This window comes from Falco rusticolus, chromosome 12, assembly GCF_015220075.1.
Source record: "Falco rusticolus isolate bFalRus1 chromosome 12, bFalRus1.pri, whole genome shotgun sequence".
In the NCBI taxonomy this organism is placed as follows: domain Eukaryota; kingdom Metazoa; phylum Chordata; class Aves; order Falconiformes; family Falconidae; genus Falco; species Falco rusticolus.
Window position 1 is genome coordinate 26,966,357 of NC_051198.1, and position 120,677 is coordinate 27,087,033.

At 40.1% G+C, this 120,677-nt stretch overlaps 3 protein-coding genes and 1 long non-coding RNA gene across 10 annotated transcripts; 2 read left to right on the forward strand and 2 right to left on the reverse strand.

The window, feature by feature from the left end:
* Positions 1-521: 521 nt before the first annotated feature.
* Positions 522-43,908, reverse strand: NVL (nuclear VCP like). Of its 2 annotated transcripts, XM_037405947.1 has the most exons (23): positions 43,780-43,908; positions 42,148-42,221; positions 40,935-40,987; positions 40,750-40,846; positions 39,174-39,228; positions 38,381-38,647; positions 36,720-36,846; positions 36,352-36,428; positions 35,937-36,071; positions 34,214-34,315; positions 32,148-32,265; positions 31,545-31,689; positions 29,462-29,726; positions 26,939-27,157; positions 26,232-26,336; positions 25,379-25,441; positions 23,873-23,992; positions 21,974-22,073; positions 12,771-12,877; positions 8,509-8,585; positions 6,994-7,082; positions 2,471-2,541; positions 522-781 (listed from the first exon to the last, which is right to left on the reverse strand). In XM_037405947.1, the coding sequence occupies exons 1-23, from the start codon at positions 43,834-43,836 to the stop codon at positions 737-739; spliced, it is 2,568 nt and encodes an 855-aa protein (XP_037261844.1). In that variant the 5' UTR covers positions 43,837-43,908; the 3' UTR covers positions 522-736. The 2 variants fall into 2 exon arrangements, with proteins under 2 accessions (XP_037261844.1, XP_037261845.1); XM_037405948.1 differs by lacking the exons at positions 522-781; positions 2,471-2,541; positions 6,994-7,082 and adding an exon at positions 7,407-7,588.
* Positions 8,592-12,427, forward strand: LOC119156323. Its single transcript, XR_005107071.1, has 2 exons — positions 8,592-11,532; positions 12,191-12,427. It is a non-coding gene; the product is annotated as an uncharacterized LOC119156323 (long non-coding RNA).
* A 69-nt stretch (positions 43,909-43,977) lies between the features above and the next one.
* Positions 43,978-55,349, forward strand: CNIH4 (cornichon family AMPA receptor auxiliary protein 4). Of its 3 annotated transcripts, none has more exons than XM_037405955.1 (5): positions 44,155-44,306; positions 45,665-45,733; positions 46,766-46,878; positions 48,480-48,620; positions 49,968-55,349. In XM_037405955.1, the coding sequence occupies exons 1-5, from the start codon at positions 44,238-44,240 to the stop codon at positions 50,008-50,010; spliced, it is 435 nt and encodes a 144-aa protein (XP_037261852.1). In that variant the 5' UTR covers positions 44,155-44,237; the 3' UTR covers positions 50,011-55,349. The 3 variants fall into 3 exon arrangements, with proteins under 3 accessions (XP_037261851.1, XP_037261852.1, XP_037261853.1); XM_037405956.1 differs by lacking the exon at positions 49,968-55,349 and adding an exon at positions 49,207-49,408 and having other exon boundaries at positions 44,173-44,306; XM_037405954.1 differs by lacking the exons at positions 45,665-45,733; positions 49,968-55,349 and adding an exon at positions 49,207-49,408 and having other exon boundaries at positions 43,978-44,341.
* WDR26 (WD repeat domain 26) lies at positions 53,825-86,769 on the reverse strand. 4 transcript variants are annotated; one of them, XR_005107070.1, is made up of 15 exons: positions 85,951-86,412; positions 84,286-84,385; positions 84,110-84,166; positions 77,377-77,513; positions 76,692-76,789; positions 75,744-75,900; positions 74,035-74,091; positions 70,954-71,092; positions 66,832-66,972; positions 65,354-65,473; positions 64,435-64,580; positions 63,843-63,921; positions 63,133-63,262; positions 62,258-62,334; positions 60,261-60,335 (listed from the first exon to the last, which is right to left on the reverse strand). XR_005107070.1 is itself a non-coding variant. In XM_037405952.1 (14 exons), the coding sequence occupies exons 1-14, from the start codon at positions 86,307-86,309 to the stop codon at positions 58,600-58,602; spliced, it is 1,875 nt and encodes a 624-aa protein (XP_037261849.1). In that variant the 5' UTR covers positions 86,310-86,769; the 3' UTR covers positions 53,825-58,599. The 4 variants fall into 4 exon arrangements, 3 of the variants coding, with proteins under 3 accessions (XP_037261849.1, XP_037261846.1, XP_037261848.1); XM_037405952.1 differs by lacking the exons at positions 62,258-62,334; positions 74,035-74,091 and adding an exon at positions 53,825-58,625 and having other exon boundaries at positions 60,150-60,335; positions 85,951-86,769; XM_037405949.1 differs by lacking the exon at positions 60,261-60,335 and having other exon boundaries at positions 61,980-62,334.
* Between the last annotated feature and the right edge of the window lie 33,908 nt (positions 86,770-120,677).

Sequence of the window (120,677 nt, forward strand, 5' to 3'; positions counted from 1 at the left end):
ATCTGTAACAGAACTTCTTCTTGTTGCAGATTTGTCCATTAAAAAAACTAAGAGTTATGTAATAGGTGGCTTCCAGTGTTTCTTAGGTGGCTGTTAAATCATAGTATCACAGTACTTCTCAGATTTCCAAACTTTACTCTCTTGTAGATAACTTCGAGACAGCCTGCCATCTGTGGATAATTTCCTTTGATAAGGTGAAGGGAAGCTGTTAGAAGCTCTGAGAACCTGTGCTGGCACAATCATAATGTGTTACTATATTTGGAAAAGGCATGAGTAAGGGTATGGTAACATACAGTGCAGCACTTCCGCAGCCTGCTTTCACAGCTTTGTTCTCCCAGGGATTCTGTCAGTGTCCTCGTTCTTGAAAACATAGCTGTCTTCACCCATAAATGAAAATGGCTATTTCAGCAGTGTAGACACTCTGAAGGGTAAGCCTCTCTGCCTCCAAGGGTACCAAATATGTCAGAAAGGTATGGGCTCTTTAGCACTGAAAGCATTTATGTAAAAAATGTAAGTGGTGATAAGCAGGAAGTGTTGTATCTTTTATTTAGGAAATTGTTAACTTAAGGATGGTTTAGAGCAGTAGGTTATGATGACCTTTTTTTCAGGTACAGTTTAAAAAGTTGAAAGACTTTGGTATGGCTTCTTTCCAACCTGTCTCTTGAAATCAGGCACAGATATTACAAAACGTTCCACCAATGCAGAGTAAGTCTCTTTTGGGAATTGTCCAAGTGTATCACCTGCACAGTGACTGATGCAGTTCTTCATACATTATTTGATCCTAGCAGTGCCAAGAGGAAAAAATACTTCAGAATGGTTAAAATCATGCAAAGTATAAAAGTGACTTTATATGTATTATTAACAAAGTGAAACAAACCAGCTGTATCGGCCACTAGCTGTATTGTCAAACATTTACAAATAAGAACTTCAATATGGCAAAACCCCACTACCCTGGTTCGTAAATGAAGTTCTCCAGCACCAAGGATACCTAATCAACAGAAACCTTTGCCAGAGTTCTTACTATTGCCATGCTAGGTTTGGATTACAGCTTCACTAAGTAGTACTGCCCTCTTTACCAGGAGAGCTGCTGAACTGACACTTTACTCCCCCATCTAGTTCTGCCAAAATGAAAAGAGAATATCTTCTTTTGCTAGTCTAACTTAACTATTCCTTAATTCTTTTCACTAGTCATTCAGAAAGACAGTTTTGAGGAAGAGAATACTTATGAGATGTTAACTTCTGCTGAAGTAACTGGCTTCCAAAGGTGATACCTATCCACAGCCTTAACAGCAACTTACTTTGGTTTGTCTCAAGTCAACCAAATTAAATCAAAAACAAGTTAATGAAACAGCAGATGTGCATGGCAGGGAAAAGTTAGAAGGACAAACTCAAGTGAGATGCAGCTTTTTTTGTTTGTTTGTTTCTGGTATCCACAGGAAGGTGTATAGAGAATTTTTGTCAGATTTAATTTAGCAGATAGGAAGTAGCATCTGGAAATGGGAGATTATTATCTTGTACTCCAAAAGATAGTTCAAAATACCTAACTGCCAATTCTTCAGACTGATATAACTGAAAGAGGGCTCTGAGATGTGATATTTAAGCTGCCTCTCAGATGCAGAATGATATTTCTGGTTGATTTTTACCAGTGATTGCTATGTTAGAGGAGATGTTTTAAGTTTTTATTGCTGTTGCTTCTGAATACTTTGCTTAGTGATTAGCAAAAGGAGAAGGAAATGACAACCAGCACCACCTTTAAAGCATCTTGGAGCCAAAGATCACTCTTAAATTTCAGAAAAGGTCACTGACCATCAACATACAATAGTAATGAAAGGAAATAGTTAAACAGTTAACTTCTCAATTATGGTAATTAAGATTATTAAACAGTTTTCCTTTCAGTCATTAAAAAGAACAGGTCATAAGGAAACCTTTAAAACAAACTTCCTTGACAAATGCAAATAATAAGACTGATAAGCAACAGCCTAGATAAGTGTGTTTTATGTCCCATCTCAAAATCATGTCTCTGGCATATTAACAGAAATGGTTGAAGAGAAATCTCTGGTTGTCACATCCATCTCTGGGTGGGTGCACTCTAAAGGCCTTACTTCTAACTTAAAATTCCAAAGACCTAAGAGGCTGGGGCCAGCTCAATAACTAACCTGGGAATGTCAATGAGAAATCCAAGGTGCCATACTAAAAGATAACCTTGATAGCATGGTAATAAATCTACATGCAATGCATCATCTGCAGCTGAGAAGGGAGACTTTAATTTCTGAGCTAGTGGAAAAAAAAAACAAACCACCCACCAACAAACCAACCACACATCAGGCTTGTTTAATGCAGAGACAGGTACTGTCAATTTGAAATATGTGCAAGTACACTGCAAGCTTAACTATTCCCACCAGTCTCCAGCACAAAGATATTATCCTTTCCAGGGGAGTAATAAGCCTTACATACTTGAAGCTTGTCTTACCTTTTTGGATACTGAAGATTTCACTTTCCTAAAAGCATCTTCAAAGTGTTTACGGGAAATCTTGATTTCTCCTTAAAGGAAAAAGCAAAATAAATTGCTAAAATTGCAGGCAAGTAACAATCACGTAACTGTTGCACTTGAAGGCAGCGTTCATGAAGCCTAACTGCACATGCTAGTCAGCTGGATGACATCTAATTCAGTAGTTATGAACACCTGAACTCATATTTTATGTAGCTTCCTGTCTTTGATTTTAGACAAGATCTTAATCCCTCTATCTCTTGTACTTTACGCCAAAGAATACTCACTTGTTTCAGAAAGGTATTTTAGGTATTATTATTTCTATCTGCAGATTGAGAATGAAATTCTCAAAGATGCTGAATTAACTGGATTTGATGTAAGCCAAAGTTAGAATTAAAGTCCTTTAACCCTTCTGGAAGTGAATGCCTTGAATTCTGCTGCCTCCAGTTCTGGGCTTTTTTTTCTATATGTATTTAATATTAAGCATCCCTACAGGGTCTTATTTAGTAAGCACCTAGAAAACTTTTTGTTATCATTCTAATTCTACAGGATGCTCAACTCCTAAACCATTGACTTCATATCATTGCCTCATCTGGCGTTACCCAGAAGTGCTGAAAGCTTTTATTTTTACAGCCTCCTGTGTTTAAGTTTATGCAAATTGCCCTTGACCTCAATGCAGCTATCCACAGTAATTATTCCTAATCATAACCTTTTGAAGAGGGTTGGTTTTTTTTTTAGTTTGCTAAAATGTAAAAGAAATCATGGTTTCATCTGCTTTCACAAGCAAGTGCCTTATTTTATCTAGACTTAAGAATCCCAAGATACCACTACTATACAGATGCATTACAATGCTAACAGTATGCACAGGTATCAGATGACAGAGGTATGTAAAGTATGTCTTTAGAATCTGTTTGGTACATTGTTAATGTATTTCATTAAGACACTTTTTACTTCCACAGGTATGTACTGCTACCTTTGCAAACATTTTTGTGATGTGAAATGGGATGTGCCAACATGGAAAAAACTGTTAAAGATTCCTCATTAATATATCTGATGTCTCAGTTTAACAAAAATCTTCTGCTGATACAGCAAAAAACTATGCAGCAGATGGAAGGCACTAACTTAAAGCATTACAGCAAGTAGTCATAATTGTAGAATACTTGCTTTAAAAGTAAAGGTCAAGTTTTACTGAACTAAACAAAGAGCAGCAAGGTTCTATATGTCAGTTCTCTGAAGCTCTTATATAAGATTCTCATTAGCACATTAAGTTATACCAATATAAATGAAGATTTAAAACTAAAACATCAGCATTTTAACTTATTTCCCCAAGGAAACACTACTTATATTAAGAAATGTCTTTCACAGGAGCCAAATTACTTTGAGTCATCAAAACACCACAAAATGAAGCTATGAGAATTTTGCTTTCCCTTTTGTTTACTGTTAACTTTTAAATCAAATTCTGAAACAGTATATAGCCTCAGAGCTATAGGGAGAGAGGAAAGGGAAAGGAGAAACCAGCATTCATCAACTAGGAAGATCAGTATTATTGAGGACATGGTTATCAGAAAAAGTAAAGGTGAAAAAGTATGATGCTAATGCAAGAGTATTAGCTATGGCTAAGTATAAGTGCACTTCTACCTACTGTTAGTAGTTTAACTCTCATTGGAAGTCATAAATCTCATTGGAAGTCAAGGCTGCTTCACGCTTACTGCATGATAAAAGTGGGCACAATGCTTCCTCCTGTGGATAATTTAGCTGTCAATCTATACCGTGGCTACTTGTACTAACACAGTCTGCCTTGATTTCTGAAGACAAAACCATTTAGTCAGAATAAGTAGGAATGAATATTTTATTGTTTAAAACAATTAGTATTGATAGATTAATGATTAAGTATATCATCAGGTATAATCTTTTCAAAATAAGACTAAGTACTTAAAACACCAAATATGAGATTTTCTATTTACATAGATGAGTGAAGGATGGCTGGTTCTCTTTACTATTAATTTGAAAGTATCAAACAAGGACCAGATCTTGCTTTTCAAATTCAACAGCAGACATACAAAACTTTTAATTAAAATCTCACTTGTTAAACTACACTTGCTATAGGGAGTCTCAAACTCTTTGCTTAAGGTCAGCTTTATAGATGATGCAGGTGATATGGAGTCACTTTTTGTATATGTTTTTTTAAAAGACAACAAGGGACATCTGGGATAAGGCCATAGTTTAGAAGGTCAGGGAATTCTCTGTGTTTGTCTTTGCAGCTGAAAGTATCAAGAGATTCTCATGCCCTATACATCCTTTGTAACTAGATCTATTTGAAATAAATATAAAATATTAAATTACAATAGGTCAGTTAGGACGTTAACAGTAAGTCACCAGGACCAGATAGTGTTCACCCAAAGGTTTTAAAGGAACTTGTCTACAGAACTGCATCATGTAACTTGTTACAGCCACCAGAGGACTGGTAAACCCCAGAGAATTATAGGAAAGATTGTTCAGTGGACTGAAAGCTGATTAAAGTATATGAAATAAAGCTTAAGGCTTAATGGTCACTTTTCAGGATAGGGAACAGGCAGCAGTAGGGTCTTCCTCTGGCATTGATGCTGAAACCGGTTTTATGCAGCATCCTCATGGGTGGAGCCAAAAGTGGAAACTCCAAGTTTGCATGGGATATTGAACTCTACTGGGAAGTCAAATGCTGGGCCAATGATGGGGAACACCACAGAACTAAAACTCTGCCCTATCATTGTTAGAATTCCCCCCTTCTTCCCCCAGACAAGTTACAGTATCTAGCAACTCCCAGCCTACAGTGACTAACATTATCAGCTCTCCTAGGGCTGTTCAAGTTGAAAGTAGAGAAATATCACAAAAAGTATCCCTTTCCATTTCACTATAAAAAAGTCCCTTCAAGCAAACCACTGCCACGTGTTAAGAAAACCCCCTAGCCCTGAATTTACTCCAGAGGGGAAATATCAGGTATAATAAGGAAGTTGCAACAGTTTCCTATGGAATTAACTGCGCTGGTCTCAGCCCAGTGGCTCCAACCTACTGACTGATGAGGGGACACAGCACCCCTCTACAGTCACTTAAAGAGTATGGGAAGGGAGTCAGTCGTGCATGTCTTTGGTAACAACTAAAGGAAGATGCTCCCCAGCCTGCGTACACACAGAAGAACAAGGTCTCACATCAGAAGCCACCTCACACACTTTCATAGCAGCCAGGGCTGACGTCTTGGAAACCCAAACCCAGGGACATCTCAAACAAGTAGCTGCTATAAACAGGCAGATCAACCTATGCATGTATTATGGACCTGCTGGCTGCCAACCTGTCCATACATTAAGTGCTCAGGCTGCAATCCTAAATGCAAAGGCTGAATTAAAGTGATGAACATCTCTGAAATAAAGCCTGCTTTATTCTGGATGATTACAAAACCAAACAGGATAAATTCAGAAATTTCCATCTCAAATCAAGAGCTTTTTCCATCTACAGCAAGCAAAATGGGTAACTTGAGTCAAACTGAACATTTTTGTAGTTTGTTTCTGCCACGTTCCACCGTAAGTGAACATGCTAGTTCCCTCAACACAAGAAATACATTCTCCTCTGTTAACCTAGTATTAAAAACCAGGTAAGACTGGATGTGTACTAGATCAAAAAGAATGATTCAAAGCCATTAAAATTCCAGCGTGCTTCCAAGGTCATAATCTGAAAAGTCCCAATTCCATCTTAGCTTTGTGTTTTGACTTCAGGGTAAATAACAAAAAAATTACTGGAAAAAATCTAGATACACAGACGTTTTATATAAAAGAGTTTCAATTTCCAATTATATTTTCCTATCTGCACAGAAAAACTAATAACTAAAACCAGAAAAACACAACTGAAAACAAAAGTGCAGAAGAGATTGAAAGGTTAGGCATTGTACTTTAAATAATTTATAGCTCCCTGTTAAAAGTCCTGGCAAGAGCCATTGATGAGCTAAACACCAAAGATCAAAAAAGTGGTACTCACATTTTCGTAGCGCCGTTACTACTAGATGCATGTATTCAGTTACACAACACAATTGCGTGCTAAAGGTACGTGATCAGTATGTGTGCAGTTAATTGCAGGTTTGAGTACAGTTGTAAGTAGTACAATTAGTCCTCGACCGTGATGTGGAAATTTGGCAGAGACTTATTCAGTCTAGTATCTAAATTGTCAGTTTGTACTACCATTTAACATAAACTTTCCTTTAAGGTTACAAGGTTCAATTCTTTTAGAAAAAAATTCTATGCTGAACCTCTAGCATAATGTTTTCCTGTACTCTCCCCTACATCTACTTCAAAGATGCTTATGTGTTCTTGAAACAAATCTGACTTAAATTTTATTTGGCTCAGAAGTCAAACATTTATGTAAAGCATGCACACCTTTATGCTTGGCTTGAACTACCTTAAATACTTTATATTTCATTTATATGAACATAGAAATATATGGACATTCTCACTGTTAACATTTTTGTAAAGCTTTCTTACCTTTCTTGCTTTGAGTATTCTGCTGTGCCATTTCCTGTCTCAAGGCACAAATCGAAGCCTCTCGCACTAGAGCAGAAAGGTCTGCCCCTCTACGGATACAAACAGAATAGGTTATTTTAGGATAAATTTCTCTCATGTTTTGCTGATGGCATATAGAAAGGTAAGACACTACAAATCAAATGACACTAAGAGTAGTTGTGCTGTTGTAAAAAATCATCTTAAGAACATTGGAAAAAGGTCCAAGGACTACCCAGTGCTGCAACCTTCATTATGGAGTGACATCTTCCAGATCTTAGCCACAGATTAAGATGAAATAAATGAGAAGCAAGGGAAGAGGCAAAACCCATACCTAGCATCCTTAAAAATGCCAAAGGATTAATATTCTGCCACTTCATGAGAACATAGTAATTTTATTTTTTTTAAGTTGCATGAAAGATTAAAATCAAATCACCTGTTACTAGAAAAGGGAGTTGCCTTGCTCAAAGTTGCATCAACAGTCGACATGCTCTTAAAATAACAGTATCCACAAAAAATGGTCACATCTGTCTTTCTAAATACCTGTTTCCAGCTCTTGAACTTTTCACAAGCCTTTAAACTGGTGCAAGTCATTGAACCAAAGAAAAATTTCACAATTAACTCCCCATGCTTCATTTCGGGCTGCTAAGGGTACTGCTGTATGTAAAAAAAAAAAACCCAAACCAAACCAACAAACAAACCCCAAAATACAAATCCAAACACAACAAAAAACCAGAAACAAAACAAAACCCAAAAAACACATGCACCACAAAATCAAGACAGTGAGTGAAAGGGGCAAAGAAAAGTACCCATCTTTCCCAAGTATGAAAAAATGACAAACTAAAAATCACTACTGGGGACAGCCTCCATTTCTAAGATTCAAACGCAATATTGTGCCAAACAGCATGTCATAAACCTTATCTTTTATGAACTCCAGAAAATCATTTAACTATCATTTAATAGATTAAAGCTGTTTGAAGTTTTGTAGAATGCAACTGAAAATTATTCTGACAGACATGGCTATCAAGCTTTCCTAAAAAACCCCCACACCTTGTTATTCCCAAAGCACAAGTCAAACTAGGCTCTCATTACTTTGTCAAACACATTGCTTTCAACTGTGTGACAGAACAAGTTTGTTATGGTTGTTTAACCAATTTGCTTTCATCATCATTGTATATGGGTCCACAATTTAGAGGGCTCTTTTATCCTCAGATTATGCAAGAATTACAAAACAAAACCAAGGAAAACCAAGAGGTCTCTACTGATCTGTAATTACAACACGAAGAAGACTCTTCCAGATGAAAAAAAGACTAGCGTGCATACCTTCCTATCGACTCCTTGAAAAAAGCACACAAGACAAATAGTGTAAGTGAAAAGGCATATAAACCCTGAAAGTCAAGAGATCCTCTTAGTAACAACAATACAGCACACGTTATCATGCATCAGAAGACTGTTGGCACTGCACATTAAATACTAAGGTCAAAACCAGAAACCACTCACGTATAACAATCACAATGTTGACTGTAAGCAATTTCTTTGAGGTTTACATCAATATCCAGTGGAGGCCGGGTACCATCCTAAAGGAGTTGAGAGAATATAAAGAAGAAGATAAGAAAACTTCTTTTAAACACATGCAATCCCCAAAGTTATTGTTTCATCAATCAGGAATCATATAGGGGTCTGACAAATTCCCTGAAATATCCACAAATACTAACAATTTTAATCTCAAACTGAGAAAAAGGACAATCAACCTTAGAAACATGTAGTTAGGAAATAAGTAATGCTAAATTTTAACTTAGGCACAAACAGATTAGATTGTCTCTAAGAAAATGACAGCCAGCCTGTCACAGGGCAATGCAACACTGAATGTTCCATACGTGGACATGCCTTAAGTAGCTGGTTATATCAACAGCATTGTTCAGCTGAACTTCCTTTAGTTTTACCCGTGTTGAAATCAAATAGCTAAGCAATAAGCATGTAGATTTATTCTTATCACCTTTAAGACTGAGTTAATTGTATACCTTTTAGGTTCTAGATGTACATTTTGAAACTTAAGTTTTCCATTCTAGATTTCATAAAAGTTTACACATACTGTAGAAATTCCTGTGGACTTTTTGATACTACTCTTCCATATTTTTGTTTCCCCCACAAAGGTCCCACCAGTGGGATTATTTTTGCATTTCCAACAGCAAAAAATATTCAACGACATTATAAATTATATTTGAAACTAGCCAACAGAATTTTCAAACACTGTAAACGTGGAAATCTCCCTATTACCCTTAGGCAACAATAAAGTAGCATCACAGTAGTACACAGATTCTAGATGTTTATAGTATGAAACAAAACCTGAGTTTAGACAGGAAAGGACACTTTTTGATACATTTTTGATGAGTTTCTGGCAGAAACTCAATGGACAGAAATGCAGAAATTCATACAATTCTTTTCCAACTTCTTCAGGTGAACTAATATACCACATATCTACAATATCTTCAAGAGAAATAAAATGTATAGTAACCAGCAAGTTAAAAACCTTGAATACTTAACAGACAGTAGAATAATCATGGACTAGGCGGAGTAAGGGTACAATCTTGAATGAATCATTGCTAGAATACCAGTTAGAAAAAGGAAACTAGACCCAAACCAAAACAACAAAATGCCAAAGGAACAGCCTGATTTTGAAACATCTTGAAAGGAGACTTTAACCTGGAAACAAGGAAGCCTCATACAATTTCATATGGGATACTTTAGTAACTGTTGTACCAGACTGTAAGCCAGAGAGATAGTTTCTCTGCTAAAACCAGATCTTTTGAGTAGCAACATAACGGTGGGTGTTTTGTCCGTCGTTTGATCTGCCTGCTCTGGAGACAAGCTCAGCAGTAAGTGCACCAGAGAAGCTTGATACAGCTTGCAAGAATGTAAGTACACTAGTAACTTAAACCTGTGAAGACATGTTTCTCTTGCATAATTAATATGCAATTTGAAAATGACTGATTTCTACAAGTTAACTGAAATAAAACTTTCACAACAAAGCTTCAACCTACATTAGGCTGTTTGTCTTCCTTTCAAACTATTCCTTGCCTTAACTTCCTTTTCAGCTCCTCATGCTGCCTTTGTAAGCATCCATGTTTTCCCTCAGCAATGATTCTCAGCTTCCACATCCCGTGCAGGGATTTCGGGGAATGCATACCATCACCCAGAAGATACTCACATCAGCACCAAACATTTTGCTTTATCTAGCCCTGAGCACATAAATTTAAGCAAGTGCTCCTGTACTCAGATTTTTCAAATTTCTCTACCTAGAATGCATGGATGAAATAAACAAAACCTAAGGTATTTCAATTAATTTTACACATTTTCTTCTCTCCATATTCCATGTTCTTCTTGCAGAGTACTCCTCTACATTTTTAAAGAAAATAACCACCTATTTCTTGTTCTTAATGCTAGAAATACAAGTATTTGCCTAGCTTTACAAGAACTCCGGTAACTGCAGTAGTAAAGTAAGAACAGCACCAGCCTCATGGAATGAACACGGAAGTGCTCAAGGAAAAGACTAATTCAGAGAGCGTTCATATCTCATTTCTGCTAGCCACTTAATTAATAGCTGAGAAAAAACCAACCTCCATTAAAGACTTAGCACCTCGTTCACTACGAAGATTTATATCAAAAATATCAAGACTAGTATGAAGTAAGTACACATGGAAGTACCTGGCATGCCAAAAATAACAGGGCCTGATAACGAAAGACAGGATCCACAGGAAGCAAGCTGGTAAACACTTTGCAACACACTGCTTGTATCACAAGGCGGCCCACAATCGAGTAAGGCCACAGCAAAGATGGTTTGTCAGCAGAAAACAAATATGCTCTGACAACAGGGTAATGACAAGGTGACCACATCTCATGTGCCACTCCTCTTGGTGTTATCCCAACAGGAAGACAGACTGTAGCCACAAAAATTCCCAGAAGGAGGGAGCAAAGACACTTTTCAGCAACCTCGCCCCAGACTGATGGCAGCTGAAGTAAGCACGATTTTGAACGGTCTGATTCTTAAAGGCAATCTAGAAAACACTTCTAACCACCAGTCTGTCATTGCCGATCAAGCAGAGGCCAAAAGATGAAGACTCAACACTGCGTTCCTTATCCTCGGTGTTGCACACAAGTGATCCTGGCCCTGCCACCTGGATACGTGCATCTTAGTGACTCATACATGGCTGTGACAGTGTGAGCAAGTGAAAACTGTGACCGAGTGAGAGAAATCAGTTTTAATACCACCTTCCCCTCCCATGAAGTCTTGCACTAAGCTCTGCTGCACTATTTTCCTAAACCACTAATTCCAGCAAGAGCACTTCAGACAGTTACAAATCTCCAGAGGTTCTCCAAGAAAAATTTGGGAGAGCAAGACTCAACACCTGTATGTTGAAAACCAGGCCAGATGGGAACCCTGTACCAGAATCCTTCTACTGTGTTTAGGCAGCCTAGTGACTGATCCTCACTACCCACTTCCTCCAGAAGAACAAGATTGCTTGTGTAAGTCAGCACAATCATATAAGCCCAATTTTTAAAGAACACTTTGAGTTATCTTAAAGTTGGTAAAATAAAAAACATAATTCCTTAAAGTACATTTGAAAAATGATTCACGGATGTTACACACAAATTCCCTCTAGGTCTTTTAGAAGGCAACCATCTTTAAGAACAGTGTTGTAAAAAGTTTTAACTGAAAAAATTTATAAAACTTAGCAATAGTAAACCGATATACTGCTAATAGCAGATGGAGGCATACTTATTTTCTTCCCTTCCATGAAGTAATGCACAGAACAAATGAAGGGAAGTCTAACATCCTGAATTAGTAATGAGAATCTGACTTTTGAACAATCGTTTTGGCAGGAACGAACATGCTTGAATGAGTTCTCACTTTCTGAATTCCCCTATGGGATTAACTATTGCCTACACCACGACTTTATGCTTACGCAAGTCAGAATTATCTTTTTTAACAAGTTTGCTAAGTAATTTTTACCACACTTTTCATAACACGGTGCTCTTTTCTCTACAGTGAAGAGGTTGTCTCCTTAGCAGCTCAAAAAAATATTCTGGTAGAACACTTGCTCTTAACAATCAACATTGATCTACTGGAAAAAGTAGGAAACATCTGAGTAATTCATAATGCCTTGTATGATCTTTTTTTAAGGCCTTGACTACTGCTGTACCATACTTGGAGAAATACTCAAGTGGATTTCTATAACCCAAATCTCTGAAGTGGCGGAGTGTGCCAATTAACCACATGGAGGACCCATGAAGGCCAGTATTTTACATTTTTACATTTACTTTGACCTACAGCCTATATCATCACAAGATTCCTTTAATCCTAAAGGCAATTAAGTGTCACAATTACTGTTGAGCAAATACAGCTGGAGCTTGCAAATCATTCTCATGAATGTGTGGATCACCCCCTCCCCCCAAAGGCTTACAAAACACTTCTAGACCCATTACTCACACAGATAGGAATCTTTCAATTAAATCTGTTCAAACTGTGACTATAAAGGCAGCAGCTTTTATGTTTAACAGGTTTGCTTTCCTCAGGATTTATCAAGCCCTTGCAGTCTCACAGAAAATTTAACAGCAGATGTGGCTGACGGTTTATTTTTATGACCTCATGTAATATCTGAAAGTGTTTAATGATTCAGGATCCTGCAATTCTCTTTAAAATTTAATTTGTCTTAAATCATTCCACCAAGCTTCAAGATACGGATTTATTTCCAAATACTCACTTTGGTGATGGTCTTTAAAATAGCAAGTCGATCTTCAGGTGGTGGCAAACCCACATAGAGTGTTTTATCCAGTCTACCAGGACGCAGGATAGCTGGGTCGATTATATCTTAGGAAGAGAAAAAAAAGTTATCCTTTTATGAGGTACACCCTTAGGAAAGTGTACACATGAGAAGGAATACATGCATACTTATACCAAGATTCAAAGAAGCATTTCTGCCACAATGTGAAGGTCTGAGCATTAAAATAGCTGACTGAAATTGTTTCATCTCGGTCAAGCAGCAGCCTCTATTACCCAGTACAGCTAAGCTGCCTCATCAATACCCGTCTCGCCTCTTCACAAATGAAGACAACTCGATCTTTGGCAATACAGTGCTAGACCATTTTTTCCTCTGTTACTGTGCTGGGTTGACCTTGGCTGGACACCAGGTGCCACCAGCCATTCTATCACTCCCCTTCTCAGCAGAACAGGGCAGGAGAAAATAAGATGGAAAAAACCCTTGTGAGTCAAGATAAAGGCAGTTTAATAAATAAACAGCAAAAGTCATGCACGCGGAAGCGAAGGAAAACAAAAGATATTATTCTCTACTTCCCATCAGCAGGCGACATTTGGCCGCTTCCTGGGAAGTGGGGCTTCAGTACATATAGTGGTTGCTCCGGAAGACAAATAACATAAATAACGAATGCCTCCCCTTCCTCCTCCTTCTCTTAGCTTTTTCATCTGAGCAGAGTCATATGGTATGGAATATCCCTTTGGTCAGTTTGGGTCAGCTGCCCTGGCTGCCCCCTTCCAAGGTCTTACCCACCCCCAGCCTACTGATGGGGGGGGAGAGGTCGGAGAGGCAGCCCTGATGCTGTGGGGCACTGCTCAGCAGTAGTTAAAACACTGGTGTGTCATCACCAGCTTTCTACTACCAATACAAGCACAACACTACGAGGGCTGCTGTGGGGCTCGGCCAGACCCAACACACGTACCTAGTAGCATGGTCAAGTGGAGGATTCCGCATGAACTCATAACAAGGGGAAAAAATGCTTCCAGTTTGTTCTGTTAGAAGGACCTCTACCCATATTAACCCTGCCAATCTGCCCGAAAGGCACAGTGATAATTTAAGAATAACAAGTACACAGGGTCAGTCATAAGCATCCATATGTAACCTTAATATTACTAGTCATTTGCATTTCTACTACATATTAATTCTCTAAATGGTGAAATAGGAAACGCATGAAAACACAAAATAGAGCTGCAAAGTACAGAATTTCTTCATCAGGAAGAACTACAGACTTCAAATGTCACTATGTGTGAAGAAGTAAAAAAAACAAAAAATCATCACATTTCTAGAAAACCATTTAAAGCTTGAATGTAATAGAAATGTCTAGCAGCCTTTTAGCACCACAGGTTTCAATACTGACCTTCCACAAACAGTAAGTCGGGATATAAATATTAAGGACTATGGTACAACAAGATACACAAACCTGGGAAAGGCCTCAATTCCCATCTTGTATTGCAGCACAAACTGCTGGATGATGTTTCTAAATGCTTCTTGATGCCTCATTTCCCCATCTACCAAAACCGATGACAGTACTACTTGCTCTATTTCACTAAGCAATTCCTGAGTCACCATCCCTGGACATAGTGTAGATGTGGCACTTGCGGACATGGTTTAGTGATGGACTTGGCAGTGCCAGGTTGACGGTTGGACTTCATGATCTTAAAGGTCGTTGCTAACCTAAATGACTCTAAGATGTTCATATTACTGTAATATGCAGGATAACAAAGTCACAAAAGCACCCACAGAAGACACAAAGAAAACTGTACTTTTAGAATAACAGACTTTTAAAAAGTTTCTTAAGTTATTTAGATGTGGTAGGTAGCTATTGCAAGAACCTTATCCAAAAGTAACAGTTGAAAGGCACACCTAAGTCTTATGGTGGCAGTTATCAAGGACTCTAAATGAAGCTTCCAAGACCCATAACATCCTCTTGACAAAATGTAGCTAAAAAACTACATGCATTGATGTATATGAAAGGTGATGAACTGGGAAAAGTTAAGCTGCTAATATTTACTGTACCAACATTTTAAAAAAAGAAACACCACCCAAATCCCAAAACAGTAGCATGGAAGCACAGCTATTCCTTCTTTGCAAATGAAAAAAGTTTGCTTAACTCTGTCAAGACTCCAGCTACCTGACCCTACCAAAAAGTGAATCAAGATGACGTTGTGAAGATGCGCATGGTTTTGTTCAAGTTACTCTCTCGCCTACAAAAAGCAGAATGACATGCAGACATTAAAAATTGCTCCACTATCTTTTTCTTGGACAAAAGCAATTCTTTCCTCTGCAAGATACAGTGGTTGTGGACAGTGGTGCCTATGTAGGCAAAAATCTGCTGTTGCAAATGCAATGAGAAGATTGAGAAAAAAAGAACTTGATGCATTAATTTAATCCAGACCAGATGAAAGAAGTGTTAAACAGAATCCCTGCCATGGCAGGCCCAGACATCTTTCTTATATGTCTGTTCACACTGCTATATGATACTTTATCTTACTTTTGGCACAAGTGCACTTTCCTGTTTTTGGGTTTCTGTGGATGGAAGTCTTGCCACATTATTAAGCTTAGATGACAAAGTTTGCTCAATAGATCAGTTACAAGTATCAAAACAAACACACTCCATAGTGATTGTGTTACAGCGCCAAGTACTTGATACTTCCCCATCCTAAAGTTTCAAAGGCTCTTTAAAAATACTAAACCTGATATGGGAAATACTGTTTCCATTTTGCATGCTGAGAACAGGGCACTTCCCACGCTATTTCATCCAACGGTAAGAAGTTAGCAATATGGTCTAAAGATGCATTCATCCATTTGTATGCAAATGATCACACTGCCTGCATTCAGAGTTACCACAACTCATACTTAATCAACAGCAGTAATGGTGGTTTACAATGAGAGGACCACACCAAAGTATAAAACACAGGTCTATGCTCACTGTCTCCTTACGAGTCACTTCACTCTGCTGGTTTAAAGCTGGGCCCAAAGTTCTTGAAAATTCAAGTCACAACACAGAAAATGAGTATTTACTCATTGGTCAAACTCATTGCCCTGGTTTTGGCTGGAATACAGTTAATGTTCTTCCTAGTAGCTGGAACAGTGCTGTGTTTTGGATTTAGTATGAGAACGATACTGACAACACACTGTTTTTAATTGTTGCTAAACAGTGTTTATACTAAGTCAAGAACTTTTCAGTTCATGCCCTGCCAGTGATAAGGCTGGAGGGGCACAAGAAGCTGGGAGGGGACAGAGCAGGACAGTTGACCCAAAAACTGGGCAGAGGGATATTCCATACCATATGACATCATGCTCAGTGTATAAACTGGGGGGAGTTGGCCGGGGCAGGGGTGAGGAACAAATCACTGCTCGGGGACTGGCTGGGGCATCGATCAGCAAGTGGTGAGCAATTGCACTGTGCACCACCTGCTTTGTTTTCCCTGCCCCTCCCCCTTGAGTTTTATTTCTCTGTTGACTCCCTTTTCATTACTATTATTATTATTATCAGTAGTATTATATTTTACTTTATTTCAATTATTAAACTGTTCTTATCTCAGCCCCCAGGTTTTACCTTTTTCTCATTCTCCTACCCATCCCACTGGGGGCAGGCAGTGAGCAAGTGGCTGCGTGGTACTTAATTGCCAGCTGGGGTTGAACCACAACACTCACTCACTCGATACACTTCATAGCTCTTTAAAAGAATTAATAATGCTCCCCTTTTAGGAATTTCAAAATATTCCAATTTGATACATCAAATACAATGTTCTCTCCATATCCATTACCTCAAAACTCATCTAAACAGAGTCAAATAATTTTAGATACATTTAACATTTTAATGAAATTATGATAGTTACCATAGATATCTCTTTCAAAGCCTATTATTATCCCTCAAGTTTGAAAGTGAAACTTGGAAACATGGTAACACACAGCACTTCTTTTCCAAGCAGCTCTCTCACAGAGACAATATACTTCTATTAAGATAAATGTTTGGTTAAAATTCTTCTGCCTTGGTTTTCCGATGTAGTCAATGGTGTTGAGTGTGTTGTTAGAAGACAGCAGTACCGTTTTCCAAATAATATGGCAAAATTACATATGACAACAGAGCATATCCACTCCTTGTTTTGTTTTTAAAACAGACACTGGCCTCTAGACTATTATGGAATATTTCACTTTGCTACACTGCTCTCCAAACTACTGCAAAATTTTATCCTCTTCATTAAATTATATTGAAAGCTTCTTTGTACGAATTCCCGTAATGTGACATTCTATTATCCTATAATAAAATCTGTCAGCCTCACTCTCATTTCCAGTTAATCTTATCTCAACTGTACAAGAGTCGTCAATGTTTACAAAAGTTGAGTGCATCCAGCAACAACGCCTATTGTGCTTAGTCTACCAAACTTCTCCTATACTCACTACAGCTTTTTAAATTATATAAATATATACAAGATCCAGGTCCTCACATTTGTGACGTTCTGGAACATAGTCTCAGAAAACCTTTTAGGGCTTCTGAGCCTCCAGATGAACACCACAGTTAACAGCTCAGCTCCTACACAACAAACTAACTCTACTAAAGTTACTGTGAAAGATACGTAACATTCAAGGGCTGGTGAAATGCAGAAATACAGTCTGTGTGAATCAGAGTTATCACGAATGAAATTGTTCCGTGCCTTACATATTAGATGCTTTTCTTAGATTTTATCTTGCCTTTAATTCAGCAACATGTATAAACAGGTATAAATAAAACAAACAAAAAACCCAAACCAAAACTTTAACTATTGTCAGAGACTGAAGATTATTTTTTTACTGTGTTTCAAAACATGTGGTTCAGGTGAATAGCTCTAAAAAGCTAACAAACTTGCTAAAGAAAAACAGAACTCACTGAAACTAGGATCATGTTCCAAGATAACAGTAGAAGGGGAATTTTGCAAGAATTAATTCAAAAAGCAAAAGACCATGAATAAAAGCAAAGTCATCATCACCATTTATGTCAGGCTTAAATCACTATCAGTTTGTAGTGTTTCCCTCATTTCCTTAGATCCTGTGGTGAATGCTACTGCTGCCTTGGTCAGCATTTCTCTAAAGTTTATAAATGTTCAAAGCCTGGGGAGGTAAGGAAAGAGCAGAAAGCAGCAGTATGCAATACTGCAACTCACACTGGTAACTAAAAAACTGCAGGAAATTACAGACCTTAGTTAACAGTAGTGCTTGATGGTTTTGCAAGTATTTAATCTTGGATTTGGGGAAGGAAGTAAACTGAAAAAGAATATAATTATTCTGACCCATAAAGATTATAACAGGACATGACATTTCTGCCTCTTTTTTTGCTCTCTGTTTTTAGTGACATTGTCTGAAGAACATTAAGCTTTTAAAACACTCAAAGTTTGACATTGGTTCTCCATTTAGGTGGAAAGTGATTGAGTTGGGAATACTGCATCCCTGCTAATTTAGCAGCAGTCAAGAAAAATCTACAGAGGACTTTCAAAGTCACTGATTAAGCACAAAAACCATTCAAACATTCTGCTTTTAAGGACAGATCAAAGGCTTATTTCAGCACTGCCATAAAAAGAATTACCACTTGCAGACCATATACAATAAATAAAGAAACCCATCTATTGTGCCTGCCCTCCTGACAAAAACGGGAATTAGAGTGTTCATTACAACAAATGAATTTGGCAGTCTTCAGCCACGGGGTATATAAAACACCACCATTTCACAATAATATCTTGTCACAGGTGCCAACATCTGATTGGACCAACCATGCAAGGAACATACACCTTGATGCCAAAACTGGTTGAATCAATGCTACCCTACTGCTGCTACTATTATCTTTTATAATAGTAGTATTTTTATGAGAGTAGACTCTTCCTTTGGCATGATGGTATCTGAGACTACAATACCCACAACATACATGTCATGAGTAATACCAGCAACCAACCACAAAAGCTACCATGCACGCAACCGCTCTAAAAAAGAAGCATCTTGAAAAATTTTTCCCTCCCATTAAATTATACTAATGTGGATTAAAAAAAGATGAGTTCTCACACTTCACAATACTAGCCCAGTGGAAGACTTCAGGAAGTTCTCCTGAGACACATATATTATTTAGATTTATATCACACAACCCCCCAGCACCTCTATTCAAACAAAACTATGACAGAAAAATCTTTCAGACAAATGTCAGACTTACAAGCAAAAGAGCTTTTCAGGTGCCACAACTTTTATTGTTTGCAGGGATCATTTAAATATACTAGCCAGTATAAAGTATGGCTCTCCTCCAGGTCTTTTCTTGGACATTTTGTTCCCAGGGCAGTAAGAGTGCTTTACTGGCATTGACTTGACTGTTCTCTACCTGCAGTGTGTTCCTCTAAAGTACCCAGACCACACTAGCAAAATCTAATTTGGTGAATGTTGCCTCTTCCTAAGGCCCACAAGCAGTGAATAAACTACACCAGAGGAAAAAAAAAAAAAAAATCAGTTTCCCCAATTTAACCACAACTTCAGTAAAAGCTGTTCTGATAAAAGCCGCATCAATTGGAAACTATGTTTCTTCACACTGAAAAAGGCAGGTATCACAGCAAAAGTTTGTAGTCTAAACCTATTCAGGTCGCTATTCACACACAGAGCTAAAATCCTTCTGAAGCAAGAGATCCATCCTAGACCAAGTGCATAGGTAACTGCCTCATCTAGCAAAAGCTGGATGTGCCAAGCTTTGCCTGATATTTCAGAAAAAAAATATTTTATTGTGTTGGCAAAACAACTCCTTTATCAAGATACAATTAATTTCCACTTACAGAATTTGCAGATACATTCATACCATTCAATCTGATGATTACATTTGTTACCCCTGCCTTTGCATTTTCCTTACATTTGGCATTTTTACCTCAAATTCACTTTTTTCATTAATGTCACTGCCTAGTTGTCATCAATACACTGCTTGAATTCATGCCTTACAAATTTCCCAGCTTCCCTCAAGTATTAGTTCAACCCTCATTTGTAAGTAACGATTCCAGTATAGTAAAACAGAACCTCTACCACCACAGCTGAACAAGGCAACAGTGACAACAACAACAAAAAAACAACAAAAAAAGAATCTCCAAACCATTACAGAAGTACTTTATAGCAACATAACGGTAAAACTGCATCTAGTATAAGGCTTATAAGGGGATGGATTAACAATTGCACTGATGTCTATTTCATACATGCATGAAAACGAGATCCATAAGCAAGTGCTGAATCAGTGTAAACCTAAACCCAGCAAAGCTTGGAATTAGGACAAACCTGCTGCACACAAGTATTGATATCTCGATATTAACATGTGAGCAACGTTTACTCTAAGCTGGCCCTTGTAAAGCTACTGATCTGCTTGCACTCAGCTGCCTCTAGGAGAGGAGCCACTAGCTCAGAATAGTGCCCTGTACACACGCTGGCCCTAAAAGCATTCACCCCGTGTACCTGTGGTACGCCTGAGATGGCACTGCGGGAAGTCATGCTGCATCTTTCCTCAACTTCAAAGTGTTGGAATTTACAATGCAAGCTACCAGTCAGAGATCATGACAAGTTTACTGTCATCAGCAATTAGATACGAAGCCCTTGAGAAACACTAATAAGGCTGCTTCATATAAATACTTGCACTAGCATAACTAATTTAGCGGGAGATCTTTTTCCTAAGGCAACTTGATGACACCAGTAGTAACACCCTTGGTACATTCAACTGTATCTATATATAGATGTGCTACATTGTATAACCTTATTCTCTTTTCCACATTGGATTAGATAGGTCACAATCATCCAGCTCATACCAGGAAAGCTTCCCACTTTGATTCAAAGAATTTCTACAAGCAGATATAGATTTAAGCATCTACTGCTCATACTTCACCATGCAGAAAGCTTGATAGTCTGTCATGGTGCAAAAATTTCAAGAAACAGGAAAATTTTCCTCAAAATCTTTGAATTTTTTGACTGTTGGAAAAAACCAAAACCACTTCATAGTCACCTATTTTATGTGATTTCAGACCAAATTTTCCTTTATCTGTAGGACCCAAGCAATCTGTCAAATATCTTAACATGCTCATCTTCTAACTTAAATCCAAAGTAGCTATGCTACTACTTTTCCCTGTTAAGCCATTTCTCATCAAAATCCTACACTTAAAACAGGCAGGTATGAAACAACTAACTGTGTCTTGTCATTAGCAGTAATTTGCCAAATACGTGCTTTAGGCACAAAGGATCTTTCAAAAACCCTGGTACTTATACCAGCATGGTTTTACCAAGATAGACTAGTAACTCTGTATTTAATTTCACTTGCAATATTCAGAAAAATGCTCATAACCAAGGAAGTGCAACATTTCCATGCATATGTTTCTTTCTATGTTGACGACAAATTTCTTCACTTGTAACTCTCAGTATCTAGGTGGAGTTCAAATCCAGGAAGAGACAAGTTTCTTGCTGTGTATAAAACAAGATTTCTCCATAATACAAAAGAGGCAGAAAGTTGGTTGTAAAACATATGACGTTTGTAAAGTAGATGTCAGTGTTCAGCTTATTAATTAAGATGCTGTAGGCATTGCAAAATCTACTAAAAAAGGAAGAGCTAGCAAGGGAGCACTGACAGCTGTCAATATCAAAGCATGACAGAACAAGAGGGAACAGCAGAATAACTTCAAGCTGAGGGAATGAGTTTGGAACACGAAGCCCAGGAAGCAGAAGATTAGCAAATGGGAAAACATGATTTAATGTGAAACAGATGCCTCAAGGGGAAAAAAAAATTAAAAAGAACAGAAAACCGTCAGGCTGTTTTGGATAGAAAGTTAATTTAAGCATCAAAAAGTCTATATAAATTATGTTTTAGTTATCTTTCATTCTTTTGTGTTCCAAGGAGATAACCCAAAGTCCAATTCAGTCAAAGGTCTTTCAAAGCATTTTACAGCACGGTATCAGGTGCTAATTAAGACATATTTTAAAGAGGTTGCTTCACCTCACCCTGTCACAAGAATGTGGAACAGACTAATTGATCAGAAAAGATTTGGATTTGAGGAAACACTGTTGTTCTAAGTACAGAACAATGTTAGTCATAGAATTCAAATAGGTAAGAACACATGATTTCATTAGAAGACAACCAAAGGATGCCTGATTTCTCTTGTTTATGATTTTTGGGTCCTTACCTGGTCTGTTTGTGGCAGCCATAATGAAAACCTGCTGACGATTCTCCAGACCATCCATCTCTGTGAGTAATTGGTTAACTACTCGGACACTGGCTCCTGACTTTAAAAGGAAACATAGGTCAACAAAATTGAGGAAACAGTGGGAACGTGAATATTTCAAAGCAAAAGAAACCTAAGATCTACTAGCTCCCTGCCCTGAAATACTACCCAAAGGAAAACTTTCTTTTCACACTTGCAATGTAGCTGCATTCTGGATTTCTACTACCATATTCTTAGCATGTTTCTACCCCACATTCATGCTACCTATACACTTGCCAAACATTTTAAACATGCGGCAAACCTTTTCTTTCCCATTAAAACTGAAGGACTCCAAGAAGCACATACAGATATTTATACTAATCACTCTCACATCTACCTCAACAAGAGCACCCAAAACTTCTCAATATTCAGGCTTTGGAGGCGGGGAGGTATTCAAATTTTTAAACCTCTGAAACAACAGTTTCAGCAGGTGAGCTACTCAGAGTTAAATGTTAACTCCATAGTAGTGACATCTTATTACCAAAATCAGCAGCTTAATCTGAATTTCATTCTAGAGCTGGGGAGACAGACAGAGAGAAAGTACAGGAGCTTAAGAACAAGAGTTATGCAGTAAAACTACTTGACGATTTTGAACAATGTTGTTCTTACTGTTTTATATTAAACAGACAAAAATACTAATCCACCCATGGATAATTAGACTACGCTGTGAAAATGCACATAGGCCTCGAAGAGCCAACGGAAACGCCGAACACCCCTGAGTTTCAATTACGAATCCCAAGGATTGTCACCAGTATCACAGCCTGCTCCGTGCAGAGCAGGGGCAGGCACCTGGGCACCAAGTTGCTGCCTGCTGCTGCCGCCACAGAAGCGAAACAGCGAGGCCAAAGTACACTTCTTTCCCCTCCTGGGCTACTATCTCTGCCTGCTGTGGTGCCTAGGACTGGACACCTTCTTTTATGGCTCTGTGGGAACCGCCACCTCAGGACATTCAAAAAGTCAAGTTGGAACTTTTCAGATTGATCAACTGTTCCTGATTTATACCTTGTCTTCTGTATTTGCCTATTTTACTTCCTATGAAAGATAGGCAAACTGCCTCTCTCCTATGAACTGGAACTACAACGGTCCTTCTGTTAAAGTCAGTGATGGCAGTATCTGGACAGTACTGTACTCAACTTGTCTGTTAAAAAGGCATCTTTTCTTTCAGCCATCAACATACATGTACCAGTACAGTATCACAAAGCAGATACTTCCTCTGCATAAAAACCAGAGCAGCTTTCCCTTCAACACACTAACAATTTGTGCTAATACTGCCCCCCAAATGTAGAACTTAATCCTAGGTATAGGTAGTTCCTGTTCCAAAACAACAAGAACAACAAAAATCAAGACAGAGTAGAAAGATAGAAAACTTCACAGGTGGAACAGCTTTGAAGTCCAATGCATTCCACTTACGGGTCCTGCTTCAAATACTTTCATAACCCAGGTCACACTGTTCAAATAAATACATACTTCAGGCAAGCATTATACTTGTATACAGGTGTCAGTATTTGGCCATAAATTAAGCATAATATCAAATTGCACTTTATCTTTTCCTATGGCTTCACACAGCCAAGTTGGTAGTTGGTGGATAATGCACAATCTCTGGATATTTTTTCTATATATGCACTCTAAAAAAAAAAAAAAAAAGTATTAAGCTTTACAAAATTTGACCAATATGTTTTTCCTCAAATATGAGAAAGCCTATCAGACAGTTTTTCTTGGGAGGTACTGAACATAGTACCTTTCAGGTACTTCTATTGCTAGCACAATTCCGCAAAATCTGCCACTGAAATTATTTATGGAAATATTTTAAGACAGACTCACTTCACGGTCAGACCTCCTAGGGCACAAAGCATCAACTTCATCAAAAAATATAACACAAGGGGCTGAATTCCTGGCACGCTGGAATACCTGACGTACAGCACGTTCACTTTCACCAACATACTAAAACAAATGACAAATCACAGTGAAATAATGTAAGACATGAAGAATTTGCTTGGAAAAAAAATAAAAATCACAGTTTCAAACGCTGTTTGAGGTGCTTTGCAAGGGAGAACTGCAATCTGCTAACTAGTTCACTTCTGGTAACAGTCTGTTATCTCTGTTTCCTTACTGATCAAGATTTACAAGACAACAAGTAGTTGTCATTAGCTCACTTTTGACAGTCTGCAGTACATTCAGTGTTTAATATTAATTCTTACTTTCTGGGGAGTAAATCTAACTTGCCGTCATTCCACTGATGAGAATTAACGAATACAATCTCCATTAAGGACCCTGTTGTTCTTCAACTGTTCATAAATTAACCTAGTGAGCAACCTGAACACAATGAACATCTGAAGTTCATGTAGTAGCTGCCTGAAGACAGGGGGGTTGGCAGTAGGGAACGGAAAAGTAAACCAGAATTTCACTTTGAATTGTGGGGGCAGGGGTTGCCAAGTTGTGAATACCAACACTTCATTTTTTCCAAACAAACATGTTTTGATATAATTTATGTCTTAAAACTGTCTTTGAATCCCAGCCAGACATTTTTCTTTTTACTCCACAAGGAAGTAGGGCACCGCATTAACTTAAGAGTTATATTGCCTGCCCGTATCAGTACTTGAAGTACACATTAAAAAATGTTTGGGAAAAGAATAATCAAATCCAGTATTTTGGTTTTAGCTTCTACTTTATTGATAAACAGGTAACTGCCACGGTCTTCCAAGACGTGAGCTGCAGCTGCCTGGCTCACTTCAACACATTCTCTTAACTCTGAAAGTTATATCACAACAGTACTAAGTTCAAAGCTTCAAAAACTCAGACTACAGCACTTTTATCTGTTAACATTTAAAATATTTAAAAATCACTGATTAACTAAAAAAGGAAAACAGAACACATTGCTTTCCAAGGTTTCAAACTTCCATTAAGAAGCTAAAATGATTGGCAAAACACATTTCTGAACTTTAAAATTGAAAATTTTACTTTGCTTAGTGAAAGTTGCTTATTTGCAGCTACTGATCACAAATTCTTCTCGCTGCAGATTTGGATTTTTGGGTTTTTTTCCTGTTCTACATAAAAGCAATGACCCATGTAGCTGCTCATTTAGAAATCCTACTTCAGTCAAGAAGGCTCCATCTGCCAGGTAATTTTAAACCAAGATACAGGCTTAAAAGTACCCAGATAGTTTTCCTTTTCACATGAAAAACTTCACTGCTAAACACTTTAAGCAGAGATTAAATGAGGCAACTTCAGTTGCACCAGTATCAGTTGCATAATTACCAGGAATTTTGCTTGCCCCATGCTTTGGACAAGAATTCCATAAATAACAAAAGCACAATGCTTACTGCATACCATATTTAGCAGTTCAGGACCCTTCACAGATATGAAGTTCAATCCAGACTCATTTGCCACGGCCTATCAAAAAGGCAAAGACAGATGTATATATAAAACACATTTTTCATCTTTTTTTTGGCTCCATCTATGGCACGTTAAACAAACTTAAGGGAAGGAACATAGTTATCAACTGTTTTTAAAATACAGAAAACAGTACACAAAGTATAATTACATGCCATTAAGAGTGGGAGGGGGCGGGAAAATTAAAAAGGTGTTCTATCTTTTTAATGAGGCACTGCTCCAGATTCACACCCCGCCCTCCTCCCCCATATTAGCTGAAGAATTCTCAATAATTAGTGGGAGTTAAAGAGATATTCAAGTACATAAGAGCATTCAAAGACAAAGATGAGTGACAATCTGGAAACTTGCATGATTATGTGCATTTGTATGGGACATGAGAACCGAAATGCTTGAGGAGAAGGAAGACAAAAATATTTTCAGTAAAATATAATAAATAAAAATGCATAAATATAATAGAGAGGAGTAGACTACTTCCAAATATATAATTTACACTAAAATATTCCATAGAAGTGATTATCTAATATATTTTCTTCCCATCTTTGCTATTTTCTACTTAATCAACTTCATTCTTTCAAGTCTGGCAGTAATTCCCTCTCAGTTCACACAAAACTGTAACTGTAACAAGAAAATTAAGCAATTTTAGCACAGAGGCCCAAATTTAATTTTCTGATGAGAAGCGGTGCAAAAGCCCAACTTCTGGCAGTATCATCCAGACTCAGTCACTCCTACAAAAACATCCACTTCAAGAAGATTCTTCAGTATTATTAAACATGTTTAGAAAATGTATTACCTTGGCTAACAGTGTTTTGCCACACCCAGGAGGCCCTGCAAGCAGCACACCAGCTGGAGTAGTCAGGCCCAGAGCTTTAAACTGCTCTGGGTTTCGCACAGGTGCCTATAAAAGAAATTGTCGTAGTTATCTGTCACAAAAAGCTAAAATGAAATTTTTCATTTCAGTTACAGCTGGACGAAAACAGCAGGTTCTTTATTCCAATTCTTTATAGCCAAAAAGAATAAACAGTCAGTCGGCATCTTATTATCTTGCGCTACTAAGTACCCCAACATGGGAGAAGTATCATTATTCACCCAAGTTCTCATCCTAAGGTGTTAGTGTCAAGCACCCCTCTGACTGGCAGTAAGGCTGCTAACCTTCCAGTCTCCAATTCTTTGTGTGGCAGTTGCCTAACTATTGGTTACAGAACTTTTAGAATACCTAACATTCAGCCATTACGAATAATCTGAAAACTGAAAGTGTGAATACAATAAATGAAATATTAAATACATGCACCAGACTTGTAACAAAGCTGAAAACAAATTATAGAAGTCTAACTATTTTAAATGAAGAGGTTGCAAAATCCCGAGTTTCTAGCACGTTAGAAGTCACGGGCAGCATATTATACCTTAAATAAATATTAAAAACCAAACAAGCATAGTTTTATTTCTGCCATAGAGGGAAGTGCAAAAAAAATATCTTTGAAAGTAAAAGTCAAGACATACCAATATTGCCATAGTCAGCTCCTCCCGAACATCCTCCAGGGCTCCGATATCTGCCCATGTCACATCAGGAATTGTGACAAAGCCTTCTCTCTTGGCAGAGGGTTGCACTGACGACAGTGCAACAATAAAATCATTCATCTCAATGCAGAGCTTCTGCAGCTGCTCCTCAGGCAAGGGGTCTTGCTTCTTCAGCAAATCCAAAAGTCTCTGCAATTCATCCTTAGGGTACATGGAAAGGGAGAGCAAAAGATTATACACTGGATTACATTGTAGGAACCATTTTTTAAAGGGCTTTTTCACAGCAATACTTTCTTCAACTGTAATATTAATTACCATAAAACAAATCATTACGTACAATACACATAAAATATGTAAAATAACATTAAAAATTAACATTAATGGTAAAATTGTTCCAGGAAAGCACTATGCGCATTTAACACTTGTGAAAGCACCGAGCTGACATACTACAGTCTTGATTTAGAAACTACAGAAACAGAGCTAGCAGCTAGCGCACAAGTATTGTGATCAAATTCTTCCTACTGCTTCTTCCACACTGATTACAAGAAAGTTCTTTCCACGCTGAAGTTTACAGAATACCTATTAATTATATGTATTGGTTCTGTTTAATAAGAAACTGCTCTCAAGAGAAATTGAACAATCCTGCTGAACAGCACAATTTCAACAATTTGTGCAATATTCAATTACATATAAACCTCAAGCTCTTAACACACACTTTAAGATTATACACTTTATGTAACATAACCTGATTTCAAGTCACTAATTCATTTCCTCGGGCTGATTAGACCCAGTTTTGTAACCAGACCCTGACAAAGTTCAGGCAAACAGAGCAGAGACACAGGGCAATGCTTTTCAACACTGTCCCATCTTGCAGATCACAGCGCTCCAGGCAGGTACCTTCCAACCTCCCCAATCAACTCCTGACTGGGGGAACTATCTGAGAAAATACTTGATCAAAGAACTTTATGCCTTCACAAGATAAATACATCCCAGTTCTAATACAGAAAGGCAGTATCAAAGCAAATTGATACTGCACTACAAGTAAAACTATATCAGGATTTTCATTTAAAAAAAAATAGAGGGAAGAAAAAAAAAATTTGTAAAAACTCACGTTAAGCTTTCACATTTTTCCTACTGCAGTATATGGGAAAAGTATCACTTCCTATTTGTTGCAACTGTGATAGCTCTACAACTGCCCACAAAGAAACAGAAGTGTTTGTAGTGCCTGATAATCCTTTTAAGCCCTCCCTCCTCTTCTTAACAGAACCATTAAGAGAAACTCTGAAATAGCCAGGACCACTGGGTTTGTTTACTTGAATTGTGTAAATGATTCTTAAAGGCTTTGTATGTTTATAATATAACGGTTTTCATGACAATACCCTGTATTAGACTATGTCAACCTCCTGCCAGCTATCAAAATACGGCTCTGTTAGGATTAGACTTCCTCATTCTCAATAACCCCTTTGATCAGGGTGATGTTGATAAAAGCGGCAACTACCTGCCCCTCCCCGAGTTCTTTTGGCTGCATCAGGCCCCAGGAAACACTGGGAGGTATGCAGTATGATTATTACTCTAATACAAAGTCTTACTACAGCTTTTTACACTGGATTTTGTTAATTACAGTACAAGTTTTCTTCTGACAGTCCTTCTAAAACTGGAAGCCGAGTACAACATGGATTTAAAACCACTTTGTTTTACTTCTCCAAACAAATCTTTAGCGAGCCTATAGGTAATGAAGGCACATACACACTCCGAATTTTGAGAAGCAGGGCCAAGAATTTCTACATAACATGTTTAATTCACTGATCACAGCATGTTACTTGGGCCACGGAGCAATTCTGGCACTGGAAATGCTGGTTTCTACAACAGAGTTCCAGCTGTACTGCACATTAACACATCCTTTCCCTGCAGCCCAAGTGACATTGCTAACCCAACTTTTCTACTGGATATATACCTCTTCCTCAAACTTGCTACAGGTACTAGACACCACAAGTGATTTACCCCAAGTAATCACATAGCTGGAGGGAAAATGTGGATTGCATAAATACTTTTAGACTTTGGCTAACTGTAAGCATACCAGGCCCAGGAAGAGCTCCAGGCATCATAATAGATATTTCATTGAGGGCACAGCAAACAGCTTGGTAAAAACTCAATGCAATAATACAATATCAAGTCTGATATTCTTAAAATTCTCTTACGGTCAATACACTTTTGAAGAAGATACAGCCACTATTTTAATCTCTGATCTGCCAGAGAAAGACCACAACACAAACAAGAATGACAAAAAACCCCAGACCTTGTATAAAATATTAACATGATTTTTAGAAGATGTGGATTTTGGGAGCTGCTTACTCAGACACATTATATGTATCATTAGGAGTTAAGCTTCTGGCTTAATTTAGTATTAAGTTGACCATCGAAAGGATTTATGAGCAATGACTTTCGCAACTGTAAAATGGCTCAGTTCTTAAGATCTCAGAGGCACATGCTTCAGGGAACAAATACCTTAGGAAGAAGTTCTAGTTGTCTGGTTTCCTCTTCCACCAGGATGTCTGTTCCCATGCCTTCTTCAGCTGTGTTTCCTCCAGCGTGTATGAGTTTTCTCTTCCGCTTCTCAGTTTTTATCAGGACCCTGTTCACTGTGCACATAGCTGCCTCGCGACAAAGTGCCATCAGATCAGCACCCACGTAACCCGGAGTCAGCCGTGCTAAATGATGAAATTCAAAGGACTCTGGGAGCTTAAGTTTTCGACACAAAGTCTTAAGAATTCTAATCAAGTAGGGAGGAAAAGAACAATAAAATAAAGATGAAGCTGTGGCTTTTTTCATTTTCACATGAAAAACAACAGATCACATAAGATCATTAACGTACTTTCTAGTTCCAATGAAAACTAGTTTAAATTATTTCCAGATCAAGTGATGTAACTACAGAAGAGTTATGAAAACAATGAGTTATTAACTACTAAAAACTCTGAAATTATAATACATTCATCTGTTTGCCTTCTCCACCAACAAATTCCATCATCTTTATTACCAGTATTAGCTTGGTTCTCAAGAATTTTTCAACCTGTCTGATAACAGCTGTAGCTAATCTGCTGACTTAAAGTGTAAAAAGTTAAGAACTGTAAATGGCTCATTCCAAACTTGTGTCCTACATATATTATCGTCCTTCATGTGCTTCGTATACGCACAACAGAACACCTTAAGTAAAGCAAGGTCTCCAGGTACACCTCCTCATCTACTCCACCCCGCTAAAGTTGTACAACCACAACTAACAGTTCATGTCTTCAGCAAGACTGATTTACTACGTAATAAAACAACATGCTATTAGGACTACTGTTTCTACATGACCCTTCTATTAAAAAGGACACATCACCAGCGCCAAAAAAGAGAAGGAGGCAGGGGGGGATAATTTTAAAAAGAAAATAAAATCAACAGTCCCTGTAAGCCTACACCTCCAGGAACACAAACAACTGTACAGAACAGCAATATGAACAAATGTGACTACACTCTAACTTGTGAACAATCTCTACACACTACGATGGCTTTCCCTTTCACAACTCCTATCTTTTGAGGACAGTGCTATTTCTGGGAATATCCTATTTTATACATGAACCTAAGAAGTATCACAGAATGAGAACTCTCACCAGTCAACTCCATAGTTCTACCTTGCATCATTTCCCACAGCCAAGAGGAACATAATTACTACAGGGCTGTAGGTCTAGAGAGGAAGGAAGTTTTTGTTTTTTTTTTTTTTTTAAAAAAAAAAAAAAGAGCAAAGCGGGGGCATGGCCAGAAGAGGGGTTGGGGAAGAGGGCAGAATAATGGCAAGTAGTGCTGACAACACAAAGCGAGCAATACTGCAAGCAGAATAGTTCGCTTTTTCAATCTAGAAATAAGATCAGTTGAGCCAGAATGAACTTATCCTTTAACCTTTCTTTCCTTCCTGTAACAAGATAAGCCACAGCTGTTTTCACAATTCCCTTCCTGTGTTTTCTGCTGTTGTGGAAATGAGTAGCAGTTCCTCTTTAATTAAAAAAGCAAAAACATTTTTTTTTTTATTCTAGCCTGATCTTTGGACTAAAAAGGGCCAGTTACACAAAACAGGATGACCACAGCTCAGCTTAATGCCTGGACTGGTGTATTTCCACAAGGAATGGAATGGAAGAATCTAGGCCTGTTGCTTAAGCTATGTGCTTCAGAGGACTAACAAACAGGCTGCACTTAATTTATGTTCCTAATTTAATAGCCACATAGGGAGCACCAAAGACAGAATGTTAAGTTCCTGAAAAACAGGAAAAAATATATTTAATTCCACCATCCGTACTGCTCAGTCACTCATTAACGTAATGCTAAAAGCAGATCTGCACACAAGAAAGGAAACCACTCCAAAGGCAGACACTGCTACAAAGACAGAGAGTAGATGCACACTAAATGTTTTCTGCACTTTTCAGTGCTCATCCATAGGTGTGTACAGGCACAAATAGGACTAAACACAGTGAAGTACTTTTCCTTAATTTGTATGTTAAGTTGCACATTATTTCCTTATTTATTAATCAAACAGAAGCTTGAACTTTAGAACACCTACTTTTCTCTTGCTGCTTCATCTGGGATCCCTAGACAAATTTCTCGATCAAATCTCCCAGCTCGCCTCAGTGCAGGGTCCAGTGAGTCAGGTCTGTTAGTTGCCCCGATAACAAGGACCTGGGTAGTGGCAGCCACATTATTCAAGTCTAAAGGAAGGAAGGAAGTGAGTTAGTATTCATACTCACCACCTCAACTTTGTTCTGGTATCTATGGGACTGTCTCTGCAGCACACGGTAATAGAGCAGCAGAGAAACTAACCAACAGTCATACTAAACTGCTGTTCATTCTCATCTCTATTACGTAGAATTTGCACTTTGCACAATCAAGCAAAAATAAGCATTTCAGATTATGTTTGACAAGTTCTCCTGTCATATCTTTTATACAACATACAGGCTTATACACAGCTGTCCAGACCACTATGAAAATAACGTAGTAACATCCCCTCACATTTATTAGAATCTTCCCACCGCCCCCAGGTAAACTGTGCCAAAGTACGAAAAATTATTACCACTATATCCACTAAAGTAACCACTACTGAAGGAAAACAAACAGTGAGCCTGATAATTAGGAAGTTTAGCTTAGTACAGATGTTCCTGAAACTGACCATCCATACAAGCTAGGAACTGAGCAACAATTCTCCGCTCCATGTCCTTCGATGCAACTTCTCTTTTTGGGGTGATTGCATCAATTTCGTCAATGAAAAGGACACATGGTGCACTGGACTAGGAACAAGAAATATTAATAATTACAAAATTATACTGACAGAGTGTATTACGAGAGAGAAAGAAATTTTTCAGATTTTCTGTTATATAATTATCACTGTAAGTCTGCTGCACAATCAACCTGACCTGAACAATTCTGTTGTTCTTACTATCTGGAGAGCCACCAGACGATGAAACTGTGCTAAGCCGAGGCTATGATATAACTAAGGCATGAGATTCAAAATGTCTCTATGTATTGATAAAAATTTAAATGTACCTCTATGTTGCATTATGTTTTCCACAAATATTTTACTGTGACTGCCTAGTTGCTTAAGTCCAAAAAAAAAAAAACCAACCCCCAAAAAAAAAAACCAACCCAAACACACAAGAAATGTCTGGCTTGGGTTTTTTGTGGTTTTTTTTTTGTTGTTGTTTTTTGGGTGGTTTTTTTTTGTGACATTAGAGCTGTGGAATTTCAAGAGCTAGTATTACTGACACACATAATGAAACAAAAGGAGCAGTAAGTGGTCACGAAAAATGATCTGCCAACTTCAAGATTACTACAGAGCCTGACCATGTTCAAAGAGAAAAAACGAGCAATGAGCAACTCCTGCAACTGATCTGAAACTGTGTACCTCAGTTCATAAAAAGCAAATACTAATACAGGATAAAAATTACTGTAACTAATAGAATAGTTTACCGACATAAAATTATTAATATTCTCAAAAAGCACTAGCAGTGCAAAGGAATACTTCTGGAAAACACTAGAATAATCTTCAAAAAAGGTCCCATATTAAAAAAAATAAACGCTATTTTAAAACCCATGCACTGTGTTATCAGGTAGCAACTGCGCCATCTAGTGGTCGTTCACTTTTCTACTATCTGACAGGGAAAAAATGCAACTATAAAGGTTCTACAGCACATGCATAATGTGGAGCTACGTCTTTTTTTTTTTTTTCCTGCACAAAAATTAGTACAAAAGCTACTGAAGTGAATGTGAGGGACTATACGAAAGGCAACAGATCTTTTTAAATATATTTTATGCAATACATTTAATTCCTTCAAAAACAACTTTTGTAGCAACCTCCTTTCAATCACTACACATACAAAAGATACACAGTTTCTACAGACTCTGTGCGACCACCTGCTTAATTTTATTCTAAAAAACATCTTAACAAGGCTTTCTAAAAATTCAAATGTAGCATGAACTGGAAACATAATAATTTAACAGCTTCACAATCAACCTTTTTGCCCTGTTTAGCATTCTTTTTTACAGCAACATACTCTAAACACCTATATGCAGTTGTGGGGGAGAGTAGAAAATAAGCTGGAAAACCAGATCATTCTCAGCAGTTAGGAACAGAATACTGTCCTCATGGAATAAAACATTAGCCACACACTAAAGAAAAAAAATATCTACATTTGTTAAATTAAAGTTATATCAACCTGTCTGGTTCTCTTTGCTTCTCACCAAGTCTGGAAGTTGCACTACAGCAGGACTTCAACTGTAACTTGACTACTGCTCTTAGAAAAGTTGTCTCAAATTTCTTACTTTACACCTAAACCCCCAAAGTCTTAAGTATCTCACACCGACTCAAACTTCATGCCATACAAGAACAGCAAAGAAACCTTGTAACAAAAAAATCACAGTGAACTGCTCTTACAGCTTTTTTATTTTTATATATCGAGCCAAGCAGCTCCACATGGGTAAATAATTTATGTTGCTCTCTTTACATGGATATGATGAACTATCTTTTGTCAAGATTTCAGAAGAGTAATCCTTGTGCTCTGTGACAACACTTAGTACAATGGAATTCTGGTCACAGAAGGGAAGACACTGGCTTGTGTGCAGCAGTATAAAGATTCACTCACTAATATTCGCTCAAATTCAAACCACAGCAACAAAGTATGAATTTTTACAAAGAAAAGGACAAATAATTCACAGTGTTATTTCCAATGGGAGTCTCACCACAGCCTGCTCAAACAACTCTCTCAGTTTCTGCTCAGATTCCCCTGATACTCCAGACACCATCTCTGTTGCTGCCACTTTCAGCATTGGGAGCTCAAGTTCCTGAGAGACAGAAAGAACATTGTATGATACATCCAGAGGTTAGAAATGTTAGCTGTCCTAGAAGGCAAGTTTTATCAATACAAATCTTCTACACTCAAAGATGATATAATCAAGACTAAATGTAAAGAGCTTTTAAAAAAAGATGACTAGCAACTTCAAATTTAAAATCAGTCTGAGCCATTTGGCCAAGTGAACAAACAGAAATGGATACACAAAAAACCTGAACAGGTTTCCCTAATTCAGTTAAAAAGCAACTGTACTGCTCCTTGGTCCCCAATCCAATCCCCCACAATGCATAGATGTCAGTTCATGCTTCTGCTCCCTCCTTGTGAAGATTGCTTATTTCCACCTGTAACAAAACATTGCTTAGAAGCGTGGAAGAGATCCCCACCAGGTTTGGTTCCTTTAGTCTTGCTCCAGAAACATCTGAGCAGAACTGTACAATAAGATACTTGCAAAGCTCACACTCAAGGTTTTCTGCTATTAAAAATAAATCAATAAAATTGTAACTTCGATAGACTGTAGCACAGGTAGTTGCAGACTACTTCAAGCTCTCTGAACTACATATTAAAAAAAATAATCCTAATTTATACAATTCAAGGCCACCAGAAGAAAGACTACCTGGGGCTCTGAGGAGGTAATTTGCCTTAAATAGCACTATTGAAAAATCTCTTCTTTAAGAAAAAATACTTAAGAAGTAGTCATTAAATTGATCTCATGCCTGAAAATTTTTCACTTGTGTCATGTTTATTGTGTCATGTATTTAGTAGCCTTCCAGGATACAAATACCCACTGAAGTATTAAATATCACAGATTCATTCAATGGGTACCTTTTTACAGTAAGGCATAAAAAAAGAAAAAACCCAAATTGTTTTAATTAAAACATTTGAAACAATGTCAGAAAAGTCTAACCAACGTTTTAGGAATCAGTATTTTCTTTCAAAGATAAAATATGCACTACATGTTCATAATTTACACGTATCTACATTTAAGGTTATAATCTGTGATGGTTAAGGAAAAACCGTATTAAAGAAAAATGTCCATCGTTATTATCACTGAATAGTCCTGAATAGCCTCTAGGTGTCTATCCAAAACAGACACGTAGCAGCACAGCAGCCTCACCACGCACCAAACTATCAACACCAATAGTGACACACATCCTCTGAAATAGGCAAGGCAATATCCAGTTTTCAAATTCAGAAATCACTGTTTAATGGACATCACTCAACAGGATCAATGTAATCCCTCAAAAGATGGTAAGGTTGAGTCCAGGCTTACAATAAAACACTATGGTAAAGTTAACCAAAAGTATCTTCCATTTATAGCCTTCTCAACATCCATGCCTACGCTGCTATCCTGGGAATACCTCAAAACAATTAATTCAAACACAAAACCCTGTCACTATGTCTCCGTCCCTTCTTCATATATGAGGTTCTATCAAGTACAGATTTAGATAGAATTTAAACAAAGGAAGTGAAGATGAATATATTTTCAACTAAAACAGGAAGGAGAGAAAAGAGATAACAGAAGAAAGATCTAATAAATCATGAAGGATTTCCCCCCCCCCCCCCCTAAATATAATTCAGAAAAGGAAGAAACTGTAAATTTAAAGCTATCTCACCCCAGCAATTGCCTGTGCAAGTAGTGTCTTTCCGCATCCTGGTGGTCCATGTAAAAGAAAACCGCGAGGTGGAACCACACCTAAGTGGTTATAGACTTCGGGATGACGGACATGAATGAGCATCTTGCATATTTCCTGTTAAGAACAACAGAGACCTCCATTTAAATTGCAGAAATTAGTATTACAGATTACTAACATTATAGACAGAGCAAAATAAAGCAAGTTCTGGTTATTGATGTTAATTTCAGTCACTGCTTTCTAATCAAGGGGGGGCAAATAACACACCACCTTCGCTGCTGTTGGTATAAGAAGCTATTCTCAGAGCCATGCAGATAAATTCTGCCAGGCTTTGACATTTTTCATATGGTATTTTATTCAGTGCATTCTGTACCCCACAAATAAAATTTTAACTAACCTTTAAAGTTTCATCATTGCCTCCTACATCTTCAAACTTCACTGAAGGCTGGTAAAGATCTGGTCCCTTACTTCTAACTGTGAAGAAGGAAAAGTCATGCAAATTTAGACATGGCATAACAGTAGTTGCTAACACCAAACAAAAAAAGTACTCAGCATAAACAATTAGCTAAGTACATGAAGTAGTATTAGTTTTGGTAGTAGACAGGACTAGAATATTTTTTTAGTACAACATTAAGGGTAAGTTTCCAAAATGAAATTAATTCTCAAGGTCACTTCTCTGCACCACAGAAAACACTTCTCTGGTAATGGATTCCATGGTGAAATATCATCTCTGTTTGGAGCAGCACGCTGGAAATAACATCTCACCTTTCTGTTTAAGTAAGATGGAATCAATTTCTCCATCTACATCTGGAAATTCTTCTTTTTTTCTTTTTGTTCTCTTACCCTTTGTCTTCTTTCTTTCACTCTCCAAGACAGAAAATTCAGTTGATTTCTAGGGCATAAACCCAAATTGTATACATAAAACTTAAGTCAGTAGTGAATTTCTGCAAATACTTAAAAGAACAAAGTGTGTTAAGTGTCTGTGATGCTTAAACTTAGACATATTATATGAATAAAGACAAGTAAGGCAGGAATTTAACCCCTTCTCTTTGTAGATTTTTATTTTTTTTTTTACTTAGGACCTGCCTTTTTTTTTTTTTTAAAAAAAGGTTTAATTACACCAGTCACTTTTTTTGCTAAGAATACCTATAAGCAAAAAAACCCCAAACAACACCACCCCTCAAAAATTCAAACCACTAACCAAAATCAGACATCAGTTATGTGTGTACCATACAGCTATCCACTTTGGGGTTGAATAAAAATATGAATGTATTTAGTTCAATGGAAACATTTTTTATTACTAGTAGATCATAAGTGGCTACAAGAAAATACTATTCAGTGCTGACAGAACTTGACTGCATGTAAGAAAAGGACTAATAAAGGAGAAAAGAAATAAAAGGAGGTTTAATGATGAAAGTTGGGGGTTTGGGGTTTTTTTTAGAATACAGTATTGCAAACATTTTACAATTTTAAGATCTCCCTTTTATTTAATTTCTTTATATAAGAGGATGCAGTACTACTAAGATAAAGAATGATTTGTCAAATCTGCCTATTCAGTAAGCATTTTGTGTAATTAGAAAAGCAGATGCAAATGTGCTTCTTCCTTCACATAAAAAAAGGAGCATCCGGCCAAAACACCTGGTCAGCCAAGCAACATGTTATCTCCCACACATAAACTGAAAGCTCTCAATAGCTAAACAAAATTTTTTTCCAAATAAAACCCAACAAAATTAGGGCAGGAGGAGGGGATCATAAAGTAGGCAATACGTCTGGACAGGGAGTGGGACCTATTTTTCCTGCTTTATAAATCAATGCAATTTCCTTTCAACTTCCCCAACTCTTGTCCATACAGAAAACTTCAGCCTTCCCCAGGCTCACTAAGACTTAACCACTGATTAAGGGAGACCACACGCTATGGCTACAGCAAGCCACACGCTTCCTGACTAGTTAGGCTGGTCACTGGCAAATGGAATAAGTAAGAGGTGAGCTCCACCTACCTTTCTCTCAGAATGGGCACTAATCTGGGTCTCCCTAATATGAAGCACTAAATTTTCCTCAGAAAACGTGGGAGAAATTCATAATTTTGTGACTTTTTACCTCCCGTACAACATGCTTGAAATGGGCCAGAAGGTTCAATCACTTCTGACACGGCAGAACAATGGGCTAAGCCCTGCCTCCTTCAGAAACCAAGCTAAAAACAAGTACTCCGCTGGGCTTAAGTCAATCTTTCCTTTCTACTTAACATTTGCTATCTTTAAATGAAGCATGCACATTTGTAATAAAAATTATAACATTTGAAAAATCCAGAGAGAAAGACAGACAACCCTTTTGGTCTTAGTATTACCCTTCAAAAGCCTGTCAAATTACACAGGAAATTATATTCACACTTGCTACTTAAATCACACTGGGTTTGTAAAACACAATACCTCAGAAATCAATCTCTTTTCATCTCCTACTCCATCTTCAGAAAGTTCAATGAAAAAGTCTTTTCCAGACGGAGTTTTATCAATGAACCAGCCACCTTCAGAGATGCAGGTTTCAGCTCTTGTTCCTGGTGAGAGGGTGCTTGTTTGAGGTGCTCTTCGCCCAGGAGGAGGGGGTTCCACTGCTTCATTTTTTGGAGTGGTTGGAACAGAATCAGGATTTCCCTTCTTGTATAAGCTCAGCAGGGAACTGTTCAAGTGATTTGTAGACTGCAGATTCATGTATTTTAAAAGAAAATATACAGGTAGTAACTTGGATTATTTATACTAAGAGGCCAATGAAAACTATTTCATAAAAATCATTTAGCATTATCCCTGCTGGAAAAAGCAGTCATACATTTTCCAACCCACTCCTCTGCACATCAAATGACTGCATATAAAACTAAATCTGCTGGTTGAAGGGGCAGCAGCCTTCGCATTTCACCCTGAAATGACCCCTGTTAATCCACAGGCACTTCTTGTAGTCAGAAATGTCAGTTCCTTCAATCGTTTCATTCATCTGATAGTCAAGTCCTTCAGGCTCCCCATGTGCTTTCCTCAAAAGTGATTCCCCACCACAGGTTCTTCCTTTTTTTTCAGGAAATAGCCTCCTTCTAGCTCTAGAGTCTCCGTTGGTATTGCCAACTCTTGACTATACCTCAACTTCACCTCCACTTTTAAAGTCTCCAAGTGCATCGCAATTTGACAACACAGAATCACGTGTTACGCAAATACAAACAGTCAAAATACAACTTACTAGATCTTCTGGATAATCATCACAATCAGAGCCATCTGTGGAACTTCCTGTAGTCCTTTACATGGAAGGAAAATAAAAACCATTAATGTATCTGAGCAAAACTGCTCAGTGAGACACCCACAAGACAAAATAAATGCTATTTCCACAACATGGCTCCCCGCAACCATGATACGTAACCCAAGACTGAAGAAAAATTCCTGATGTGCATGCTCTGAATTTACTACTGTGAAGAGTTAAAAAATGCATCCTTTCTAAGTCTGGGGTAGGTTGGATCAACTTGGCAACCTGACTGAAAGGCAGTCCTAGAAAAATTATGTAGGATCAATCTGTTTCAGTTCACCAAGAGAACACACAATCACCAAGGCTGGCACAAGGGAAGTAGTAGCAAAACACTGCTGAACTAGACTAGCCCTTCTGACAACAATGTCCTAATTTCTAATGAGACCCTTAATATCTATCACAGGTTAGAAAAAACAGAATAGTCCATGAGACTGGACAGGGGTAGCCAGGAAATGAGCATGAGCCAGCAGTGTGCCCTGGTGGCCAAGGCGGCCAGTGGGATCCTGGGGTGCATTGGGAGCAGCGTGGCCAGCAGGGCGAGGGGGGTGACCCTCCCCCTCTACTCTGCCTGGCGAGGCCACACCTGCAGTGCTGTGCCCATTGCTGGGCTGCCCAGGTCAAGGGAGACGGGGAGCTACTGGAGAGGGTCCAGCGGGGGCTGTGAAGATGATGAGGGGGCTGGAGCATCTCCCTGCTGAGGAAAGGCTGAGAGCGCTGGGGCTGTTCGGCCTGGAGAAGGCTGAGGGGGATCTTATCACTGCATACAAATGTCTTCAGGGCGAGTGTCAAGGGGACGGGGCCAGGCTCTGTTCAGTGGTGCCCAGCGACAGGACAAGGGGCAACGGGCACAGACTGCAGCACAGGAGGTTCCTTCTGAATATTAGGAAGAACGTCTTTACCTTGAGGGTGACAAGAGCGCTGGAACAGGCTGCCCAGAGAGGCTGTGGGGTCTCCTTGTCTGGGGACATTCAAAACCCGCCTGGATGTGACTCTGTGCAACCTGCCTGAGGGGAACCTGCTTCAGCAGGGTTTGGACTCCAGATGATCTCCAGAGGTACCTTCCAACCCTGACCATTCTGGGATTCTGTGAAATCTTAATTCCAATCTCATACCCAGTATGATTTACTCTGAATATCCTGTCTTGTAGTCTTGTCTCTCAGATTTAGCTAGTACCTCTCGCGCCCAAGAACAAAACTCAGGAACTGAATCACATAAGGGCTGGGGCCTTAGGTGGAAAACTATCAAGAAAGCCTCAAAGATATCCACTAATTCAGGGCTGTATGTTCCCCATAACAGAGAAAACAAGATCGGCTCTCATATCTGCTTGCCTTCAGTGAAAAAAAGTGTTTCCTCTAACAACATGTAACCTCTGATGGAGATAAGCGTATGGGAAATCAAGGATCTATCTGTAACCTTAAAACTACCAAAACTAATAATATGAAGACAGAAAGCTTTAAAGAAATTATAATACTAATGGTATTATTAAAAGCAATCTAATGGTAAAAATTCTTCTTACTCATTTTCCTCTTGTTGTCTTGCTCTTTTTGCCACATGTTCAGCTTCTAAGACTGCTAAATCTTCACGTTCTTTTTCATTACTGATTATTCCAAACACTGAAAGAAAAAGTTCAAACATGTTAAGAAAACAGCCAAAGCATAATCAAAGAATTTGGCATTTTGGATCTAACACTATCAAAACTACCTTTTTCAACTTGTATTCTAAAAGCGTTTCTTTTTCTTCGTCCATATTCCGCACTGAAAAACACAAAATAAAGAAGTTACACCAACGGCTTTTTACCTCAACATATTGTCATTCTCAGTGAAAAAAATTACAGTGTAAGTTGATACCAAGATTCTACGTAAGTTCTTATTAAAAACCAACTATGTGAAAATGTGATTGCTTTTTTGAAGCCCAGAATAGCTCAATTACTGGGATAAAACAAAACCACTAAACAACTGTACTGGTCTCTAAGGAGATGTTTAGTAAAAATTATAAAGGTCCCCTTTAACTGTACGGAGAAGCAGCAATGTACAAACAAGCACACTGGATTTTATTTCACAAGACTAGTGATTTTTTAATTCAAACAAGAACATATGGATACAGGACTAAAGCCTAGGAAGGACAGTCCCATGAGGAATAATTGTGCCGATTAATAATATTCACTATGAGAAAAATTTGATTCAATGGGCATCCTTAAATGCATTAAAAAAAAATTAGCAACATTTTACCTTCACTTACTAAGGGTATATTTTATTTATTTGCTTTGATACAGTAGCTGACAGAGGAAAAACAAAACAAAAAACCAAGACCTATAAGCACCCATGCAAGGGTTTTAGCTCCTTTTCTCTAACGAGGCACAAATAAATAGAACATGCAAACACATGTGAATATATTCCTCCACCTTCGTTAACTCCCACACCAATGATATACTGAAACACAACCTTGCTCCCCCACCCTGAAAAGCATAACAGCCTAAAAATAATTAGGCAAGACCGACTGTCCTGCTGAACAACCGAGCAAGCTTTAGTCTTACTGAATCCTGCATCTCCTCCATCTGCTTGCACTGATGTGTTATATTCTCTCATATTTTAAGCTCACTGGAGTAAGGACCAACATGCTGTAATGCATCTGCAGCTGTTTAATTAAAACAAAAAAAAGCAACCCACAAAAAACAAACCGCAAGTAGATCTTGCAATGCTAATGTATTAACGAAATGAGTTACTAGATACATCAGCAAAGCACTGTAGTGGAAATGATCTTATTGTTTCAACTAACCTCAACAACTGGTAATGAAGTTGAGAGAAGAAAAGTAAAGAAAATTAGAATTGTGATTAAAAATACACAAATGCAAAATAACAAAATAATATAGTCCATATTTTGAATGTAGAATTTAAGAATACTAATCTTTGCTCACCTGTAGGTTTTCTGCAAATCAGATGCTAGAATTGCGATGTCAACATACTGGCCACATTTACTACTTGCAAGATACTGAAACGAAGAAGTTTAAGCAGTGAATAAAATCTTTGTCAACCACTTCACCAGAACAGCTAGATCAAATATGCCTATTTCAAACTCTACTCTTCTGAAAAGTCAAAATGAAAATCAGGAACAGCTTAGAACACGCTACACTATATTTCCCAATGAAAGAGGAAGCACTTGTTGTTAAGACACAGGTAACTTGCTCGCTACGTTTCCAGCTGAAGAGCAGCACACTGTGTTCTGGTGCTTCAGTGACTTCTGCTGGTGTAACTCCATTGTTTTTACTTAGAAAGAAACACGACTCTGTAACCCACGCACCATCTTACTATCAGTCTAAAGTTCTTACTTTCTCTCAGTTAACCTCCTTTTGGTTTAGATCCCCCCCTTAAAAATGAAACAAGCTACATCAATCAGTATGGATACTGTCATAAGAACTTCAATCTTTACAAGATGTTTCAAAGAATACTATTGAGAAGTATATAAATGAAAGTGAATTCTATCAAGCCTTTTTCTTCTTTTTTCCTTTTTTTTTTTTTTCTGACAGCAGCTGATCCAACCCGTTTTCAAACAAGTATGAAAGCGTGAGAAGACATACTAAATTTCAGGTACAACTGTCCTCCATTTGCTTTCCTCCCCCACTCTGCAAATTAGCAGTGGGGAGTTTCATTATACTGATGGTGAATTCCTTCTTAAGATACAGAAAAAAAAAAGAGCATCTCCCTAAAAGATATGGTAACGTAAATATCACAGCAAGGACAATTTCTACATCTCACTTAAATTAATAGCTCTATTTAAAACAATTAAATTGCCTAAAACTGGAAGCATACTTTTTTTTTTTTAAATGTTACATTTCATGTCACCCACGGGCTGCTACCGACCTGCAGAGACTATCAAGCTTTTCCACTTCAGAACAGTCAAGACACATTCACTGAGACCTTGTAAATTAAAATAAGCAAATTCCCTCAAGCTGCCACTCACGTTTTAAGGAATTAGAAGTGGTGTCGCATATACGGACTGAGAAAAACGGTGTGTAGCTTGTGAAGTCACCACGAATTTTCCTAAGATCTGACACTGCACTACGCTGCCTGAAGGAATCACCGCTTTCCCTGCTCCACACACGTGCGATGGAAGTGATCCCATTTCGCCGTTTTTTAATGGTTTTATATAATCGATGTACACGTTTCTAAACGTAAACGCTGCCAATTTGCTTATATGTGCTCCGAGTGCTATTTTCTTTGAACAATTCTTTTCACATTTGAAATAGCAGCCAGGATCAGAAATACTGGAGGATAGAAGAAAGAAACAAAACAATACGAAACAACAGAAACTGAAAAAGAAAGAAAGAAAGAAAGAAAAAAAAAAAAAAAAGAAAAAAAGACGTTTCCAAAGACCTTCCTGAAGCCTTTTTAAAATCCTGAACGACAAGCGGGGTTTCGGCGCTGGCAGCCGGGCCCTCCGCGCCGCTCTCGGTGGGCCGGGCCGGGGGGAAGGCCGGCCACAGGGAGCCCCCCACCCCGCGGGACCGCGTGCCCCCGGCCAGTCCCCACCGCCAGCCCCCGCCGGGTACCTGCTTAACGCGCTGCTTCAGCCGCAGGTCCACGAAGTGCCCCGGCCGGCTCCGCATCGCCGCCCGCCGCCCGCCCGGGCCGAGGGCCTCCCGCGGGGCCAGGGCTGCCCCAGCGCCCCGCCTGCGCGGCGCGGCCGGGCGGGAATTGCGCGCAGGCAGCGCCGGGCACCCCCGCGCAGGGCCCCGCCGAAGCGCCCGCCCCGCCGGCCCGGCGGCGGGGTGCCCCGCTGCAGGCGCGCTCCCTCCGCCCGCCTCCGCTCCCTCGGGCCGCTGCCTGAGTGTCACGGCAGCCCCCGCCCCGGTGCGGGCGGCGGGAGGCGGCCGGCCCTCACGACGAGCGGGAGGCCCCCCCGCCGCGGCCGCCCGCCTGCGGAGGACTCCGTTTCCCAGCATGCTGCGCGGCGGGGCGGCCGGGGGGCAGGGCGTACGGCGGCCGGCAGGGCGGCGGCCGCGGCGGGATGGAGTCGGTGGTCTTCATCTTCTCGCTGATCGACTGCTGCGCCCTCATCTTCCTCTCCGTCTACTTTGTATCCTTCTCCTCCGGGGCCGGGAGGCGCCCGCGGTGGGTGCGGGTGGGGCTGCGGCCGCGCCCGGCGGGACCGCGGGGGGCCGGGCCCGCTGAGGCACCGCTGAGGGCGGGCGGGTCCGCGGCCGCCGGGCTGGCGGTGGGGAGGGGGGCGGAGAGGTGTGAGGGCCTGGGCCGGGCCCGCTGGCCGGGGAAGCAGCGCCCGGGGGGGTTGGGGCGGCGGGGGAGGCAGGGCTGGGTGCGGGTGCGTTCCTCCGAGCCTCGGGGGCCGCGGGTCCGGCGGGCGGGTGCGGCCGGGGCCGCGGGTATAAGTACCGTGGCCTGGTGCTGGTGTCGGGCACGGGGTGTTGAAGCCCTCGGAAAGTGCACAGGCCTAAAAACCAAACGTCCCTGCGACAGATTTATTTGTAAGGATACCCCCTTGTAGATACGAGCTCAGCAGGGAGACTGGGAGTTCCTCGACAAACAATTTCAGATTTCTTTATTACAGGCTTGCCTGTAGTCTTTGCTGTCTGGTATTGTTAAAATGTAAAAGCACTAATTTGGCTTCCTTTTCTCTTTTATTCAGAAAAATAAGAATTGGCTCACATACTCCTTCAAATCCTGGTGCTGTTTCAGAATCTACCCGGTTCTAACATTAAAAAAACTACTGGAGCATTTGAAAGAAATTAATCCTAGAAGGACGGGTTCTTGAAAAAGTATTGAAAAAGACTACCTCTCTTTCTAAGGATAGGAAAAAAAATTGTGCTTTTACATTTTCTTAGGGAAAAGGAGCATGAACTTAGCGGTTCATAGCATGATGATGTGCACATGTGCATCCTAAGCCTTTTTTAAGAGGGCTTTTCTGTCTGAACTCTTTCAATTGCTGAAGGTTAATTTGATAGTGATGTTACCCTCTCATTTCCTAGCAAAGTATGATTTAATCCATTGTTGCTGTAAGTGTAAAAAAAGGAGATCCACTTCTTAAAACTGCACTATTTAGCTTTATTGTGAGGCAAATTGTAAAAAGGTTTCTTCCTTTTAAGTTCTGTTTTCAAGTGTTGTAGTAATTCTGATGCTAAAAATACTGAGTTTGCCTTCCTGGTCTGTTTTAAGTGTTGGACTGAACTTTAGCACTTGTGCAACATTTGCTGTTTGAAAAACATCATAAAATCACTTGGCCTGATGATAAAATGTGGCCTAACTTCCTACCTGAAGTAGGAATGAGTTGTAACAAATTGAAACGTGTCTTTGGCAGATCAGCTGTAGAACAAGACAGTCTATGCTGAGAGCAGAGTGCTGTCCCCAAGTTACTGGGTAAAAATAGATGCTTTGTATATTCTGAGTTGCCACACAATTTTTCCTTATCTTGGACTTCAGATAATTACACTATCAGATTTGGAATGTGACTACATTAATGCTAGATCATGCTGCTCAAAGCTCAATAAAGTAAATTATTCTTCTTTGCATTTAACGTGGTTTAAGAAAACAGTCCTCCATCTTAACATCACAAATAACGGGGGTGTAATGTATATCTGAAGAGCCTTGTTTGGCAATATTTTGCTTGTCTTTTTTGGATGCCCATCTTAGAGCAGATTCAGTCATGAAAAGCTGTTCTTCTGCCCCTTGGTGCTCTGAGATGGGCTGCTACTCTGAATTCCTGGGATTGATTAACTCCTCACAGAGCTTTAGAGTTCTGTGCTGTTGTTCTTGTAGGTGGGCCACACCGAGGATGTCTACTCATGACTGAACTCTTGGATCTTTATAGCAGCTTTCTCTGATGCTTCTGTTTAATCTCTAATCTCTCTCATACAGCATAGAGTTTTACTGTGATAAGGAAAAGCACCATTTTAACAAAATCTGCTTGAACCTAATTTTGTTTAATCAATGTGGCCTACCCACACGGGTGCTTAGTGTAATTTAAAGGTATTTTCTTTCTTAATGTAAGAGAGAATGCTACAGGATACTATCAAGCCAAAAATGTGTTATTGCCGGGGACTGACCTAATTTAACTATGCCAGGTCGTCATATTGATCAACTTTCTTATCTGTTCCAAGCCTGGGGGTGTTTGTGTGCCCTGTGTCTGTGCAGATTTTAATTACCTGCTTCTTGTATTCTTAAATCCACTGTTCTCTGCAGTGGTTTCAAATGAGCACTGTATATACATTCTTAACTCATTTTCTTAAGTGCTTGTGTAATATAGTTGTGTTCAAACAGCTGCTGTGCTAATCTCTAAATTTGTGTAATACTTGGATGAAGTACCTCTGTTATAATAGCTTAGGGCCTGATTTCTGGTGTACTTGCGTGGACTCTGTCTGAAGGTGTTAATTTCCCCACATTGTGATGAAATCACATGCTTCTGCCATGAATTTTCTGTCTTGAGTTTTACCTGATTAGAATCAGATGATAACTGCATATAGATCTCTTTTTCAGCAAGAAATTTACATTTGTGCATGTAACTCTCTTCTTCCCTTTTTACAGTGGGTGGTCCCTGAGGTGATTGGCCATGCTGTCGTAACTGTATTAATGCTTATTTCATTGCACTGGTTCATCTTTCTCCTTAATTTGCCAGTAGCAACATGGAATATATATAGGTAAGTGCAAAGGGTTTTGAGTGCTTTTTTCCCCACTGTCACTAGTTTAAACGTAGTATGAAGATACGTCATAATGAGATGTTTCAGTTGTGGCCTTGAGCTGCTAGCAGTCTTCATGGATCTAACATAAATTGCTCCTCTCCTTGCAATTAAAACTACAAGAAACCAAACAGTGTAAAGGATATGAAACTTCTGGCCTTTCTTTGCATTCTCTCTGGTGCCCAGGAATCTTGATCTCAGAGTGAAGCCCAAGTTCATAGGAAATAATAGCGTGTTAATCTGGATTATGAAGTGGTACTGCGAATGTAGTTGTTAATGTTTTTCATACTGTGCCTACATGCCTATAGGCTATCGGCATAAAAATAGTTAGGTCAGCATGGCTGATGGTTGTAAAACCATCGGGCTGTGGTGTTATCCTCCGCACCCTCCTCTGTTTATTGTCTTGTCTCTCCCCCCATTTTACAAATCGCAAGTATTTCATGTGAACTATTTTTAATGGGACATAATTGTCTTTGTTATTAGTCACATACGCTGCGGTGCTTTTTAATGCCTCTGTTCCCTTCCTTCCCCTCCTATTAATGAACGTTGTAAGAGGTGGGGGAGTGCCTTTTGGTGTACAAGTGGTGCTATTCTTGGAGTATATAAAGAAAATCAGAAAGTGTTCTGTTGTGAGCCCTTGCTTTTGCTTCAGGTGTGAGATAAGTTAAATACTTGTGTAGAAAGAGTATTATTCCAGGAAGGTAGAGCCTGTATGACATTCAGGTGAAATAATAATAATGTTCTGGGCTGAGCTTTGCTGGAGTGAGAACTTCATGCACTTGCATTTGCTCCCTTGAGGAAAGCTTATGACAAAAGAACACACTGCCTGTTGAATTTTCACAGGGCATAAACATTTGTTTTGCTGGTTTTAGTCGTCTTTTTGCTTACATTTCTCTTTGTTTCACTGAACTTTTGTTCTTACATGGGTTTGGGTGGTAGGACTTAACTTCACCAGTTCTGCCCAATCCCTTGTCCTGTCAGCCTCAGTCTCTCTGCTGATGATAATGCAGGATGGATGTGGCAAAGATGGGAATAGTACACAGGTCTTTGTTTAATCTTGTCTTAATGTGACAATGTCTTAATGTGATCTCATTTTGTCCACTGGAGTTTGTGATTATGTATGTGGTAAACAAATCACTAATTCTTAGCTAAAATTAATTCCTTTCTAGTCTCTTCATCTTTTCACTGGCAGTGGTCATTTCCTTCATAATACCACATAACCCCCAACAGCAATTACAGTGAACTGGGATGGGTTATTACCTGGAAACTCTCCCATTTATGCATGGGAAGCTGGGCTGATGTTTTTAGTACCTCTTGTCATCTTAGTCTTTGTGGGTTGCAGCGGCAGAGATACATGCAAAATCCTGAAACTGAAATAGAATTAAAATTAAGAGCTCCCTTATGCTGAATTGTGAAACAGTTCTTTAGATGAAAGTCCATTCTGTGCAAGCTCTCCTCCTCCGCTTCCCTTGACACTCCCTAATGTTTTGATGACTGTGCTTCTGGTGGTTTGTTGTTTTGTTTTGGTTTTGGTTTTGGTTTTTTTTTTCTTAAACTTTCAGGTACATTATGGTTCCAAGTGGAAACATGGGGGTATTTGATCCCACAGAGATCCATAACCGAGGACAACTGAAATCACACATGAAGGAAGCCATGATTAAACTAGGCTTTCATCTGCTGTGTTTCTTCATGTACCTTTACAGGTTAGTTTCAAAAATTGCTCCCAATGAACAAAGGAATTGTCTGCCACCTAGTCTTATCTCCTATATTCTGCTAGTGTAATTGCTGGTACCTGTGTCTTATCTTTTTGCATCCTGCTAAGCCTCAATAATACATTTTGACAGCTATCCACAGGCTCATTACGTGCCTTTATTCTTTCTGATCAGACATTGTTTGGAAACTCAGACTACTCCTTAATTTCAAAATCACAATGAGTACAACAATATAGAGAGCTGCATGATTCAGCACCTACAGTAAGTGGCTTGTTTAGAAAGGAGATAATCTTGAGGACCAAGTTTATTTCACATGTTCCATTTTAGAAAATTAAGTTGATCTGGCTAAGTTACAAACGGATGAGTTCTGTGATGGGGCCACTTCCTACCAGATGGAAGAACTACTGTTCTTCTGCAGCATTACTTCTGCAGCCCTTGTTTTATAAGCAAAGCACATAGCATAGTTGCCTTGACTTTCTATTTCATAATCAAGTGCAGTTCTCATGAAAGTGATAGTTGTTCCTACTTGCACATGCTTCAGTAATCCACTGGTGTCGTGTTTTCTGTTTTGTCACAGTATGATTCTGGCTTTGATAAATGATTGAGAAGTTGAAAAAGAGCCATTAGCTGCCAAATTGGGTCATCACTCCAGTGACTGGTTGTGGAGCCACAGACACCTTCCGAACATACCTAGATCAGTGTCGTCATGCAGTATATTTTTCCTCTTTGAACAAGAAATATTTTTCTGTATTTTTAACATAAAATATTTTCAAAAGACATTGGATTTGTGTAGCAGTTGTTTTTATTCCTTTACAACCCAAACTGCTGAAGTTGCTGCTTCTGATGATTAAACCCTTGCTTATGGAGCTGATCGTGTAGGAATTAAATGGTGAGAAGGGAAACTCATTTCAGCAGCATGGGCTGGTAGTAGTGGTATTTCCGGAACAAATTTAAGTGCAGCTGTGATGTCTGCTGCTTACTGAAAGGTGTCAGGATGGGCCTCTGGCTGTCAAGCTGTCCTATGAGAGCCTAGTTTGAAGCAGCACTTGGAACATAGATTTCGAAGCACAGCTTGTGTCTTTGTGTCAGTGTTTTTCCAGCTAAAAAGCAATGGAATAAAAGTTATGCTTTTTTCCATTGCCATGCCTTCCTCCAGCACCCTATATGAAGTCTTGTGTTTAGATGGATTAAGGTCTCTTTGGTGAAAGTGACACTTGTGTGTTAGAGTGAAAGCCACGTAAGAAATATGATTAATACTTGCTTTCTCCCTTCAACTCCTCTTTTGTCATTGAAATATGTCATAGAGCTCCATTCAAAGTAAACATCATATTGCACTAGGGTTGGAGTTGGTCACAGAGCAGAAGACTATCTGCAGTCATGACTGTGAACCTGCGCTTTCTACATGCAATGAGATGAATCAAGAGTATGTCCGGCTTGGGGAGGCGGTCTGGTAAACCATAACCCCAGTTATCCCACCTTTGGTGTGACTCCGCTTCAAAGACAGCAGCAAACTAAGTTCTTTTTGTGCAGTTCTTGCATCAGTGAGAAGGATATAAACCTGAGTTTGTGCCCTCACCGTCCAATAACTGTCTTTAAATTTTTATGTGTGCATGGAAACAGGTTTTTTGAAACAAACACATCAAGTGAAACACTTCAAAAAGTATAGTTCTGTAAGTATTAAAATTTATAAGCTTTTCCTTCTTAAGTACTTGTTCTTTGGTGTATAGCTGCAGTAAGCAGATTGTTTTCATGGCCAGCAGTGAGAAGACAACACTGAAGCTTGATTTCTCTACATACCTCCTGTTCAGTGTTTGTTCTAGAAAGTTTGGCTTTAAATTTATGATGGATGGAGTCCAAGTTCAGCTGTTGCAAAGATAAAAAACTGCTGAAAATTACACTACTTGAAAAAATAACTAAGGAAAGAGCCACCAGGGCTGCATGCCGCTGACTACTTGACACCATAAAAATCAAACTATGGAAAGTACTGCCTTATAAAGCCAAAACCCAGTCAGAATGTAGGTCTGGAGGAAAAAAAAAAAGAGCAAATAAAACTTCAGAAGAGACGAAAGTCAGTAACTTTTGTAGCAACTTATACTGTAGGCAATTAATATCTTATTTGTGATAAGTGATTGTGATGTGAAAAAGACGTACTATACATATTTTGAGTGTTACTTATTGGAAGAAAGGGCAGTGTTAGTAAGCTGCTTGATTTAAGCACTTGCTGTAATGCTAACAATAAATGTCATTAATGACATTTCACACTGAGAAACATGATCATTAATCTTTAAGTCCACCACTTTAACTAGCAGCTTTGTATCTTTTTCTAAAGACATCGTTTTGAGAGAAGAGCTTTATTAGTAAAGAAAATGTTTATAAGATACACTCTTCAATGATTTCTAACTACTGGCACCTCAGAATTACAGTGATGACAGTAGATAGGGTAGACCCATTCCCTGATGGAATTGGTCAAATTTATCACTCACTCTAAAAATCTTCTGTTCTCCTCTGAGAATTGTTTCTTCAGGTATAAGAGCAGGACAAGGAAGAATAAAGGAAAAGAACAACATACCTGAAAAAAAACCCCAACAGGGGTAGCATGTATCTTAATTTATATTCATGACCTAGAGGAACGTTACTGTGGGTTCCTCTCCGCTCCCTTTCTCAAGAGTGAATTATTAATCATGACAGACCAACAAGTGGTGGTTATCAAATATTAAACAAGCTATATGAATGCAAACTTCCCACCCGTTTTTTATCCATATAAATTCTCTGTTCATTTGTATCTAACAACTTGTTGTTATAACAGTTGTAAAAAACCTCAGCACCAGGCTCTAGAGACTACAATTCTGCTGAGTAATTAAACTGGTAATTTTGAAGCCTGCTTTCCTATAGAGGGTCATTTTCTGCCTTAGAGATCTTCACAGAGCTCAGTGTCAGCAATAGGGAAAATATATTTAATTGCTAAAAGTGTAGTTCATTAGCTGAAAATGGGGATCCTACAGTCATCTATCTCACAGGAGACCCACAGGGCACAGAAACTTCAGTAGTAAAAATCAAAACAAACTTCCTAGTTTCTGCGTCTCCATCAAGGGAGAACAGGGTTACAGTAAAATACAAGCTTACTATACAGACTTAAAGACAATTACAGACTTCATACCGGTTTTAAATAAAAAGTCAAAGAATATACTTACCACCTCATCCTAGTAAATTACTGGGGTTTTTCTAAACTAGTTCTGTATTATGGAACATAGTAAATCAGTGGGATTAACAGTATGGCCCAAAACCAGTTCTACATGCACGTTAACAATCAACCTGAAACCCTGATAACCCCATAAAAGCAAGTCTTTCTCCTTTCAGTGTTGGCATAGCTTTATTCCAATGCTTTTTCTCACAAGAAGCTCTCGGGGATTTTGTACCAGCGCTGAGAGCAGACCATTTTTGCCTCTGAGGATGTGGTAAGGATGAGATTGGAGGGAGCAATGGGAAAGTTTGGGCTATAAGGACCACCATGCAGTTATCAGCACACTGACCACCTCTTTGGCAGAAAGAGAGGCGTACAAACTTCAGCAGTTCCTCTTCGGAGCATTATAGGTCTTTTGAAGCAAGGGGACAGCTGGGACTGCCGTCTCTGCGCCGAGGTGACAGCCTAAGCGTGCGCAGCATGCAGAGGGCTGCGTCAGGCAGCGCAGGCTAAGCTGTGAGAGGGTGAAACAGAAACTGCCCTCTGGAGAAGGACCCTACCTCAGCAAATTATGAAATGCTCATCTACTACCAGGTTCCCTATGTAATTTATTTTAAATAATCTGAAGGGTCTAAAAAAACCAGAAATAATTTTGAGTCTCATATATGCTGAAATTTCACAGTTGATAGAAACGATACACCTATTTCCCTCGCATTCTTGCCACCGGCTGAAGGCAGACATAGGACAGCAGATGAAGCACAGTAACAAACCCAGCCAAAAAACCTAAGCCTTCGTCACCGGGTGGACCCGCACATCCCACCTGCAGGGGGGCTGCAGCCCAACAGCCCTCCAGGGCAGCGGCACACAGCAGCACACAGCGAGGAACACGGCACGCCCCTTGTTTAGAGCTGCATTCAACCCATAATTATACACTGCTTAGACTGTAAGGGAGGGAATAAAGTAATATAAAGGTCATAACAAGGCAGTAAAGGCTTTTTCTAATCAATATAGAAGCTCAAAGAATTAAAAAATTGAATGCACCTCAGCAAAAGGTTTGAGTTAGGAAAAGACACGGGAAGGCAGGGTGAATTTAGACGCTGCTTTTGATTTAATAGAACATCAGCTAGAGCTGACTAAAAGTGCCTAAAATGCAGGACAAAGCCAAGGTGGTGTTTTAAGGCACAGGGAAGGAGGACAGGAATGCAGAGTTAGTTGGAAGGAGCAAAGGCCACCGTTGAGAAGCAGCTTCAGGAGCTCTCAGCCACAAAAGCTGCTTAGGTCGACTTCACAGAGCAGCCTGGAGGTCCCCAATCTCCAGCTTTGGAGAAGTCTAAGCGGGAGACCCAAGTACTTTGGGAGCACCTTCTTAATACGAAGTATCAGAAACCCCCAGAAACCCCACCAATAACCTAAAGCAATACCTGTACCTGGTATTTAAGCAAGCTCCAGCATTAAGGAATCGAGGCTTTCGTGGAGCCTCAAGGGAGCCGACGTTCAACAAGGCAGGTTACACACCACAGTGGGACACAGGCAAGTTGCCTGCTAAGCATCCAGTGACAAAAGCGTGAGGTCAATTAGAGCCCAACGTCAAAACCTGGAAAGCCTGCACACAACACGGAGCGAATTCATCTTCAGCTAAACTGCCACAGATTAATTCTCCTAGCGAGGAAGTGAAATTCTACAAATACAGAAGAGATCTATCATTAACGATCGAGACATTAACATCTGAGGCAGTCATATCAGTGAAGGTAGGGAAACTAAGAACTATTCATTCCAGTTATTTATTCTGTTTATTGAATTGAAAGAAAGGGAATACAAACATTTCTGTTAAGTGCTGTGCACCAACATGGAAAAAGTGTATTTTTTTTTTAAAAATCCTAATAAAAACAAATCAGAAGTTAATGTAGTTCCAATTGAACAATTTTTAAAGATATGTTTAAAATACTACACATTTATAAAATAAAAAAGTTAAAACGGTGTTCTGTAAATAATTAGTAAAACAAGTGAAAATAAATACCGAGACCCAAAGTTCTTATGTTTTTAATGTAATATAGCAAAGAAATTTTTAACTACTTAATATAATCCGAGGAGAGTAACAAAAATCCAGAAAGTTTAAGAACGCAATCCTTTGAAACATTTAATATCAGTCCATAGCAAATAGTCATTACATACCAAAAGCTCTAAGTGTTAACTAGTTCCACCACAACTCCATATAAATCTTGACAATTTAGAAATCTTGAGATCAACAATAAAGTTCTTTTCTTGATCTCTACAGCTTGGTTTGTAAGTACATACATGCTTTGAGGATCCATTTTGTCCCATATGTTTTCAAGGAGCCAATAACTTTTTCCATCTGTGCCTAAAAATGTTAAGATTCAAATCTAGCACATATACCCTAACAATGAAAAATGTTTTAAGAAAGAAGATGGGGCACAATGAATTTCAAATTTATAAAAATATACTGATATTAACCAAAACCTTCTGGTCAAAGGACACTTCACATACACACGACTTAAAAGTATGCAATAAAACATGACAAGTACCTAGAACGTTTGGTTCTCTGTCTGTTCATGGAACACACGCACACGCACATTCATACCAGATGGGAGGAACACTCTCACAGATGTTTTCTTGAATCCAGATTATCTGGATTAATAGACAGAAAACTTGTCTACAGTTTATTTCAACAACTAGAGGCAGCTACTGCAGCAGTAGTTCAACACTGCACACTTCAATTAAGTCCACCCTGTTTAAAAAAGTGTCAGAGTTAACGATTTATTTTTTTTCTCTTTTCTTTCTAAACATCATTAGAAGTAGCAGTTTTCAAAATTAAGTATGGCAGCTGAAAATGGACTCGAGCCAATGTGGAAAAGACAGGAGGAGGTCAAAAGGAGGATTAGCCATTTATGGGATGAGTGTTCCTCTTAATAGTTGTCTCAAAAAAAATTGGATACAAGTGTGTTTCGTAGCTAAAAATATGGACAAACTATTGAAAGTGCATTTATCCTCCTCCCCTTTGAGTTACAGTAGTTTGTCTGTTGGGCAGTAAATCCTGCTTTTTATATCCATTCCTCTTCCCTCCCCGTTTGGGTCTACGGCATCTCCCCTCAAACTACAGCTCCTTGTACGAGTCCTGGTTTCCCACTAGGAAGCCTCCAAAACTGTTTTTGGGTGGGAGCATCACTTCGCAGTGCAAGAGTACACAACTAGCCACGAACTCCCAACAACATTTGGAGTTTTATTAAACATTACCTGTTTGAAACCAAGTTGAGAAGTAACTGGCAAGATCTGGACAGATTTCTAGCTTGCATCTTTGCTCTCATCATAAAAAGAGGTTAACTTTAAGGTTGGAGAACTTTAGAGAAGACAGTAGGGTATTTAAAAACAAAGGTGTCGTTTCCCCCCACTACCCTCCCCTCCAAAACAAGGACAGATCTAGCATTTTTCCCTTTTGTGCTCCTTTGTGCCTTGAAAATTACTTACCTGAACAGCTAAAGAACATTCAGATAATAAAATGCTTCAGCGTGGTTTTTTTTTTTTTTAAAAAAAAAAAAAGCTCTGCCTTAACAATAACCTGGGGCTACTGTGAGTATTTTAAGCAGACAGTTGACCAGAGAAAGTTACAAAAGGAGTAGACGCTTACAGTATTTTCCTCTCTAAAACCACAGGTCTGTTGACTAGAAATACAGTAATTTATTGCGGGTGCGTACTTGTTCCAGCCTTAAGACTCCAGCCTACGAACATTTTTAAGCACATGGAAATCAACGTGTTGCAAATAAGCAAACTTAATTGTTTCACCACCACCACCACAGAGTCTCATTTTACAGTCTGTGCACAAAAAGTATTGGTACTTTTCAATTCACATAGTGTGAATAAATACGTGATGTGTTAAGAGATAGTTTAGGTTCCTCTATAACCTACAGGCTGGAATGGCAGGCGTTACCGCTAGGTCTGTAAGGTCCGTTTGCTGCGGGACCAAGTTACATGGCGAAATGAAGGTTTCTCTCACCTTGCTCTCACCTCTGCCCATCACCTGCGAGCAGCAGAGCGCTACGCAACATGCTCTCACCGAGACGCTCTGGAAACTGTGCCACCTACACGGAGCTTTCCTCTCCATGGCATCGCTGCACCACAAAACTAAAGTGGAGATAGCAGAACGCGTGCTCCTCCCTAACTCCGCTTCTAAATACCTGAAATATATTTTAGAGGTACAGCCCAAGCCCAGAAGAGAAACCCCAGAACAGAGGGGCAGTATTTTGGCAGAAATACTAGGTTTAAATTCCTAATTACCAGGAATTGCAGTGGAAAGTAGGCCTCGGCCCACACCACACGCACACACCCCACCCCGCAGCCTGTATCAGGTAAGGAATCTCACCTTATTTACTTATGGCCACCACATTAACACCACCTGTTGAAGTGCATACGAGATTTTAAATCTAAATTTGAGATTCAAGCCAGCCTTCACCACCCGCCTAAAGTTCCTGCTTTAGTCCTGTGAGTATGAGGCAAGTAGTGCCAGACCATTGCACAAGACATTCAGAGACATCACAACGAGGATTATTCTCCCAACACTCCCTACATAACGTTTTGTTTGAAAAAAATCTAAGTTCCCAAGTAAGACAATACTAGCGTCACTGCCACAGGTGTTCTGAACACATACAACACTGGTTTACAATTTAGGTGTTCAATTTTTATTTAAAACCCAAAGGTTTAGCTTACTCAAATTTGACCTTGGGAAGTTGTCTCCCTGCAACGCTGCCGCCGCAGGACCAAGACTGACTAATCTTACGCTGTCTGAAGCGAGAAGAAACATCCAGCTTCCTCCAGAACTAGCTAATGGAAGAAGGAACTGATTTGTAGTCTTAAGTTCACACATGTATTCCTAGTAACTTGGAACAGTAACTGCTATGAAAGAAATTCACCTTCATTTTGAGGCAAATGTACTAGATTGCAGGTAAGAACGTCAAGTTCCTACTTAATTTCTGAGGTACTAAGGAAGGAGTATGTCAGATTCAGGGCTGGTCTCAACCAAAGCATCAGAACCTTCAATCATGTTTAAGTTTACACACAAGGCAAGAAAAAACCCCCACCACCTGACGGCTAGAGTCTAAAAAAACCCCCCAAACCAAACCTAACCTGCTGAGCTGCGCTTTGTTTTTCTGGGAAAGAAAAAAGGGACTGTTCCTGTTAACCGCCACGTTCCCATTCACCGAAGTGGCTACACTTCTCTTCCCAGGAACTCCGGCAAACCTTCCCCCACCCTTCTTCCACACATGACTAGCAAGGACACTAGATTATCTCATGAAGTCCACACTTTTGTTCGCATCGGTTCTTGGTGGCATGCCTTTCCCTGCTCCCTCTTTACTTCACAGTAGTACCAATGCTACCTGTCCACTCAAGGTGGTGCCATCCCATAATGAATTTGTGTGTAGTGCAGAAGCACAGCAATGCCAGGCCATCTGTTTATGTCAAAAAGAATAAATAGTTAAATTATTAACATCTTTCTCTTTTCTTAACATGGGATATTAGTGGAACTATTCCTAGATATGTCAAGATGTCCACAGCACCAGCTTGCAACAAGGTCTGGGAGAGGCATTTTAATCTGCAAACTTAGAAGTATATTCTCAAAAAAGAAAATTTATACACCTTTGCTTATCAAATAAAGGAAAAAATTCCATCATAATACAAGTATTTAATTATGACTTGATGTTAATCACTTTTACAAAATGTTGACTTTGTGAAGAAAGGACTCTTTCAACTCATTCTTCCCTTGAGGCGTAGTCTACCTTTTACACCAGCATTGTCGTGTGCATTTTTGTAATTTAAAAACCAGAAAGACCTTGTCTTGTTTAAACTCTTAGTCTGGTGGTGCACTCTGAACGCTTTTTTTCCACCCCCCCCCAAATAATACAGTTTCTGTTAAGATGGACAGTTAGTTCCTCCATCTAAAACCAAGCTTCACTGCCTACGTAAAGCTCCTTCCAGCCACTGCTTTTGATTGGGTCTCAAGACACTCCAGAAAAGCATCAGTGATACCTGTTTCATGACATTTCTTGCATCGTTTTAATTCCAAATGTATACAAATGAAGTCATTTTAATCCTATAAATAATTTATTTTTAAAAAATTGTGCTGTTAACCCCTTTGCAGGGCAACGAGCTATGTGAAAAGTACAAAACTTTTTGTCAAATGTGATACTGAGAGTGCTTTTGACATAGTTCATTGGTTTATCATCTCAATTTATATATACTGCGCAACGGGCAAGGCTAGAATCCATGAACCAAGCTGCAAAGATCTCAAGCTAAGTAAGGCGGAGAGAGACTTGAGAAACAAGAGAAGGAAATACTTTCCTATCCAATGTATACTCTTCAGACTAAAGCACTCTTTCTATCAAGCCTTCTAAACTGTTAAATAAAGTGTTCCAAACAAGCATTTAAACTTCATTACACAGAAGAGCAACAAGAACAGTAGCCTGCCAGACAAAAAGGCAGGAGGGAAAAATATATATACTGAGTTCAATGGTTAGCCTGAATGTAGCACAGTTCTTCACAACCGATGGGGGGGTAATTTCAACACGGTGTCCAACAACGTTCTAACGACGTGCTTCATCTCGACTGGTTACTATGAAGCAAGGTGGTAAATGTTTGGCCCCAACCGGGCTTCAGAAATGGTTCTTTTTCATGACGAGCATGTCTGTCCAGCTATCAATCATGTTTGTTTGCACCAAATCCCAAGCCATTTAAAATACGACTAATTAAGTTAAACTGAAGTCGTCTGCTCCGAATTCGCCATCAACTATCCATGCTACTGCATTCCTCTGAGCAAAAACAAAAACATAAGAGAAAGAAATCACATCTTGAAGATCTTATCCATAGTTCATATTTCTATTAGAGGGTTATTAATACAATGTATTTACTTAAGTTTTACTGAACATGCATTAGTTAATGGCTTTTATACTGTAGCTAAACCCCATGCTAAAAATGAATATGAATAATAAGTAGTCTAGAGATTAATTTAGCACGTTAGGTGTTGGTACACAAAAAGCATCTCTTCCAAGAACTAACACATTTGCATTCACGTTCCAGGGGAGTGTGCTAATAACAAAGCTGTCTCATCCATTTCAGATTCCTAAGTTGCCAGGTGTTATTCCGTGCACCTGCACCTCTTGTGGAAGCACTGCTGCGAGAAATCCATTTTCTACTGTTTTGACTTTTATGGCGTTTACTAGCTAATTTTCTGGAGGAGCTAGGAAAGGGTGAGCAAGCAGCTAATTGGAGAACACCAAACAAAATCACAGCTAAAACCAGCTGGAGGATAGGCTCTGACTCCTTATGGAAGCATTCAAGGTGTTACAAACAGGAGACTGGCCAGGCCCACCTAGTCCAAGACCAGAAGCAGGTGCATCAGAAAGCACAGGGAGCAGTGAGAGGAGGCAATTCTTCCTCCTAACACCCTTCCAACTTCCAGCCATTTTCATCTAAGGGACATCCTGAACTAGAGGTGTTATCTGACAGGACTTAATGGATTTCTCTTCGATTACTTTGACCACGTTCCCCTTGAACTCGTGCCCTCACCTAGTATCCACAAGGCCCTGTGGCAATGGAATATGATGTATTTTGTTTCAATATCTACTGTAAATTTTTACCACAAGGTTGAACATGTAATGACAGAAGTGTATCAACTGCAGAACAACACCCCCCCACCCCCCCCGTAATTATCTCGTTAAAACAATTCCAGCGGGAGGTAAGAAGGGCTGGGAACAAGCGTGCATTCTGGCAGCAAAAAAAGTTGCATTGTGTGTCTCCTGGACACAGATGATTGCTGATGGCTCGGAAGAATCAACTGTGCGCCGGTTTTACAGTGGGAAACTTCCTTCTCTCCAGACTTTGGAGATTCCTTTGTTAAGTATTTTAATAGCGTTATTCAATTTGCAGCATGGTCAGAATGCATTATTTAAATTTTAATAACACTGTATGTTATTAAACCTCAAGCATTGGAGGCAAGTTTTTTAAGAAGTCTACATAACTTAGTTTAGATAATCCTGAGGTCTTGGTAACACCACAGTTTTCTACAGAGACATGCCAGAAATCTGAGTATCATTTTTGAAGTACCAACTGTTTCTTTTTTATTCCACAAGCATAAGCAACTTAGATAAAAACCAACAGCCATACATAAAAAAAATTTAAAAAATCAGTAACTTTTTTAGTAAAACTAATGATTCTAACCCAAAAGTTAAAAGCACTTTTCTATCCTATTTATGGTAAAGAAAATCCATTGAACCAACTCGCTTTGATGTAAGCTTTTAGTGATTAGAAAACACACACACGCCGAGTTTTTTTACCTTCAATATCCTGGTTGTCTACGAAAGGCGCTGGTCCCCATATTCTAACAGTGCCATCGTCAGAGGCGCTGGCCATCATGGATGGAATCTGCGGGTTCCAGCTCACACAATTAACAGTACGTGTGTGCCCTGTCAGCTCCGCAATTGGCAGCTCACTACGCTTGTGCCAAATATATACCTTGTGATCTAAATAAAATAGGCATTTAAAAAACGACAGTGAGAAACATAGCTCCACGCAGACCAATCCGTCGTATCAAACCACTTCCACACAAGCTCTCAGCAGCTAAAAAAACCCCGTCAATGGTGTAAACCCCATGTCTGTTGAATGTGCAATAGCGCTAACAAAGTTCTTCTTCTAAATGTGACCAAAGGAATATGGGTAAAGCCCTTTCACTAAGAGGCACATTCCCTTTTAACACCTGCAAGCCTACTACGGTTAGTATTTGAAGAAAACCATTTGATAACAATGCAGATAAGGCAAGAGGTGACTAAAGAGAGAAACCACGCTACTCTTACAGGTATGGAGTTTGAATCTTAATCAAAAGGAGGTCTTGCACATTTTTTTCCCCTCAATCTATCATATTTACAGATTAGCACATGCATTATGAAGTCATGAGTACTAAGGCAAAATATTTACAACCACCACCTGTTGATAAGTACTAGATAAGACCACAGCTCTATAGTTTATGAAATACATCTTTATACTGAAGACCTAAAACATTCCAGTGAAAGTGCAAACAGAGCAAATGAGGGCGGGCAGCAAAGACTCATGTCTCGAGACGTGAGCTATTACTGCCCTTGACAACAGTTAATTCTTGTGTGGTATTTAAAAAGGTATGAATTTGTACATATTAAAGTCGATGCAATAAACAACGCTACAGATCTTATTTTGCGATAGAAAACTTTTAATTCTAGCAACATGCTAGAAATAGAACAGGGAGCTGGTCACACACTCCACCGCAATTTTTAGAGAAGTGCTACTGCCTTATAACCAATCATATTTAGGAATAAGCAACCGGGGGTAGCTTTTCTTGGGGTTTTGCTCCCTTCCCCCCATCTCCCAACTGCAGACCAGCAGCCTTTAACAAGCCTGTGGGCTGACCTCTCTCGGAACATCTTTGGAATATTCCAGACAGAGCTATATGAACCGAACAAGTATGTATTACTAGTATTACACAAAAGCCTGGTACTTAGGTCTAGCACATCAAATGGAAGTATTTTAATCTATTTGAAAGGTTTTAATGTAGATGTCATTCTGAAGGCTTAACAAGCAAACCAATCTTCCTCCATTCCTCCTCCCAACCCCTTACAAAATAAACTTGCTCTCTGACCTACCTGCTAGAATAGCATCATGGAACCATGTGATATCTCAATTATCTTCTGCTGATTCAGCTCATTTGAGTGTAACACCTTTATATATACTTGTATTGATGCAAATGTTCTGGTTGTGTTTACTTTCCACTTAAGAGTTTCAAGAGACTACATATCCATGCTGTTCAAACAATTATCAATTGTTTGAACATTATCAATTACTCTTTGCTTAAACACTGGCCACACAAGCCTCTGCTGTCTGGGAGAATCAAAGCCTAAGCACAAACCAGTATTTCGGTGCTTGTCAGAATGCCTGTATTTTGTTTTGGAAAATACAAGTTAGCTAGATTAAGGCAGCAGTCAATCGCCCTCTCAGAGACCTCATTTTTCTTCCTATTAATGCAAATGTTAGAAAAAAGCCTACCCAGCTGACAAGACATATTAAGTTTAAGAGGTTATGAAAGCGTAATCAAGCTATTCCTTTTTAAGAAGGCTATGACACTGTGATCTGTTATTTTCCTTCTGCTTGCTTGTTTTAAAAAATAAATAAGACTTCCTCAGTACGCACATTTGCAACAATTCAGTGCAAAGAGGGAACAGCTTCAGACAGTCCAAATCTAAATAGTGGGCCATCAGTTTCAGCTACCGCTCAGTAGTTTTTAGGCAATGAAGATAATAAAGAAAAAAAATAAATGGAGAGGGGGAAGGACTGGTGCACTGTAGTATCTACACGTGCACATCAGTATGGCTCGACACAATTTCTGAACTTTCAGGTACTCGGGTCTCAAACCAAGAACCTTGTTCAACCACGCAGAGATGTTCGCGCTGGATTGGACTGGAGGTGCTGTCCTTCAGTCATTATATTCCGCTGGGTCTGGTCAGAGGATGAAATTTGGTTTTATTGGAGACATACTTGGTACATTACAGAAAAGGATAGTAGTAAATGTCCTGGCCAAACTTATTTCCTAACAGCTGTGAATTACTTAGTATTAACAGTGATTGCTTACATACTCCAAGTGTAATTCTTTGCCCTGCCTAGGTCTGAATCTTAAGAGACCTCCATGGGAGGTGATGGCACTACACCAGCGACAGAACTGAACCAATTCAAGATATAAACTATTAACTAATTTCTATTCTTGCCACAGACAGTTGAATAAAGACATACCACAAAGCCTTTGATCACCACGAAACCCCACCAGACTATGTCAACAACTGCTTAATTTGAGACTACTCCATTTGTAATTAAGATGAGTCTATTCAAAATAAAATAACCTCACCACACCTGTATCTTCAACAGGCAAATGAAGCTGTTACCCTCCCCAGAAGTATATTTGATTCAAATCATAAGCCAAAGTATCATACCACAAAAAGAAAAAGCCTCAAGAACACCCCACCCACTTCTAATGAAAACTGTGCAGATGCTTTTGCTTCACAGGAACAACACAAAGGAGTCATTAATACTTTCTGCTACTACCATCCTCTCAAAAGATTCTTTCTGCTAGCACGCAATTATGTCTTGAAGTATCCCACAATCTCAGAGCTCCTCAAAGCTTACTTAATGGACCAGTTTTCTTGCTTTTATAGATGACAGACTCTAACAACAACATTGTAAGAGTAAGGTATAGGAAGGATACAGTGTTCCAGTTTTCTGCACAAAGGGGAATGATGTTACCTTCGCTGCCACTCGCGATGAAATCTTCATTATGACCTCCAAAACACGAGTGGATTGTGTAAAATCCTTGTGTAACACCTTGATACTTTCTCACTAAAACTCTGTCTTGTAAATCCCATAAGTGAACTCCCTGGAAATATGAAGTATAAAGAATGTTATTTTATCATTAAACATTATTCATTGCATTCTTTTGAAACACTAAAAAAAAAATTAAACATGGTGAAAGTACATTACTTCAGCCAACTTTAGTACTGTTACTAGATCAAGAGTGAAAATATACTCTAGTACTGGATTAAACTTCCAGTGAGTAGTCCCCTCCATTCAGGAGGCTCCTATTTTTACCCAAGGTTCCAGAAATAGAAATAAATAAAAAAATCTCATTCTCATGCCCCCAGACACATCAACCTTGCCACAATTCTTGCTGTACCAAGCTTCTCAATGCAACAGCCAGATATTAACATTTAATAGTACATATTTCATAGTATGAAACTCTTGACTATAAATAAGTCAAAAGAAAAAATCAGTCTCAAGAATAAGATTGCCTTCTGGTCAGAGAATACTATGCTAAATTTATTAATATTAAGGCCTTCATATTATGTGTAATACAACTGGTTAATAACAAACACTCCCAATTCACATCATAGTATTTACAAACAGGTAGTAGCTGCAAGCAGGTTTATTTGCATTTCCATTTATCATCACCAACTCACCTGAGTTGCTACATTTAACAAAGCTAAACGGCCATTTTTTGAAATAGTAAACGACATAATAGGGTGATCTTCTTGTACTCTGAAATGATAAGACACAGTAGTGTTAAGAGTACATTTAACCAAATAATGACGCAACACCAAGACAAAAGGCACATTCTGTCTTTGTAATATTATCAGGAAAAGACAATTATGAATTTTAAATTAGCTATGTCTATATGTCAGTACAAGCCAGGTCTGCAACAGTTTGCTTACACTTATGACAAATCCTAAGACCAAAAGGGACTTCAGACCTCAAATTCAACTCCTAACTTCAAGGCAGGATCTACTAAGATACACCAGTAGTTGAGAAGACAACAACTCCTGATGACAGAATTGTCAAAACATCCACCAGAAACTTACTCCAGTGCTCAGGAAGTTACTTCTAATGCTTCTTGCTGGAACTCACTAATTCTCATCCTATGTTAATTCTCCTCTTCTTTTAATACTGACAGCATTTTAATAACTTATTTCCCATCCTGCCCCACAAACCCTTCCTCAATCTTCTCCTGACAGCAAGAACTGGGAATTCAAAACCAAAGAAAGAGGTAGTTACATGTTCCTGTCTGTAAGATCCTCAAAGTTATAACCCCGAATTCGCTGGTGTGTGTCCGATGCTAGAACAGTTTTCCCATCACTCAAGCACCAAAGGCATTGTACTCTCACCCCTTCCCAGGAGTCAAGGAGATTACCATCTAAATCCTGGTCAGAAGAGAGAAAAAAAATAAAACATTGAACTGTTAAGTCTCAGATTTCTGAGGAGTTGTGACACAAGTATCTTTTTTACCTTCTGTTCAGACAAGTGCTACAGAAAACAATCCTAAACCTGTAAAAGAGAGGACTTACGAATTAGGACTTGGTTGTCTTAATCAAGGGCTTTTGTAGCTATCTGTCCTGGAGAGCTCAGAATCCCTTTCATTTTCTCGTACGTGACACGTGCAATCCATGTAATGTCACAGAGCTCACCTCTGCAGGGAGTGAGGTTTGCATACTGCGCTATTATTTTGGGCATCAATTCAGTTGACAGACAATCACGAGTAGGGCGAGACTGTGGACCACCACCTAAAATCAACACTAGCCAAGTAATGAGGGTTTCAAATTTCTGTTTACACTAAGCAAAGACAGCATGCAAAAACTAAGAAAGACGTAAGTCAAGATTCTGTGGAACAAACAGCATTTGTGGACAAAGGCACTACTTTATATTAGTGTATTTTCTAAAGCAGCTAAGAAAAAAAATACCCAGCCCACAAATCCTCCTTTAGACAGACAAAAGATGCTTGAACCCTTTTAACTGCTACATACAGATGTGCTGCTGAAATCCTTGTATTAATGTATTGCTTCTTTGAATTCAAAGGATCAGAAGTTTTAGCGTACAGACACATGAAAAAACAGAAAAACCATGAACCTCAGATTTGACTGTGACAAAACTTTAATTTCTTGTTTTGTTTCCAACGGGACAGATGCGGAGAACTTACACATTGATAGAACTGTCCACGCTGACCTCCTGTGACAAAACGTTTCCCATCAGGATTCCAGGCCACGCTTGTTAAACTATCTTCGTGAGATTGGCTCATCTTTGTCCTCAGCTCCCCAGTCTGAAAAATAAACCAAGGCAGCAAGGCCTTATAACCAGAACTCCTTCCCCAAAAGGCATCAATAATTTTATCTGACATGCATAGCGTTTGGAAGTGTGTATTTCAACACATTTATTGGAACGCAATGCAAACCCATGAATAATGCAGTAAAAAGGCAGAATTACTTCAGCATCGCCAGTGACCCTAGACTTGATTTGGGACAATTTCTTTTGTCCCTCAAGTCACGAGGGATGGACTAGCTGGTGCATCAGAAAACTGGAAGATTACAAGTAAAGAGAACAATTAAGAGAAGCTAGAAGAACACATAAAAGAGAAAAGCAATATGAAAATAAAAAAACAAACATGGAAAGCCAGGAGTCAAGAGGCGACTACAAGGAAATAGAGATGACAAAATCCATTTTACCAAAAAAGTTGGTAGTGTCAGAGTATTTAGAACATTTTCCTCGCCGAGCTGGAGCTTTCCATGCCAAAATTGAGCTTTCATCCCTAGCTTATAATACTACTGTTTCACAAGACAGAGTGCCAATGAGTGGCTTACCATTGTCAAAACAGTAAGAGCTTCTCTTCTATTCCCTTGTGCCAGCTCTAGTGCTCTTTGCTGAGCCAATTTAGTCAATTAAACAGAAGAAAAGCATTCCAAGGGTGAAAAAAGGGAACATTTTTGTTTTAGGAAACTAAATTAGTTCAGAGTCCGAGGCAGCACAAGAAAGACTATGCAGCCCACAATTGAGGCAGGGGAAGCTTTTATAGCAACTCAAGTGCCCGTAAAATCAACAGTAGAAAAAGATCTTCAAATTCATGGAGGAAGTGGCAAAGTGCCCTGGCGTCTGACTGAAAGATGAAGCTCTAAAATCATAGATTTAAGCCTCTGTGGATCTTCCGCTAACATCACTGGGAGGGTTACACAGAGTAAAACCAGCTTGTATCTTTTACTTATGCTACTTGTTACAACCTTCAGTGAACAGAATTACTCCCCTTGGGTAATAATTCTGCCCTCTGTTTCTCTTTATTCATTACTGTTATTCTTTTCAGTAGCTCTCGAAGTCATACGGATTTACGCTACCCCCCTCAGAAATGATCAGTAACCAGCCACACCAGAATTGCTGCACAGTCCCAGGCACTTAGACTTGAGCTCTAATTTCAGTTCTGTACAGAGTACAGAAATTGTAGGCTGCCGTAGTAGGTTTTTTTTTTTTTTCAAATTGAGGGGGGCAGGGAGACAGCATCTCTTTACACTCACACCTTTGCACGACAATTTTGTGGAAATTACTTCTTTCATGCTTAAGCTATTTGGATATTGAAGCAAAAGCAGCAGGCTGACCACAAAGTTTCATTTCTTATTCTTAGTCACCACTTACTTGTACATTCCAGAGCCAAAGCTCAGAACAATCATCTGGGCCACAGGCAACAAGATAGTTGTCATCTGGACTCCAAGCAATATAAGAGACACCATACGCATGACCTTCTAATGTCTTAAGTAGTTTTAGCTGGTGAGTATCCTGAAACAAGAGAGATTCTGTTGAGACAATGCAAATGAACTCCTACTAGATTTCACACACACTGTGTGTTCAAGTACAGCATAGCAGGTTTGCTTTAAGCAATTTGGCATCTGCATTTTATAAGACATATGAATAGGTTCTTACTGGAAAAGCAGTTGCTAGTTTACAGAGCAGGATCATAAAATGAAAGCTTCTAAATTTCAACGTGCAGAACAAGAACATTTGTAGGTACTTTTGTTCTCGTAGTTTGTGATTCTGAATGTGGAACTCACAAAACACCACTGCATACAGAGCTGTACGTTACATTACACTTGCTTTAGTATAGAAGAATTCTGTAGTGTCGTCTCTCTACATTTACTGCAACAGAAAAGTACTATTACCCGTATTTTGTAGGATTAAGTTACTTTCTTAAAAGTAAAGACATGCTGGAAGCCTGTTATGGTTAAACAGAACCAAAACCTTCACGTATGCTGAGAAGGGAAAACCTCCAAGTGCCAACGTTTTTATAAACTCAAGTGTATCTCCTGTGTGTCGCTCAAGAACAAAGTTTTCCAGAAAGATATTTTTAAAAGCTTCCTTAAGAGGTGTCCTTATTTCAGAAGTGTTGCCTACAGAAGCTGTTGCATCTTGTCTGCCAGATTTAGTGAATGAAGCATACATACTTAGCTCACACAGACTATCTTGTATCACTGTTATGCTGCAACTGCTCCACTGCTGCCTTGTCAGAGGAACTTGACTTTCAAGCAGCTTATCAACAGAAATAGCACAGCCAGATACTGTGAAACAACCATACATTGGCCTCCTAAGTACACAAACATGCTTCAATACAGTATTAGTACTGACTCTTGACAACAACATGAATATATGGAATGTAGAACCAAGCTTGTTAAACTGTGACAATTTTTATGAAGCCTCTTAGAAAAGGGCAAGTGGACCCCCTCTCCCCACTTTTTTTCCCCCTGCACGGGGGATGTTTATACCTCCCACTTCCTCATTTGAAAATACAGCTTGACTTCTCAAATTGTCCCTTCTCCATCTTTTGTTTTATATTCATCAGCAGAGCACCTCTTGATTCTAAAGAGAAAGAACATGGTCAACAGAGGATGAGTGACACGAAGGACATTCTCCTGGGATCAGCTGCAAGGGATTTGGTGACTCTCAGCCAACCTGCAGCTTTGATGGTTCTGCCCAAATTCCTCAAAAAGAAGTAGGTGAAGAGTAATTTTCAAAGCACAGAGAAAGATGGGCAAACAAATGGACCTCCTCAAGGCCACTTTTCCCTTCCAATTATTATTCCTGATCCACATTAGACACTGCTGAATCTGTAAATAAACCCATCTGCAAGGAAACCGAATCATGCCTGACACCATTTCACATCCTGGAGCTTGCCTGCAACCGATACATTTCTTTTCACATCAGGATTAAAGTAGCCTGTCACTTCTGCGCCAATTTGAGACTCATAAGGAGCAAGAGAGATAGGATATTCCCCTTCTAATGATAGAACTTTGCAGCTGTTACTCCTTCTCATGCTGCTCTCATACTTCTCTCCAAATACAGCAAAACTGCTATATCACGCTTTGCTCTAAGGCAGCAGTCAAGGGTATTTCAGGAAAACATCCCTAAATTTAGTCAATCTGCTTCTCACCCACCACCAAAAGAAATCTCAGCACTTCTATCCCTTACATGTAGCTTCTCAGATTTTTGTTACGTAGAAGAAACAACTATTCAGGTATCAGTGTAACTCTGCCATAGTTGAGCTCCTTGGCTGAAAAGCCAAAAACCTGTGAACAGTTTTTAGAAAGTGCAAAAAAAAGAGAAGGTTTCCTTAAGGAACAAGTTAAAGGAGAGCTCTATCAAAGAACCAGATAAGGTGATGCATCTACTGTGCTTATCTTTTGTGCTCTAGAGCTTCTCCCACACTTAGTTAACAGTCAAATAATGCATTCCACACAAACCTAGATCTCTCAAGGTGTAATTAATGCTGCTGAGTAAGACCTTTGAAATGGACAAATGAAAATGAAAACAGAAGCATGGGTTAAGACAGCTTAGACATGTAGCTGGGTCTTCAAAAAAGAAATAAATTCATGGTGTGAAATGAAGAAAACACACAGAAGCAGTGTCATTACACTTCAAGAGGGGTGATGGAAGAAAAGAAAGGGAGAAATAGGTTATCACACATATGAAGCATGTGTGCAAAAAGAAAGTGTTCATTTAAAACAGTGGTCTCCTGTCAACTGCCCAGAGCTGGCTGGATGTTTCCCTGTAGTTTATAGATAGAGGTTAGAATAATTCTGAATACCTAAAGCCTTGAAAACCTGTTTAAACTTATGGTTCAAAAGACATTATCAACTGCTACAGAACATGTGAGAAGCATGCTCTGACAAATATGAAAGTGAACCATTTGAGTTACGTGCCCTAATCTTATTTAGGCATCCACCTCTTTGAAATGGTTTCATTTCTTTTAATTTATTTTTTTAAGTACTCAAATACAGAAGAAAACTATACGAGACTGCTTTCCCAGTATCTATCAGAGATCTTGTTCTTTTAGCAATCCTTGGACAACAAGGTTAGTCTGAAACACTCACAAAACATTTATTTGGTTTGATTAACGAGATAGTAGCTAACAATTCACTATAAAGTGTACTAATCAAGATGTTGGGTATTAAATCCCACCAGTATAACAGGAAGAAGTACCACTACAATGAACTGAGAAGTCAACAGCAAGAACATTTGATCCTTAATTTACTTAAGATTACTCTGTTAAAAAAATACAAATAATTTCTTAAGTAATGCAAGTCAGCTTAGGCTGCTCTGCATCTCTTGGGTCCAGTAACAAACAAACAAACCACAACAGTTCTATGCCTGAAAAATCCATAGCACTTGCCATTAATTCAGGGGCTATGGAACAGGGTTTTAAATTCTCCTATCTTCTTAATAGCAAAAAGGACTCAAATTATTGGCTTCCTATCCTGCAGTGGAAAAAAAAAAGGATTAAGCTCAGCTCAAATCCTACCCAAAGCCAGCAAGGAACTGCAAAAACCTTTCAGCTTCTACTCAGCATACCAGTTTGCAGTTGTGTGATTAAAAACCTGTTTGCTCCTGATAGTGTTTTACAAGCATTAACACCTTCAAATATTACGTGCATATGTTCAAGTTTGGTTTTCAATTGTTATGAAATTTATGGACATACTTTCATATCACTTCTGTGAGTCAATAAAACAGTCTTAGATTCACTGCTCAGCCTTTTTATTTACATAAGCATAGATACGGGTAGGAAAGATAGATCTTGTAACTGTAGGATCTCTCATAAGAGAAACTGTATCAACACCTAAAACCACAGTCCGTAAGAAAATGGATGGGTATACCTCCAGGTGTCAGTGGATTCTGACAAGCGTTTAAATCTTCATCTCAAGCTAAGGCAAATCTTACAACAGCCACTAGCATGAAGCGGTATACTGATTCAGTTTAGCACATACCATTTTATTACTCAGAAATCAAGTAATAAATGATGAAACAGGTAATTTAAATCCAGGTGTACTAGTAGTAACAAGGTAACAGAAAGGAGTTAGTCACATACATACATAGATCAGAAGTACTCTTGGCAAGATTTAGAAGAAAGGTTCCTCACTGCCATGCTCCTTCCACTCTCGCCCAATGCTTCAAGGCCTTCAAGCTGAGAAGCTCGCCCGGAGGGCGCCAGCCCGCTCTACCCCATGTACTGGTTAGGGGCACACAAAGCTCCTGCCCCAGAGAAGCCAACAGTTCAAGCCTCACTCTGGCATCAGGTTTTCAAGTGTCCTCCTTCACTAACTTACACTGACAGTGATCTTCAGTCTTTTAAATCCCAGAGAAGTACCCTAGTTGGTGGGCTGCAGTACATGTTAGCCTCTCCTACAAAAACCAAACCAGCCTAGCAAAAGAACAGCGGAGAGAGAAGGCAAAGACAAGTCATACACATTTTAATGCAAGTCGCACACTTACTGGATCAACCTGCCATATAATAACAGTTGTGTCCTTAGATCCTGTTGCTAGTTTAGTGCCATCATTGGAGAATTTACAGAACCACACTTCATTACAGTGCTCCGTTAGTATCTGCTGTGTATAGCATGGGAACTGTTTCCTGGGAAAAGAAAGGGATGTATTTGCAGATTAATAAGCCAGCAGCAAGAGATTTTTTTAAAATCAAGCTTGTAAAAACTAAAACAAAAAACTTAAATGCAAGACCAGACAACTTAGAAAATTCCTCTATTAACAGCTGCTTCGAGTAAAGAATGAAGTGTCTTATCTGTAAAGAGCTCACACCACCAAGCAATGATAACTAATACTGAGAATGCAGAACTATTCTTATTCCACTCTCATAATCTGTTAGGCTTTCATACAACTTGGAATAAAACTGACCTCATCAGAACTGTAACAGCTTACTACTATACACTATAACATAAAGAAAACACTGGACTCCAAACCGCTTTGAACCCTACGTGCGATGTTTTATTTACATGTGAGGTTACTGTAAGTATCTAACTCAGTGGTATCTCGCTAAAGTCTTTAGAAGCGATTTTTACATAGAAGTTGAGTAAAAGAACATAGTCTTATCTCTTTTTCTTGAATGTGATCTTGCAATATTAATTTCTTTGCCTTCATTTTGTGCCGTTTTTCACTTTCTTTGCAGAGTACTACATACAATATTTAAACAACTAACACGATACCGTCACCAGCTTTCAACTTCAACCGTTTGCCCTCAAAAAGTCTACATTAGTTTGTAAAACACTAAATGTTTATCAAAAAATATTTATATATAAACTGAAGAGGTCTCAAACATTCCTTTAGAGCTAATATTTAACATTCTGGTTACACCAAGGAAAAGCTAACAGTCAAAATATTAAGTTAGGGAAGAACTGGGGAAGAGTTTTATTTTGTTTACAGCTTGCCTAATGTTTAAGAATTTGAGAGCTACAATAAAATAAATGTAGGCTTCTACAGCAGATGGCTGCTTTTACAAGTAATACCGCAGTAACTACAAGTTGATTGTTCAGATGCACTAAAAGGTAGTCTCTAACCACATTTTTTTCTTGAACTGCAGGGATGCTGAAGTGGTTTAGTCGTCTGTGGAGTTTTTATGCTGCCCAGCGCAACAGGGCAACACACCTCTAATGTGACACAAGGACACTAATGTAACAACAATAATCTCCATGAATGTGCAGTTGTACTCATCACGAGATAAACTGGCCAAAAAAACCTCAACCAAACCACCCAAAAAAACCCCAAACCCCAAACTCACTTCCTTTTAAGTTTATGTTTAAAAATACAGTTGTGGTAGCCAGGCTGACAGACACCTGGAAAGCTACTTCTTACCAGCAGCTAGGAAGTGTTCTGCTTACTACAGTGTCTGTACCCTCTCAGTCCACTGTTGGTTTTTTTTTTTTACTAGAAGATGCTTCCTAGTTCATGTTTAAAGACTATCAAGCAGCACTACACAACCATGCAGTCCCTTATTTCCTGTCTTATGGTACAGGAAGATAAACAAAATGTACATATACATCTCTGTAGTTGGCTTCCTCGAGTATGTCTACTTTTTTATGTTTATAGAGAAACACAAAGTCTGTTCTGCTCCAGCTTTAGGCTGACAAGGAGCTATCTAGTTGCCACTGGAACAACACTGAGCCCAAGGTAAAAAGTCCCACCCATGAAAGACGACTGTTTTCCTTGAAATCGAAGTGCAGCTACGCAAGCCCTTACGCAGATATGTACACCTACACGAGAGAGTTTCATTATTACTTAGTTATATTGTAGTAAGTTAAGTGTTTTTCCTCAGAGAGCAACAATTTGCTCTTGAAAGTGATAGTCTTTATGGATAACTCTGAACGGGCACACCACGTCTCAGGAAAGCCTTTTCAGCCTATTTAATTTTTAAAAATACTTTATAGAACAATAACTTGTGTATTTTAAAACTTAAGAAAAGCAGCCAAGGTTCTGTAGACATGAAAAGCAAACAGCATAATGCTGGAGTACAGAATTTTCATAGTAAGGTGCCCTTTACGTTCCTAAAAAGGGTAACAGGCACTGTTGATACAGCTGCTCTGCACATATCCCAATACTGAATTATGCTATTCACAATCCAGCCTGATCAGAGTGCTCCCAAAGTTCTCTTCACTTCACTAGTGAAACATATAATCCAGGCAGTTCGACTTCACAGACAGCAAAGCATACCTCAAATCCTTCTGTAGGAGGAAATACAGCAGTCTCAAAACAAAAAAACAAAAAGCAGTTGTCTAACAGTTTCTGTGTTTTGGTAATTAGATATTATTGTAGCTCCAAAGTTTGGGTTTCTTCTTATTTTGAAGTGTTTCATTACAAATTGTTCTGTTCAGCACAACACACTTGTATCATGTTGTTCACATACTAAAGTATCTAATAATGTTATCTACTGTATTTACAGAAGTTCAGATTTCTTAATAAAACGCCAAACAGCTACTTCTTTGTTCCCTGTACCTACAACGGAAGATTTATTTCTCAACTGCCACAATGGTTCTGTCTCAGAAATGCTGCATTAAGCTAGTACCTTGAAAGCTGCAGCACTCACTTCTCATTTGGACTTCACTGTTTGTTTGTAAACTCAGACTGAAAGCTATTTATCTGAAAGCAAGACAAAAGAATTCTGGGGGTGGGGGTGGGGGGGGGGTGGGAACCCAACAAACAAAACACCCAACTAAGCTGAAGGCTCTCAAACCCCAAAATGACCACCCCCAAAAGCATCAATTCTCTATTATCAAAGTCTCGGGCACAATAAAATGAAATCCTTCACTCCCAGTGGTTTCTCCCTCTTATCTCCTACTCTTACACAAAGTGATTAAGTTTTTGTTAAACATTTTACCTATTAGTGCAATTCAAGCATGCTTGATCAAAACATTGCCAGAAGTCCAAAACAGATTAGTTCCAACTAAGAGGGAAAGTTGTCAGTGTTCTACCATTTCAGTAGTATTGAACTTAAATTGTCTAAGCAATTAGGCAACTGTTACTTCTGTCAGTTTAATCAAAATTTGGCTTCCACTGTCTTTAACTCACCTCATTATGCCCAAGCATGGCAGCATGTACAGCGCACCACATACTGATCTCAGACCCCTGCAACAGGTAGGTACAATAGGTTGAGTTGAGGACAGAATGGAAGCCTTTATTTTGAAGTGGGTTGTTTTGGTTTTTTTTTTAATTAGTCACGAGTATCTATGTGTGTGTACATACCAAATATGCAAGCCTAGGAAGTATCACGTTAGGTTAAAAAACCCACCAAACTATGGCCAAACTTTTATGTCAGCAAACAGTCCAGATTTGCTGCATATAGGATCTTTTAGATCTGGTTCTACCTAGTCTGACTTCAGTAAACCATGCTCTCTGGGGTTTGATTAATCACATTAAACCCCCTACAGAACATCCAATGTTATTTATGGACTTGCATAGTGATTAAATTAAATCTCTTTCCGATTTTAAGACTCACTTCTGAAGTTGGGAAGCCCACAATTCCAGTATGTGGTAATTTTCAGTAGCTCAAAGTGGGGAACAGTCAAATATCCACACACAGACATCAAACTGCTGAAACAATGTGATGTAGCCAAGTTGCAAACCAGAAAGTAGTCTAAAACAGTTATTCAAATACATGAAGTGCCAAAAATACTAATTTTAAAACCTTAAGATGGCTACAGTGAAGTATTACGGAAGTCTGCATCTTTATAAAACAGACTCGAAGTAACCCAAAACCCTAAGCAGCTGCGTTCGGAAAGTTTCTATATGCAAGTTTATCAGTGTTTAATTAACTTCCTCAGATGAGCTAACCTTAGCATGGAAAGAATCCCCCCATAAGCCCAAGTGTTAGTCTGTTAGATGAACACACAAAGGCATCATATACAGCCCTCATTTTCTAGATGTCCTAGCCCTCATTCCTTTATTACACCACGCACAGCAGTTTTCCACAAATGCTACACTGAATTTTTAGGTCCTTAGCAGAGTTTTGCTGGATGAGGAAAAACCAGTCAAGTCAGCCATTTGTTAAAAACAAACATCTTCCTGCATCATGTCTACCAGAATATGGCATTTTGAAGATTCAGAAGCAGCATCAGTTTTGTTTAAAAAAAAAAAAACCAACCCACCATTATTCAGATAGTCTTAAGAGCTAATACATAGGTATGAAGATGTTCAGTTCTTACTGTCTTACAAATATGAGGAAAGTTCTTCATTCTTCGGATCATTCATATGTTAAACAAATACCTATTATGCATTTCTACTGCTTTAACCTTAGTGACTAAATGCACCTCGTTGTCCGCTATCAAAAGTTGAAGCTGAAAGTTGACTGCATAAAGTATGCTTTCTGCATTCCAGTAAGGTTGAAGACAGTCTGGAGAAGTAACATACTAGTGATTCTCCAGTGAAAAAACACAGCAATCACGTGTTAAATGAAAAAGCAGACTGGCTGTCCAAAGTTACAAGAAACAAGCAGCTAAGGATTAGCCTAGTAATATATTCTATTCATACCCATCTGATTAATTTTTTAAAGCTTCAGTCTGACCCCATTTCACCATATCCAGCTACCAAAGTGTCTTATACACACCCTCTCTACTTCCCCACTGCCACTCATTTAATGTGAATTGTCTTTTCCCAGTCAACTTCTGTTAAACCAACCCAGAATGATTTTCATGTTCCTTCTAACAGTAGGTACAATTAGATTATTTTCAAAGACAGAGAAAAGAGACTGTTGCCCATCTTAAATCGCAAGGGTTTCTTACCTACTACAAACGTGATCTATTAGCAGCGAGACAGAATCTAGATTACTATCTAGTTTCGTATTATGATATAGGCACCGGTCCCGTTGTAGTTCCACAGCCTGACGTAGCAGGTTCTGTAAACGCCTTGGAGGAAGCATCACTGATGGGGGTAGGTACGCTTTAAAAGAGTTATTAAGAAAAACAAACAAACAAACAAACGAATATAATCAAAACCAAGTTACAAGGAAAAGTGTATTTTGACTTGAGTGTTTCTGGAAGAGACCTTAGTAAATAAAGCTTAAAAGCTATAGGAAAGGAGGCACACAGCTTGTCAAATTTATAGCTATACCTCTGGAATTAGAAGCATGAACTTCTGGAAAGCAGAGCTATATGCAAGGTATTTGTAGTTATCTTTATAGTATATGTTGACCTGACACAAGGTAAGCACCACTTACACAAGATTCAGTATTTAACAAAATCTGTACAATTATAGACCAACATCAGCTGTGTTAATTTAAGGAACACTATCAAAATAAATATCATCATGGGGTTTATGACTGACACACAGTATTAGACCAGCCACAAAAGAGAAGAGAAACTGTAACTCATAGCAAAGTCTGAGACCACTGTCAGTCAGCACTACTACCACAGTGGTTACAGGCCATGCTGAATTTCAACCTCTCAGTACAGCTCTCCCCACCCCCTCTCCGAACCACACATTTAATCACCAAGCTATACTATTGCTGCACGCAGCACAGCTGAAACTATTTGTAATAGCAGCTCTTACCAGAGACAGAAAAGGTTAGATATAGAAGGGTAAAGGCACCTAAAGGCATCCCCATTAGCCCAAAAATACAACAACAAGCACCAGCAAATACAGTTGAAGTCAATTCCCTGGGATATGTCATTATGTAAGATGTACTAGATTTACAGAGGTGGAAACAAATTCTAAACACTAGACCATCTTACTCTGGAGTTTGTCCAAAAGTTTAGATCTGGAAGCTGTTCCTTTCCCTTCCCACTCTGCTTTTGCACGCAAGTCTTCTGCATGGCTACACATCAGATACCTGTTTAAAAAAAGCGTACACACACCAAGAGACCAAGTCTTTCTGGAGCCTTTCTTTTCACTTGTAAGCATGATATATCATCAAAACATTCTCAATGAACTAGACAGAAACAGGTGACTTTAGCTTGAGACTGACAGGGAAAAAGGCAGGGACCTATTCTACACAAACATGCATCTTCCTCAAAACCAATGTCTACAAATTGGCAATAAAAGAGGAAAAACAAAACCAACAGATTTTTAGGGAAGACAAAAGAGTCTTATTTTCATCTAAGAACAAATCAGACTATATTCACCTATTTATTGTTATAACAGGCTAACAATTCTCAAGATCAGATGACCATACATATGTATATATTAATTTGGGTTCCAGTACTACAAAAGTAAACCATATTCAGATTGTTTTCAAGCATCTGAAACAGAACACTGTCTACTGGACAGTCATCTTTACTCACCACTTTAGCACATCTCACTACAGCTTATCCATCAACCGGATAATAGCTTTAACTGAGCTTTTATGATGTCAGCTATCAAAAGCTATAGAATTCTTAAGAAAATTCCACTGAAAGTTCTCAAAGTCCAAACACTTACCCACTGAGGACATGAATGCGTTCTGTATTATATTTCAGAGGCGTCAGTTCACAGCGTAGAACCTGAAGTGCCTCCAGGACCTTGCCATCCTCCAGGTATTCCAGGTACTTCTGCTGCAGCAGCAAAAACTTCATCCTCTGACATGACAGAAAGCAGCAGTCAGGGGAAAAAGGTTGACTGAAGTTTCAGAAAACGTTTGAGCCTAAACAGAACAGTAGAAACCATTCTACTATGCCCTTCGGAAATACAGCTACATGTAATGTTTCATTACTTAATTTTTTTGCTGGGTTTTCAACAACATTGCATCAATTAAGTTATTCATGAATTTCCTTCCTGCCTTATGGGGCTCCAAGTATCCTCCTACCTCATTTCTCAGACCCCCCCCCCCCCTTCAGTTTGTCTCATTTTCGTACTCACTCCCTTTTCAGTCACCAGTCTTCAAAACCTGAATTAGACAGGCTTTCCGATCTTACATTCTATCAAAAGGAAAGTGCCCAAAAGCAGCTGATCACATATTTAAGACTGCATGACAGCACAGAACACAAGAGGCCAACTCAACAAGTTCTCATACTGCTTACATAGAAGCTGACATGGATTGTTTGCATAGCTGCATAACGTATAGCAATAGTAAACTGACACTGCCTCCGGTTTTGTTTTGTAGGTCCATGTTAAGTTGTCAGGATTACAGGAAAAAAAAAAAAAAGTAGTTTCCTATATTTTAGGAATCATTTCTCAGAATCAATCACTGCTATTTGATAGTGTTCCTTTCATCTTGTACAGGTGTTTGGGGTTTTTTTGTTTTCTTTTAAAAAATAAAGCCTGTTATTCTAACAACCAGTGTCTGATAAAAAAAAAAATCAGGCTTTTATTTACTATATTCAAAAACCTGAAGTCCAAGAAATTTCTAATACCAGTTTAGTAGAAACACAGTTTGGTTGTTTCTAGATCAACCCAACTGCCCTGTGTCTGGACATCACCTTTACTGCTAGCAGTTACCAGAGAGAAAAGACGTTTTTGGTCCACAAGACTCACAGGTTAAAGAGGAAAATGTACATCCTTAGACATTATCAGTGAGAAACTGAAGATTAAATGTAGCAAGTTACATTTGCTTCTCTAATGAATACACCACCAGTTTCCTCCTCTTTGTCAGACCTCAGGCACCTCACTATTTTCATGCTCATATTTGGTCAATGTTTACTTAGTTTCAAACACACTGCTAACCTCCTTAGGCAGAGGGCTAATTGGGAAGTTTAAGATACTCCTGTCCTATGAAAGCTTACGCAAAAGTTGAACACTTCCTACATGCAAAATCCAAAGTTAAAACTTAAAAGCAGTTTTAACTTCCAGAAACGTTCAATTCTTCCAAAAGAATAAAGTTTCCACATACAGCACTATTAATCTACCACACAGCTTTGTGAAGCATAAAACATTGCACAGTAAAAGTGATTTATGGTCAAACGTGTCTGTAGTACTCTATTGTCCTGTACGTGACAGGCAAAGCCATTTTACATTCCCTATCCAATTCTTCAGTTTGTATGAATTTGGAATTGTTAGGAGTATCACTGCACAGGTTTTCCAGGCAAGACAACATTTTTTGGTGTTGAGACACGTAGAAAACCAAAAGAAAGATATCCCAATTACTTACAACCTCAGTGGCTGGTTCCATGCTGTAGGCCAGCAGACCTCACGCTGTTTGCTTATATACTAGCAGCAGGAGGGATAAGAGCTTCCTCTCCCAGCTGTGCACGTGCTCACCAGGATGCATGGAGATCTCAGGTAGTAGTCACATACTGCATTTTGCTCCTCTTGGTCACCTCACACTAATGATCACCACCAGATCAAAAATAATCTGATATTTCCAGTTTGTAATAAGAACTATAACCCCTCCCACTCTTCCTTCTCCATTCACTGCATATAATATTTATTAAATTTATATAATCCTCCCCTTAAATTGTGATAACCATATCTGTATCCAATTGCTCTTTCTCCCTCCCCACTTCTAGGACTTGGCATGTTCATTTCATTACTTAAGGGGAAAAATTAAAAAGAGCAGAAAACCCTAAAAAAAAAAGTTGTGTTTTTTTTTTTTTTTTTTTAATGCCAGTCCCAGCAATTCCACAGAAGCATTACAGGAACTCTACCACGCAGAATGTCGTCATCAAGTTACCCAGAGGTATAACTTCAGTTTTTTGTTAGTCATCAGTACCACATGTGACTTTGGTGTATTAGGAATATAAAAGCCCCCAGAACAACACAGTACTGTACACTTCATGCAGGGGTCTACTGTTAAGGTAATTGAGAAATACAATAGAAGATAAGCAGTTTTAAATTGTAACTTATCTGCAGTAAAAGGCAGAGAATAGAGTAAATGTTAATAGGGAAATTAAATTGATTTCCTAAGCTATTTTCGTAACTGCTCCAAAATTTGTCCTACAGCATACTCAAACAATGGCATGAATACAGCCTCCTTAAGGCAAAAGTCACACTCCAGCGACATCATATTTCAAGTAATTTTTTTCTATCGGGACACTCACAGCTTCCTACTATTTTTGTGCAACTATTGACTTTGCTGACAAATATATTTCATTAAACAACTGAATTTTGTCTTCATTTTCTCTCAGCTACGTATATGCCCTACTAACAGTGCTGCTAATTACTTCCAATACCATCTTCTCATGGTAGACAAGACCATTTTGAGTATATCATCTCTTCTAGAGCCCCAAACAACCTCTTCTAGAAGGAAAGAGCTGTTCATAATATTGGCACCTGTAAAGCAAAAGCAAACACCCCACTGTTTAAGTAGAACAAGTATAAAACTAATCTGACACAACGTACCCACAAGAATAAGCTTACTCATTCTCCATATTCTTTAGCTGCCTTCCAAAGAAGGGAAATAAAAATTATCATAATCCATATTATGCCATGTACAACACAACAGAAGTGCCTGGGATTTGTTGTTAAAATCTCAGTGTCTGCAATGGAAATTCAACATCTTTACACCCTTTACTGTTGAATAATTTAAATTCAGACACCATCATCGCTCAGCTTATAGAAAAGATTCTTCACCCTGCAGGACCCATGGAAGAATCCAATTCACCAATTTCAGTACTGCACTCTGGCTGATTTTGTTCAGTTATCACTACTTCATTCCATCTTTCACCTCTATAGAGAAGATGAGGATAAAGTGCAGTACTTTGTTCTTTCTAGAAGCTATAATTTAAGTTGAAGCTGGGGGCAAAGCTAAGAGAGTTAATAGATTTACAGGGGGCTTTTGTTTGGTTTAATGCACGTACTATTAGCATTTTGCTTTCTTCAGACTACAGCCTGTGATTACCAACTTGAATGTATAGTACTTTACTCCTTCATTGTCTTAACTGTTAGTAGGAAAGCCTCTTTTAAATTTTACATTCTAGAAGTTTTGCATGCACCATGATTCACCAGCACTAAGTAACAGAGGGTAAGAGACTCAGCAACACAACTGTGAAAATAATAGGACAAGCACCATACCAGTGTCAAGAAATTGGGCCATTTTCATCACTGGTTACAGCAGCAAATCTTCACAAGTTTAAGGAGTTAAATGCAAAATTACCTCATTTTAGGATTAGTTTTTGGTATTATGTTTGACCTGCACATCTTAACAAGTTCCACAACAGTTTTATTACTGTACTAAGTTCAAAATAATTAAGTAAACACTGCTGAAACAGCTCTTCTTTGAAATGAGGAAGGTAACTAAAAGATAGTTTTAACATCAGCTGATGTTTCAAGACAAACTCGAAGCAGTAGCTATCTGCATATAGCCTGCAGAACTAAGACCCCAATTTTCATTACTTCATAGTCCTTATTACTTTGATAGTCTTGTAAAAGTGATAAAAGCACTTAAAAACCATCCAAAACTTAAACGTAAGATTTGATACGTAAAGGGCAGAAAAATATTCTGGCCTATAGAATTTAACAAGGCTTCAGCCTTGTTGAATGTATAAATCCTGTCACAAAGTAATTAATTCCAATAGGGAACTGCCCTTAATGCTTGTAGCAAGAGGGACACCATACAAGCAGGTGGAGCCCTTTGCTCAAACAACAAGATATAGATAACTTTTCATGCTGTATTGCTTGCTGCAGGCTGTAGACCTCCAGAACTGGGGAAAGCACCATTTAAGCAAATGAAAACGAAAAGCAAAGAGGACAATTTGAAAGTATATTCTAGATTACTATAGAGGAATAATCTCCAGATTTCTTCCTAGGTTCAATTAGTTAACCAAGACAGACACCATAATAAGCTCAAGTAGCCCTAAAGTAAGCAAAACATCAGGCTGGCTTGAAGCTGGTATTTACAAGTGTTACTCAAGGAAAAATAACATGCTTTAATCAACTATAAAGTTTTCCTACAGATTGTCTCAAGACAGCTGTATCTTATATGCTGTAAAAGTAAACATGACTAATCACACACTATATAGCACTCAGTTGTGTTGACACAACTGGAAATAGCAGTATGTCACCCCTCCCCAACATATCAACACATAGCATCAAAGGCTTACAAATTGAGATCAGCCCTTTCATGTTTAGTGTTTTCACCTGCAGAATTCACAGTTCTTTGCAGAAATACAAGAGCTGAATTTTCAAAATACATACTTATCTTCTTCACTGACCAGACATTCCAACCAGGACACATAGCTGCTTGTATTTTGTCCAGGTCATATTAACTCTTAAGGAAAAGAAACCCAACCAAACAAACCACAAACCAAAACCAAACCACCAAACACACACACCCTAGTTTGTTAAACACTCTCTGCCATCTAAACTTTTAGGTACCCATTCTTCTGGTATGCACACATTTTTTAATCATCTAGTCATACAGTATGAGTCAAGAGTCAGGAAATCCAATTTTCCGTTTTAAAGAGTTACCTGGAGCAGCATCTTGTTTGGACTTTCCCTAATCAAGACATTTATCATCTTTGTTAGCTCTGACTTTGTTGCAGTCAGGATTACCTACAAAGCATAAAGCATCCCTCCTTACCTGTCATGATCTTTCACTAGTTTTCCAGGTGCTGACTATACTAACACCCACCCAAAATCTCAACCACGTACAAAAAAGCCAGGTGGCGAGAGAGGTGGAGCTTGGGCATACTCAATGGAGCTCACATGGGCTCAACTTATCCTTGCAAATCAGCACTAACACACACGTAAGACATTTAATACTGTTATCTACTTTATATGAAGTTTATATAAAGGAGAACAACTTCAAGAAGAAAATAGTTAATATTCAGTTCAGGTGAAGTTCTGTCTAAATCAACTATTTTTATTGCACCAAGTTTCATTCAAGCAGTTAGACATCAACATTAAAGAAAAGCATGCTTTCAGAGCCCTCCCAAAGGAAAATGTCCCCTTTTTCCACAAATTAAGTCCTCCAAAAAGTACACTGCTAGTACTCAGTTAAACCTCTTGACTCCCTGACAGGTAAAACACTTCAACACTACAGGGAAACTTGATAACTTCAGCAGTTAGAAACATGAGAAAAAAAATCTCCTTCAACTGACCATTCATAGTCACATACAGTGGCTTCATACTTTGTCTCCACAAACTACTGAAAGCTGCATGCAATATTCTAAACTACTTGAACAGTAAATCTTACCTGTATTAAGTCTTTCAAAAAAGAGAAAGTGAACTACTAGTCTAACTAAGAGGTATAAGCTTTCACCAAATGAATAGAACAGAATGTAAACTTCTCTGAAGTACCCTCTGATGTTTTGTTAAACATCTGTTTTTCCCACTTCACTTCCTGTTCTCTCTTTCTCTCCCTCCTCCACCAGACAGGAAATTGTCTTGACAACAAATGAATCAGCTAGAAGTGGAGCTAAGCAGCCATCAGCTGATTCTTCATTGTTTACAGTCACAGACACCTCAAAAAGCCCGGCTACTGTTTTCTTTCTAAGTGACCATAGTTGCTCCAACTTCATTTCATTTAAATAAACATTTAAACACAATGGAACAAGCTGTTTGAAGAGCTAGGTACTGATTTTCATCAAGATAAAGAAAAAAAAAATCAAACCAAGATATGCTTTCCTCAAAGTAACTGAAATCATAACAACACATGCTGCAATTGTAAAGTCACAGGATCTACTAACCTTTTATTTCTAGGTTCACCTTTTGACAAAAAGAAGCCAGCCAAAGAGAAAAAGCTCTAAATAAAATCCCAAACAGCAATACAAATGCATTTGCTCTTTAGAAGCCCTCTGGAAAAGCAACAGTATTGTTCATGGTGTATAGCAGCCTCTATATTCTTGTAATGTGCTATTAAAATGCCAACTCCACATTAGTATTACTGCATTTTATTTCTAAACTTCTCTTCCCTCAAGAAAACCTAACTCCTATCAACACAGAGATTGTGAGAAGTATTTCAAGTTTGAAATTAGTATTCAACATAGGCAGCTTCTACAGAACCTGACCTATTTTATGACTGTTACAGGACTTATATTTTGTCAGTTAAGTATGTTTAACAAAGTTTAAGCATTCAGTACACCAAATATTAGCCTAAATACTTTTGGGCTTCCTATCTCATTCTAAAAAAGAATAAAGAAGTTCAGATTAGTATGACGTTGGAGATAGCATGCAAGCTGCTTAAAGTAAACAAAAAAAGAAAACAAAAACTATAGACAACCAACTCCAAAGTGAAAGATTACACCACTACAATTAGTCCAACTATACAGCTCTGAAAGAGTTCAAGTGTGCCTCTTACCACAATTGCATGCGGAGAATGCACTAAGGCCTTAAGTTCATTCAGGTCGTTCTCAGCCTGCAGAAATTGGCATAAGGGGAAAAAAAAAAGTATATAAGGAGAATGGATTTTGAATTCTCTCACAGATACTATAAATTTAAACAGTGGTTAATACAGTCCTATAAGCCCTACGTTACCTTATCCCATTCTCCTTCCATGACATGATTGCGGAATTTGGTAGCAGAAGGATGTTCTAAACGACATCCTGACTCTTGCATGAGAAGATCAACAGTCTGGCTGCAGGAGAGATACAGTGTAAAAAAACCCGACCAGTTTTACCCTCACAAATATACCGCCTGCTACGATAACAGTTAACCATATTTAAGAGTAACTTTATTAAAGAATACTATGACCAGATTCAGCCGCTTGTCAAAAAAAAAAAAAAAAAAAGACTGTCTTGGTTGGCTGAGACAGGTAAACAGCTACCTGTATCTAAAGCAAGCTGTCAAGGAGCTTGAAAACTTTGCTGAAGTACCATGAAGTACGTGACTTACCAGCCACCACAAACAGCCATCTCTGCACAGAAGAAAAACTTTATGAAGATACAGACTAGAAAGCTGTTAGCTAGTGCCTACTGCCCCCTGCCCACCCCCCCCACCCCCCAAAAGAACGCAGAGAGCTACTGCATCTGCAACAGGCCTAACTTTTTCTTCTTCATCACATATTAAAACACTGGCTCCTTAAAATAAAATAAACAAACTCGGGAACCTGTAGCCCTCCCCCTTTTACACTAAAAATAGCTTATTTACTGTGGTGTCGTCTATGAACAGTCACGAGTTGTCTGCTGCTGTAAACTTGCCTCTTGTGTCAGAGGCAATTTATTTTATGTGCTAAGTTCTTTATAATTGACCCACTCCACAACATTTTGAAGACTTCTTTTGTGGCAGCTGCGTGAAGACTTCACAGGACTTCTTCCAGCCTCCTTCCAAAATTTACGAGGTGTTGGCTTTAAGCTTTACTCACAGAGTCAGTGTTGTGATTGAATACTTAAGACTTCCCCCACTCAGCCGGGCGATTATTTTCCCTATTCTGATTTTTAGGAAAGGGCCAACATGCTCCTGTCTGCTCGACGGGTAAGATTACCATGGAGAACGGGTGTTCTGCAGAGGAGGCCTTCAGCGTGCGCGGGGAGGAGGGTTTGCGGAGCCAAACCAGAGGCCCCTTGCGCTGCAGCCCGGCCTGCGCTCACTTCCTCCGAGCTGACAAACCCTATCTTGGAGCTCAGCTGCAAAAAGCCGCCCCCCCCCGCCCGGCTGCGGGCTCCATTATGTTTACCCGACAACTTCTCCCCCACTAACGCGTTGGTATTGATCTACCCTTATCGGTGTACGACTCGACTTCCATATTGCCATCGCTGGCGGAGAAGGCTCCCGGCCTGTCCCTTCCAGACACCCAGCCTGGCCGGCACAGGCTCGGAAAAACACATCGCCGGCTCCATGTTTTTTTGGCGAGCGGGCCTGCCCCACCGCTCCGCCCCGCTGCCCGGCGCCGGGCTCTCCCCGCGGGGGACAACCAGCCTGCGGCCGGACAGGTTCTGCCACAACCCCCCCACCCCCGCAGGTCCCTTCTTCGGAGCCCCCCGCCCCGGCTGCCCACCCTCCGCGGGGACCACCGGCCTCCCGCGACCCCGCGCCGGACGCTGCCGCCCCCTCCCCGCGGCGGGGCGTGTGTGCGGGGCCCCCCCGGCCCCGGGGGGCCCCTGGGTGCGGGCGGCCCGGCCGGCGCGGGGAGGGAAGAAGCCCACCCCCGCGGCTGCGCTGCCCCTCGCCCACCGCGGCCTCCCGGCCTCGGCGGCCACTTACTTGAGGCCCAGGCCGTGGAGGTGCTGCCCGATCAGCCGGATCACGTCCTCGTCGGACTGCGAGAGCCGCTTCTTCTTCTTCAGGGCGCTGCCGCCGCCGCCGCCCCCCAGCTCCGCGGCGGCCGGGCCGGGGCCCCCGGCGGCGGGCACCCCGTTGTTGACGCTAAGGCCGCCGGGGCTGCCGCCGCCACTGTTGGCCGAGGGCAGCAGCCCGTTGGCGTGGGCCAGCTGGTCGCCGGCGGCCGTGCCCGTCGAGGCCTCGCCATTCTGGGCGCCCAGGCAGCCCAGCTCCGGGCCCGCCGGCCCCTGCGACGGCTGCTGCTGCTGCTGCTGGCCCCCTCCTGCCCCGTTGGCCTGCATGGCGCTGCTGACGCCGCTGCCGCTGCTGCCTCTGAGCGGGGCGGCGGCGGGGGCGAGCCCGGCGGGGAGCGAGGGGGACTGGGACGAGGTGAGGCCTGCTCTGCCCGCGGAAGCCCCGGGCTCTCCTGCTCCCTCCACCGCCGCCGCCGGGGAGGCCCGGGCTTTCTTCCGCGGGGGCGGGGAGGCTCCGCCGGTGTCCGAGTCGGAGGAGGAGGAAGCGGAGGCCAGAGTTTCCTCGCCGAGAGCGGCCGTGGTGGGAAGCCGGGGGGGCGAGGAGGGGGGAGGCGGGGGTGAGGGGAGGCGGAGCGGGGCCCTGTGCCCCCCGGGGGTCCCGGAGGCAGCGCCGCCGCCCGCTCGGGGCTCCCTCTGGCGATGGCGGCCGCCGCTGCCCTGAGCCCCCGCCCGGCAGCCCCAGGCGCCCGGCCCGCTCCGCTCGCTGCCCGCTGGGTTTGTCTCCTCTGAGCCCAGCTGCAGCCTAATGGAGTCCGGGCCGGGACGTCACAGGAAATTCCTATACTGCCCCCTACACACACTTCCGCCGCCCGGGGCGGGGGGTGGGGTGCGGGCCCCGGAGGTGCCGGGGGGCGGCGGCGGGGCAGGCCCCAGGGTCGCCGCCGGGCCCCCCGGGTGGCCGCCGCCCGCCCCGCGCCGCGCCCGCCCGGCCCCCGGGCCAGGGGTCCCCGCCGCCGCCTGTGGGGGCCGGGGGGTCCTGCCCGGGGGGTCCCGGCCCCCTGTCAGCGCCGGGGCGATTGCTGGACGGCGGGGGCGTGCGAAGGTGCGGGGCGGGCAGCGCGGACGCGTGAGGCAGAGCGGGGTTCCTGTGGTTTCCTGAAGCAGTCTGGGGTTTGGGTGTTGTTTTTAAGAAAAAGGACAAATTCTTGGTGAGGTCGCGTCCTGGCGTTGCCCAGGTCGGTTACTGGAAGGTTGGGACCCGCTGCTGGCCTTGTCTTTCATAGTTGCCCTGTGTTCTGGCATGGAAGCGGGAGGAAAGTGGCGTGTTTGCCGTAGGTCCTCCCAGGAATGTCGGGAGTTGGGGCATGCTTGTCAGGACGGGCTGCAGGGAGACACTTGGGCGTTCTGGAGCTCCCGGTCGGTGCCCCGAGGTGTCTCCTTGCCAGCCCCGGCTGTGCCATGGGCAGCAGACTCCCGTCCTCGGCCAAGACTCGGGTCAAAAGCCATAAGATGGGTGAAATCCCAGTCTTTAAAGATAGTGTCTTGGAACAACACCTTGTGTGTTACTTGGTTTAGAGCCTAGAATTTTCATCTTTGGGATTCTCAAGCTTTTCTCCAAAACCCAAAGGGAAACAACAAAACTTTTTTTTTTCTTTCTTAATGAAACCTGAGATTAACAACACCTGATCATCTTCCCCTTGAGAAGCAGAGGTTTTAGGAGCACTTGCTGTTAACCGACTTACATTACAATGGTAGGTTTGGGCAGTAGTGCTTGCTTTCAAAGGAACTTTGAAGAAGTCTGACTGAGGGAAACCGTGGGCCCAAGACCGGTGGAGAAGTCTGTGGAGAGACAAAATCCATGGAAGGAATGAAACCAGAGGAGATGAGTGCGCGGAGGCCGGGCCAGCTGCAGCAGATGCTGTACCTTGGCCCTGCTTAGAGGCCTCAAGGTATCTGACTGATACCAGCCAAAGCACTCGTACACCAGACGGAGAGGCTGGAAAGAGCTTTGTCACTCAGTGCTGCCCAGGTGTGGCTGTAGGGTTGAATTCAACATTGGTGTCATGGTGTCACCAAAACCAGGACAATTCATCTTCCAGAGAGAGGATTCTGTTGATTTTGGGTTCCTTAGCTCACCAGCCATTGCTGGAGAACACAGTGCTTGTGCTTAGCCACTTCCCCACTGCCATATCTCCTCTCGTCTCCGTTGCTGTCTTTTCAGCATTCTTGATTTCTTCTTCCTCAGTCCTCCCCTCCCCAGGTGCCATCACTGAATCTGTAATTCAAAGGTTTGGGTAAAGATGACAGGAACAGTACAGAGAGCAGCACAGACCCTGCAAAGGCACCTGAAAGTGAACTCTGAAGACCAAGACTGTGTTTTCAGGAAGGTGAAGTTGCCCATTGTTCTTTCCTGCCCTGTGCCTCAGTGTCCAGGGCGGGGGTAAAAACCCCTTCCCACCATACCAGTTTGTGCCACTGTCCCTCCAGCTTCTTGCCCTGCCGTGCTGCTCTCACACCGCCTGGAGAGCTGGGCCTTGCCTAGTCAGTCACTGCCTTTGTCGCCTGCATGTAGCCTGCTGCTCCTGTCCAGCTGGTACTCCACCAGCTCCTGTCTTGATAACTCCTTGAAGAGCGTATCTGCAATGAAAGAAACCCAGAATCCCTTTTCCTATAGCTGCATGGTATCATATGGGGAAGTGGCTCCATATACCCATCTGTGGCAGAAAAGGGTCTTACAGGATTGCAGTTTCCCCTGTTAATTTTAGTTAAATACTCTCGGGGAGTAAGAGTAGTTTGGAGCTGAAAAGGACCTAAAAGATAACCTTGAAGAAGTACCTATTGCTGCATAAATTGCAGTGAAAGTTCTTGCCCCCCTTTCCTTCCTTGGGGGAGGAAATATCCCAGCAGAAACACAAAGAACTGGAGGAAGAAGTTCATTACTGCTGGGATGGTGCAGGCCCCGGCTCCTGTGCCAGAGCAAACTGGGATGAGACATCTTAAAGTTTCTCAGGATCCCAGCTGACACGAAGGTGTGGAAGGGGAATGATTCAGAGTCCCAGGTGTAAAGAGTATGCCTCAGCCTGACTTTAGCCCACATGTAGAAAGTTCCTGGAGCAGTTCCTGCACCTTTCCTGTTTTGTCTCTTATGGCTTTCCTAGTCATAGGGAAGGTTTTTCCTTTAACTAGTCACCAGGAGGGGGGCTTGAGAGACAGCTCTGTGGCTAGCAGACCTTCCTCCCTATGCTGCAGCAAGCAATTCAGACAGCTTCCCTTTGTATAGACCAGGGGTCCTCAAACTTTTTAACCAGGGGGCCGGCGCGCGGATGAAGTGGCAGGCAGTCATGTGCGGCTGCTTGGTTTCCCCCCCCAAGCCCCGGCGTGTGTGTGTGTGTGTGTGTGTGTGTGTGTGTGTGTGTGTTTCTGTAAATACTGGGGGCCAGATTGAGGACCCTGGGGGGCCGTATCCAGCCCGCAGGCCGTAGTTTGAGGACCCCTGGTATAGACGCATATCGTTAATAGAAAAACATTGCAGAAATACTTCTTAGTTATTGTGGAAGTTTAGAAGACCAAAGAGACCAATCACACCATACCAAAACCAACCGATGAAATGACCAAGTGTAGAATATGTTGAACAAGTGGTATCTTTATATGTAAGAAAACTGTCTTGGGACATTTAAGACTAAATACAAATGCTTGAGAAGCAAGAAATCCATCCCTTTTCTAGGTCTGCAAAGTTAAAAAAAAGACACCCTTGAATTTGTCATTTATGGGCTGACTAGAACTGATAAAACTGGCTATTTTCTTTCTCTCTCTCTCCCTCTCTCTCTTTTTTTTTTTTTTTTTTAATTTTACTGTAGAGAAGAATGGGGCAGAAAGTCCAATCTGAATAACAGGAAGGAACTAATTCATTAATGGGATGGGTTTTTTGATAATAACCATATGAGGCTGCCTCTGCAGAGCTGAAATATTACAAAATATTAGAGAAAATCCTGCAGAGATGGATTAGCAGTTGAAGCTGCATGATGAAGGTAATGAATAGTTTGATTCCCTCCTATCAGGTGTATATATGTATACTTTTCCTTCTGCATCAAATTTGAGGTTACTGGAAACAGACCAACTAACAACAAAGAACAAAGGAAGAAATAATAATTTAGAACAATGGCATTTTCCGCAGTACCAGCTAAATAAATGCTTGAACAGGCACCTGCATATGCTTGCAACTTTCAAAAGATGAGCTACGGATGAAAAACAACCAGCTTCCTTAAACAGCGTTTCTAGAAAGTATTCAACAGCTAGAGGATTTGTAAGCAAATTACACTACTTCATGCAGAGGATGGTTGGTATTTTAGTAAAGGAATGGCATATGGAAAGCCAAAGCTTGGCTGGAGTTGCAACTGGAAGAGAATATGAAGGGCAACCAAAAAGGGCTTCTACAGGTACATAGGTAGCAAAAGGAAGACAAGGGAAAGCGTGGGTGGTTGACCTGGTGATAAAGATCAAGGAAAAGGCTGAGATGCTCAAGGTCTCCTTCACCTTGGCCTTTACCGGCAAAAAAATCTTCCACATCTCCCAAGCTTTGACGGCTATTAGCAGAGTTTGGGGTAGGAGAAAAAGACTACCTACAGTAGACTAGGATCAGGTTGAAGTCCACTGAATCAAGCTGGCCATATACAAGTCCAGTGGGCCAGGTGGTGTGCATTTGAGTGTTGAGGGGGCTGGCCAGTGTTAGAGTGTGCTCACTCCTTACGGCATTTGAAAGGCTGTGGCATTTAGAAGACTGTCGATGACTGAAAAAAAGGCAAATGTTAAGCCTTTTAAGTTCAGTTATGCCTGACCCAGCATCACTGACTTCAGGCTTGGTGAGCAAGAGCAAAGCAGAGTATGCCATTTGTAGCTGGTTTGTGTGGCAAGGGTTTGGTAGCAGGGGGGCTACACGGGTGGCTTCTGTGAGAGGATGCTAGAAGCTTCCCCCACATCCAACAGAGCCAGTGCTAGCCAGCTCTGAGATGGACCCACCACTGGCCAAGGCTGAGCTAATCACCGATGGTGGTAGCACCTCTGCGATAACATATTTAAGAAAGGAGAAAAAAATCTGGCAAAACAACTGCAGCTGCAGAGAGGAGTGAGAATACGTGAGAGCAACAACCCTGCAGACCTCAAGGTCAGTGCAGGAGGGGGAGGAGGTGCTCCAGGTGCCGGAGCAGAGATTCCCCGGCAGCCCGTGGTGAAGCCCACAGTGAGGCAGGCTATGCCCTCAGCCCGGGGAGGTTAGTGGTGGAGCAGATCCCCACCTGCAGCCCATGGAGGACCCCACGCTGGAGCAGGTGGGTGTCCAAAGGAGGCTGTGACCCGTGGGGCAGCCCATGCTGGAGCAGGCTCCTGGCAGGACCTGTGGCCTCGTGGGAGACCCACGCTGGAGCTGTGCATTCCTGAAGGACTGTACACCACGGAAGAGCTCCATGCTGGAGCAGTGTGTGAAGAACTGCAGCCCTTGGGAAGGACTCACATTGGAGAAGTTCATGGAGAACTGCCTCCCATGGGAGGGACCCCACACCGGAGCAGGGGTGTGAGAAGGAAGGAGCGGCACAAACATGTGAGGAACTGACTGTAACCCCCGTTCCCTGTCCCCCTGCGCTGCTCGGGGGGAGGATGTAGAGAAATCAGGAATTAAGTTAAACCTGGGAAGAAGGGAGGGATGGGGGGAAGGTGTTTTTTCCTAATTTGAGTGGTAATAAATTAAGCTAATTTTCCCCAAGTTTACTCTGTTTTGCCCATGACAGTGATTGATGAGTGATCTTCCTGTCCTTATCTTGACTCACGAGCCTTTTGTTGCGTTTTCTCTCTCCTGTCTGGTTGAGGAGATAGATATCAACCTGTCTGGTTGATACAGTGGCTTTGGTGGGTACCTGGCACTCAGCCAGGGTCAAACCACCGCACCATTTAACCTTGACTTTATTAGGGCTTTTGGTAGAGTCTTCCTCAGTAACCTTAAAACTGGGGAATTGTGGACGGGGTGGGCAGACTAGGTGTGTGAAAAACTGCCTGTACCACCAGGCTGGAAGGGCAATGCCTCACTGGTTTGAAGTCTGGCTGATGCCCAGTTAAGGGGGAGCAGGGATCGATACTGGAGCAAGTCCTGTTTGATATGTTCATCCGTGACTCAGGAGGTGGGACAGAATACACCCTCAGCAAGTTTTCAGCTGATCTCCACGTCAGACTGGGGACATCAGTTGACATATTGGAGGCCACACCTGCCATTCAGAGTAGCCTTGGCAAGCTGCAGGAATGGGTCAATGACAACCTCGTGATGGTCAACAGAAACAAGTGCAAAGTCCTGAACACGGGACAAGCTATCCTCATACAATGCTACAGGCTGAGAGCCAACTAGCTTGGGAGTAGTCCAGGAGAAAAGGGCCTGGCTGTTCTGGTGAACAAAAGAAGTTCGTCATGGGAATTCAACACCTACACGGCTGCATTATTGATATACCTAGCAGGTATGTGCTCTTGTGCAGCATTGGATATCCACGGTCCAGTTTTGGGTCCTCCAGCATCAGCCAGTTCAGCAGAGGCTGCTACAATGGTAGGGGCTGGAGCACATGATGTACAAGAAGAAGCTGAGGAAGTGGGTTTGGCTACACCAGGATCAGATTAAAGCATTCACCCTCCTGGAGGGAATTATAAAGACAGCACAAGGCTTCCCTCTCAGATGTGCACCAACAGGACAAGAGACAACAGGACAAGAAGTCGCACCCAAAGAAATTCCAACTGGGCATAAGAAAACAAAAGTTCAAAGTGAGAATGGTCAAGTCCTGGAACACGTTCCAAGAGTGGCTGTGGACTTTCCGTCCATGGAGATACACCTAGACCAGTCAAGTCTTTGGGCAACCTAGTTCCCCTTTGAAGATAGCACTGTTCAAAGCAGGAGGTTGAACCTGCAAAGGATCTCACACAACTTTGGTTTTGCTCTGATTACAAATACAATACCTAGAAGAATCCCTGTGGTATGGGGGGAACAATATTGGTGACTCAATAATTGTCATGTCTCAGGGGTTACTGATACCGTGTCCCAAAACTTTAGCAAAACTTTAGCATGTTGCCTTGTAGATGAGCTCATGTAGCAAGGATAAGGGCACTAGTGTTATTGTTGTAACCTAATTAAATATTAGGTAATCACACTCTGTCTTCTGTCTGCCAAATTAATGTACATACACTGATGTTGACCTCCGCACTCTCCTAGGCAATCACAGCATGGCATGATAACAAAAATAAATGTCAGAAAGTGCTGAGGATCCCACGTGGTATGGAATGTCCTGTTTAATACGGGGTGTGTCCTCTTATTATATGGTCAATACAATTTCTCATAGGAAGAGCATACATGGCACAGCTTTCCCTGCATTTGTGTTGCCATAGTTGTCTTTCTGGATGTGCAGGACACCGTGTATTGGGAGCAGTCAGACCTCTCTGCATGGGCAGATAAAACATGCATGTACAAGAGGTCTGATTCCAGACCGGTACTTACTGTGCAACTGCTCCGAGCATGTACAGCAAGACAATATTGCATGTACTGTAATCTGTCATCACACTTGCTTTGCATGCATGATTTATCTGTCTGGGACTACCCTAGATATCAGCGTGCAAAATCTGGCTATGCATACTGTGGTATATCGGTCCTTTTCAGATATTTTAAGAAGTTACATGTAGCCAGGAATTGGAAAGATGATAGGCCACCATGTCAGTGCTTCAAAGAGATGCTTCCGCACTTGCAACAGACAGAATAACAGCATGCCTGTACTTTTTTTTTTCCTCTCCACATCTTGGTAGGCATAAATATTCACTCTAATACTTGCTAAACCCCCTTCTGACCATTGTGTGCAGCAGGAGCTGGCAGGTATTCCACAGACAAGCCTAGCACTGATTTTGTCCCGTGGGGCTTTCCAAGCCCCTCGTTTATAGTGTCTCCTGTAGTTTGTGTTCCTTAATATTAGTGTGTTGATTTCTGAGATGGGTTATCACTGTTTTTATGTGAGATTAGATTTATCCTTCAATTGTTGCAGTTATTTTACTTTTCCTGCTGGACCGCTCCCCTACCTTTTAGTTCTTGCTGGCTCTCAAGGCAATTGTTATTTCAAGCTTGTTAATTGTGTCTGCCAACTCCCACATAGCTCCTAGAACCTAACCCTGCGTGGGGTAACACACCACTTTCTATTGCCTATCCATTGAATTAGGACCTGCCTCTCCCAGGATGACAGGTACACTAGTTCTGTCTCTCTGTTTTTTCTGGTTTCTCTAGAGGGTTATATTGCAATGAGCTCTTACACCTGGAAGTAAACATTCAAGACTGGGCATGTAGACTGTAGTATCCCATATCCACTCTGGAATGGGCAGAGAGGGGAAATTATTACGTAATCACCAGCAGATTACTTCTTAATGTTAAGCTTGTGAATAGCTCCTTAGAGCCCTGGGATTATTTAGTAATTTTTTTCCCCTTCTTAATCAGGAATATATATTTTTTCCTAAGTCCATGTTTAAAAAAAAGCAAGTGTACTGCCAGACCTGCTTACTTGCTTTGGACAAGAGATTAAATGTTACTGTCACAAGAATGTCATTGCACTAGTATTTAAGTGCCCCTTATTTTATGGGAAATCATTAGTTTTTGTTGCAACTGTATCTTTGCTTGAAATACGACTTTCTGTACGAGCTTCTCCATCCTTGTTGGTGCACAGTATTTACATCAGAAATAAAGAGCCACAAAATTAGAGAAAAGATTCCTTCATGTGGCTCCATACCTTTACATAGCAAAAAGTCTTCACTACTTCATCTAGTTTGTAACTGTTTTTCTAGTACATCAGCTCTGGCACTTGCTCTCATACTTAAGACCTTATAAAGTTTCAAATAGCTACTGTAGTAAAGAACCCAAGACACCACCAATAACCCAGCACAGAAGTAATTCTTTTGCATGCTTTTTTTAAAGAGTGGCCTGAGATACAGGAGGGACAAACAGAGTTATGACACAACAGCATAGCGCAGTATTGAAGGCTGATCGCTCAAGCTCTCAGGACACTCAGGCAAGACAGAAGTTCCTTCTGTAGCTAACGGCAAGCGGTAAGATGTCAAACCCATGTGATCTGATGACCTTTAAATGTTACATTATGATTTCCCGAAAAGTTTATTCAGATCCTTTTCCAAAGGCTCCTAGTATCTTACAGTTTAATTTTTTTTTGGTCTTTGACTATTATATTTGGGTCTTCCGTATTAAACCAAACTAATTTCTTGAACAGAAAGTATAACATTCCCCACATTTTCTGAAATACTTGGGTTTTTTTGAAGGGGGTACAATCTGTGGAATATAGGCATAGATAGTTTTTACTGACGCTTGTCTGGGGCAACTAATACACTTTATTTGAATCTTTGCCTCACAAATAATATAGTAATTTCAAATACATGTGGATTAAACCTTTATGCTTTTGTGGCTTCTCTCTTAAAGGAGAGTGCCAAGAGGGTTTCTGAAGCATGTTGTGGTAGGTAGGCTTTACTGACATTGATTTGGCTGCATTACTCATTACCAGATTGACTAATGGGAAGGACACCCTATATATTGTCATTCCTATTTTTATCCATCAGCACAAGATGATACAACATGCTCAGTTACATCTGTAGAATTTTTGAATTAATTCTTAGTTTTCTATAAATACTAACGCATTTGTTGTAAGCACCTCCTAGTTAATAGCACTTCTTCAGAAGGCCACATCTGAGAGAGGAGCGTGTCCTGCATACAGGAGCGTGGTTCAAAGCAGGTTTTTTGGGGGGGGGGGGGGTCACACATGTCAGGACAGTTTTTGTGGTGCTGGGGAGGGATCTGGGTGCCTTCACCCCAGCTCTGTGTGCCCCAGGGTGGCTTATGGCTATTTTTGGGGTGCTGGGGTATGTTGCGGCAAATCTGTGGGCACCAAATCCCCCCCAAGGGGAGTGTGGTACAGATTTTGGGGTGCCGCTCCCCCCCCCCCAGACCCTTTCTCCCCCCACCCCCAGAAAGCTGCAAGACCCCCGGGTGATGACGACTCTGAGTGTGCTGCTGGGGGTGGACCTGAGTGGGGCTGAGGAAGAAGAGGAAGCCCCTTCCCCACCACCACCCCCCCCTCCCCAGCCCCCCACCCAGCCCCCCCCACCCCAGGAGCTCCCTGAAAACAAGAAGGAGGTGAGGGGATGTGTGTGGGTGTCCCTGAAAATCCGGGGGGCAATTGGGAGCTGGGGGCCGATTCGGGAGTGCCCTGTCCCTCCCGAACCTCTGGTGCCGTGGCAGGAGCTGAGCAACGCTGCCTGCAAAGGGAGGGCATTACGGGGGGGATGCAGGGCAGGGTTTGGGGGGGAGGGGGGAGTTGGGGGATTTTGGGGTGACCCGGCCTCTGCAACCTGTTGCAGAATGGATGAGAGAAAACGGCCACAGATCCATGGAAGGACTGCTGCATACACTCAGAGCTGGGAGGCACAGTGGGAAGTAGTTCCAGCTGGAAGGAGGAAAGGGAAGTTTTGTAAAATTAGGATCAAAGGCTTGGGGTTTTAAATATTTCAGTGCACATGTAGACATACTTCCGCAGGTAGTACTATTTGCTGCATTTTCACAGTTGGAAGCTGATATTATGAATTATAACAAATCTGTCACCTCGAAGTAGCTAACTATATTGCATGCCGTGGCCACTCAAAATGTCAGTGTGTGGGTAACTGGCTAGCTGAAAAGGGTCACATAGACATAGTCCAGCTGGCTGGACAAAAATGCACATTGCTCTCAGCTTATCTGAAGTAAAGCAAAAATATAACAGGAAGATTGCAGTGGGAAAAGAATGTTGCAGGTGGGAACAGATAACTACAGAAGAGAAACTAGGGGCAGGCTTGGTATTTAGGCAACTAACCGATAATGAGCTTAACTTTTGTAATATGTATGAGCTAATTATAACAAGGCATAAAAGGTGACTGTAAGGGACAATAAACGAAGTCTGCTGATCACTCATATTGAGTGACTGTGTCTTCCCTCTGTCGCGACAAAAGTGCACCCTGAAATGAGCTCAGGATTTCTCTCCTAAAAACAAAGGGTGCTGTCCCTGAAGCTAAAAGAATCCTCATGTGTTGTTAGAAGTCTACTGCCAAAGACATGTAGTGCCAAAGACAGCTGAACAGAACAAATTTCATTTTGCCAGGAGCATTGACACAAATGCAAAGTAGGTAGCTTGATAAATCTGCTCTGCTGTTACTCTTGTAACAATGGTATTAGCAGGAAAACCTTGATGGAACTTCATTTTTAAAAAACATGGCTCATGATATTCACCCAGCCTGACTTTATACATCTCTAAGTTAAGCATTTAGCTCAAGCTATTTCTCTAGGCTTCCTCTGGAGAGATGGAGGCACCTACGAAGGTGATTCATCCCAGATACTTACTTTAGGATGAGATGAATCATTCCAGCATTTTTTTCCATTGACATTAGGGGGAGCCTAGCCCAGCTACATCAGGCTACATCACCAACTGGTAGGCGAGTAGAGTGAAAAGAGATGAGTTCTGTCCTAAATTCTACCACTGTAATGGTAGAGTTGAAAATACAGTGTCACCATGGGTGACAGATGCCAACATGCCATCGACAGCCGCAGTAAGTTATGACAGTTAAACCCATATTACTGGGAGGCCAATCTGCGGCTCATCAATCGTGTGCAGCTCAGAAGCTGAGTTGAATCCATACTGTCACATCACTTCTTGGTGATCTGGCATCATCTGTCTTCAAGGTCATAATGGTCCCTAATACTCGGCTGTGGGAGAATACTGGCCAGGAAGGGATGCTGAGGGCAATACTGACAGATCACCTGAAGAAGAAAGCAGGTGTTTAAGGACATCCTCAGGAAAGATCCTAGGATGACCTTCAGGGATCTTTGAGGATCTAGACCTACTACCTTGAAGCTACTCCCAGGGCTTGCCATCCTCTTGACTCTTCAGGGTACGTGCCTTGAGACTCTTGGGCCTAGCTAGGCTCCAATATATGCAGTTCGTTAGACAGTAAAGAGTAGTCACTGCTGCTCAGTTAGTTTTGTTGCTTTGAAAATATGCACATTATTAAACTATATTAAATATATAAATATTATTATACTTGCACAAGAACAAAAAAGAAGATGAAAGCTTAATAACTTTTACTGATTAAATGCAGTAAGCATTCTGAATATACAAAACTGCCAGCAGTTTCTTATTATTCCCACCATCTCTTTTCCTTTGTAAGAACAAGAAAAATCAGCTTTCTCAACAAAACTTTGTAATATGCCCTTTTGTTCACTAAACCCATTGAATTTTCATATTAGTTCTTAAATTTTGTAAGGTCACTGACGCTGTAACATATATAACATATACTTGCAACATTTTCTTTGGCAATATTTGGTAGTATTATTTCAACATTGAGAAGAGACTTAGGATCATCCTACTTCATTGTTATAAAAGCTTGACCATGCAGATACCTTAAAATGTCTGGTACCAACACATTATGACTTTGTTGCAGTTCTATGAGATATTTGATGCTAAAACATCCTTAAGCTGTCTTCTACACAGAACTAATATATTACTGTACAACTTGGTTTTATCATTCATTAAATATTAATATTTTTGATCGATTTTTTAAACAAAATATATACCCACTTTTATGTGAAAATAAGATTATGCTACTTTACATATATTCTGAAGTTTGTCATAGGAATAACAATTTTAGCTATGCCTTTCAACACCTTTAGTTTTTTTTATAATTTTACCTACTAACCTGTATACATAGAAACAATCATTTAAATTATAAATAATTTAATGTATGTAAAAAACGCAATGGATAATTAATCTGAATTTTTTCAGCTACAGCTTTTCTGAAAACAATAAGTTGAGGCAGATTCAGATTGTCAACAGAACTGCTTCCATGATTTTGCTTTTGAAACAAGTCTTTTTGAATAATACTGCAATGTTATTGCACTATCAGGTATTTTCCAAACATAATTAAAATAATTCATTTTTTAGTGAAGCCTTCTAGAAGGCTCAACCTGCTGAATTTTATGTTGGGATTTTGTAATCCTTAGGGAACAGTGCTGCTCCATGTTTCAAAAGGGAGCATTTGCAGGGGCAAGGCAATATAAAGCCTCTGAATTGGGGAAGTTTTGCTGCTTGGATACACATAATCAAAATAAGATATAGAAATCCTGTCTTCAGTGGTATTCAACCCGTGCTGATTTATGCTTTTCTTTTCTTAATCAGTGGACATATATCAGTCTTCTCATTTCTAAAAAAATTTTCATCAAAGGTTGTCACATTGAACTATAATTTTTATTTGTCATTACATTGGATTTCTCTTTGTTCAGATCAGGCTGTAAATTTTTCTTTCCGTTTTTTTTAGAGGTTTGCATAGGCAGGAAAGAGTATCGTATTGTTCTGAGTGACATTGACATGCAAATAAATAACACTGAAACTTGGAAGAGTGTTAATTAGAAATTATTATAACCTGACGGACCTGACTTGGCATTATGGTATCTTGACAAACTGGCTTTTTATTCTTACGCGTGTCTGATTTGTGTTTGCGGTGGGAAGCTAATGATTTCATGGAATTGTTTGGTTTAATCATGTTTTCTTTACACTGCAGAAGTTTTATGTGAGGAAGAATAAGTAATACCAGAGTGAGGTTCACGGGGTATGACCCGTAGTAATTACCCCAGATAATATTTGGTATAGATTTCTATTTTACTAAGTTCAGGTAGATGATGTATTGGGCTTGTTATTTGTTTACTTAAATGAGATGTATGTTGGTTTAAGACTGGCTTCTACCTGTGTAATTCTACTGGCTTCAGTGCAGGTTTTTTTTGTAATTCTTATTGGTGTGAGGTCACAGTAGGGTCCACTGAAACAAATTAGCATTTATTGAATGATGTAATTCATCAACAACAACATAAGAGACTAGTTGTTGTAACTTCTGATCACAGTGCCACCATTGCAGCTCTGCAGAAGAGCAATTTAGGTGGCTGTGAACAAGAAGGGCCGCTGTGTCTAGCTGGACTGGAATCTCACTGAAAGAGATCCCTCAGTTAAAAGAGAAGCAGATCTTATCTTTACATCCATATGTTCTACATAGACATCAAAAGGCTATTTCTTAAAGTCTTTGAAGTGAGATGGGTCTAACATTTGGCCTACTCCTCATTCCAGATGCCACAAGGACACTGGGCTGTGGGCTGGGGCTATGGAAGCCACAGCTCTCCCTCCTTAGCCTGCCTTGCCAGCTGCTGGCCGCACTAATTAGCTGGGGTGGAGCGCCCTGATGACACACCTATACAGCATCTTGTTTTGGAGTTAGCTGGCAGGAGTGCTGCGCTGAGCTGTGCAGTCATATCCTACATTTAGCCATTGGTTTATATGAGTAATACGTCAGGTAGCTAAACCAGAGTTATTCAGAATGTGTAGCACAGATGATGCAAATACCAAACAAACACTGTAGGACCCTGAGCCGTGGCCGGGGCTGTGTTCAGTAATTGTTGGTATGGTGTGGTGTGTGGGGTTGTGAGCAGCACAGGAGCATTCTCGATATATCATACTGTCCTTTTTGCACCTCCTCTTCTTCATAATTTTTTATAATATTTCAGGAAGAATTCCTGGAGGTTATTTTTTCTGTTTCCCTAGAAAGGGATGTGGTAGTAGCCACAATTCAACATTACGTTACATTGCATTACTTACAGTACCTAAACACGATATTTTTAACATCCGTGTACTAGTAATCCTTAGAGGCCCAGGCAAAGTGAACCCTATTTTTGTGGATATTTAGTACAAGCATAAAATGAACGTGTGTCTAAGCTTACAGTTTAGAAAGAGGAGACAAAATGGGAAGGTAACATAAACAGAACAGTCTGAATAGGGGGTGTTCCACTGTAGGTTTTTTGTTCATGTTGGCATCAGCCTTTCAAACTATTGGAAGGGAAGTTACCATTGAGATGTAACTTGTGATGGGAAGGGGAAAGGGAAGAAAAATGGTGGCACAGTGGTGTGAAGGGAAAGGGCAGAAAGAATAAATCTGAATCAGAGAAGCTTTTGGTAACTGACTTCATAGAAAAAATACAATAGCAAGGGGAGAAAAAGTTCATGGTCAAGTCACATGAGGAGTCAGTCCAAAATTTCCAAATAGGTTGCTGGTGCTTGCTGGCAGCTTTTAACTTCAGCTGGAAGAAAAGAGCCTCTTTTCTCCACAAACCAGAATAATCTGTAACGCTTTTCTCTTCCAACTCAAGTGACTTGTGTTAAGGGAGCAGCTTTCAGACAAGGACCCTGGACTGAATCCTGTTTGGGTAGAGTGGAAGATTTCCAGCTGTATTTTAAAGCACCATTCACCTCTTGTGTCTGAACTGTTAATTTGCAGTGGGGTCACTCCCAACTTACACTACTGCTAGGACATTAATGGTCTAAATAACTGCACCTGCTATGTTAATGAAAGTATGCGTAATAGCCCCAGTAATTTAGAAAATTAGGTATTGTGTTGGGGTGGGGAGGAGGAGAGAAGGGTATAAGGGGTAAGAACTTGGTCAAAAGAAATATAGATTTCAGATCACTTGCTGTATTGTTGCCACAGTGTTATCAGTGCTACTTGTATAATGCTTTCAGTATTTTACTGGCTGTATTCAGCTTTGCAGTTGAATGTGTTGAAGAGTGGGAGGGCTTTTTGAGTAAGGAGAGAGGGAATTGGAATAACGTTAATAAAAGAAAAAACAACCCCCAATACTTTCTATTTATTTGCTGGCAGTGTTTTAAGATTGTGAGGTTCATTTAAGACCGATCCCTAGTAGAAGATAGGCCATTAGACATCCTTGAATCATAAAATCACAGGAAAACAAGACTGGAAAGGACTTTGAGCAATCCATTCCTTGCTCTGGTCTGTGAACATGTATACCAGTATGATTCCTAATAAATGTTTGTCTAACCTGTTTTTGAAATCCTTCACAGCCTCCCCAAGCAATCTATTCAAGTCCTTAACTATGCCTACTGTTAAAAAGCCATTTCTAATGTCTAATCTAAACCTCCCACCTGCAGTTTACACCCATTACTTTTTATCGTGCCATGCTGGGCATGAAGAACAGCTTAATTCTCTTCTTTGTATCCATCTTTTATGTGTTAGATAATGCTTACATTCTTCTGAGTGTGCCTTTTGCATACATCTGGACTTGGACGAAAATAGGTTAAAGGCAAAAATGGGGAAAAAATACATTTCTGGCTGACAGTCATTTCAGTCATTCAGTCAGCAAGTGTCTGAAATGGAGGAGCTGGAAAACCCTGGGCAGGGCAGGGTGATTTGCTTAAGGCAAACTGGGGCCCTAAACATAGTGCACGAGAGAGAGGCTGGTGCCTGCCATGTGTTGCACATCTCTATGACAGTGCCTGTTTGGCATTTCTGTCTCACCTGCCCATGTCTCAGCCTGTATCTCTCACCCATCACCTGAACTGTGGCCAAGAACTGTAGGTGCTTCTGTCAAGCCTGATTTTCAGGGATTAAGTTAGTTCTCTGCTTCCATTTTTAGCTCTCTCCATTTCTGAAGTCAGAGGTGGGTAAGCAAAAGTAGGGAATGAGAAAACTTGAAATGTGGCAGCAGCTACAAGTTGCCCAGTTGGTAAGGATGGTCAGAATTAGGGTCACACTCCCTCATTTAGCCCTCAAATGTCAAACTCCAATATATGCCAGGAAATACCTTCCTTCTTCACATCTTACAGGTCCTGACAAAGATCCCCAAAACTCTATTGTCCAGAATGATCCCAAACATGAGTCCCGGACTGACCTCATCACCTGCTCCAGACCAGTATCCCTCAGTACGCATACTACAGAGGCTTCCCAAGCATCCTGCAGACATTGCGGTGGCCTCAGGCACCTAGAAGCACCAGCCTGCAGGTTGTGACACATTTTGGCTTTCCACTGTGTCCTCTCCCAAACAGCCTACAGCCATGCCAGCCCTTCCTGATGGTATTTGTTCAGAGTGTATGGAGTCTAAATTGAGGCTTTATGGTTACAAGTTTTAAATTATATAGTATGGTGGCCTGTACAATTGCAAATTATTTACTTGGTGCTGCCTACACTTCAGATGCATGGAGCAGCTCTCCAGTACTCCAGGTATAGGGTATACACGTGGGTGGGTGGGTGAAACTAGCCAAGCAGATACACTGCTCATCTCCTGGGGTCCTTTGTGGGGTTAACATGGGCTTGTCCCTTCGGAGCTGACAACTGCACAAAGCCATGAAGCAGTAAACATGATTTAAAGCTGTTGTTTGCAACCTTGATTAGGCACTGATTATACTGGGGTCACATTTTCTCTTCTGTGATGAAGGCCACAAACTTATTTTTAAATTAAAACCCATGAAAACTCATGTTATTTTGCTAGTTGAGTGATTCTGAGAGCTAGGACCAGAAGCATAAGGCTGCAGTGCTATGTATACTGCCAAAATGTTTAGACTCTCTTTGAGTGAATGGGTTTCTTAAAAAATGGAGAGGAAATAATTGATTCTCTTGCTGCTTAAGTTTTGAAAGAGAATGCCCATGGAAATTATTCCTCAAGTCCATGAAGTCTAGAATTGCCTCATTCTACTCTAGCAGTGAAAATACCTCACAAATGGGCAGTGTGACAGAATCTTACCTGTAGACTAAATATGAAAGACAATTCTCCATTTTGCTATAGTTTCTAAAAGACCACAGTTTGTCTTAACTGTGACTGATTTTTATTTTTATTGAGGAAACTGTTTCCTCATCTTGGAATGGGTGTGGCTATTAATATTATGGGTATAGGAACTGGCATTATCTCTGTCGATATGAATCTATTTTGAAACAAACCTGGAAAATTCCTCCAAGCATAGAGTTTACTGTTGATAACTGTGACACCCAGTGGTCATTTAAAGAACCATAAAAATCATATAGAATGATTGCAGTGAACCTAAAGGCTACACAAAATTACACAATAAATACGTGCTTTTAAGAGTAGTACTCTTTTCCTTGGTAATGTTTACAGATGGCAAAATTAAGCTATTTTAGGAGTTGTAAGACTTTAATCCATTTAGTTTATGGTTTACCATATTTAACAAATATCTCTATATGTCTGTATTTACTTGTACAATGCATTTTAATATCTTGTGAGACTGAGGTTACAACTCCGATAAAACACACTGGATGACTGACAAAAAAGTTGCTTAATCACTATGAAGTATGAAATGGCTTTTAATTCTTGTTGGCAAGAAGCTGGCTCAGAAGAAGTCTGGGAGATAAAGGGACCTTGTTTCCCCTCCTTTGTTTGCCACTGACTCATTGTGTGGCTTACAGCAAAACTGCTTGTGTGCATGGCTGGTAAGTACTTCAGTCAGTATGTTCATAAAGGTGCAAGGTGTAATTAGTATTCGTCTAGGAGGTATTCACCTGCAACCATTTATGCCATAGTCAAGAATGATTAAATTATATGCTGTATTTAATGTGTCATATTTATATTCTGGAGCATAATATTACTTTATGAACTGTGTTCTATTGCAGAGCACCAGATAGAGATTTAGTCCCATATACCTGGTAAATTAAATTCTATTGCTTATGGATCACTGACCATAAAATATTTAATCTTGGTGGCATGTTTTAAAGAAAGGAATGCCATCAAAAATCATAATACCTAATTGCAGCAGGCCAAGCAGCACATGCCCGTTATATATATTGTTATATCTATTGTTTAGGAATGTCTCATGGAACTACCCAAGCATTTTCTGACAGGTAAGATTAAGAGTTACACAGCAAAAGGAGCAACGTCAGAAGGCATCCACTTACAGACCTGGAGATTAGACAGAGCTGCAAAGTCAGTTATTGCCTAAGGCCCTCTTCTGGGCTGCATTAGCTGCAGCTATACTGTGTGCCTCAGGAGAGCTCTTCAACTCCCTGAGCACATGCGCCCAGTGTACATCTAGAATTGGGATGACATCTGAATTCCCACCACTTATTCATTTCTACCCTACCTAGTTTCCACTCAGGGAAACTGTGGCCAGAAAGGGAGCAATAAGACTTTCTGGCAAGTCCACTCCTATCAGGGTGAGGAGAGAACCAAGACAGACAGACAGGCAGGCAAGCCGAAAGGCTGTGTTACAGCATTACTTTCCAAGAACATCAATATTAAATTTTTCACACTTCTTTTTTTTTATGACCATCAAAGTTTCATATTTAACAGGATCACATGTAATAATTGTCATAACCAAAATCCTTAAATGCTGAATTCAAGATAAAAACTACCTTAAAACAACTGCACAGGTTGGAGCTAAATTGGTTTATAATGAAAAATATAGAGGTTTTATATGTCATTACTTGGATTCCTGTAACATTCAGTAGTCCGGGTTCCACACCCTGCTGTCCAGATCTTTATAAGGACACAAAGAAAAGGTTAGTTTCTACTCTCAAAACTTACAGTCCAAAGATACCTCGGGTAACAATAGATGGAAACAGAAGAGCGCACCCAAAGCAATGAAGTAACGCTTCATAAGACACATTGTTTACTATGTAGACTAACAGATTGTCACCTGGTGTTCTTAACTGCAGGATGAGGAGTGTTTTTGTCATCCAGCTTCTGATAAGAACAGAAGTATGTGATACAATGTTGTTCTAACGTAAGAATGTATACTGGTGCTTACTGATATACTAATATATTTTTACACTTGTACAGTTCTAGTTTAGTCTGTGGAAGGAGACTGTAAATGGATCTTTTGCTCTTTAAACTATACATTTTAAACTAAACTTTAAACTGAAATATGGATATTTGCTACATAAATTTGTTTTTGTTTAGTGTCCCTCCACTGTTTATTCTGTGTTTGAATGACTTGAATTTTGGCCTGAGTCATAGATGCTTGCTCTTGCATATATTTCTTTAATATTACATGTAGCTTATTTCAATCCTCCCACTAGGTTTCTTTGTTGTTGCTTTTTAGCCTTAAAAAGTTGGACTGTAGTCCTCACAGACTGGACAAATCATGTTAGAAACCAGTTTGTCTTCTACATTGTTTATAGCATTTTTGCTAGGCAGCATAAACAAAGCCTTAGGCAATTTGCCATCCAATTCTAGACAGGATGTCTAACAAGCCTAGTAAGTGCAAGAACTTTTGTTTACATTGTAAACTGAGTTTGCCACCCAGTTCTGTATTCTTTAGTCTAAAAGTGTTTTCTTATCCTGTAAGAACAAAGCTACAACTCACAATACGCAAATCTGCATGTTAAGGTAAAAGAAGATCCACATATACGCTAGCTGGAAGAAATGCGTTCCAGTACCTGAATTACAAGAGCATGCTGAGAGAAGAAAGAATTCTGACATGTATGTTGATATTTATCTTAGTTTCTGTGTTGGGAAAAGCATGCTTGGAAGAGCATGAGTAGTGATGTATTTTATCCCTTTGTGCACACTGGGGCCTGGCATGCACTGGAAAGGAATCTCCTCATATTTATTAATTGTTTTAAATGTTATTAATTGCTATGATGTAGCAGACCAGTGGCTCATGAAGTGTCTCTGATGTCTCACTGAAACCAAATGTTTCAGATACAGACATAAATATCACAAAATACACTTTTCCCAATAAAGCTACACCCTTACTGATTAGCCAGTGCCCTGAGGTCTAGTGATAATGACACCTTCCGACTTGAACCTCCACGCTCATCCTTACACCACCCTTCTGTGACAAACCAGCTCTTTGAGCACTCAAGTTCATTTCAGTAGTTAAAAATTAGCTCCTCACTCTCAAGAGCATTGAGGCATGACTCTTTACAAGTGGTGGCTCCTGGATACGCATATTAATTTATTCATTTCAGAGGAAAAAAATAAAGGAGAAAGAAGAGAGATTGGGACTCGAAAAAGAGCAAGAAGGTGGCTGCAGGAGCAGCCCCAGAGCCTGGGAGCAGGGTGAGCTGCAGTGCTCTGTTGGGAGGTCAAAACAAGTGGATCCACCCTCACAATCTTCTTCTTGCACAACCCCTGACATGGCTGTGTGTGGATGTGTTTCACCCTGACCCTCAAAAGAGGTGAAAAGAGGACAGATGGCCGATTTACACAATGGTCAGAGGAGACAGAAGTGACTTTTTAGACTCAGCCCTTGCAGCCAGAACACTGAGTAAAAGAACAGGTATAAAGGATGTAGTAAGCAAGTTCATTTTGTATCAGGGTGCAACATTTAATAACTAGCAGGCCAAACTTCTGCCTTCTGGTGTTTTGAATGCCAAGGTATAAAAATAAAACATGAGAAATACAAAATAGGATGTCTAAATGGTGAGAATGAGCAAGATTTTATAAAGGATGTTTGCTTAAATACTGCCACAACAGATGTAATACAGATGATACCATCTCATTAAGTCACAGGAGTTTGAGAGCTAAAAATGACCATTTAGGATTTGTGTGTATAAATAAGTGTCAGAGAAGCCAGATGAATTCTTTTCTCTTGAAGTTGAAAAACCTTCTCACACCCTTCAAGTGACAGAAATTTCATCTTGTTCACCAGAAAGCCTTTCCAGAACAGTTGGTGACACGTAGTCTCAATGTCAGTCCTAAAAGCCTTCCAACACGAGGAGAATATGAAATGATGAAGCATCCTCTGCTGTGTGTCTCTTTGAAGCGCAGCACAGTGCCATCTCCGCAGGCAGGAATACAGGTGCCGGTCTCAGTCATGAAACACTCCTGTTGTGGAAAGACAGGACCGTCCCTTCTCTGTGGAGTCTGTATGGGTTTTTTTCATCTTCAAGCACAGACAGCCAGGGGAGGAAGTAACTGACTGACCGATTCATTGCTGTGACTACCGAACAAAAACATCTTTAAAGAAATGTCTTTGAGAATAAACAGACAAAATTATCAGTTGTTAGCCTGCTGTTGATTTACAGCAGAAAATCACTTCAGCATTCTTCCTCGAAAAGTCCTGTCTGCTGCCCTGCAGAGGCTCAGATGGGGCACTGTAGCTTTGCTTCGTCATCACTTACATTGTGCAATATGCCAGGAGAAGTACAGGGAAGGGACAAGAAACCAATGGCGAAATTAAAAAAGTTAGTGATATAAAATCTTGGCGATTGATTATAGCAGGATTTCAACGCAGCTGTGCTAGAAATGTGCTGTAGTACTTTGGACAAGCCACTGCACCTGTTGGCACCTCACACCCTTGTTTGATTTAGCCAGAAGTTTCATGATTAGCTTAAGCCACCTAAGACTGTGCTGCTGCCAAAAGGACATTCCTCCCCTTTCTAGCATCAGGCCATGCACCCACATGACCATAAAATAAACTGATCCAACTGAAAACTAGCTCGGGGCGGGGAAGGGAGGGGATTTGCTTCTAATTGAGTCTGGAAGTTAAGCAAGCCCTGTGTTCTGCCAGATGGTTGCTGGTGCTACTGAAATGGATGAACTGGGTAACAAGTGGCTAGACGGAGGGAGAAGTTACGAGAACGACCCTCAACAGCATCGACATTCAGCAGGTGTCATTTCATCCAGTCTCATTTTAAGTGGGTACATCTACTTTAGCACGTAGTGTGGCCCAGGAAGATTCGCTCTGTAGAGAGAAATGGGTTGTGCTGCCATCCCAAGAGCTGTGCTGTGTGCATTGGAGGGGTTTTACTTTGGGTTAGCCCTACGCTTGTCCCATGCAGGAGCTTGGTGTATCAGATATGCTCCTGGAGCATGTCTTCCAGTTTAGTTCATACGAAAGCTGATGTAGATGCACCCACTATGTACCTGGGGGTAGCACTGGTACTAATATTTTTTGAGAGCTCTAGACACCATTATAATACAAAAGTATTATATTACAGAGTCTGTTTAAACTCTCTTTGGGGGTGAGAGGCAGGAACGTAGCAGATCCAGTGCTGAGTGATGAAAAGAGACCACAAGGATTTCATGTGGGTTTATTCCCACAAAGGGCCCAGTCTGTTTTGGGGTCCTGCTTTCCAGCAATGGAGGTGTGCCAAGGCTGAAGCTCAGGTCTTTGTGCAGTTCTTGTGATGGCACATTCAATGCTTTTCCCCTGATTGTGATCATTACTCCACCAACATACAGCTCTGCTTTTCTCAGCTCCTGGATGCTTCACCAAAACAGTCTGTGGACTCACACTTGAGCTGAAACATGCCTTTTTGAGCAGCATCCGTAATTTGCCCTTTGGGGGTGTTTTGTGCTGTTCAGTGCATTTAATGTATTATTTTTCATCGGTCACTCTGGCAGTGAAAGAAAAGACAGCAGGGGGCACCAAATCTGCATAATTCTGCTAAAATGACAACATCCAGGGCCATGCTCATAAAATTGCAGTTATTATTGCATACTTTCGGTTTAACGTCTGGAATTTCTTTCCAGCACTGATACTTTCTAAGATAACTCTGCTTCTCAGGAGCTACAGTGGTTGGTGAACGTGGGGGTGGAGTTCCCACAAATGTAGAAATCTGGGCCAGCAGCAGACCTTTTTCCTGTCAGTTGTCATCTCACTCCCTTGGGATTGTGCTGTAGGCCCAGGAAGATGCTCTCTCTAATACCAAATTCGGGAAGCTGTTTGTATTGGCAGAATTGGATTAACTGAAGGCTTTGCCTTTCAGTTCCAAAGTATGCTGGTATCAGCGCTTTGACAAGATTTTGCACTGAAATCAGTGTTGGAATTCCTGAAGAACTTAACTTCTCAATGGCCATGCAAAATACTTTTAAGCCTGCAATAAGTGATGTAGCTTAACTCTGCCTCTGTTCTTTTGTAGAAGCTGAAGCCCAGCTTTCTTACAACTTTTTAATAAAAAAAATAATCTGCGAAATAAAAATGAAACACAAAATATAATTTCTCATGGTTATTTCAATATTGGTTTAAATGTAGTCTATGAGGTATGGATCTGATTCAAAAGCCTTCTTCATGTGAGTGGTTCACACTCACGGAACACCTGTGGGTACACTCAGAAAATTAAAACCCAATATTTGTATGTATAATACATACGTATTATTTGTATTTTGGAAGTGCTTCAGGACTGGATCTTCATTTGATAACATACAAAGACAAGTAACATTGCAATTTAGCAGACACTTCGAGAAATCTATTAATTGGGAACTACTAGTAGTGTATTTCTATTACAGCTCAAGGACCAGGAAGATGAAAAAACACGCTCAAGCCTTGCTGAGATATTCACCACATGATTTCTTTCTGCCTTGCATGCCCAATTTTGGATTCCTATTCTTCTAAATCTACAGTCACTTTCCTTGGAAAAATAGAAAAGAAATAGAATAGAGAGAGAGCAAGGCAGAAAAGATAGTCATGCGACTAAGATGAGAGCCTAGGACTGGGACATGATGGCTCATTCTGTGGCTTTTGGTAAGTCATTTTAGGGTCAGATTCATGAAATCATTTAGTTATTTGAATTGTAAATTCAACTGGTTATGTGCACGCCTAAGTAAGCAGTGTTTCCAGGCTTATTTATCTACTTTAAATGTAATCTTTCATTGCATAAAAGAGTTAAACAACATACCTGCTAAGCCTTCCAGAACAGCATGTTCTTACAGGTACTTGCTATTGTTTCAGACAGCAGGAAGATAATGTCTTGTTAGATGACCAAAACTCAGATGATAGCAGCTGCACTGGGGTATATTAACAGCTCCGTAACGAACAACGCCTCTCTTGCTCTGTTAAACCCATGGTGCACGCTCAGCTGATCTGTGCAGGTACAGTCAATCCAGTAGATTTGATTCAGTGATATTGGCAGATCTGAAATGTTAAAAGCAGGACCAAGAAATCATGTATGCTTTCCTCCAAGGAGGTATCTCATCACTGGATTACTCTGCATGAGTGATCCACATCAGTGGTTTACTGAGTCTTATCATAGCATTTTCTGTTCAGGGTTCATAAATTTTTTAAATCCATGAATTTTTGACTGTGCAGTTTCACAGATTCACTGACATTACAGCATTACTGTGCAAAGTACATTAAATATTGGGAAGAGTACTGATACTGCTGTAATGGGGCTTGCATAAATATCTAGCATAAACAGAGTCTACATTCCCATCGATTTCACTTCACGTGAAAGGTTCTAGCTGGTAGTGGGGTTTAATCTTCTTTCTAAAATTTATCTACCCCATCCATCAGGTATAATATCAGGAGAAGCAGTCGGAATACTGGGACTTAAAAAAATGTAGGTTTTCTCTTTGTTTGAGGGACTAGATATAAATTTTTAAAATGGATTTCAGATATTGTGCTTCCCTAAATCTCAGGAAACCTTTTGAAGAGACTCGAATAAAAGATAGGAGATTTTTTGGTCAGAAAAATGATCACATGATGAGAGGGCTGGAGCACCTCTCCTATGAAGACAGACTGAGAGAGTTGGGGTTGTTCAGCCCAAAGAAGAGAAGGCTCAGGGAGACCTTGTAGCAGCCATTCAATATATAAAGGGGGGTTATAAGAAAGACAAAGAAAGACTTTTTACTAAGGCCTGTAGTGACAGGACAAGAGGCAATGGTTTTAAACTGGAAGAGGGTAGACTTAAATTGGATATAAGGAACACATTTTTTATGATGAGGATGATGGGGTTCTGGAACAGGTTGCCCAGAGAAGCTGTGGATGCCCCATCCCTGGGGGTGTTCAAGGCCAGGTTGGATGGGGCTGGGAGCAGCCTGATTAGGTGAAAGACGTCCCTGCCCATGCGGGAATGTTGGACTAGATGATCTTTAAAAGTCTCTTCCAACCCAAACCTTTCTATTAGTCTATGATTTAGAGTGTGTTAGGTAAGGTAATGAGTCTCTGGTTTGTAATTCATAACCAAATCTAGCTAACCATCCAGTCTTAGATGCACGACATTTTCAAATGTAGGTTGAGGCAGCATAGTTTGGTTGACATTTTTATGTGACTATTAACATTGTGTTGGGAACATACAAGTTCAGCAACATACTCTCACTTTCATGTCTTTACCAATAGAAAAGTCTTTCTAATTTATAATTTAAGTCACTTTTTGTAATTTAAGACCATTACATTTTATTCTATTTTTAGTGGGCAAAGAATATTATATTGTATTTCCACACTCACTATCCCTTTACATGTTTGAAGACTGTTTTCATGCGCATCTTCAGAATTTACTTCAGGTGAAATGAGCTCAATTATTTCTGCTGCGTCTCAGAGGCAGTGTGTTTTACATCTCTAATGTCTCCTGAATTATCTCCAACCAATGCACTTAGTTTTCACAAGCGTAATGTCCCAAAATGTTATTACTTCACACCTTCAGTGCTACATTTTGGCTTATATATCCCAGTACAATGTTTTCTGTTTTCATCTCAGATAGGTACTATTGACTCACGTTCAGTTTGTGGTAAAACATGTAGCTGCTTTTCTGAGGACTGCTGCATTGTGTTGGGAAAATGCAGCTGGTTTTGCTATTCATGATAAACTGTCAAAGTGGAAGGATTTTGCACATGGGATTGTGTAGGATCCTAGCTCAGGTCTAGCACTAGTCAAAACTTCCATTAATATTTTGGATAAAGCAGTAGAGAGGAATTAAATACTGTTCAGCCATCAGCTGCAGAGGATCCCTTAACTGCCTGTGAAAGGGTAGGATGCAAATTAAGAATCATCATGACAAGTTAAGAAATCAGAGTGAAAAGTGTATGCAACTCAACAAAGAAAGATGAGAAGTACTGCATTTAGGTAGGAATAATTAAATACACAATATTAAGAGTGGGAACAATTAGACAGCACTAGGAAACAGTGTCAAAATTGCAGAGCTAGGATATATGGCTTTAACTGCTCATTGCTTTTCCCAAGACCTATTACTTCGTCATAGAAATAATTTTATTTTATTTCGTACAATTTTACCCTGATTAATTAGTAGTCCTTGATATTTTTTCCTTGCTCTCTTCTGGGTACTTGCTTAGTTTAAATTAAGAGAAAAATAATGGAATAAATAATTATACATGCCAAAATGTTTATCAGTCCCAGGCTATTCCCTTTTCTGAATATCTTTACCAGTCTTATGGAACCTCATCTGTCTTTCAGGACTTCTCAAATATGGAGTTGTTCTGAGATTATATCAACTTTTAAAATACAAACCACACTGGAACTGTGTGCCAGTCTTCTTAGTAAACTGGCTTTCCTGTAGCGACATCTCATGCATATCTCAAACTGTCTTATAATGCTCTATAGTATTTAATAAACATTTTTATTGTTGTCAAATATAGCAAAATATTAGTTACTGTGAAAAAGCACACTTTCACAATACATATAGGTACCATAAAACTTGCACATTGAAGCAGAATCTCATTTAAGGAGTTGTACAGACGGAAGGTGAATATCTGCTGTTAGCCCCTGTGAATTTGACATATTCCAATATGAAGTCATGTGGTGATCTATTTCCACAATATAATATGACAGTAAATTCAGATGCCTCGGTTTTGAGGCCCAAAATTGCAAGGTTTGGAATTCACCTCCAGTGTTCAGAGACAGAAGACACCAAATAAGTTAACAAAAGTGACTGTGCATAAAATAAGTTTGTACAGCTATGGTTGGTGCGGCTTTGGACCAAAGTGCAGTCAGACAATTGCTCTTAAGTTTATCTGGAGACTCCCTACAGTTTGGTTTCACACATTGCCTAGAAATTTGGACAAGCTGAATGTATCTTGGCCTTGCAGCACAGTTAATGTTTCTATGACTCAAGTTTCTAAGCTAGAAGTTGTCTTCTTAAAGAAGACCGGCTGTGTAGTAGGAAAAAATGAAAAATGTCATGCAGTTTTCAAGCACTTTTGTAGCTAACAGAGGCAATATTTTTATTTTTGCCTCTTACCAGTCAACAAGTCAATTACATTCATTTTAACTCTCTCCCTCTGGTTTCTAAGAAATGAAAGTGAGAATATGTTGCTAAACATGTAAGTAAAGATACTTGACTTAAAGCAACTCACAGCTGTCCGTGCCTTTTGCAGAACACTGTTAAATTACATCTTAGAAAGCACAATACTATGCTTCAGAGAAACGGTCAGTGGTTTATGAGCATTTTTATTGAATTCAAAATAAGTCCTGCACATGTTACTAAAGAATATTGATAAATACAGTCAAAGAATTTGAAACAATATAATGTGTTTAATTCAGACCTGCAGCCATGCAGGACGAAATAATCCATGTAGGATAATTTTGGAATGTGTAAAAGTGTAAATGCTCCCCAGTGCTGTTTCTGGGTATTAGTGTGGAGGTACCACTGGTTGGAGCAGAAGAGTAATTAAGTCTTTGTTCCTCTTCACTTGTACCGAGACGATTAGCAGGGGAATCTCAAGGTGCTTGGTACACTTCTAAGTTTTGCAAGGCAGACACTTTTCGGTAAGAACTGGATTTGCTTATTTCAGACAGTACAGTGAACAACCATCAGAGGACAACTTTTCTCGGCTACCGTGTCAGCTCAATGCAGTGTGGGCACACTTTGCCACACTCGGCTATCTTAGATGCTCAGATGAGTAGTTAGTTGGTTGGCAGATTCGACTGTTTACTCAGCTACTTATTGCTTGTTTGCAATAATTCTGCCTTCTTCCTTGGGATGCACTAGTCCTTCTTCTTCAAGGTGAGTATGAACTGAGTAATACCATTTGTGGACATAGATCATCTTAATTAATCTTCCTAGTGGCTTTTGATACTTCTGTGATATACTAGTTTTCTTTTCAGGCATCTATTACCCTGCTAGTCAACTCCAAGCCACCTCCCCTATTTATGGGCATTTTAACAAAAAGAAGCAAATAGGAATCTGCATCGGATGTGAATTTACAGTTTACTAATTCACACCATTCTTGCTGGAAACCCTTCCAGTGCTAAAGGCAAAATAGGTTACTGTGTTTTCAAAACAAGATTACTTTCTCCTAGCATGACAAAGTGGCCTTAGTGGGAACTAGTGCAGCTAAGCTGCACTGCTTAGAAATTTACACCCTAATTATCACCAATTAGCTTCTCCATCTGGGCCAGAACAAATATATGAAAAGTACTCATGAGGTTGTCCAGTATGTTACCTTTTCCTGCAGTATGATCTCCACTGAATTTATGTGTTTTGTCTGGCCATATTCAGATCATCACAGTGGAAAACTCTTACACAGTTCAAATCAGCAAAAACACTTTGACTTTCAGTTATCTCGATGGTCAAAGTACCTCTCAGAAGGCAGCATACATATATACCTGTTAGTTACAGCAGTAATTGTATAGCTAGATCATTAACATGAATTGGAAATGCCAGTACTGCTAAAATGTCATCTTTACTTCCATTCCAAGCCTGAGTCTGCCAACTTGACCAGCTTTGCTTAACTGAATAGTTTTGTTTATGTTAATTGTTTCAAAGGATAGGGAATTATTGACACTAAAATGAATGCTTCAGAAGTCAAAATTACCCCTCAACTAAATACTTGCTGAAAAAAATTTTTCTTTTAGAAAACCATGTCCACAAAGAAAACCTTTCTGGAGTCATTTTGATTTTGAGAGTTGCTTTACTTGCAATCCAAAGCAAACTCTTACAATATCTGTTAGGAAAAAAAAAACCCTCATTCCTATTACATGCTGCTTCACATGAGTTTATAGGTCAACAATTTATGTAACCTGGTCAGCAAGAAACACATATATAGCATCTAGCCCTCTGAATCAGTTAGCTGGCTGATGGCAAGGCAATTACATTAACATAAGGCTGTTAGAGGTTCAAGGAGAAGAGAGCTTAGTTTCTCTATAGAAGAACTAAATGCCTTGAACTGAGAAGCAGATTTTGTGTGTGTGTGTGCACGCGTGCAGTACTTGTGAGTCATGATAGTTTCTTAAAGGCTGTTTAACTTTCTGAAGTCGACATGAGTCATTGTTCTCTTCCCAGGTAATGACTAGTTAGGATCACATTTAGCTCTTCCATTTCTCTAGTAATGAGAAGGGCAGATTTTTTACTTAGAACATCACAATCTCGGTTTCTCCTAGCTGCTCCTACAGTTAAATTGAGTATTTCAGATGGAATTCCGAATATTTGCTAAAGATCTAGACCCAAACTCTCATTGTTTGACCCTAGTTTATTTAGGCAAGTTTATTTGGATGTTTCAAGATAACAGAAATAAAAAGAAGACAGAATACAAATTAAGATATTTGTGGTATAAAATGTACTAGAACCTCCAGCCAGGATTTCAAACCTTTCCTGTTCTCTTCATAAGAGATGAGTAAATCGCAAAGAATCACTTTGTCTTGCTGATTCTGCTTCAGACTGAAAATATTTCATACGATGTTAAAATCAGGATGGCTAATGTATTAGAGGCTTATGTTTAGAATAGGAATGATCTTCCAGCACAGCATTCTCATGAGACTTCTTGCTAAACATGTTCCCACTCCTCCATTGCCACCTCCAACCTTTTCTTCTGGTATTTTTTCAATTTACAATATGAATTCTTCAGTTCTTGTTGTCAAATGCTATAATAGTTTTTATAAGGGGCTTCAGCTGAACTAACTAGAAATTCTAAGTGATACATCCTGCTACAATTACTAGTTTAATTCCTACTGTTAAAAATACTGTATTTATGGGGTTTTTTTGTTTTCTTTCTAGTATAATATGAGGAATATGTTTCAAAGTTACAAAAGCTTAGGGGATCAGTTCGGACAATCTATGAATAAAGTCAGCATTGATAAAAACTTCTGTTATTGATATGCTAATAATACCACTTGTGGGTTTTGGGCAATTTATTTTTTCTGCTTTTCAAGAGAGGTCAGTAAAACCTGATACTAATTTAGCACAGGTAGAAGACAAGAAGGCAGGGTTCTCAGGGTCCTGAGCTGATGGCAGCTGGTCCATTTGTACGGCCAGTGCAGTGCACGCAGCTGTACGTCTGCATAGCCTCTGCTTCCTTTCACATCACAGATGTACCTACCTCTCATAAAACTGCATCAAAAATCAAAAAACTTTTTCTAAATAAATACAGTCATAATCTAATGTTTATGTATTCATTAGTCAACACTGTTATTTAGGCAGACCATATTGTAACTATTCATTTATGCATGCAAGTTAAAAATGACTAAGGCCATTAATTCAGTTAGAACCCATATGACAGTTTGGTGAAACCCTGATTTTTTTCTAAGCTATAGAAAAGTCATCAGGCCTCGGTTTACTGCACCAGATTGTTGTTCTCTGGACAGCAGGGATAAGCATTCAGTAGCAGTCTCAGTATAAAGAGATAAAGAGGAAGAGCATTTGATTTAATATGAGGGAATTGAATCTTCCTCTGAGAAGGACAACTGTGAGGTGTGATCTGATACAGGCTGCAATGGGTGGGAGCAACCAGCAGGGCTTGCAGATTAGCAGAGTATTTCAGGCTCTGGGGCAGGAAAAAAATGAAACACCATTTAAAATCAGAGGAATCTGGCCCAGAATGTTATTTCAGTGTTTGGACAAATGCATATCTTAAGCAAATTGTCATATTAGCATAGCAAGCTCTGCAGGATATTCAGTGACTGATGAAGGATTTCTCACAGGTTACTTATTCAGAAAATTTGTTATTCCACTTTCATTCCTTTGATGAAATTCAGTTATTCAGAATTGATAAAGTTGGAGCCCACTCTCTCTCCAGCACAGACACAAATTAAATTCCTTCTTAGAAGGATTAAGCAATGTTAGCAAAAATTACTTGTATAAAGTTTCCATGTGTTGATTTGAAGCAAAACAGGTAATGTCAAAGACAATTAAGACGGTTTCAGATATTCCATGTTAAGATCTTACTTTCTATTATTCCCTTCATGGGATGCAGTTTTTATGTTGGCCTTCCTCTCCAGACTAAAGGTCTTAGACAGTTCAGAAAAATGTTTATAGAGAAAAAGTAGACATGCTATTTTGCCAATGCTGAAAATCTTATTACTAATATATGGAAGGCTCCTGCCTTCTCACCTTCTCCATGTACTGGAAAGACTTCATACTGGGAAGGAGGTAACTTTTGTAAGATGAACATGACTTGTGCTGTTGCCATGAATAATTATAATCTTTGGCTAATTCCAATGCTTCTGAAAATTTCACATATAGTTATTAGAGATCTGTTGGAATTAAGCAAATTCTTTCCCCATTCCATTCCACTGGTTGTGCTTTCAAGCAGGACCTCCCCAGCACTTGCTATTTCCACTTGCTTTTGCTACTCTGTCCTGGAACCAAGAGCAGAGATCCTGTCTTTCTGGAGTGCTTAGTATCCTGCCAGGTAGCTCACCACTGGTGAGGAAGCAATCTTAATGAACTCCCAGGAGACAAAAGCTGAATCTGGAGGAGGTAAGGAAGCAGAAGGCAGTGGCTGGACTATGTCTCATAGCTGAGACTATGAACTAGCAAGACAATAAAGACAGGCTAATGGGAAAGAACTGTGTGGTAGAGGGGAGAGGAGGCTAGAGGAATAGGGCAGAAAAGCATAGCTGAGGAATTAAGAGGTGCAGTGAGATCTATGCTCACAAAATCGCTCCACTAACCTGGAAAAGGTCCCAGGTTCCCTGTTGTCAAAACACCCCTACTTGTTAGCAAATTATCAGTGACATGAAGAGTCAAAATGTGTATCATGCCTCTGAGGTTCTGGTTGTCAAAGCATGGGACAGAATAGTTACTGAGATCAATTAGGTCAGGTGAGTGATCTAAACTGCAAATCTGAAGCCCCCGTTTTGCCAGTGGCCATTATGAGCATGAGTGTGATAGTGTATAACTCTGATACTGACTGGCAAGCAAATAGCAGAAGCAAAGCAGTGTGGTATCATGCTCTGAGTAGTCTTATATTTTGCTATTTAGGAACATTTCTCTATTGCATATTAATCTATGCTTTCTTACAGTGGATTTCAATAACTAAACATGGAGCTCATAGCCTGACAGGAACCTTATGAAACTCAACAAGGACAAACGTAAAGTCATGTACCAGGGAAGAAATAAGCCCTGGCAATGGTACAGGCTGGAAACTGACAAGTCTGCTGAAGACGACCTGAGACAGGCAGAGGAACAGGTTGCCCATGGGCGTTGGGCCATCTCTGTCCTTGGAGGTTTTTAAGACTTGACCAGATGAAGCCCTGAGTAAGTAGTCTGACCTTGCACTTGGCCTTGCTTTGAGCAGAAGGTTGGACTAGAGACCTCCTGACATCCCTTCCAACATAAACCTTTCTATGATCCTGTGATAATGTAATTAAAATTTATTCAGCTGGGTCCTACAAAAGAAGGTGGGAATAGTATTCTTGCTAACAGCTGGCGAGATAGCATATTTATTCACCTGGCAGCAAAATGAGATTATTGTCAGTGGGTTTGTGAACTATCGTATTCCTGGTGTCTGAAAATAAGATTTCATTAACAAAATGTCACTTGCCTTTATTATTGCAAAGGTAACCTTTTGAAAATGAACTGACCATGAAGTAATATAGTCATTTCATCTGGAATCTGCAGATAACCTGAAATAATAATGCATAAAAGTATGTAATGCTTCTATTAATCTCTATGGGATATTATCAGTAAAGTCCAATGATGGCAATTTGCATATAAGCATTGTTAATAATTTAGTATTTTTTAAGGTTCACAAAAGAGAGTCAGATGTATTATTAAAATATACTCAATCTAATGAATGACAGTTCTCTACTATAATCAATATAACGGCTTTTACTCTAGCAAGCACTTGCTAATATGTTACACTTAAAGCTATACATTGTAACAATATATGAATCTCAAAACTACAAACCACCTTGGCTGAGGGTGGACCACCTTGCTGGTGGATATATGGGGATTTTAGCCTCTCACTTCAGGGACTACTGGTCTTATAAATATTTGTCCTTTAGGTTTATACAGTTGTGGTACTTATTTGGGAGTTGAAAGGACTCGTTAGCAGTCCCTTCTCATCTCTGATGACATTCTATAAATTAGCCACTGGAAATTTCTTTCAGTACCTTCAAATTCTTTCATTATCTAGCACAAAAGGTCATTTTGTATAAAATCAAGTGCTCCAAGACCTGCTAATGTAAGGGCATCCTGAACTCATAAATCTACTAAATCTATTTTCACAAAGTATATAGGAACATTGGATGTCATTTGGTTTTGAGGGCCGTCTGTTACTCACCAGATGTATTCCTTTGTCATTATATAGTGAATGAGTTTCTATAGTCCCTTCATAGAGGTCCTCACAAAGTAAAAAGCCATCCTTAAGTAAAAAATCCCAAATCCTCTTTGTTTGTGCCTTGACCTATGATATTATTTGCAGACTGATAGCTTTGAAAATAAGCATCTCGGTACCAGCTGTACAAAAGGAGCACCACAATCTATCCTCTTGTGATGACTCTGTATGAACTTGGGATCAGACTGTATTACAAAAAAAGTCTGCTTGATTCTCTAATTCTATCAGGAACTTGCAATCTTATTTTCCAATAAACATGCATGGTAAAGACAAACACTTTCTGTTTACAAACACCAAGTCTGAACCACAGAACATGCTTCAGTGATAATTGTAGCATTCCAAAATTGAATCTCCTCAGGTAAAGCAAGGACCCTTACAGTCTTTTGTAAAAACCCTTTCTCCAAAGGTTTTACAAACACACTGTCACAATCTGTTTGTGTGTATTGTGGGATACAGCCTACAAAACCAGTTCATTAAAAAACTTGTGCTAGGAAGTATTGTTATGCTTGAAGTACCTAGTGTGACCCACCAGCAAATACATTTAAAAGAAATAGTCCTGGTTAAAAAGGAGAGAATACAAACAATTTTTTAAT

Excerpts from the sequence above, each read along its gene's own strand:
- NVL (XM_037405947.1), bottom strand. The coding sequence starts at position 43,836 with ATGCGGAGCCGGCCGGGGCACTTCGTGGACCTGCGGCTGAAGCAGCGC. Across the intron at positions 36,072-36,351 it reads GCAATGATGAAACTTTAAAG|GAAATATGCAAGATGCTCAT; the intron begins GTTAGTTAAAAT and ends TGTTCTTAACAG. Across the intron at positions 25,442-26,231 it reads GCAAAACACTGTTAGCCAAG|GCCGTGGCAAATGAGTCTGG; the intron begins GTAATACATTTT and ends CCTTTTTGATAG.
- CNIH4 (XM_037405954.1), top strand. The coding sequence starts at position 44,171 with ATGCTGCGCGGCGGGGCGGCCGGGGGGCAGGGCGTACGGCGGCCGGCA. Across the intron at positions 44,342-46,765 it reads GGGGCCGGGAGGCGCCCGCG|TGGGTGGTCCCTGAGGTGAT; the intron begins GTGGGTGCGGGT and ends CCCTTTTTACAG. Across the intron at positions 48,621-49,206 it reads TTCTTCATGTACCTTTACAG|TATGATTCTGGCTTTGATAA; the intron begins GTTAGTTTCAAA and ends GTTTTGTCACAG.
- WDR26 (XM_037405952.1), bottom strand. The coding sequence starts at position 86,309 with ATGCAGGCCAACGGGGCAGGAGGGGGCCAGCAGCAGCAGCAGCAGCCG. Across the intron at positions 84,386-85,950 it reads CTCCACGGCCTGGGCCTCAA|CCAGACTGTTGATCTTCTCA; the intron begins GTAAGTGGCCGC and ends TCTCTCCTGCAG. Across the intron at positions 63,922-64,434 it reads GATCTTACAGACAGGAACAT|AGTACAAGAAGATCACCCTA; the intron begins GTAACTACCTCT and ends TTATCATTTCAG.